This window comes from Candoia aspera, chromosome 6 (assembly GCF_035149785.1).
Source record: "Candoia aspera isolate rCanAsp1 chromosome 6, rCanAsp1.hap2, whole genome shotgun sequence".
NCBI classification, from domain to species: Eukaryota; Metazoa; Chordata; class Lepidosauria; order Squamata; family Boidae; genus Candoia; species Candoia aspera.
In genome coordinates, this window is record NC_086158.1 from 38948347 (window position 1) to 39092525 (window position 144179).

At 40.3% G+C, this 144179-nt stretch overlaps 5 protein-coding genes across 5 annotated transcripts; 4 read left to right on the plus strand and 1 right to left on the minus strand.

Annotated features, from left to right (window-relative positions):
- The first annotated feature begins 7211 nt into the window (after window positions 1-7211).
- Window positions 7212-16101, plus strand: NRROS (negative regulator of reactive oxygen species). The gene is made up of 3 exons (XM_063306775.1): window positions 7212-7356; window positions 9546-9654; window positions 12712-16101. Exons 2-3 carry the CDS (start codon window positions 9559-9561, stop codon window positions 14665-14667), a joined length of 2052 nt encoding a protein of 683 aa, XP_063162845.1. The 5' UTR covers window positions 7212-7356; window positions 9546-9558; the 3' UTR covers window positions 14668-16101.
- A 7842-nt stretch (window positions 16102-23943) lies between these two features.
- CEP19 (centrosomal protein 19) lies at window positions 23944-28943 on the minus strand. Its single transcript, XM_063306776.1, has 2 exons — window positions 28062-28943; window positions 23944-26930 (listed from the first exon to the last, which is right to left on the minus strand). The coding sequence occupies exons 1-2, from the start codon at window positions 28189-28191 to the stop codon at window positions 26569-26571; spliced, it is 492 nt and encodes a 163-aa protein (XP_063162846.1). The 5' UTR covers window positions 28192-28943; the 3' UTR covers window positions 23944-26568.
- Window positions 28944-31155: 2212 nt separating this feature from the next.
- PIGX (phosphatidylinositol glycan anchor biosynthesis class X) lies at window positions 31156-45534 on the plus strand. Its single transcript, XM_063306777.1, has 6 exons — window positions 31156-31282; window positions 32233-32290; window positions 34306-34447; window positions 42452-42665; window positions 42863-42963; window positions 43631-45534. The coding sequence occupies exons 1-6, from the start codon at window positions 31210-31212 to the stop codon at window positions 43781-43783; spliced, it is 741 nt and encodes a 246-aa protein (XP_063162847.1). The 5' UTR covers window positions 31156-31209; the 3' UTR covers window positions 43784-45534.
- A 2593-nt stretch (window positions 45535-48127) lies between these two features.
- PAK2 (p21 (RAC1) activated kinase 2) lies at window positions 48128-104286 on the plus strand. The gene is made up of 15 exons (XM_063306779.1): window positions 48128-48256; window positions 76183-76390; window positions 82119-82219; window positions 82504-82654; window positions 85577-85608; window positions 86430-86531; window positions 87503-87629; window positions 89356-89419; window positions 89999-90047; window positions 92938-93050; window positions 94312-94429; window positions 95110-95209; window positions 96907-97103; window positions 99479-99616; window positions 100626-104286. The coding sequence occupies exons 2-15, from the start codon at window positions 76204-76206 to the stop codon at window positions 100710-100712; spliced, it is 1566 nt and encodes a 521-aa protein (XP_063162849.1). The 5' UTR covers window positions 48128-48256; window positions 76183-76203; the 3' UTR covers window positions 100713-104286.
- A 3969-nt stretch (window positions 104287-108255) lies between these two features.
- LOC134499900 (aquaporin-12-like) lies at window positions 108256-116158 on the plus strand. The gene is made up of 3 exons (XM_063306788.1): window positions 108256-109304; window positions 113072-113188; window positions 115488-116158. Exons 1-3 carry the CDS (start codon window positions 108596-108598, stop codon window positions 115673-115675), a joined length of 1014 nt encoding a protein of 337 aa, XP_063162858.1. The 5' UTR covers window positions 108256-108595; the 3' UTR covers window positions 115676-116158.
- The last annotated feature ends 28021 nt before the right edge of the window (window positions 116159-144179 follow it).

Sequence of the window (144179 nt, forward strand, 5' to 3'; positions counted from 1 at the left end):
AGATAAACTACATTTTTACATCATTCAAAAGAGACGATTAAAAAAAGCTAAGGAAACAAAAAGAACAAAACACATCTTTGCCAGCAGCCAACACCCAGATAAGCAGGATTAACACCAGACAAACAATCACGCAGAAAACAATACCCTAATCAAGGAACTACCAAGGAGAAAACCACCCCCCACCAACACTGGCAGGGCAAGCTACTATATCTAATCAGGGAGCAAACCCCATACACTAGCACTGATGATGTTACTTAGTCGAGTAACATCATGAATGAAACATCTGCAAGCAAGCCAAGCTCAGAGAGCACCAAGGACTCCACAGCATCTTTTTGGTATTCATTAAAGTTGCTTGACCGTTCTTCGGGTTTCTGCATGTGGGGTGAAAATAGTTTGCCGCTGCCTTAAGAAACACATTAAATGTAATGACCAAATTCCTTTCAGGAATGGCACTTTTTTTTAGGCTCATCCAAAAGCCTGGAGAGAGGCTACTTAATTATTTATTTAGGTTTATTGAATGTACAGTGTATACTGTTAAATTGACTTACAGCACTTCATAACAAAATAATAAAAAAAACCCTACAATATCAGATCAAAATAAAGTTCATTAAAAAAAATTCACTAATAAACATCTCACTATATAACTATATTTGCTTCCAGATTCAATCAGCACCTAAAGGCCTTCTGGAAAAATACAGTCTTCACAACCTTCAGAAGGCAATCACCATGGGGGCCAGCCTAGCTTCTAAAGGGAGATTGTTCCTGAGTAAAGTAGCCATGATGGAGAAATAAGTGTTTTCTGGCTCCCACCTCTTCACCTCACAAAATGGGAGATAACTTGGTTTTTGGGGGAGGGGGGGATAAGAAGAAGCTTCTCCCCAAAAAATCTCCTTGATAGTCAACTCTATGTGGAGTAAGAGGTCCTTATGGTATCTAGATGCCAAGTTATGTATGACTTTATACGTCAAAACTAACATGTTGAATTATACCCAGAAACCAAGTGATAACCAATGCAGGCCCTGCAAAATTGGTGTCATACAACCAAAGGGACTATGCCAGTCAATACATGGGCTGCAGCTTTCTGAACCAACTGTAGTTTTGGGGGTGGTCTTCAAAGGAGGAACCCATAAACAGCACATTAAGGAAGTCCAACCATGTGGTGATAAGGACGTGTGTCACGGTGGCCAGGTCTTCTTGCTCCAGAAAGGGCTGCAACTAGTGCACCAGCTGGAGTTGGACAAACTTCAATGATTAACAGAGAGATTCTGCATTCGCGTGAGGTCCAAAACATTTCAATCAAATCATTTTGAAGTGCACACAGCTGTAATGATTACCTCTTTCTTAAATCCAAGCTACAGGTTGTCCTCGCTTAATGACCGGTCGCTTAATGATGGTTCAAAGTTACAACTGCCTTGGAAAAGGTGCTTTACAGCCTGTAAAGCACTTCTGGTCATTGTGAAACATCATGCCACACACACCCCATGGTCACGTGACTGGCTTGCATTTATGACCATTGCCAAGCGCCCCGCGATCATGTGATTGCCATTTGCAATCTTCTCTGCCGGCTTCCCCAGAAAGTCAATGAAGATTTCTTTGTTCCTGTAACCCCACAAAGGATTTCCCCTCTGTGCACAGAGGGGAAACCCTTCAGCAGGCAGCTCTTTTGCTCAGCTTAATGACCCAAAAGATTGCTTAATGACTGCAACTGGGAGTACTGGGATTGCAGTGAAGCAGTCACGTGGGCATCTTGCTTACTGACCAATTCACTCATTGACTGAGATTCCAGTCCTAATTGTGGTCATTAATCAAGGACTATCTGTATATTGTCAACAGTCTTGCAAGAAGTGTCTGTTATTTATATTTATTCAGATGATAGGTGAGGGATTGAATGTTTGAATTTTATGCCATAAAAATGTTCCTTCTAGGTGTAAATTTCTTGGGCAAGGTGATAAAGAGAGTGGTGGCTGGCCAATTTGTGTGTGTGGCTTCAAGATTGGATATAGCTCTGAAACAACCTTGGTTGCCATAACTGATGTCCTTTATCATGAGAAAGGGGGTGCAGGGCATGTTGATTCTAGATCTCTTAGCTTCGATACTGATATTGCTATAGCAGCTCATTGGAAATGTAACAGGGGTACTGTATTAGAGTGGTTTCATATGCGGGCCTACCAGCAGAGAATGGCAATAGGGATTTCTCTTGACTCCTTAGGGCTTGCACTGTCAGTTCCCCAGGGTTCTGTTCTCCTTCTGCCTCTGCCCTGTTTGTTAATACATGAAGACATTAAGACTGGTAATGATAACCAAACAAACAATTTATTAACTAATATTTGAGACTAAATGGTATAAAGGCAATCAAGTAATAGGCAATTGACAGATTATGGGGAATGTAGCACAAAGAATATTTAAAGCTAGACACAAGCATTCAAATAAGAAACAGCAATGATTTATCAGAATTTAGCACATTATTCAATTCAGTGAGAGAGTTCTGTGTGTAGCACAGTTGCTTCAATGAGAGAAAGTCAAAGGGTACCAAAAGTAGGTCCTTAAATTCAGTGACAGAAAGATGAACTAGATGTTCAGAAAGTGGCAGGGAAAATAGGGGAAGTTTTTAATAAGTGATCCAGTGTTCAGCTACAGAAGGAAGAAACATAGAGACTCTTGCCACAACAAAGAAATTCAGAATTCTGGGGACTTCCTGCCACAGCAAAGAGGAAAAAAAATACTAGGTGGAGCACTTGTATACACATACACATACATATACACCACACACAGACACTTGTGCTAAGGGGGAGGACCTTTTGCACAGTTTCCACTTTATTTGGGAATGAAGAATAACATAAAGAGAATCATTCTGAAGAGAGGAGCAGGGGTTGGGAAAGAATTACCTTTTCTTTGCAGCTTGTATGCAGAGTTCTTGTCCTTGAAGGTCAGTGCTAGATCCTTCAACATTTGGAAGGGAGAGAAGATTCCTATCAATAACTGTTTTGACACTGCATCTTTGTACTGAGCATCAATACCAAATAAAAATCAATTTTTTGTGTCATAGTAAGAAATTCTGTGCCTCCTTCCTCAAAATATCACAGAGGAAGGATGCTAGAAGGTTGAAAGGTGAAATGCATGTTAGGGTTTATATATTTCAGAGGATATATTTAAGTATTCTTTCAGATTTCTGATTAATCAATGCTCCACTTTTTAAAAGGAATTTAGACATGTCTCCTCAGTTTCATTTTTTAAATTTGTTTTGGCAATATTTATGAAAAACAGTAATATAAAAATATTACTATGTAAATATGAAGGCCACTGAAACTTCACCATTGTAACATTTGGGGAAAGTAGGATAGTTATCTTGTCAAATCTTAGAATAGTATTATTTCATGAATACTCAGATACGTATATAGAGACTTACATTCTCTGCCCACTACCTACATTTTGAAAACCAGAAAATGGTGATTTACAAATATTGGTGTTCTGATGGATTTTAAGACAGGGAATGGGAGTCTTTTATCTCTATCCTTATTTTCGAAGGAAAAAAAGGGGAAATCATACTATAAAATTCAATAGCAGAATTTTAGGATGCAAATGGGATATTGGGATGTATGCAACCCATGGGTTGTCCACTCATGTTATCTTGAACCATAGTTTAATATTGTGATCAGAATTTAACAGAGCCTTAAATAAGCAGTTCTGGCCCTTTTTATGATTAATGTAATATATATAATGGAAAAGTCCGTATTTCCTCAAGTTTCTCTAGGTTCTATTTTTGTTTTAAACTTCCTGTTTGTTTTTGAAACAATTTTCAACTGCTCTTTTCACTAGAAAATTCAAGAGGAACAAAACTGTTCAAGCAAATTTCAGTAATTATTTGTCTTTATGTTAACAGGGATTAAAAAAAATGTTAAGGTTAATTCAAGGTTGCTAGCTCAGATTAGTTTTTCCCCAGGATATACTTATCTGATTAGGAATCTCAATAACAGTAGAAAGTTGGGTGATCCATGGAAAATGAACACAGAAAACAGTGGTAGTCAGAGGGAGTGTAGTAAGAGCCTGTTGAGGGGAATGTGGCTGGCTGGAATCTGAAGAGAAGTACTTGTATTAGAAGATCAGAATAAACTGCAACATTTTCTTGCAGGCCCATTTGCTAGATTTTCTTTTCACTGCTGTGGCTCAGTTCTAGAATTGACCCTTGTTTAGCTACAAAATTCCTCCTTCAATGAAGTAAACACAGTAACTTTGCGAAGACCAGCCCTGTCATTACTGTACCCAGATGGTTTTGGAAAGGGTGAGGATTAGGCCCAAGCTTTCCCGCTGTCCCCAGCTTTCTTGACTCCTGCAGGAGCCAGATTCCCAATGACTCCCTCTGAGGCTTCAAAGGGCAAAGGATAGGAAGAGGCAGACAGTTCTCTGAAGGGGTGGCCCTCTCCAGTACTTTGCTCTCAGGTTTCGAGATGGGAAGGCTTCAGGTGGTCAGACGCTCTGCTACCTTACCCTGAGGAGCCTCCAGAGCAAGGCCCTGGGGCCAGGGTACACTGGAGAGATATGCAGGAGTAGGAAAGCTGTTCACTCCCTATACCTGACACAGGTCCAGATACATTTTTTTAAGGGCCTCTTTGGCAATGAGTTCTCTTGAGCTACCTCTGAACTAGGATGTGTGTCTAGCTATGCATCACAGCATGAGGGAATAGGGAGTCCAAGTGCTATGGCTGGGGATCACATCAGGCCTTGTCAGCTAAGGGATAAATCACCCCAATAAGTGTGAAATACCTACTAATGTTGGAGAATCCACACCAAGTATGCTTAGTTTGTTGGCTTGCTATTTCTTGTGCCAGGAAGCTGCTCTGTTTTTCCTTCTTAAGTCCTTTATGCTTCATCTGCAGCTTGTTTATTCTGTTCAGTTATTTCAGTTAATACGGTATTCATTTTACCAGTTGGAAGGCCCCATCTGCAGTTCCAATTCAGAGCCAGTCATAAAGCTCTTCCACGAACTTTACTCTAAACAAACAGGAAGTTTGTCTTGACGGGCCAGGAAGGAGAAGGCAGTTACTGAGAGCCCATAACCATTCAGAATTCTCTCCACGAAAACTTGGGGTGGGGGTGGGGGGTAGCTATTCCAATTCTAGAGAAATGAGTGATTTGAGAGGATGCATGGGCTATTTTGAAAAAACAAAAATTGCATACAACTGAAAAAAAAGTGTTGCCTGTCATTCTAATGTGTGTTCTTGTTTCTGTCCAGAAGACTATATTAATTCTCTTTAAACATATACTGTACATGAATTTAAAGGCTTACACTGCTTAGGTGAATGGCATTCAGGAAATTATACTGCATAGTCATATTAGATTTCCAATTGCCAAATTCCCAGCAGCATGAATTAGGTGGAGTTTAGGGAAGCTGGAAGTCAAAACACAACTGAAGGTCAATATCTGGCTGGTGAAGGATGTTAGATAGTATGACCTGATTGAGAAGCATTTGGGTTCACACAGCTGTTAAGAATTAAAAACTATTTTATCTAGCAAAACCAGAAGATGCAGCACTTGAAAAATACATTTTTTTCTGGTGGAAAAAGAGATTATTTAAAAACCTGCTTGTATGATTCTCAATAGAAATCTCAGCTTCAGCTGGTCCAGAATGTAGTGGCGCATGTAGTTTTGGGCACACTGAGGTTCACACAGTACATCGCTGTTACATGAACTGCATTGGTTTCCAATATGCTTATGGGTGCAATTCAAGGTGCTGTTATAACTTTCGAAGCCCTTCTGGAAGGCTGTGAAGACCTGGCTTTCCCTCCAGGGACTGGGCCAGGATGTTAGATGAGCCTAATATTGGTGTGGTTTGTATGGTGAGTTTGTTATATGGTGCCTTGGTTATTGTATTACAATTTTTAAGTTTCTGTTTTCTGTTTGGTTTATAGGTTTTATTATATTGGGTTGTTGTTAGCTGTCCAGAGTTTGTATGTAAGATGGGCAGGGGGGCATATTAATTTTCTAAATAAAATAAAATCAGTAAAATCAGTGTGACTCCGAAAATAACATTTTGATAAAATTAATTTTGATTAAAAAATAATGATTTTCTAGTTCCACTGCATATGGGTTTACAAAGAATTCAACATCTTAATCTGTTTCACTTGGTTTTAATTATTATGTTGTGTTATCCAGCTATTTTGGTGTCTAAACCACAATTTATTTATTTATTTATTTATTTATATTTCAAATTTCCATCACCACCCATCTCCCCTGAAAACCCACATTTATGGCTTAATGTGATTATACAGCTAATCCAGCAAATCATGGTTTAATGCAGTATGCAAACATAGCCACTGAAAAATGAGGAATGATTTATGGGCTTAGAGAAAGAGGGAGAGAGAGACAGACAGACAGATCAAATAGCTGTTATGGCATTAGTAAAAGTATGTGATTATAAGCAGTTCATTTTGTGCTATAGTATGGCAGTCTCCTGGAAATACCATCTAATAAGGTTCTTTGAACGCCAACGAAATTTTGCCCTCACATTTTCCAGAATTTGATTCTGAACCAAATAGAAATAGCGGTGTGTTACAGTCATTTATAAAATGGTATGAGATGTTATTTCCCATTGGTTAATTATCACTGAGGTATTACTTATATGAGCTTTCTGAGACTATAGTCTTTAGTCTTTTTGCATTTCTTGAACTGAACCGCCTTTCTTGTTTCTCCAGAATTTTGTGATAATTCCCAGCCAGCATAGTTATCTCAATTGGAAGATGATAGATTACTTAGTCCAACCTACCTGGCAAGTAATCACTGCATCTGTGGGCTAACACATCTAGAGGGAATTATGAAATTGTAGTTGATATATCTAAAGTACGTATCTGTATTCTAGCACAGCTTCAGTTTGCAGAAAGTGATAGTAGTCCTATACTACAAAACTAGTAATAGTCATTATTACATAATATTATTTCCTAATATTAATTTGTTAATCTTTAGAATCTTTGTTGCTATTGAGATTTTAAAAAACCTGAGCCCTGACATGACTAGAGTCAGTAAAGATTCAAGTAATAGCTTCAAATTTACCCTGTACAATTTCCTTCCTTTCATTTCCCTTCTTAGCTCCTTCTCATTTTCAAGTGACTTGCATATGCACAAACTTTCCATGTGCAACTGCTGAGCTTGGGTGGGGGAGGTTGGGTGAAGCAAATTGCAACTTGCTTTGGGATCCATGTGACTGTAGTTTCCGTTAGTTCCTTCCGCAAAATCTATATTAATCTGATCTTAAGTGAGTGCAAACAGCTAATTGTATCATTATCTTTTGTAGAATACTGTGAGGTCACAGGCAGATCTAGGTGCAGAATGAACCTCCTAGAGTTGAATACATTGCTCCGAACGGTGAGTAAATCCTGCATAATTTTTCTTAATTCTTTGCTTTACATAGGGTTGTCCGATGATGATTAAGGACAACGTGCTATATTCTGGTACATCCTAAAGTATTGAACTACAATGCTATCATTTGAAGTCATAAAAAATATATCCATGATGATTGTGATAATGTACTTGTGATCCAACACATTTCTCTAGTGCTGTTAGTTCATTCCTAATATCTACCCTACCAAAGGAGTATTCTGTTTCATGATAAATGTGCATTTGCTGAGAATAATCATTGATTGGCATGATTTTTGTCATAAAAAGTTGTTCTGAAGGTTAATTAGATGGGTCATCAAATTGTTCTGAGAACTGAAAAACTCAGATTTATTCTAAAGTGGTAGCTGTCAGCTTCTCTGAGTAGTTAACAAGAATCAAATGTACAATAATTAATTGAGGAAAACAGGACACATGGCAGTTAAAGTCTGAAGCAGTAAACCTTGGGACAGTCACTTCCTTTCTGCTATCTATCTCACAGCGTAATTGGGTGGAAAAATAGAAGGAGGAAGCACAACATACATTATCTTGAGCCCCTGAATGAAAAATAAGGGTATAATTCAAACAAACAAACAAACATAATAGCAAAGAAAAAAAGCAGTAAATGAGCAGGATAGGAGTATACTTTGCTGGCCATTGGCGGAAAGAAAAGGAGAAACCCATCAGCCTAGAAAAAGGACATATGGAGGCAGGCCTGGTCTTGTGAAGAGACAGATATCAGTCTAACAAATTGATGCTTTATAACTGATCATGTCCTTTGCAGAAGCCATTTTGTGAATGGATATGGTTTTCAGGGAGTCTTTTTATGAAAGAACCCACCACATGTTCTCAACATTTCAGTGCCCTGTAGCTGAAAAAGACAGGAGACCCTTGGCTTATAGCAAACCAGGCCATCATGTTATGTCCAACAAATCATAGTTGTGAAAACCATAATTCAACATCAAGCACAAATGCAGCCAGTGAGTGCCTTCACCCTTGTTAAATAGTCCCATAAATAACTTGATCCAAGTTATGAGCTGATTGTGCTCTATCATTTGATCAGTATGAGCTGATTGTGCTCTATCATTTCCCCTCTTCAGGGCTAAAAACAGCTTTAGGAATAGGGGAATTTTGATTAGGAAATGGCAGAGAAAAATGTGTTAATATCCCCCCTGCCCACCCTCCCCCAGCATCGCTACTTTAATGAAACAAAGCTCTGCCTCTGCAGATATCTTTCAGTAAAAAGAAACAAATTTAGTCTGATCGTAGGTCTCTGGTATCACATATATTTTGGCTAGAAATGTCATGCAGAGGCAGGTTTTTTTCAATTATTACTATAGGTGTATTCCCCACATTTGCTTTCAGCAAAAAGAATTTGCAAAATCTGTTCAATCAGAAGTGATAATGGCAAGTATGTAGACCATCAACTCCCAGAATCATGAGCAATAGTGACAGTGGCTACTTCCAGAGTTCTGGAAGTTAAAGTCCACCCATCAGGGCATTGCCCATATTGGGGAATGCTTATGTAGATCCACTATTGAAAAGGAGAGGCTTTTTCAAACCACCTTTAACCACTTTTAAACCTCATATTGTTTAACTATGAGAGCCAGAATTACATCTATGAGATGTAGTGGTTAAGGTGCTGGACTAGAAACCAGGAGATTGCAAGTTCTAGTCCTCCCTTAGGCATGGAAGCCAGCTGGGTGATTTTGGGCAGCCACTATCTCTTGGCCCAGCCTACCTCACTGGGTTGTTTTTGTGGTGAAAATAGGGGGAGGGAGCATTATGTATGCCACCTTGAGTTATACAAAATAAAGGTGGGATATAATTCAAATAAATGAATAGGTCCTCACATTTAATCTAGAGTCTTATATATGTACCCCAAATCTGAAAGCATTCCAAAGAGTTCTGTATTACATGCTTATACAGCAGAATTTTAGGGGTGTATTTGATGGTTGGTGTGTATTTTGCAGAGAAAAAAAAACATTCACAAAGAAAGCCTGGTGAATATTTGTAGAGAAACAGATATAAACGCAAGTACTCCATTTGTTTGAATGACTTTTAACAAAGTTTGGAACTAATGTTTTCCAGTAGGCAACCTAATCCTGTAAATAGGAAAAGGCAACACAAGTCTCCTAATTTTATTTTATTTTATTATTTTACTTTTTCTCTTTTTGCAGGAGTCCTGTTGAAATGGCATTAACTGCTGTGATTGTCTCCATATGCATAGCTTTCCTGGATACAGGATGGGCAACAAAACCCACAACCTATCATAGTATTTGCAAACTAGTGAGTCTTCTGCAAACATGAAATGACTTTGGGCTTCTAGAAAAATGATGGGGAGAGGAGAGAGATTTATTTAAATGGTAGTGGCTGCAGCAGCATATTAGTTCCAAGAGTTTGATCCAAATGTCAACAATTCCAAGAATCCAAAAATTACCCTAACAGATTAGGATGTTCAACTGTTTTGTTTACCTTTTCATTTTGCAGATGATCTTTAAAAGTACAATTAATTTAGTTTCTTTATGGATCTGAATTTTACATTTTTAGGGTGGGGTAGAGAGAAGGGGAAGATTTTTTTAATGTAGGGATAGAGAATCTGTCACTCTCCAGCTGTTGTTGGACATCAACAAAATCTGAAGCGTGTCTGGTTCCCCATTTCTTTTAGTTACATAGGTCCATCATCCTATTTTCCTCATCATCTTAGTCCAGTATAAGAACAGGTGCTACTGCTGCTTTGTCATAATGGAGTGCACTTCCGTATGTTTTCATCTGGGATCAAAAAAAATTCTAGTGTAAGTGTTCATATCACAATGCAGGGGGAGCTTAATATAATGTACTACTTGAGTCCCTGATCCACCCCAATTTAGCCAAGTCTCATCAGTAGAGACTCATCAGTTAATGTGGATGGGGCCAGTAAGTCAGTGCTCAAATTCTTTTTCCTATTCCTATAACTTATTACTGGTGACATGATTGTATGTAAAAAGTCCCAATATGCTCTACTATGGTTTAGATGGCTATGGATAAAAATAAAGTATGCACAGGAGGGGGAATCTGTCACTGAACAGTTACCAGTCACTTTCCCATGATGTTTAGGCTACTGGGAAATGTAATTAAGCAATATCTGTAAGGTCATTGATTTCTATTGTGGGAGGTGGTTACAGGTTCAAACGTTCAGAAAACACCAGTGTAAAATGATTTCTTGAAATATTGGAGTCATTTATTAGAGGTTTTCCTTGAGTTATCCTGCTATAGAAGTTGATTTGTAACAAAAATAGCAAATCATGATTATTTACTTCAGTATGCAGTTTCAAGGTTTTATAGGTCAAGGCATAGGAGATATATATATATATATAGTATAGTATAGTATAGACAAAATCACTCTATTTTTATTTATTGAATTTATATGGCTGTCCATCTCACAAAAAGTGGGTGGCATACAACAATCAATAAAAACAATAAATATATTAAAAAGTCATTATTAAAAATATAAAACAGTCATTATAAAATAAAAACCACAGAGCACAGGAGTAAATATCAGCCACAGTGATGGAGCCATCGTAAAATTTCACTGGTCTCCTGGGACCCCCCAGGCCTGATGACAAAGCCAGGTCTTGAAGGACTTCCTGAACATTAACAGGGATGGAGTTAACCTCACTTGGGGGCAGGGGAGAATGTTCCAAAAGATAGGCGCCACAGCAGAGAAGGCCTGCCTCCTGGGACCCACCAAGCATAGATCCCTAGCAGATGGAACCCACAGCATGCCTTCTCTACCATACCTGATGGGATGGGCAGATAAATGGGGAGAGGCGGTCCCTCAGATATTATCAAATCAGCCATGCTCTATATTGAACATCATTCCAAAATCAATATTTGAATTCATTTGCTGCAGTAGTATCACACAGAGGATTTTTAAAGAAGTACTTTATGATACCTCCAGGGCTGCTTACTTAGGATATGTAGCAACAACTGCATCTTTATAACTTTTATTGTTTATCTTCTAATTAAAATCACACAATCCCTCTCAGACATACACACGCATACAGATGCACACCAAGTGAAAGCTCATCTAGACAGACTAGGATTCAGTTCCAGGTGAATCAAGGCAGAAAACACAATATGCATGGCACCTCATTATATGTAATCACTCTGAAGTTATACTGTTGCCATCCACTTTCATAACTTCCAGCAAGACTTGGCCAGTCCCATCTTAGTACTTTTTTTACACTTCCCATTACTTTTCTGCTTGAGCACCATCATGTAATCCAGTTCATACAGAAACAATATCTTGTTCTGAAAGAATCATGGAATTATGGAGTTAGAAAATATCACAAAATTTATCTAGTTCAACTGTTAGCAATGTGCTGGAAAATCAATTAAACCATCCTTTGAAGGTGCAGCTAGCCAGCTACTTGTGGACATACTTTGCTGTAGTGGAATCCATATTATACTTTAAAAACTTTTCAGTGGAAGTGTCATACAGAACATAACACTACTAATAACATGGTAATAATAAGTAGACCTCAATTAGCAACCACAATTGGGAGCAGCAACTTGGTTAAGTGAAACAGTTGCTAAGTGAAACTGCGACTGTGCTTACGAACTTACTTCAGCTTTCCTTTGCTTTATAGACCTGCAAAGGTTGTAAGTGAGATTTGGTTGCAAAGTTACTTTCTCATCACTGTCGTAACTGCAAAAGGTCACTGTACAAGGCAGTCGCTAAACGAGGACTACCTGTAGTAGCAAAAGGCCAGGAAATGTTTCTGGATAACAAATATACCATGTGATAATAACAACACAATAATTTTTTCCAAATTGTTCAAGCTTGCTTGGCTATTCAAAATACAGAGTTTACAATAAGGGGTAATATGGCAGCTTTTTCAGCATGGTACTCAGATACCTTGCAAATCCCAGATTTCCCAACCTTTATCTGTGCTGACTGAAAATTCTGAAAGTTGTCATCCCAACGTATCTAGAAGGCACCAGGTTGAATAAGATTCTTCTATGGCATTTTACCATAGATACAAAAATGTTTATCTTTTGGAATCTTAAGCTCTGTTTATGCATTAGTTATGTTTAACACATACATGATATAAGTACAGTGGGGTTGTATTACTTGTATTATTCTTGGCTTTACTTAATTGAATCAGTCCAACTATTAGCATAAGACTCATAAGCATGATTTGCTCTATGTAGGGACTCAACGGATGGGATCAAATTAAATATATTTTCCTCTAAATTTAATTCCATTTGAGATAATGGTGTATGACATATAGTATGGTATGGTATAGTACAGCATGGCTTGAGCATCTGGTCTCATCATTTCCTATCTGTTTCTTGCTGCAGAAAAAGAGAACTGCAGATTGCAATGGGAGGAGGCTGAGTTCTGTCCTAGAAGATTTGCCTGCTGGGATAGAGGAACTCTTCCTGGATGCCAATGTTATACAAACTCTTTCAAATGCATCTTTCATACAATACCAGGTCCTACAGAACCTCAGTCTGCGTGCAAATGGGTTGGAACTCATTGAACCTGGGGCTTTTCTTGGCATTAGGAATCTTAGTCTGCTAACTGTGGCAAACAATTTCCTCTCCCTCAGTTATTCTGTGACAGCAGCTGCTTTATGGACTTTGACTTCTCTGAGGAAGCTGGACCTCTCTGGAAACCAGCTTACTGAGCTTATGATGGGCAGTCTGATCGAGCATTTGTCCTCTCTAGAATCCTTGTCGGTAGCGAGAAATGCTATCATGAGGCTAGATGACTCTCACTTCAGAAACCTGCCCAAGCTGCACCATCTGGATTTGCAGCAGAACTATATCTTTGAAATTGAGGCTGGGGCTTTTGAAAGCATGCCAGCACTGCAACAGCTTAACCTGGCCTACAACTACATCCCTTGTATTGTGCAGTTTGACTTGGCCCAACTTCAGGTGTTAAATGTTAGCAATAACCATATTGAATGGTTCTTGTCTGCAGAGAATGATGCTTCTTTTGAACTGGAAACACTAGATCTTTCCTACAATCAGCTTCTATTCTTCCCACTACTGCCCAAGTTAAATAAATTGCAGACTTTGCTGCTGACACACAACCACATGAATTTCTATGGCAAATTTTTCAATGATTCAAAGAGCTCAGTTCAATTGCTATTCCTAGATGGCAATATCACTAACATCACCAACCAAGAGCTCTGGGAAGAAAACAGCCATGGCAATCTCTCTTCCTTAACATTTCTGGATATGAGCTGGAATGAGTTCTCTTACCTTCCAGACCACTTTTTTGAAGGGTTAATTTCCCTTGTTTATCTGAACCTCAGTCACAACTGCTTAAAGACACTGAACATAGAGGATAGGGAAGTGCTAAATACTCTCATTGACTTGGATCTCAGCCACAACCTGCTTTCAGAGTTACAGATGAATTTGGATCCTGGAGGTAGCTTAACCAACCTCAGAAAATTTAATCTTAGCACCAACAATCTGCATGGCTTGCCACCTCAATTCTTTATCTACGTAACAAAAATCACTACAATTGACATCAGTAAAAACCCAATCCAGATCTGTTCTCCACATAGTGCTACAAGTCCTGATTGTGTAACTTTTAATTATGCTAATTCCTTAAGGAACCTTATACTGTCTGGCTGTAACTTAAGCCTGTTGCACTGCCATTTCTTTAAGGGGACTTCCCTGATGTATTTAGATCTTTCTAATAATCCTAGGTTGTTTATCAGTGGCTTGGGAACTCTGAAAGATATTGCTCCGTCTGTTCAAGTACTCTGTCTTAGGAATACTGGTCTCTCTGCTGCAGGTACAAAGATGGACTTTTCTGCATTTCAGAAGCTGGTAAATCTGGATCTGTCTGGAAACAGTTTGGTATACTTTCCAGAATCCTTAATAGACCTTAAACTTTATACTCTAGATCTCAGGATGAATTTCTTCCATACCCTACCTCAGTACTTCATGGAAAGGCAACTTGGAAAGAGTTTGCATGTGATCTACCTCAGTGAGAATCCTTATGACTGCTGCAAACTGAGTTGGTGGGATACTCTGCACAGCCAGGGAACTATACGCATTGGAGACATGAGTGACGTCACCTGCAATTACTCCTCCAGAGTCATCAGCGCTACAAATATACCTGAATCAGTTCACCATGATTGTAGGTGGCTAACAGCTAATATGACTTTGTTGTATCTGGTGCTTATCCTTCCGACCTGTTTGACCCTGCTGTTTACTTTTGCCATCATCTTTTTAATTTTCAGGCAAAAAATTCTTCAAATGCTAAAAAGCAGGCATAGGAAACCCAGCCCATACTGAAATTTGGTGGCAGAAAGAAGCAGTCTAATGGCACCCGATACTGTAATGGGTTTAGAAGGTTAGATGTCGCAGTCACAGGTTTAGTTCTGGCAAGCCATAACTTGAAGTAATGGTTTATATGTCCAGACATGGCCAAATTATATGTCCAAACACATAATTGGTAGGCAGCAAAAACCATAAAACAGTAATATGGGTTAAATTAATAATAGGAAGAAAAGTCCTTAACAGTTGGAAGAAGCATATATAAGAGATTTATACTGGGAGTAAGCCATGACATTTGAATAAATCCAACTCTAGATGCAGCTTCTTGGGCAAATCTTTGAACTTAGTCTATACAGTACTCTAATCTTTCTCAGATATTATGGCCAAGCTTTATCCTATGACTCTTTATGAATTCATTCATAATTTATGAAAAATTATTGCTATCTTCAGTGTTTGGATTAGGCAATGTATTTTTTTTTCTGAGAATGAGAAAGTAGCACAATGATTTTTCATCTCAGATTTAATCACATTTCAAAAAATAAATGTACAATCCTATGTGTTGAATGGTATATTGAGAATACTGCTGATTTGATAGCATAGAACCCGAAGAAAGGAAAGAGATACGTGAAGGAACAACCAGCTTCCTGTACCTAGTGCTTTTTACATGTATTGAGACTATAACTTCCAGATTCCTCTGGCTTAGAATTCTGGTTCCAACTCACCTCCAGGGCACCTGACTGTGGAAGGTTACAAGTGATAATGCCTACATCATTTTTAGTAGGGCAATTGCTTTCCACATTGATGTGCCCTAGCAGACCTCATTAATCCTATTTTTCTTTAAATAGATTTTTTTTCAATTTTATAAAACCCAGTAATATCAATCCTGAGAGTTGAATTCTTGGAGTCAGTGCAGAAAGTGGACTGTGTTCCCCACCCTGCTATGTTCCGTTCTATGCAAAATAGATCTACCCCGGTATTCCACTTCATATATGAACAAACACATACCTGCCTGTTGCCCTGTATGTTCTGTTTGATTTTCAAAGTGTAAGATCCTGACTGCCTGTGATAATAATTCGCAAAGGAGACACCTGCAGAATAATTTTGTTTAAAACAGCTGGTTTCTAGGCCCCTCTCCTTTCTTGTATAGATGAGTTACGTATGAAAATCTGACATCTGCTTAAAAGAAAGAAACCCAAGAAATCTGAATGGAGAATTTTTCCAGTAGCATTAGGGTTTCTGAGTCCCATGGGCCTCATTTCCTCCACTGCTATCCAGTGCTCCATATTCATCTCCAGTGACTGGTTAGTAAAATAACAGAGACATACTATAACATCTTTCTAAAAGGAACATACGTTTAGAAAAAGGTCACAGATGTTCTAGTTTCACTGAACTTTTACAATTTGGGTATGATCTGCTGTAGGTATAATGTTTTTGTGTCCATTAAATGTACAGAGATACTGTACTATTAGTGTGTTGGTGTATATTGCTAACTTTTACTATTTAAACTAAAAAACTCTTAATGACAAAAGAAAAATATTGTATCATGCTAAATTATACATACACACACAGACACATATAGTTTGTTGAATAGGGCTAAAGTCACAATAGCTTGACCATTACATGATGCTAAGCCATACAGAAATTTAGAGATTCAGCATGCTGGAACCATGGAGATCCTGGTTCAAGTCTACCTTCAGCCATAGAAACACACTGCACCTGTTTCTACAACAGACTTAACTGGATCAAAAGGATATTAATATATGTTAATATGTTATAGGAGTACCAAATTTAGCCAGGAATTTAAATTAGACCTTATTTTTCTCACTTGAAAGCTTTGCTTTGGCTGTATTTCTGTAAAATGATCTTTCTAGATTTTTTTTTACAAGCAATACAAATTATTTTTATCTCTTTTATTATGGGTGCTGCTGCTTTAAAATGTGTTTAACATTATTTTACAACTCAGTGAATTAACTTACATTAAACTTTCAGTCAGGGTTCAGGCCTGGGTATGGGACCAAGATGGACTGGCTGCACTCTTGGATGAACTCTGGCAGGAGCAGGATGGGGGTGGTGTGTCCATTTTTGCTCTTCTTGACCTCTCCGCAGCCTTTAATACCATCTATCATGGTGTCCTTCTGGGGTGGCTCTGGGAGTTGGGTGTTGGTGATACAGTGTTGTGTTGGTTCTCCTCCTTCCTCTGAGATCAATTCCCTTTGGTACTGATGGGGACGGGGGAGAGATCCAGCCTGCCGCACCTCCTTTGCAGGGTGCTGCAGGGCTCAATCCTTTCTCCCCTTCTGTTTAACATCTACATAAAGATGCTGGATGAGCTCGTCCCACAGTTTGGGGTGAGGTATCATCAGTATGCTGACAATACTCAGCTTTATATCTCCACCCCAGGTTGTCTGAATGCCATGGAGGTTTTGTCTCAGTGCATGTAGAATGTGGGGGTCTGGATGGGATGCAACAGACTTCAGCTGCACCCAAGCAAGACTGTGTGGATCTGAGTTTTTGGATCTCCTGGTTGCAGGGACCTTCCATCTTTGATTCTGGGTGGGGTGGCACTGCCTCAGACCTAGTGTGCAATATGGGTGTCCTCCTGGACTCACGACTCCTTCTTGAAGAGCAGGTGGCAGCTGTGGCTAGGAGGGCCTTTGCACAGCTTTGGGTAGGTGTCAGTTGTGCCCATTCCTAGACTGGGGAGCCCTGCTCACAGTCACTCATGCCCTCCAGACTAGACTATTGCAATGTGCTCTACATGGGGCTGCCCTTGAACAGCATTTGGAAGCTTCAGCTCATGCAAAATGTGGCAGCATGGGAGTTAATTATTCAGTGTGTGACACTACTGCTTGGTGAGATGCATTGGCTCCTAGCATGCTTCCAGGTGCAATTTAAGGTACTGTTAGTCACCTTTACATCACTTCATGGCTTGGGACCAGGTAACTCGTGGGACTCTCTCTCCCGAGTTGTTTGTACCCAATCCATCTGGTAAGGGGCATGCAGAAGGGGCATGCTCTGGGTGCCACCCGTTAAGGAGTGTCAACTGGCAGGGCTCAGGAAGAGAGCTTCTTTTGCCATGGTACCTGCCTTTTGGAACATCATTCCCTTTTTGATTAGCTTAGCCCCGACCCTGCTGACCTTTCACAACGCTCTGAAAACTTGGTTTTGTGCCTGTGCCTGAGCCCCTGGGTGTGTGATATCTCTTTGTCAATGGTCATTTTGTGATGCTTGGCTGCTATGTGTTTTTATTTTTATATTATGCATTTTATCTGTTTTATCTATTTTATTGTAAGCTACCTAGATTCATGTATGTAGATGGGAGGCTATATAAAAAGGAAAAAGTTCAAAGCAACTGAACTGCAAGGTAGTCAAGAAAAATATGACAGAACTGCTTATAAACTGCTTATTTTTTCAGTCCCAGCTGAAAAATACAGGCATCTATCTAGCAAAATGGGTTCATTTTGGTGGACTGAATTCTGATCGGCAAAAGAGCACTTTTCAAAGAAGTGTAAAGTCTGCCTTATGAAGGTTATCAATTTAAGAACAGGTAGATTCATATGTGTTTTTCTGTATGAGACTTTTCCTATTGTGGCTTAATGCCAGCAGTTGGTGCTGTGGGACAGAATTAAGCTGCCACTGTCTGAGGAAAGCAAACAAGCAGTTATTCTGTAAATGTGGATCACTGTTGCCTCTTTGAGGCCTTCCTGTGGTGGAGGTTTGCTTGCAGGAAAACCACATGCTGAGTAAACCTCAGCTCTTATTCTGATGAATACACATCCTGAAGATGAGTAGATGCATCTTAGTTCATCTTTTATTTCTGAAATATGGGGTCATGTTTCCCGTTACCAAGATATGTCAGTACAAGCAAAAGAGAGAACAATTTATGACACTCACTTTTTACCTGACTTTACCTATTTCTTGGTAACTGTAAGATAACACAACTGAAAAGTAATGATTTTTCCTCAGAAGAATAAACAATACTTTGAATTTTTTTTTTATAAAACAGATGTGCAAGTTTATTCTACCACATATAAGAGCAACAAAGATTAACTAGTTGCTCTTTTGTTCAGGTAAAAGCAGCTTTAGTTCTGAGTATGGATAAAAGCATAGACATCTGGCACTGCCTAACAAAAAATCAGTATAACAGAGAAAAAAGGGAATGAACTTTACATTTTATCTGATCAAAATACACCAACTGAGAAACGACATCATCTACAAGGTAAGTGATGAGAAATGATCTGTGAAGGCAGCAGCTGAATAATTTAGAACCACTGCAGATACTTCTTTGCTTGCCCATTGCTCCCAGTTTATAACTTATTGTGCTGTTAGTTATCAAGACTTATCTCTGCCAGGGGTCTAATGATTTGCAGGTTCCTGGGATTCAGCTTGGGGATTAACTGTTTAGATCAGTGTTTTTCAACCTTGGCAACTTTAAGACGTGTGGACTTCAACTCCCAGAATTCCCTAACCAGCATGGCTGGCTAGGGAATTCTGGGAGTTGAAGTCCACGTGTCTTAAAATTGCCAAGGTTGAGAAATGCTGGTTTAGGTAGACACTTTTGGTCCCTTCAACAAGGTCCATTGTAGAGAAATGAAATGGTGCGTTTGCTGGTATGAATCAGTGGTATGGTTCTGCTTAGAATTAGCCTTGCCATCTAGTTCCTCATCTGGGTTTCTCAACTGTTGCTTCCTTCTGCTGTACATTATATGTGTTTGTGTGTGTGTGTGAGAGAGGGGGGGGCACATTTTTGGAAGCAAGTTGTATTTCTTTATGTGGAATGAGGCTTCTCTGAGATCTGGGGGGAAGAGTTCCCACACTACTGGCATTTTGGAGGGCTTTGAAGACTTGGTTCTTCACCCAGGCTTTTGGCTAGGGTGATTGCAGCCCCTCTGAATAATGTGTATATGCTTTTTGTTATCCAGTTTTGCCATTTTTTGCTCCTTTGTCCTTATTGTTACAGTGTTATTTTTTTCCGTGATTTTACTTCCTGTGTGAACTTCCCAGGGTTGCTGGGAGTTAGATGATGTTCGGATGTGATAAATCAATACATGGCACAAGCGCAGGACTCTGGAGAAGATTATTACATAGGTGATGGATGTGCTACAGCAAGTGAAAGACTGGGCCACTGCAAAAATTACAAAGAAATTTTTCTTATGAGTGCATCATAAAATCAAGGGTAGCATGTAAAGAAAAGCAAGATCTAGAGAACGTATTAGACTTTTACTAAACCTAATTAGCTTTTAATGTCTTAGATTACTAACACTGGAAACTGTACATGTAGACGTATGCTGTAGTACAATTAATTCACTTAAATATATTCCATGTAGTCTTACAGCTTATTTTTAGTAGTGAGCAGAGGATATTTTACAAGAAATAATAGCTATATTTGATGAGAAAGGAACAGTGCTTAGATTTTATGTTCTTCACAAAGCTGTACAAGAAAATGTAGCAGTGACAATAATTATGACTTGGTGTGTGTGTGTGTGAGTGCATGTGTACACACGCACATGTTTCCTGCCCAGCCCATTTGTGGTGAAAATGAGAATGGAGGCTTCTTACCGCAGAGATGGGATGGGTTAATTTGCATGATCACATTTAAATGAATCTCTCCTGTGCTTTAATACCTAACCTTAATAATATTTTATGTTCTGTGACTTTTGCCACAGATCTCTAGTTTCAAGTACAGACCATACTGGTACATGACTGTTCAAGTGCGTTTTGTACAGAGATGATGTTCACCAAACTAAACTTGCCCTTTTTGCATTTGGCTAACCTCAGAGGGCTGCTTCCAGTTTCCAGACCTCAACAGTCCTTTACAATATTTCAGTGGCTTTTCTCTTCAGTCTTTCTTTAGCACTTTAGTTTCTTTCTACCACAGCATTACTACTGTTTTATGTATTGCATTTCTAAAATATCCGAGAGATCAGTGCTAATGAGGAACATATAATAGATATTGCGGCTGGGCTTACACACTGCATTACATCATAAATTGATTTGTTTGGATTTTGGCTTAGTTTACCCAGCCATTGTAGTTTGTAAATCATGTGCAAAACATCCAGTTGTGGCTTATTCAATCAAACATATTTAAACAAAGTATGACTTTTCGTGATTGCATACAGAGACTTCGAGTGCTTCAAAGATAATAGTGTTATAAAACTAAAAATTTAAACACTTAAAAACAGGGGCAAACTGGCATATTCCCCATTAAATCTACCATTTACCAAGATATTATACTGGATTTACAAATGAAACTGGCTGATGTCTTAATACAGGTAGTCCTTGACTTATGACCACAACTGGGATTGGAATTTCCATTGTTAGTCGTTGTGGTTGTAAGTCAAGTCACTATGTGACCAGACCCAATTTTATGGCCATTTTTACAGCGGATGTTAAGTGAATCCAGTTTCCCCAATGGGCGTTCGTTGCTGGAAAATGGCAAAAAATGTCGAAAAACGTGATCATGTGACCGCGGGATGCTGCAACTGGTTGTAAATGTGTGTGAGGTTTGAGCCTGCTTCTGACTCTGAAAATGAAACTTATCCAGAGTCAGAAGGGGAAAACAAAACTTATCGGGGAGTACTTGGAGAAATAAAACCCAGAAGTGACTCAGCAGAGCTGGAGAAATCAGGGATACTGATTGGTCAAACTTCAGAGGGAGAATTAAATCCTCCAATCAGTGCTTGAGAAAGACGAGCACAGAAGCATGCAAATCAAAAGGCAGCCTGATTGGTTTCAGGTGAGAAAAGGCGCGGAAAGGATTGTTTTAAAAGGCAGGTGCGCCAAGAGCAAGCTGCTGGAGACAACCGATCCTTTGAGCTCACAGCACCTGTGGAAGAGCCCTTGCACAAGTCAGAAGCCTTGCCTGTAGTCAGCGTGGAACCAGAGCCAGCGCTTTCTGCTGTTGCGGACCTGCTTCCTGCACCAGCCGCTCCAGTCGAGTCTCTCCTTGCCATTCCTGCTGAGCACAGCCTCGCCTGAAGTTCCAAGCCTTCGTCACTCCAGCACAATTCAGTCTTGCCTCTAGTCCCAAGCCTTGTCGAGATGCTCCAGCCCAGTCCAGCCTTGCCTCCAGAGCTGAGCTTTGCCTAGGCGCTCCAGCCTAGTCCAGGCTTGCCTCCAGAGTCGAGCCTTGCAAAGATATTCTAGCCCAGTCTAGCCCTGCCTCCAGATTCAAGCCTTGCCTAGGTGCACCAGGCAAGTCCAGTCTTGTCTTCAGATCCAAGTCTTGCCTAGACACTCCAGCCATGTCCAGCCTTGTTTCCAGATCCAAGCCTTGCCCTGACACTTCAGCCAAGTCCAGTCTTGCCTACAGATCCAAGCCTTGCCTAGATGCTCCAGTCCAGCCTTGCCTAGCCTTTGTGTTCCAGCCTGGTCCAACCTGCATGCCTGTTCAAAGACTTGTTTGTCAAGCCTCCCCTTTGCCATGCACTCTAGCTCCTTCAAGTCTTGCAGCTTCAATCAGAAAACTAGCTGAGTTCTGCCTTGCTGTCTTGCCACAGTCTGAACCTGCAGCATTACCTGAGTATCCTTTGCAGCCTGGGTGTACTTGATTGAATTGCATTGCCTAATCTATTAGAAGGACTTTTTGTTATTGTAAATAGTTATTTCAATAAAGAATTTTAATAGTAATTCTGCCTGGCTGTCTCATAGTCTGAACAGGACAATGTGAGCTGGTTACCAAGCACCCGAAATGCGATCATGTGACTGCAGGGTGGTGGTGGTCATTTTGTGACACTCAGAAGTGCTTTACAGGCTGTAAAGCACCCATTCCAAGGCTGTTGTAACTTCAGAACATCATTAAATGAATGGCAGGAAGTTGAGGACTACCTCTAATTAAAGGGGACATTCAAATAATAAATCAGAAGAGTGATTTGAATAGCTTTATCTTCAATTTACAAACAAGATGTGTTTAACTTGTGAAGGAGTTTTTGAGAGGAGACAAAGAGAAAATGATAAGAAACAACTTGTGGGACACTATTTGAAGGGAATAAAAATCAAGATTCTTAAAAGTTAATGGAAGGAATACAAAGTGGAGTTATTTGGTGAAGCTTGAAATATATTTGTTGTTTCTGGTAGCTCTTAATGGACTTTTTTTTAACCAGGACTAAATGATGAGGCTTTAAAGATTTGTTTATAGATAAGATATGGAAAAAGTTTTGTTTTGCTGTATTTTTAGAGAAAGGGATAAGTTACTGTGTTAAAAATAAAGGAATATAAAACTGATTTGATTAAGGTTAAAATATGTATGTTATTACGTCCGGTAACTGTTAAGGGACTTTTGCTGATTACGGCCGAATGATGAGGCTTTATAATTTGTTTATTGATAAGAGATGAGATATGGGAAGAAGAGATCTTTTGTTGAAATATCAGAGAAGATGATAAGTTACTGAAGTAGTTTGTACTTGTCTTGATGGAGGCGGAAGTCATTTCTTTATATACCTTTCTTCTTCTTTTTTCTCTACACTTTTTTTTTACTTTTCATATTCTTCTTAGTTTGTATTAGTTTATCTTTGTATTTGTAAACTTCAGTAAAAATTATATATGAAAAAAGTAATGACTCCTTAAAACTCTATTTAGTAATTATCAGTTTTGATTTCTGTTTTTATTAAGAGTCCTGTGGTACTATAAAGGCAAATGCGTATTTGCAACAAAATGTTGCAGCTGAAGAATTCCTATTCAGACCTTCAGTTCTCCATTCCTCTTTCAGGATACCCCATTCCATTCTCTTCTCTGTGAATACTTTTTTCCACTTGTCTCTTTCCAACAGTCAATCAGTATCTTGTGGCCATTTGGCATTCTTAGTGTTTATTGGATTTTTTTTGTAATTCCTAAGGGTTTCCCCCAAAATATATATTTTTTGCTCTTCTGCAATCCTTAGCATCCCCCAAAGTGTGATACTTTTCTCTTCTGTGCCTAAATGGTGGAATTTTGACTACATAAGGATCCATGTTTTGGACTGAATTTGTGTTCTCTCATATGTACTGAGACTACAACTTCCAGAATTCCCCAACCTTAATATTGTTGGACATATATGATGAAATTGGCTCAGGTTCAAAAAACTTATCCCATTAGGTGTCAATACTTTGTTGTTTTTGCTTCATCAAATATGGCTGAGACTTTTTGGCTCCTCTTACTTTTTTAGTACATATCTTCTGTTTGTATATATCCTTCCTGGATTGCTGAGGATTTAGAGCATGGATGATCACATGAATGCACATAAATGAAATAATATATAAGTACAATTGCAGATATTCAGTTTTAATACCTTCAAACAATTAGGAATGATTCAGGAAATAACAGAAGCTTCAATTTTATTTTCCAACAAAATGAAGACTGATCTTTGCAATATAAAATGAAAAAAAGTACTTAGAACTACAAAGCAACTAAAATGTAAGGGCATCCTTTCCTAAATTCAGCAGCATCGGGGGTGGGAGGGACTTCAAAACAAGCAAGATGGTGAAAGTGGTGTCATAACACAAACCTGCCCCTTTTGTATATGTGCAAAAACAGAATTTCCAATTCCATGCCATGTCTACTGTATGTTTTGACCTGTCTTGCAGATGCCACTGGTTAAATTACTGTGGAACAGACTATTGACTATACATATAGTGGATTGAACTTTGTACACATTTAAAAAAGGACTAACGCATCCAAGAATAGACAGGAAACTGACATTTCAAGATGCATTCTTTTTGGTAAAAATAGTAATAAAATGTGGATTTACAGTTAGCATTCATTTTATATTTATTCTGATCAGTTATTAGACTACATTATAAGAAACCAAGTATTGTTCACAAAATAATTTTATTTTACAAGGCAACTAGAGCTTTGAGAAACAATTGAAGGAGAATATGATGAGTGAGAAGGGATATGATACTCTTCAAGTAGCTAAAGGGAAGTCCCATAGACGATAGCAAGATCTGTTCTCTATTAGTCCAGAATGCAGGAAACAGAAAAATAGACATTAAGTTAAATTTCAGTTGAATGTTAATAAAAATTTCCTAACTATAAGAGCAGTTTCACAGTGGAACCAATTATCAACCAATTACTGCATGAGCTTCACTGGAGATCCATTTTGTACAAGATGCTTTAATTTGGGTTCTTGTGCTAAACAAGGGATTGGACTTGATTGCCTAAATGATCTCTTCCAATATCAGGAATTGCTGATATTCCTTAGAAAAGATATTTTGTCAAATCAAGTAAAAAGTCACTAAGATTTATTTTTCATTTTTTTAAACAATCAGAATGTACGGTTCTTAAGGATAACAATACAAACGATTCCCAAATTACTCTATGTCCCAAACTGTGTTTTTAGTAAGTAACACAGTTCTTTTTAAGTGCAGAAATTTGTCCCAGATTTTTAAATGAGAAAACACTGCCCTCTGGAGAACAAATGCTGGAATGTTTTTAAAAAATTATACCTTGAATAGATATTATTACTGATAGGACATTGGCTTTAGATACACATTAATAATCTACAAAGATATATATTTATATATATATGGCCTCCATTTTTGCCTAAAGTACTTTAGCCCCAATTCTTCTCTTGAATAGGATCCTTTCAGTTATAACAAGACTCCCATGCTTTTGCTATTTAAAAGACTGTTACACATAGGAAGGCTGAGAATTCTGTGTGTCAAGAGTTTTGGTACTTAAAATTAGAGTCTCTTTCTTATACAATCAGTATGTCTAATCCCAATATAAATTATTTGAGGGTAAGAAGTGCCTGCCTTTCCCTCTGCAAAATTGTTTGCACATGTATAGTTTCCTCATGTTGTTATGAATATATCTAACCATATAGCAGCTAGCCCCAAGGTATGCATATGACAGAAACGAGTTGGTGGCTGTACTCACTTCATTTCTGCCAACACAGGGAACTGCTGGGACAAACAACTAAAGTTGTTCTCTCCTTTCATCTGCCAAGCAATGAGAATAATTTTAGTAATGGAAACTGCTTCTAAAATACCAAAAGGATCCCTTCAAAAAGATGCCATTGGAGTCCAGTAACACTTTAATAGTCTCCTTCCTCTGAGTGAAAATTCCTATTTCAAGAATCTTGTACATCCTGAAATGGGTTGCTTGTTTTTCATTTAAAGTATGGATGAAGAACTTGGAGTCTGCCCAACACTTAGTCAGCGTCAGAAACTGAAGTTCAACATCTGAAAGACTTAATCCCTGAGGTAAAAGGTTATAAGGGGATGGAAGAATTGGGCTTAAGAATTAACTCTTTTTTTTAGCTGATTTTAGTTTTTCTGAACATTTACTTTAGGAATTTCCTTTATTTAGAAAATTCCTGGATGAGGAAGCCTTTTTAAATCTGGAGTACTTGCCATAGACCATGCCAAAAAAGGTCTACCTTATTGATGTAATTCAAACGAAGGTTTCTGCAAACATGTGCATTTTGAGTATTGCCTGCAGGAGATATGCTTTCATACATATGGCTGAATGTACAGTTGGTTCTCCTGTGACACAGCTCCGTCCATTTTCAGCAGTTTTGCTTAGTCTCTGGGTTATGCAAGGTTCCATCAGGAGTATTGTGTTGGATCATGCACCATGCCAATGCACAAACATGGCAACTGCCATTTTGTGCTTCTGCAATGGACAAAATGGCAGCTGCCGTTCTTGCACTTCTCTCTGTAAAATTTATTTAAGTCAATGCTTACTTAATCCGGGGACTTCCTGTACAGAAGAACCTACACAGATTTTCTCAAGACATTCATGCTCTATGCACACGTTTCTGCATATTATTTTCATTTGAATATCTCAAAATATTTTAAATGCCAAAGAAAAACATATCAGCCATTTTGAGGTACAGTATGCTGCCACTGACTGATAACTTTATTCATATGTTGTTGCTATAAAACAGAAAATATATTTAATTTATAAACAGTCCCTGTAAATCCAGAGCTTAGCTGTGGATCAAAATTCATCATCTGTTTCTGTATCCCATTCACAAGCTTCAAGCTCCTTACCTTGTGGAAACTCCACCTCTACGTTGTAGATAAAATCAGGGTCATCTTTTCTTTTTCTGTTCTTTTCAAACAGCTCATCCATGATTCTTTTCCTTTGGGCTAGCTCTTCATCATTCAGTTTGTTTAGGTCCTCTTCTGGATCAATTGTTTCCTTCTGCTCAACTTGCTTCAAACTCTGACTCAAAGTTTGGCCTTGCAGGTGGCATCTCAACAAATAGTGTAACCTTTTTAGCTGCTCCAGTGACACCCCTTCTAAATATGTCTTGTGCCGAGGATTATTCTTTAGCTGCTCTGCTGCTCTGCTACAGTCTGTACCAAAGGCCAAAATAATGATTATACTTTTAAAAATCTCCAAAGGAATTTGAGAAATATGCATTTGAAAGGCTTTCAATAAAACAAACTTGAAACTTATTTCCCTCTTACCACCTGTGTTATCAGAGATTAACACTTGGCCACAGATGCATATTCGTAAGGTGCACATTGATTCAACATAAATCTGGCAGAATTCTGGAATTATTTGGGCTATGCAAATATTAATGTTTTATAAAGCAAAGATGCCAAAATTGGGATTACTGCTGAAGTGAACAGCCCTAGGCCTTTGAAAAGATATGACATTGCAAAACTTTTAGCAACAGTTGCTTCATGAAGCATCTTTCTAAATGGTTCCCAAAGTTTTACTATTTATGGACTGGATGCATTGAGGACAAGCTCAGGTCAGTCCCACTGCTCTATGAAAACAGCTGACTTCTTTTAGAAATAGGGTCATGCTATGTACAGTTTTATATTGTCCTAGTACACACGTCTCTTGTAAATATAGATAATAAAATCAAATTTATTAAATGAAACGAGCGAAGTATGGGAACTTAATGAAACAATTCCTTTCCCAAATAAATGCAGTCAAATAGGCATTAGACGTGACATGGTATGTGCATTAAATGTGAAGTAATTGATTACAAGTAGACAACATTGTATATGTTATGTGCTCTAATCCACCTATGCTTAGGGAAAAACCTGTCTTCTGTAAACCAAGTAGCTCACTATCCAGAAGTTGGGTTTGCTAATTTCTTATGGAGTATGTATTATTTTGAGCACAGGAACATGCATCAGATCAAAAGTGCTCTTGTACAGCATCCAGTTTCCTATAGAGATTGAGTGAATGCTGATGGGAAGCCCACAAGGAAAATATAGGAGCAACAGCCTATTCTTATGGTTGTTCTCTAGCAAACGGTATTAATTAATTAATTATAAGACCGACCATCTTTAAACCAGAACTCTGGACGGCTCACAACCATACTGTAAAAACAATTATCATCCAAAAAGAAAAAAAGAAAAAAAGAAAAAGAAAAAAAGAAAAAAAGAGTCATACTACCCCTCACTTTGGGGCTAACATAGGCATTGAGAAAACACCAGTGGTAAGTTTGGAATATATCAATGCTATACCTGAGAACTTGAAGAAATTCCGGATAGGTATGATGCGCTTGCGCATATTGTTCTTAAACCGATCTTCATAAATTAAAACAATTGATGGAGGCTGTAACTGGATGCCACACTTTTTGGCAACATATGACATCCCAGCTCCTGCTCTACAGCTCAATTAGAAGAGGTCCCAACCATTTACGCCCGAGTGTTGTTTTAAGAAAACTATTCTCGGGACAAGGCAGCACTGTATTTAAAAGGAGCACCGCGCGATTCTTGGCGGTTTACTGGAGCGTTACGCGTAGCGTCGTTTGCCGAGAAGTTAGGGTCCCGGCAGGTAGGCAGAAGGCTTCGTATGGGGCCTCATTCAGCACCGCTCCAAGTTGCACTTTTCTGCCGCTTCGTCGGTCCAGGAAGCAAGACGCCGGCCTGCTGTTCTCGCTTGCCGGCCTGTCCGCCGGCAGCCCTCGCTCAGAGCGACGCTAAGCACCAGGCGACGAAAAAAGGCGAGCGCGAGCGGCCCAGGGGCGCGAGAAAGGAAGGGAAAGGAAGCCTCGTAGTGAGGAGAGCGGGCTGTGGGGCCAGGCAGATGCGCGCTGGAGACAGGATGGGTGGCCGACCGGCGGCGCTCCTGCCTACCCGGAAGAAGCTGCCACTCAGGACGGATGAAAGCTGCGCGCCGTAGCTCAGCTCCGCTTCCGCCTGTGTCGGTTGAATCCTCTCGCTCTGTTCCCGCAACTTCCTGGAATCGTTCAGGTATGCGGGTTTCCTTATAAAGAGACGCCGGGACGCGAGCGGAGCCCCCCCTTGCTGGGAGGAGCAAACGAGGACCATTCAATCGCGGCAAGAATTCGTCTGCAGGTGCTTGAAGGCACGCAGCGTCCACCCGCTATCATAACGTTTTAGAAACCAAGGGAAGTCGTCTCCAGGTACCTTAATGGGGACCACTTAAATGGCGTGAAAGAGTGTGCAGTTTTTTTAAGCTCTCCAGAACTCTTCAGGCAGGGAAGGGGTTACTAAAAGTCATTCTGGAAAGCTCAAATCTACATCATAACCAGTTTGTGCCCTTTGAGTTGGTCCTAAAAGCGTTATCAGACTATGGACTTTTTTAAAAAATAGATTGACATTACTGTAATTACTCCTTATTGCATTGAACAGTTGGGTTAACTCAAAATAGCAGAGTCTGCTGGCCCTTAAAAGGCGCAGCAGTCGTTTTGTCCTCCGCGCATCGCTCTCCCTTTCCCTTCCGTCGCTCCAATTGATCCGCTCGACACTGTAACTGGGCGTAGCAGCCACATCAGGTCCCTCGGCATTGTTGTCTAAGAATTCGCCTGTAATGGAAGAAAACTTGCAAAGATTTGTGGCGCCTTCAGGGCTCTTCTTTGCTCGCCGCTCTCGACTTTTTCAGTTCTCCGTGGACTTTTTAGGTAGCGGGAAACAGGTGTTACAGTAGATACTGTTTTATCTGCTATGTTTTTCAGTCTGGCGGAGGTGGGACACTCCTAAGGAGGGGCCTTAGTTATAAACGGAAGGGGGAGCGCCTGAACGAGGTGGGGAGGATTGTACGGTAGAGTAACGTCGGGAATGTCTTACTCCTTTGATGGAAAGAGTAGATAAAGTCCTTTCCCTCTACTGCCTCTTTCCTCACTAGTCGGAGGGACCAGAGGGCGCAAGCTGAGCAGATATCTTAGACGCGGCAGATTGGTCGGAAACTGTGCAGACTAATGGATTGGGTTGTCCATCTTGGTACAAGACTCTGCTTCTGACAATTCTGCGCTGTGGGTTGAGTCACACATCAGACTTTCCCCTGGTTAATTTTATCATGGATTCACAATTAGCCTTACTTCGCACAACACACTGAACCATAAAGTAAGCACACATGATAGGTTCACACAGCAAGCTGTGTGGTGTAGTGTTGCACTGGCACCTGGAAGACCGGATTCTGGTGTACTCTTTGCCACGGAAACTCACTGAGTGACTTTGGGCCAGTCACACTCTTGTACCTCACAGAGGCATTGTTGTGGAGCTCTTGGTGCTCTCTGAGCTTGGTCGTTTGCTTCCGATGTTTCACTACCCAGGTAGGTAATATCATCAGTGCTAGTGAGTGTGAGATTTGCTCCCTGTTTACATGCAGTAGCTTGTCCTGCCAGTGTTGGTGGGGGCATGTGTTCTGGTCTTTTTTGTTTCCTTCTTAGTGTTTTGTTTTCTCTTGAATGGTGTGTAAATATGGTTTATTTCTGTGTCAGAAGACAGAATGAAAACTCCTTAATCTCATAACACATGGACAGACTCAACCAGTTTCAACTGGGAAACTGAGCATCCTAGACCAAGCCAAATCCAAAAACGCTAGGAAGCTTGGCATTCAGACAAATCAGCCATCAATAGACACATCCCCTCCAGCAGCCAACATCCAGATAAGCAGGGATTAACCCCAGACAAACAAGCAGAAAACAATAACCTAATCAAGGAACTACCAAGGAGAAAACCACACCCCCACCAACACTGGCAGGACAAGCTACTGTATATAAACAGGGAGCAAACTCCACATTCACTAGTATTGATGATGTTACCTAGTCCAGTAATGAAATGTCTGCAAGCAAACAGCCGAGCTCAGCACCAAGAACTCCACAGTTCAACCCTGAGCTACATATATTCTCTTCTATAAGAGTTACTGTTGTAGGAAAAACATAGGAGCAGTTAAGAGCTTATGAATGAAAAGGTGGGATACACAACTAACTGCAGCAGGGATTGTAGGATTGTAGCAGGGTTCTTGAGATATAGGTCAAAGTCTCCAAACCCAAAAGCATTTATTTTGCTGTGTATGTACAAATGAAGAGCCCATGAATTGAATTGTGACATGTATATACATAAGAAATGATTTCATATACAGTATGAGATGTCATAGATGTGTGTATACTGAGATGCACATGGACAGTTTATAACAGTAAAATGCTGTCAGCAGGGAGTGCCTGTGCTAGACATTTTTGAAGCTTTATAAGGCCAGTGGATAGGAAGAGCTTACAGAACTTAAGAACTTACCTTACATGGAATTAATTCTTATTGTCATTTGCATAGTCATGTAACAAAGTATTCTGTACCATGCAGTGCTGTTGTTAGAATGTGATTTATTTTTTCTTGCAGGTTTGATTTGAAATGTACCAATAGAAAAAGAATGTGCTCCTCCAGCTGGGTTATTCTTTCTTTTCTGAAATTTTTTAGCCTATATATAATGCCAGAATTTGTATGTAAGTTGCAATCTGTTCCTTCCCATTGGTATTGCAAAAAATGTGATGATTCAAACAGGATGCATTTGTAATATTCTATAATTTAATATTCATTACATTAGTTGCTTAGACATGCTATTTTGTATTTCATTTAAATATTCTGTAAGGATATAAAGTTACATTTTTATTTAGTATATCTGTTGATATGCATTAATGCATTTTCTTTATTATATTGACTATATTCTTCGTTTTCCTTTTTATTATCTTGTTATAAATCTTAGTACATTGTGGTGTTTCAATACATTGATGTTTGTATAATATGTTCAAAAGTTATTAACATTCTATTATGCTATATTCTAATGCATTTGGTATTCATATTTTATACTATTCAGCAGTTTCACTGAAATAGTGTGACAATTAGATACTGTTAATAGATTTTAAGATTAAAATAAGATTATTACTTTTTTCAGCTGCAGTTTAGCTGCCTCCTACCATGTGGAAGAGAGGGTGAGGGGAAAGTATCTGTCAGAGCTGTGTTTTGTTTTTGTAGCCAGAGATATAGGATGCTGCTTTCTGGCTGCTATTAGAGCTTCTCTCTGTTTTTCCAAGGAAAGTTGCTGAGCTTTTCTTGTTGTGGGAGGCATGTGGCACTGCAGCCAGAAAACAGTGACTCCTCTCCCCCCATTTATATTGGAAGTTGTGGCTGCTGGAAATTTGAGGACAAGATATTTTTGCATTTTGCAATAGGTTGGACTAAAACAGTTCTTAACCACTAAGGGCTGTTGTCTGTCATGACTTCAAGAAATAACTCCTTTTATATTTATCACAATATCTTAATTTTATCTCTGTTGTTGCTTAACAGTATTAGGAATATTGAAACTTTGAAAGTGTTAGAAGTCTGTTATGTTGTTTACAAAAGATCACTATTGTTGAAAACAGTATAGACTTTACATATAATTTGTTTTTAATAGATGCACAGAACACATGTCCTGAGGTCACACAACAGCTTTTGAAAGATGGCTTTCATAGGTCAGTTACAATAATTAGGCATTGATCAGTGCTTTTTTAATAGTATTTCAATAAGGCCTTAATCCATCAGACTTTTGCATCTTTCTAATTGTAATTCATTCTACATGGGCCTCTCTTGAAAAAATATTTGGAACCTTAAGCTGTCCAGAATCTTCATCCAAATCATAGAGACTGTTATAGGAAACAAGTAATTTGTTTCACTGTTTGCCAGTTTTCAGGCACAATTTAAATAGTTGGTTATAACCTATATAGGACTATATAGTTTGGAACTAGCCAACCGAAATACTTGATTCTCACTGATAAGACAGTGTAAGTTATTGCAAATTATAACTCTTGGTTTCATCATCATTAAAGAATATCTGGAGGGCCTGTGACTGATAGCCTTCTTGGTGGATGCTTCCATATTTATAATTCTTTGCCACAAGAGTCCAGCTGAGCTTGTTCTGTTATTTATTTTTCTTTATTTATTTATCCAATTTGTCCCCGCCCATCTCCTCCCTTCGGGGGACTCTGGGCAGTTTACAGTAATCAATTAAAACAACAATCATACAATGAATAAAATATACAATATAAAATTACAGTAATAAATATAAATAAGAGTAAAAAATAAAGTCCAAGTGGCAAAAGAATCTAAAACAGTCCAAGTGTGGGAGGAGTGGTCTATAGCAGCCATCCCCATGTAGATCTATTCCCCTCTCTGCCCCAAGCGAGGTGGCAGAACCAGGTCTTCAGACTTCTCCAAAAGGCCAGGAGCGATAGGGCCAATCTCGCCTCCCGGGGCAGCATGTTCCACAGGGCGGGTGCCACTGCAGAGAAGGCCCACTTCCTGGACCCCGCCAAATGAAGTTGTCTTAGAGACTGGGTCTGCAGCATGCCCTCTGCATGATCGGGTGGGATGGGATGATGTAATGGGGAAGAGGCGGTCCCTCAGGTAACCTGGCCCCATGCCATGTAGGGCTTTAAAGGTGATAACCAACAGCTTGAATTGGACCCAGAAGCAGACTGGTACTCAATGCAGCTCACACAGCAGCGGTGTTACATGTGCCCTTCTAGGGACACCAAAAACAGCTTGCGTGGCTGCATTCTGGACCAGCTGAAGCTTCTGGATACTTTTCAATCTTAGGCCCATGTAGAATGCATTGCAATAGTCCATATGAGAGATAACAAGGGTATAAGTGACTGTTCGAAGGGCCTCCCGATCCAGGAAAGGGCGTAACTGGTGCACAGCACGTAGCTGCATGAAGGCTCTCCTGGCCACCGCTTATCCTTCAGTTATCCTTCTGATAAGAAAATACATTTTTATTCAGATTTTTTTGGGGGGGGGCACAGAACGTATTTGGCTGTTAAGCAGATTTTAAATGATTTGGAATAGTTTTTTTTGAAATAATCTTTAATATTTTAATTTTATGAATTTAATTACGTTTTAAATCTATGTTTAAAATTCTGAGGATTTTTTATTATCTGAGCATGATTTTGGGTGCAAAAGCAGGTATATATTTAATAAACAATTAAATGAGCAACTGAATGATGTTAAAATATATTTCTAGTACATACGGACATGAGGTGAGATAATTGATAATATTAGTATATCTTTGTTAATGTAAATTCCAGTCTGCTAAGTCCAGTGAATTTGTATGGAGCTCAGTCTGTTAGTTATGTAGTAGTTATATTAAAGTGATGGAAATTTAATTGGGCTGGGACTTAATCTTAGCTTCAGGTCCATTCATTTACATTGTATTCTGTGGTGTGAGTTTAGGCAATAATGAATGAAAGCTTTGCTTCTTATCCATGTTTATAAAGAAGTACGTTCATTAAATTTCACTGGGAATTAGTGTTATTTCCAAGCAAGTCTCCCTAATTCTGTCACTTTAGAAAGCAAACTGCAGATTAAATTTACAATTGCAGATTTACAATTTAAAAGTTCTTTATACACAGATATGTAACTGATATGGTTTGAGGATGGTTTGTATTCTCTGCAAGTCTATTAAAAACCTTTTTCTTTGTCTTTATGTTAGAGATCTCTTGATTAGGGTAGATTTTGATATAGCTGATGAAGGTCTTGAAAGTTGCAGGCTGGCAATTAAAGTATATCTTCCAAGAGGATTATATGTGGATCCCTATGAATTGAAAACTTTACAACAGCATAATCTCACTGAGGTATGATTTTTGGATGATACCAAGAAAATCAAATCTGCATTGGATACAGCACAAAACAAGTAGCAATAAAGAAGTAACATTTCTGGAAATGTGGAAAGGTAGAATGAAATCCTGTTTTTCTTTTTCTTTTTTTTAATGAAGTTTTCAAAAAATTTAAATACATTTTCAGAACTCTATAATATCTAAATACATTCTGCATTTTTGTAATATAAATATTTTGTAATATAAAAAGTATTTTATATTATTTGGTGGCTCCTATAGTGTGGTATGTTGGATAATTTTATCAGAAAATATCAGATTAGGAAGAATTCAATTATAAATGTAAAAATGTAATAAAGGTAAAGTCTCCATCAAGTCAAAAGCAATATAGTTATTTGGGTATTGTTTTTTAAAATAATTTTTAATCATTTTTTTAAAAAAATAGAAAATGAACAAGCAAAAAAAATAGAAAAAGAAAAAATAATTGATGCAAAGATATAATATCAGTAGGTGGACAAAGAAGTTACAGAAGTTGTACAGTTAGTGCTCGGTATATCATTTATGGAAAATTAACTATAAAAATATATTTTTACGTTATTTTTAATAAGAATTTCAGGGATCTTTTTGACTCTCTGAGCTGAGTGCAAAGTCTCCACTATTTTGTTATTTAAGAATACCATAAAAAAGGGATAAATAAGAAAAATTATTTGTATTTTACAGGCAGCAATCAAGAAATAAATCAAAGTAATTCTAAATAAATCAAAAGGTATCTTGAAAGGTCTATAAACTTAATTTTCTTGGTTAGGATCAATTGCATCTATTAAGATGAATGTATTACCTAAGATAAACTTGTTTCAAATGATGCCAATTCTAATCCCAGAGAAAGCTTTAAAAGAATGGCAAAAAAACTATTAAAAAATTTATATGGAGTAGAAAAAAAACCAATAGTAAAATTCAAACTTTTACAAGTTTGTAAAAGACAGAGGTGGTCTTGCTTTTCCAAACTTCAAACTATATTATAGGGCAAGCTGTTTGCTGTGGCTAACAGAATGCATAACATCCCCAAATAGTAGAATGTCAATACGGAAAAAGCCAGTCTAGCTAATGGGCTTCACAGACATTCATGTTACAGGAACGGAAAAGAGGACAAAATTGAAAAGGACATATTATAAGACATAGCTTGATAAAAGTATGGAACCTTACAAGAAAAATAGTAAGTCCTATATTTTCACCACTTGATGTTGTTTATTCGTTTAGCCGCTTCCGACTCTTCGTGACTTCATGGACCAGCCCACGCCAGAGCTTCCTGTCGGTCAACACCCCCAGCTCCCCCAGGGACGAGTCCGTCACCTCTAGAATATCATCCATCCATCTTGCCCTTGGTCGGCTCCTCTTCCTTTTGCCTTCCACTCTCCCTAGCATCAGCATCTTCTCCAGGGTGTCCTGTCTTCTCATTATGTGGCCAAAGTATTTCAGTTTTGCCTTTAATATCATTCCCTCAAGTGAGCAGTCTGGCTTTATTTCCTGGAGGATGGACTGGTTGGATCTTCTTGCAGTCCAAGGCACTCTCAGAATTTTCCTCCAACACCACAGTTCAAAAGCATCGATCTTCCTTCGCTCAGCCTTCCTTATGGTCCAGCTCTCACAGCCATATGTTACTACAGGGAACACCATTGCTTTAACTATGCGGGCCTTTGTTGTCAGTGTGATGTCTCTGCTCTTAACTATTTTATCGAGATTTGTCATTGCTCTTCTCCCAAGGATTAAGCGTCTTCTGATTTCCTGACTGCAGTCAGCATCTGCAGTAATCTTTGCACCTAGGAATACAAAGTCTTTCACTGCTTCTACATTTTCTCCCTCTATTTGCCAGTTATCAATCAAGCTGGTTGCCATAATCTTGGTTTTTTTGAGGTTTAGCTGCAAGCCAGCTTTTGCACTTTCTTCTTTCACCTTCATCATAAGGCTCCTCAGTTCCTCTTTGCTTTCAGCCATCAAAGTGGTATCATCTGCATATCTGAGATTGTTAATGTTTCTTCCAGCGATTTTAACTCCAGCCTTGGATTCCTCAAGCCCAGCATGTCACATGATGTGTTCTGCATACAAGTTGAATAGGTAGGGTGAGAGTATACAGCCCTGCCGTACTCCTTTCCCAATCTTAAACCAGTTCGTTGTTCCGTGGTCTGTTCTTACTGTTGCTACTTGGTCGTTATACAGATTCTTCAGGAGGCAGACAAGATGACTTGGTATCCCCATACCGCTAAGAACTTGCCACAATTTGTTATGGTCCACACAGTCAAAGGCTTTAGAATAGTCAATAAAACAGAAATAGATGTTTTTCTGAAACTCCCTGGCTTTTTCCATTATCCAGCGGATATTGGCAATTTGGTCTCTAGTTCCTCTGCCTTTTCTAAACCCAGCTTGTACATCTGGCAATTCTCGCTCCATGAATTGCTGAAGTCTACCTTGCAGGATCTTGAGCATTACCTTACTGGCATGTGAAATGAGTGCCACTGTTCGATAGTTTGAACATTCTTTAGTGTTTCCCTTTTTTGGTATGGGGATATAAGTTGATTTTTTCCAATCTGATGGCCATTCTTATGTTTTCCAAATTTGCTGGCATATAGCATGCATTACCTTGACAGCATCATCTTGCAAGATTTTGAACAGTTCAGCTGGGATGCCGTCGTCTCCTGCTGCCTTGTTATTAGCAATGCTTCTTAAGGCCCACTCAACCTCACTCTTCAGGATGTCTGGCTCTAGCTCACTGGCCACACCATCAAAGCTATCCCCGATATTGTTATCCTTCCTATACAGGTCTTCCGTATATTCTTGCCACCTTTTCTTGATCTCTTCTTCTTCTGTTAGGTCCTTGCCATCTTTGTTTTTGATCATACCCATTTTTGCCTGGAATTTACCTCCAATGTTTCTAATTTTCTGGAAGAGGTCTCTTGTCCTTCCTAGTCTATTGTCTTCTTCCACTTCCGCGCATTGCTTGTTTAAAAATAATTCCTTATCTCTTCTGGCTAACCTCTGGAATTTTGCATTTAATTGGGCATATCTCCCCCTATCACTGTTGCCTTTTGCTTTCCTTCTTTCTTGGGCTACTTCTAGTGTCTCAGCAGACAGCCATTTTGCCTTCTTGGTTTTCTCTTTCTTTGGGATGTATTTTGTTGCCGCCTCCTGAACAATGCTGCCAACTTCTGTCCATAATTCTTCCGGGACCCTATCTATTAAGTCCAGTCCCTTAAATCGATTCCTCACCTCCACTGCATATTCCTTAGGAATATTAGTGAGCTCATATCTAGCTGATCTGTGGGTCTTCCGTAATCTCTTTAGTCTGATCCTAAATTGTGCAAGAAGTAGTTCGTGATCTGAACTACAGTCAGCTCCAGGCCTTGTTTTTACCGACTGTACAGATGTCCGCCACCTTTGGCTGCAAAGGATGTAATCAATCTGATTTCGGTGTTGTCCATCTGTTGAAGTCCATGTATAAAGCCGTCTCTTAGGTTGTTGGAAGAGAGTGTTTGTTATGCAGAGCGAATTGTCTTGGCAAAATTCTATCAGCCTATGTCCTGCTTCATTTTGTTCTCCCAGGCCATACTTTCCTGTAATTCGAGGTGTCATTTGACTGCCCACCTTAGCATTCCAGTCTCCTGTGATGAAAATAACATCTCTTTTAGGCGTGTTGTCCAGTAGGTGCTGCAGATCCTCACAGAACTGCTCTACTTCAGCTTCTTCAGCATTTGTGGTTGGGGCGTATATTTGGATCACTGTGATGTTAGATGGCTTGCCCTGAATTCGAATTGAGATCATTCTGTCGTTTTTTGGGTTGTATCCAAGCACTGCTTTAGCCACTTTACTATTAATTATGAAGGCTACTCCATTTCTTCTGTGGTCCTCTTGTCCACAGTAGTAGATCTGGTGGTCATTTGATGTGAAGTGGCCCATTCCAGTCCATTTCAGTTCACTGACGCCCAGGATGTCTATCTTTAATCTTGACATCTCACCAATAACCACATCCAATTTGCCCTGGCTCGTAGATCTTACATTCCAGGTTCCAATGGTGTGTTGATCCTTAGAACATCGGATTCGCCGTTCACCACCAGCACCGTCGGCCGCTAGCCGTCCTTTCGGCTTTGAGCTAGCTGCGTCATCACGTCTGGGGCTAGTTGAGCTCATCCTCTGTTCCTCCCCAGTAGCATTTTGACCATCTTCCGACCTGGGGGTCTCATCTTCCGATGGTATACCGACATATCTCTGGTTGTACTGATCCATTTAGTTTTCACGGCAAGAATACTGGGGTGGGTTGCCATTACCTTCCCCAGGGATCGCATTTAGTCTGACCTCTCTGTCATGACCTTCCCGTCTTGGGTGGCCCTTCACGGTTTAGCTCATGGCATCATTGAGGTGCTCAAGCTCCAGCACCACGACAAGGTAACGATCCTTTGCTGAAGATTTTCACCACTAGCCTCTCCTTAATGTTTTTTTATGCTGGACATAACTATAGTAAGAAAAGCACATTTACATATGTACATAGGATCCACTCAAATTCAACAAATAGATCAAAGACACAGCAAGAATTATTTGGTGGCTAGAACATATCATGGTTGATGTACCTACAAATTGTGAGAAGAATAAAATCTGACCTTGAAAATGAGGGAGGGCTTCAAAGAAAATGACAGAATTTGAAATGCTCATACAGAATCAAGACTACCTATTAGGGTGTGTGCATGTATGTATAGATATATATATATAAATTGTTAGTGAGAGCCAGTTTGGTATAGCGGTTAGGGTATCAGGCTAGCAACCAGGGGACTGTGAGTTCTAATCCTGCCTTAGGCTCAAAGCCAGTTGGGTGACCTTGGGCCAGTCACTCTCTCTCAGCCCTATGGCAAACCACTTAGGAAAAACCTTGCCAAGAAAACTGCAGGGACTAGTCCAGGCAGTCACCAGAGTCAAAAACTGAGTTGAAGGCACCACTGAATAAATCAACCAACCAACTAACCGTTACTTAATATGACATGGAGACAGAACAAATAAAAACTTGTATGATCAAATGGATGCAAAATTTCAAAGAAACAGTCACAATGTTACAATGGGAAGAACTATGGAACAAATATAAAATTTATCCCAAGTTACAACTTAAGAGAATACTGGTATGAAGTGTTTTATAGATAGCATATAACTCCATCGATAATTGCCAAGATAGAAAATCGTATAATAATAAATGCTGGAAATGCCAGGAGACAGAAGGAACATTTTACTATATGTGGTGGACATGTACAAAACCTTGAAAGTACTGGAAAGAAATGCACAGCACTATTCAGAGAATTTGTCATGCGCTGCCTACTACTGAGTAAAACACAGACACTAATTTAGGGAAGATCAGGTTCTGGTTTATTTCAGCATAGTGCATAGCTAGAAAAAGCTGAGAGTGAAGGGAGCGCGCCGGTACGGGGTTTAAATAGCCCGCGCCGGTCAGCGCCCCCCCCACCTTGGGTTGTGTCATCCCCCCAAGTCCTGTATGCTTCATTGCCGGTAGGTGAGGGGTCGCGGGGCCCCTGCTGGTGCCCTGGGCTTCTCTCGTAATCGTCTTCTTCCTCCGGCCGGTGATTGCTGTCAGCTGGGCGATATCCTTTGCGTTCCTGCTGACAGCTCCAGGCGTGCCTCGTGATCCGCCCTGTCTTTGTCGCTCTTTCTTCCCCCTTTGTGTTCTTTTGACTGGATTTTCCGGCCGGGGTCGTTCCCTTCTCCTCAGGGTCTGTGTCTGTTGTTGTGCGTCGCTTTGCTTATCTTTTAATCCCTTGCTCTTGTTTCCGTGGTATTGTTATGTGTGCCATTGTGCTGATGCATTCAGCTCAATGGTGCTCATGACAGAATTTTAGAAATCAAACTTGAACCACTTTTTTTTAACTAGGCATAATTTCAAGACATATCAACAAAAAAAACCCACAATTTACTGAGATACATATTCACAGCTGCAAGGATGAACTTAGCACCACTGGAAAAGAGATGCATTACCAGCGATACAAGGCTGGGAACTTAAACTCAGAGAATATGCAGTAATGGCAAAATTAACAGCATATACTCATGACAGAAGTTTGACCAAATTTGAACAGGAATGGCTTCCATATATATTACATATTATGCAGCACAGCAAATTTAAGTATTTAGTGTATGGTTTTCAAGATGAAAAAGAATTGACCAAAAAAAATCAGAAATACATGAAACTAATGTCTGAAAGAATTGTATCTTGACACTTTTGAGAAGAAATATGGTCATCTAAACATTATCTTAATGGTAGTAATTCCAGTATGGTATTATTAAAGTTGGGACTTGGGACATCAGGGTTCTAGGCAGTAGTGATTCTTAAATATCCTCCCCTTCATTTTCCATGGCTAAAGACTTCTGAAAGTAGCTTTAAAGTAGTTTTTGATAATGACTTCAGGATTTGGAATTTAAAATCAAAGCCCACACCAGTCTTTGGATCCCAGCCACTGTTACTGAAAGGACTGGCCATAATTCCTGTATCAATTTTACTGATTTTATTACTTACTAGACAACCGTGACTTGTTGGGTCATCGTTTCAGAGATATTTCCTTACCAGATTCCTCAGTGCCTTCAACATTCTAATGTACTGCCTTCAGTGGAAAAGTTCTTAAAAACTCAGGGAGACATTCAGAAGTGTATCTGCCTTGAAGTAGCCAATGTTGAAGTGTATAGCCCAGTCAAACATCAGGAACTGACCACAGGAAATGTTTTATGACATTTTGTATTATGTCATAAAATGTTTGATAAAATTTGCCAAATTTCTATTCCATGGGAGTCATGGGTCCCGGATTTTGGATGTATTCTATAAGTTAGCCCATTTGAGATTTGTTGTTCAGTCATTAAGCCATGTCTGACTCTTCGTGACCCCATGGACCATAGCACACCAGGCCTTCCTGTCCTCCACTGTCTCCTGGAGTTTACTCAAATTCATGTTCATTGCATCGGTGATGCTATCTAACCATCTCATCCTCTGCCGTTCCCTCCTTTTGCCTTCAGTCTTTCCCAGCACCAGGGTCTTTTCCAGTGAGTCCTCTCTTTGCATTAGGTGGCCAAAGTATTTGAGCTTCAGCTTCAGTATCTGTCCTTCCAATGAGCCGTCAGGGTTGATTTCCTGTAGGATTGACTGATTTGACCTCTTTGCAGTCCAAGGGACTCTTAAGATTCTTCTCCAGCACCACAGTTTGAAAGCATCAATTCTTCGGCGCTCAGCCTTCCTTATGATCCAACTCTCACAGCCATACATTACTACTGGGAAAACCATAGCTTTGATTATACGGACCTTTGTCGGCAAGGTGATGTCTCTGCTTTTTAATATGCTGTCTAGGTTTGCTATAGCTTTCCTCCCAAGGAGCAAGCGTCTTTTAATCTCATGGCTGCAGTCACCATCTGTAGTGATCTTGGAGTCCAAGAAAATAAAATCTGTCACTGCTTCCATTTCTTTCCCTTCTATTTGCCAGGAAGTGATGGTACCAGATGCCATGATCTTAGTTTTTTTAATGTTGAATTTCAAGCCAGCTTTGCACTCTCCTCTTTCACCCTCATCAAGAGGCTCTTTAGTTCCTCTTCACTTTCTGCCATTAGGGTAGTATTGTCCGCATATCTGAGGTTGTTGATAATTCTCCCGGCAATCTTAATTCCGGCTTGTGGTTCATCCAGCCTGGCATTTCTCATGATGTACTTGGCATATAAATTAAATAAGCAGGGTGACAAAATACAGCCTTGTTGTACTCCTCCAAATGGTATCTCCATTTGAGATACCTTGGTTCAAAAGGTATCCTATGACATACCATTTTGCCCAGTTAAAAGTTGCAGACATGAGAGTTTTAGTAGTATATAGATAACCAAAGACCATCACAAACCTTCATTGTTGAAAGTACAGGAATAATGGGGTTAATTTTGGGACTTCTCAGTACGATACTGTTGCCTAGATGAGGATTCTAATATGAAATTATGTCATTTGTGCTTTTTCCATAGGCACTGGTGATGGCGGATGAAGTAGATTTGGAAGTTCCTGAGTATTTAGCAACTAATGCTTCTGTCCTTATTTACATGAGACCTGATCCTAAGTGCATTACCTGTTTTACAGCATTGTTACCACTGCACTGCCGGTATTACCGGCCCTCAGAAAGTAATGGAAAAATCCCTGTTGTCTTGCAGAGTCCAGAAATATTGATCCATTGCCAAAAATGTATGTGATATCTATTACTGAAAGGGAACAAATGGAATTAAAAAGGGGCAGTATTGACTCATAAAAACATGGGGGAAACTATGATATTAAGGGAGGCATTAGGGAGATACCTTCATAGAAAGTAATACTTACAATCTAAGAATGATCTGTTCTCTGCATGTTGCATTTAAACTGTGTTTTGTTTTTGTTTCTCTTAGCCTTTTTTTCAGCAAACTGTTTGAAAGAAACTGAAATAGCAACTCTGTGTTCCCAGAATAACCTAGATGTATGCTATTGGAACACCATGAAATATCAAATTGTACGTTCATATTTCTTCCATGCTTTGGGTTTTTTTTTTAGATATAGCCATCTATAACTATTTTGAAATGTTTATTTTATTCTAGTGCCATTCCATACATAGTTCTAGCAGATGAAAAAAGTGGAACAAACCTAAACTTAGCTTAAATGATTAAATTTTATTCACCCCAGTAGGATTTTATTGTCTTAAGTGGAGTCCTTGATACTGTCTGAGCTTGGTTGTTTGCTTGCCGATGTTTCATTACCCTACTAGGTAACATCATCAGTGCTAGTGAGCACTGTCTTAAATATTAAACGTATTGTCTTAAATTATTAAATGTAACTTTGAGTTCAAAATGAAAAGGTTAACATTTCCATCCACTCACACTTCCAAATGATCATTCTACTGCTGTTGAGCAGAATGCTTAAGGCTGCAGCCATTCATATTTAGAAATAAAACTCACTGAACTTTATCTGAATAGCTTTATACAGACTTTTGCCATGAAAGAGATTGTTGCAATGAACTGTTGGAAATGGAAAGTGTGAAAGGATTGCTAGATTAAAATATTTCAGTGAAACGTATGTGGGTGTTAGGTAAACCTCACAATAAATGCAGTAAAAATGTGTGTTACGTGTTTTGAACAAAAGTAATTTTACTGATCTTTTAATTTGCAATTCTTTTTCTATAGGTAAGTAAAGAATTGGAACTGCAGGTACCAGTTGGACTCAAAGATCACCTTGCCTTGGTGTGTGCAGTAACACTTATTACCACAGGACTTTGTTCCAGTTTTATCCTTTCAGCTTTATGCAAATATGGGCACTTCGTTCACTGCTCAATGTGAAATTAAACAAGCTTTTATTTCTGAAATCATGGAAAAGCTGTTGAATTGTCCAGACAAACTAGAGATAAGAACAGAAGAGCAAGCTTGATTATGTACCAAAAGCTGGTGTTGACTCTTAGTGGCCACATAGCTATACCTTTTCCAGAATGAGCTGTTCCCAACCTGGCCTTTCGGGTCTTCCAATAGTGCACTCATCACTACAGGTAGTCCTCAGCTTATGACAATTGAGACCAGAACTTCCATTGCTAAGCAAGGCAGTCATTAACTGAGTCATGCCCAAGTTTATGACCTGTTTTGCTGTGGTCGTTAAGCGAATCACCACAGCTGTTAGTGAATCGTGATCATTAAGCAGATTTGGCTTCCCCCATTGACTATGCTTGTCGGAAGCTGGCTGGGAAGGTCGCAAATGGTGATCATGTGACCCCAGGATACTGCAACCATCATAAACACGTGCCAGTTGCCAAGCACCTGAATTTTGATCACGTGACCGCAGGGATGCTGCAATGGCCGTAAGTCACTTTTTTCAGTGCCATCGTAACTTTGAACGGTTGCTAAACGAATGGTCATAAGTCAAGAACTACCTGTATTGTAATCAAGTCCATCTTGCTGCTGATCGTCTTCTCCTCATTCCTTCCACCTTTCCCAACTTTATGGACTTCTCAAGGAAGTTGGGACTTCAGATAATGTGACCAAAATATATTTTGAGCCTGGTCATTTGAGTCTGGAGTAAGAACACTGGGTTGATTTGTTCTATGATCTATTCATTTGTTTTCTTGGCTATCCTTGATATTTTCAAGAATCTTTTCCAACACTAATGTTCAAAAGTCTTTTTATCCTGCTTCTTCAGAGTCCAACTTTTGCTTCCATAGTGTGTCACAGGGAACTGTTTGCAGAGTTCTGATCTTTGTGAGTATAGACACAGTCATCTAAATATCTGTTCTAAGTACTAAGAACATGCTGGATGTAAACCATAGCTCTGAAAATGCAAGGAAATAGAAAATTGCTTTATTGATGGAAACACTGAGCAGTTTCAAATGTTCTTTATTTTTCTGTTCATATCACTAGAGATACTGCTAACATGTGCTGTTATAATTATAGAAAATACTGAATATTTATAAATTTCTATCTGGAAGACTAAATGTCTTCAAATGTTATTTCATGTAATTTGATTGCTTTTCACCTGTATTAGATTTTCTAAAATAGTCCACTGTCTCTTTGTCCTCTGTAAAACATTACAAAAAAACCTTGTCATGTGTATCTTTCACCACTGGATAACAAATTGCTTTAACATTGGTTCTTTTGTTCTCTCTACAAAGTGCTATGTGATAACTGAGGCATTGCTACAGCCACTACTTCAAGTTCCATTTGAGCAGTGTTCTGCATCTGTTGGGGCGGGGGGAAGGGAGCCTTTAAAGAAAACAGTCAGAGGGGTTTTTTTGTCACTGAATTAGCCACATATGAACAGTTGAAGCATATATGAAACATCAGCTGTAAACCTATTTATATTATCCGTGGATCTTTTAGTGTGTCAATTTTAGGATTTTATTGGCTGAAATTTACTGGAAATAAATACAACATCCTGCACTTAATGGCAAATGAATCTCTAACTGTAAGTATACAATTACAAAGAACATTTTGGGAAAGTGTTGGGAACGTCCAATAAGCCTAGATAGCAGAACTTAGTTGCAGTTCTTTGTATTGTGGTTTTATTGTGATGCAAGAAGCAATAAAGAAGTTGAAAATGATAATGTTTTTGGTTTTGTGGAACAATGTCTTAATGTTTATAGATAGCTTTGTTTTTGTGTGGTGATCATGATTTTATGGATTCTTTTCATAAAGAAAACAGCTAAGATGCATAAGAGGTCCATAGGGTGATTTTTGCTGTCACTGATAATTTTGTAAAACTGTAGATGATAAGCATATAGCTGTTCTCTTTTATTTATTACTGGGCTTAAATTTTCTATACTATCATAGTAAAAATGCTGTAATAAAAGAAGTGAGTGGAAAGCAAGGTGACATGTAAATCTATTTGCTTGTTGTGGCAGGAACTGCATATTTTTGACATTAAGTGTACCTTTAAAAGTGAATATACAATTCAGAATGTGAGATATGGCCAACTGGGGCTCAGATTCATATAAGATACCTCATACTACAAGATGGATGTGCTTTTTAAAGAAATATCAGATCTTAGGAGTCTGTGCTTTTCAATCAAAACGACAAGCATAGTTTTTGTAACAAGCTGAAATTTTATAAATACTGAGGGGAATCGATTTTTCTACTTCAAGCTTCCATAAAATAAAGGGGTCAGGAAACAAGACTAAGCAAACAGATGATGCTAGAGAGATGAGTGATCAAGTACCTCCTTAAAAATTATTTCCTTTCACTTGTGAGAGCCTCACTTGCAGCAGTAGGTATTGCTAGAACTAGAAATTTTGAGTGAGTACACAAACTTCTAGCTGAGCATGCAAGATAGCTTGAGACATGGGAAATACATTGTCTATCCCACAAATAATTCTTCTGTAAAACATCTAGGCTGTGGGTGGTGGCAAAACTTGATGAATAAATACAATAAATATCAGTGTTAGAAGTTCTGTTTTAAGTGTGTGTTCTTACTTTTTAGAGTCGGCAGGCACAATAATTGGGGAAAGGAACATGCACAGCCTAAATTTCATTGAGGATGATTCATTCTCAGTTTTCTTGTGTCTTCAAAAATCAGCAAGTCTGGTGATAAAGACTAATGAACCATACTTAAAAAAAGAACATTTTAAGGCCTTTTTTTCTTACATTTCTTTTATATTGACACAAGAACTGCTCATTATTAATCACTACAAACCTACATACTTTTAATAAAACCACATAGTTTTAAAGGAACTGGCTAAAACCATTTGACCCAAAACAAAAATTTTGTTTGTGATTAGGAATAAATGACTAAATTAGCACTAGGCAAGCTCTCTCTCCACAACTTACCATATCACTTTGATGTTCTCTAGAATGACATCATGCACATTTCTGCACCCTGTAATAAACATTCCACCCAAAGGTATGGGGGATAACAAAGATAGTAGCCACCGATCCAGCATTTCACGGTAAGAGGGTGAGGTTAGGTTACCCTAACAGACTGGGAATTTTGCTGTCCTCTGCTCAAAACATTTATTTACTTTTAGCTGCAGTTAAGGAGGGGAAAACTAAGCAGAAAGTGTCAGACCAGGGCTGCTTTACTTCTAAGTGATGTTGTTATTTCATAAACCTAGAATTCTTCTATGTAAGATAAGAGGAAATGGCATGATGGCAGGTGGCTACTTGGTTAAATTCTCAAAAGCAGGAAGAGGCAGAAGAACCCTTATAACTGTTAGGAATGCTGAATCTCTCCTGTTTCATGACAAACTTTTGGATTATCTATTGGGGCTGCACATAAATTACTTTTATCTGGTGGTCAATCCAAGCAAAGTTAACATGGGAGATGAGATTTTAGATGACTCTGATTTGTTCACTAAACACCATTTATTTTGTCATTGTTTTGGCTAGGTCTGCTAATTATTTGATCTCTTTTTAACTGATGTATCATTTTTTCAGGTTTTTATCTGTGCTTTTTAGCTAGCTGAGAAAAATAATTGGGCTTTTACTGTATCTGTGTTTGATGATGCTACATTTCAATAGCAAAGCTATGAATAAGTTTTCAAAGGAAAGTAAATTGCCATTTCCAAATAATTTTCTAAATAATCATATATTTTGGATATTTATTTCAAGACCAGACTGCCTTTTAGATTATCTGTTACTATTCTGTTTTGTAAAATGAATTTTGTTTTTAATTTCTGTATTTATAATTTTTAAAATTTATTTATTTACACCTCTTAAAACTTGGGCCTGCTCTGGAAGGATAAGCATTATAGAAATAGAAATACATACCAGTAAAAGCTGTTGCAAATATATACAAAATACCTGCTCTTCTTGAGCAATGCTTAAATAAATGAATACTGAAATAATTTTATAATCCATAATTAAACTCCTAAATTCAAAGTGACAGGAAATAGATAAGTCAATTAGAAATTAAAACTATCCCATACGTTCAAACTGCACATTCATACACCGAATGAACAAGAATCTTTGCATTCTTGATCATATAATCCCACTATCTCCTCAATGTCCCCAATGCATTTGTCCATCCTACCCAATATTTTTCCTTCACGCCAGTACAGATACCTTCTGGGAAATGCGGTGCGCCGCTGCCCATCAATAAATAATAGGAGTGCTAAGAGCGCGCGCCCACCCGCCTCCCCTTCCTTCTTCACTTCGCGTCGCGCTCTGCGCCTGAAGCCGCCTGCTCGGCTCCGCCTCTTCCTTTCCCGGGCTGTGGCCACGCGCAGCGATTCCGCTTATTACTGTAGCTGCCCGGTGGGCCCTCCCCGCCATTATAGGAGGCCGCGCCCTGCCCCAAGCGGTCAGGCCGGTAGTGAGAAGCTTGGACCCCGTCCGGTGAGTCTGGGCAGCGTGGAGGTTGCGGCTGCTTCCCCGAGGAGCGGAGACCTGGCTGGCGGGCAGGAAGGGATTGCAGCTTCCTCTTCGGGTAGAGGAAAAAAAATATTAAGCGGTACTCAGGCCCGGAGGCTGGGCTTCGCGGAGTCTTCATACTCGCGCCCGGGAGGAAGTGGGGTTGTGGGCCCGCTGAAGGGGGAGGAGGGTGTCGCTGCTTTTCCTTCGAGCGGGGGCAGGTGGGTGAGAAAGCGGGGGTCTGCAGGAGCTCCGCAGCTGGTAGAGCAGCGCGCTCGCCTTGCGACTGCTTCCTCCTATCAAAGCTGAAAGGCGCAGGCTGGTGTAGTCTCCCTACTTCTTGTGCATTTTACAACCGTCTCCGTAGGCGAATAGTTCCTACTTGTAAGGAGTAGTTCATAAACTTGTGTTTATTTTCTCTCATTCTTTAATCACTGGAAGCAAACAGAAAATGTCTGTTGCCTTTGGAGGATACTCCTCTCATAAGGGCTTGGGCCAAGATGGTTCTTAGCGAGGCCGGTTGGGCCGGGTAGGTTCTTTCTCCCTAGTCCCCGGAAGCAGGTGGCGCAGAGTAGTTGTAGCTCGCGGGCAAATGAGCAATAGTTGTAAGGAGTAGCTACCGCCGCTTTGTGTCACTTACGTGCCCTTTTAGACTGGGGGAATAGGCCTGCCTCGTTATCTAGAAGGCGATTGCAGGTAAGTGACTAAACTAGTGGCAAGTTCCTGTTTCTTCCTATTCTGCTCTTTGTTTTTGACATAATTTGGAGCCAGTCAGATTTCTGAAAAAGAGTAAGAACCCCTTGTAGTTGGAGTATTGGGAAGAATATTCCTTTCAATATCAGTTCCTGGGGAACAATTGGAAGAAAGGGCTATTACATTCTTGTTCTTCTCATGGATTTCCCATAGATGATCTTTTTTGAAACATAATGCAGAATTAGGCCTTTAATTTGATCCAGTAGAATGGTTCTAACTTCCTAAGAATTGGAAGGCAGTGGCTGCTCAATCTTTTTGTTTCCACAGCTGATCTTTGAGTCTTAGAATATTTCTGAACATATTTAAAATGGGAGTGTCATAGTTGTACCTTTTTTTCAGGTGATTAAATTGGGAATGGTGTTTTTTGATCCTGATCACCATAGAGGATGTATTGGAATGAGAAAAAGCTTTATCTTCTTCCTCCTTTTTGATTAGTTGACAGGAGAGCAAGATGTTGAAATAAATATGAGAAGATATCATTACTTGTTCCAAGAAAGGAGCAAATATTTGCATGTGCAGTTCCATCCTGATACCACAAAAAGTTCAAGTATAGCTGATAATATTTTAGTTTAGTTGTGATTTAACCTTTGGTATTTGTTTAATTTCATGATTGGATAGGCTCACGTAACATGCATTCTATTGCATAAGTAAGTGATGAGAAGCGTAGCAGTTAAATAATTGTCTTTGTAATGTCTTGTATTCATTGGATTTATGCAATATATTAAACCATAATGTGGTTTATTTGGTTCTGGATAAGCATGTTATTTGAATCCAGCCATTATGGATTATTTAATAAGCCATAGTTAGATAGGCTGTGGTTTAGCATGAGCTGGACCAGTGTGTATGAATGAATGCATATTAGAGAGGATGGATGTAAGGAAGGACTAAATGGCAGAATCCTAGTGTGCTGAAGCAGAACTGAAAGGCAGTTTGCATGGCTACTGTTTAAAAATGGGTCAGCTTTGTTTTGCTGTGAAATTGTTTATACTTTTCATAGCTATATCTGTTACATGATGTCTCTGAGTAGATCTGAAAGGACAAAAAATCCTTTAGATTCTGTGCATCTAGTCAGCCTGAACATCTCAGTGAATGAAGGTGTATGTGGATTAGAAGAAACAAATGAGTTTCATTTCTGACTGCATTACTTTCGTTTTCTTATATCTGAATATTTGTAGAGGTATAAAACTGAAATCACAGTTGTATATTTGCATGGTTAGAAAGTATAATAAGAATTTAGTTAATAAAAGAAAATCTTGACCACAAATAAATTTTTTGAAAACTTTCATTTTGTATAAAATTCCAATGTATAATTGACTGTATCTTGTTCCATTGGAATATATTACTTGGCTCTAAATAGGGTATTTTTATTTTATTCAGCTTTAAATTTTATGTACAGCTGGAAAAATAGGCAAGCGTCTAGTCTCCTTGGTGTTAAATTCTGAGTACCTCATACAGGATTATTTATTGTGGCTTTGTTCAACTTTGTATTGCTTCTGTATTTATATATTAATGTTATGCCTACAACATTATATATAGCTTGTAGATCTCACTGATGTTGTTCAGACATTGAGAATAGCTGTATCTTTGCTAACAACTTACCTCCTTGCATCATCTCTCAAGTGTTATTTATTGCCATATGCCAGCAATAATGGGTAACATAACATTTGCATTCTCTTGGGAGGGTTTTCTAGTCAGGTCTAAAAGAGCTGAATGGTTCTGAGTATTTTGCTTTATTGAGTAAGTATTTTGTAGAGGAAAGCATCACCATCAAATTGCCCCAAATATTTGTTGCAAAAGAAAGAATGAAAATCATGATACTGAAGTTTTTTGAAGGTAATTTGCTTTGATACATTAGATAGTTACAAAAACTAGTTTTTGTGGACTGTGATATAAATGATTATTGTATTGCATGTTGTGCCCATTTTTCCAAGCTAGTCAGTATTCATATTCCCTTCTTTCTCCATTTGATCTGCCCAAGCATATGTTTGATGGCCCATTTGCTTTATGACTCTACTTGAATAATGAATTAACCTTTGGTCCTGGTCGAAGTCTTGCACTTGTAAATTGTGCATCTGTTGACAGCTTGTCTTTTATTGGTGGTCTGTGAGTTACATCAGGTAGTCAGTGAGAACAGCTCTGACTGTGGCCTTTCTTCCTATTACTAAGTAACTGAACTATAATAAACTGAAAAAAAATGACATTTTGGAATATTTTGTAATATCCTATCACAGTAAAATAAATGGGAGCCAGCTGACATTACTTTACTTACCAGTTGCCATCCCATTTCTTTCCAGACACCAGTATGGTTATAACATGTAAGTCAAAATCAGTTTGATCACTTATACTGGCTAAATTAAAAAATGTCTATAGACAGAAGTCCAGTAGCCAAATAACAGTGGAAGATAAAGGAGAAATTAGATTTAAACAAATGGAACAATTTTTATTTGCCCTTAAAATGCTTAAAAAAATAACTACTTTGGAATGAGCAGTATAGAAGCTACATTATGTATAGTTAATTGTGTTGCAAATTGGGCTTCTCCACATTGTCATACATACATACTCTTATTTATTCCTTTCATTTGAAATTAAATGGAACATAATTTAAATTGTTTTAATCAGTAGTCATAAGTACTTCAAGGTCTTCTTAGAGGAAACCACAACAGTGAGAAAAATCAGGAAAATTATTTTACAGATGTACTTCCTCCTGAAATAGCTAATGTTAAGCATTGTGTAGATAATTTATTTGCTTTCAATTACTAGCATACTATAGTCTTGAACTGATTAAGATGTAAGGTACTTAACATTGGTTTACATTTTTATGTAAATAGCATTTTGTTAGGGAGATGGTAGAATTTGTAATAAACAACCTTTTTAAAGGAAAATCTTTCCCCAGCATGCCACAATCCTTTTTATTTTACTATAGACTGTGATTTATCTGCTTTTATATAATTATAAGACTCTTATGAATATTAGCATGAAGCTTCTATTCTCTTGTTCTGTTGAGTAACAGTATATGTTATGGCTTCTGTAATAGCAAATGTGGTATCTTATCCACAAGGATGAAGGCTGTTTAGACATAGAAATAATGTGTTTTAATCCTGTTCTGTCTCAAGGGCCCTAGACAGGTAGCTTGGAACATCGTGGCATATTAGTTAGGTTAGGTCAGTCCTCATTATTTGTGGATTCCCATATCTGCAAATTTGCCTACTTGCAAAAATGTATTTGGAACCCTAAAATCAGTACTCATGGAGCTTTTGTGGTTATTTGCAGACATGCACAGAGCAGCAAAAAATTTGAGTCGCCCAACATGCACGTTCCCAACTGAGGTTGAACAAGGTGACACTCTTGTTTCAGCTCTCATAATGCAAACAAGTGTCCTTTTTGTAGTCTATTTAGTGCCGTGTTTTTTTGCATTTTAATGCTGAAATACATATTAAGGTGTCTTTAAACAAAAATACACATAAAACAAAGTTATGTATTGATCAGTTGATGAAAATGATGTGACCAGAGGCTTGCGGGAACCTAACTCTGTATTTCCCCTAGCAGCAGTGGTTTAGTATTTGCTAATTCAGTGTTTGTGGCAACTTTATAGTACATAACTACTGCAAATAATGAGAATTGACTGTATGAGCAAGCTGTTTGAAACACTGGATCAGAGGACAAAAACTGTGTTTCAGATATAGCTGATCTCAGTCAGGGATTTGTAGTTCAGCATTGTGTGGAGAGCCATGAGTTCTTCATCCTTATAGTGGGTCACTTTCTAAGTTCTAAATTGTACACCTGGATGATGATAGAAAGTCCTAGGAGTAATTACTAACAGCCAGTTCCAGTGGAAGCCAAGCCATAATTTTTTTCATTGTTTGGATTTTCCAAACAGCTAGCCTCAGAGCTCTAAATAAAGGTAATTGCTTCACCTAAAAAATTTTCCCCTCTCTTTTCTGACTTGGAGTTAGAGGGGAATGGCCCAGGGCAGATTTGGCAATTTGCTTGCAATACCCTTTCTTGGCTCTGAGTTAGCAGAGGAGCATTGATTGGAATTCCAAATGCCAGGAAGAAAAATTTGAAAGACTCCTTCACCAATTAGAACTTGGCATAGTTCTGTTACAATGGGCAAAGTGTGGTTAATGGAAATATCAAACATTAGGTTTTAATTTCAACTGGATTATTTTCATTATTTTCCTTGATCAAAATACTTAAGATAATGTAGATTTTGTTAATAATATTAGAAATTTTTGGAAAGTGAAACTGTTGTATTATAGAGGTAGTGCCTTGCTAAGTGAACAGCTGGGGTTTTTTTGGAGGTAAAAGGAGAAAAAACAGCTTGCTTTGTATGTCTGATGTTTTATAGTATAAGTAGTTCCTTGCCTCATTCATGTTTGAGATCTTTACCTTGGCACTCTTCCTGGAGAATGTTTTTGAGTTTTTGGCAGCAACAATGTGTGTGTGAGGGTATGGAATTACTACCCTTTTCCATTGCTCTGCTGGGTTGTTTTTTTGCTATGTGGAGGCAGTGTTTCCCTTTGTTTGAAGCACTTGTGTAACAAGCCTTCAGCTTTATGACAGTGTACCTAGGTTAAGTACTAATTATCTACTGTCTGGAGCCATTATAACTAACTCATATTTATCTTTGATCTTCTAAAAATATTGCCTTTTCAAACATGAGCAAGAAAATCCTAGTTTTCAATTTAACTCTAGGCTTACAGTAATTTTATCCAAGTAAAAGACCCAGTCCCAAGGCACACAATAAGAACAATCTTCAGTTGCAAAACTAAGTTAATTTATCAATCATCAGATCATTCATTTCCTACTTGGAAATATTAGTAAAGAATTTATGGTATTGTGGAAGAGCTCTGAAGCATTTTTTTTTCTATTTAAAATAAGTTCCAACATTTTCTGTAGTAAACTCCGCTAATATCTAATAATAGTGGATTAGGGATGCACAGTGCTTTGGATCCAAAGCTGAAAAAGTGCTTTGGCATGAGGGTGGGTGCACTTGCCACATCTTTAGTGCCTCCATTAGGAAGCTGCGCCTTTTCCTAGATTGCACAGTAGTTGCATGATCCCAGGAAATACTCATTTGAATTAAACCTTTAATTAATTAAGTAATGAAACTTTAAAGCCCTTCAGGGCATGGGGCTGGGTTATCTGAGGGACCGCATCTCCCCATCCCATTAGATCTGATGGAGAGGGCATGGTTTGGGTCCCATCTGCTAGGGTCTTACGCTTGGCAGGTGGCAGGAGGCAGGCCTTCTCTACCATGGTGCCCATTTTATGGAACATTCTGCCCCCCGAAAGTGAGGTTAGCTTCTTCCCTGTTAATATTGTAAAAGTCCCTAGAGACCTGGCTATGTCATCAGGCCTGGGAATCCCAGGGGAATGGTGATATTCTAAGATGGCTCCATCATTGTACTTAATATACTCTCTCCTGTACTTGGTGGTTTGTATTTAATAATGTTTAATACTTTTTAATAAAGATTGCTTTATATATTATTTAATTTTTGTATACCACCAGAGTCACTTCTTGTGCGATGGGTGGCCATATAAATTTGATAAATAAAATTAAGGAAGTACTAACAGAGAGGCTAATTCTAAAGCACTTTGTCTGATCCAGTCAGCGCCACCTTTTCCTTGGAGCCCTTGTCTTCCATGAGAAACCAGGAAAATAATGCAGTTTCTTTAAAGGAAGTACTCACAGGAGTGGTATGTGTGCCCATGCCCCCCCGAAGCATCTTTGACTTTAGCTCTGAAGTACTACACAACTTACAGTGTTTTGAAAGAAGTATTTCTTACTTTTGTGTCCTGCTTTTTCACCAGGAGCTCAAGGCTGTGTACATAGTATCCCCTTTACCAACTTTCCCCACAAAAGCCGGGTGAGGTATGTCGGGCAGAGACAGAGCGGCTGGCCCAGAGTTATCCAGTGAACTTCCATGGCTGAATGTGGATTTGAACCTACATCTTTCCAGTCCTAGTCAAACACCATAACCACTACACAACACTGGCTTTCTGAATATAAAATTTAAAGCTAAAAGTTAATTGCATTAATAGATGAAGGAATTCATCATAAAAATTGGTATTAAAGTTAACTCCTCCTGTTTGTACAAGATATAAATCTCACAGGAACCTAGGTCAGGAACATTTTGAATTAGTGTAAAGAGTTTTTATATGACTAAAATAATTCCAGTAACTGTTAAGCACCATTATAGTGTATTGGCTATTTATGTCTCATTTATGTCTCGTACCCCCCACCCCAGTTTGTTTATTTAGAACATTTATTTGGTTGTCTAGTTTAAGTAACTCTGGGCATATATCAAATAGTACATTTTAAAGTTTACTTTAATAAAAACTGATATAGAACAATACAATTAAAAATAATCAGAATGCTATAACTAAGATATCCCATAAAGTACTCACAACACCAAACACATATATCAGGTTACACTGTTATCCTGGCCCTAATGCTTGAAGGAAGAGCTAGGTCGTCATGGCTTTTTGGAAGGCCAACATAAATGGTAATAGAAAATACTTTATATTTCATTTTAGATTTGTTTTATATAAGCTTGATCATATTTAGATTGGATTACAACTAGCACATTTTGTTTCACTATATTTAGCTCACATTTAATATGCAACACGGTTCCTTTAATTCAAGCTAGGTTTGATTGGAATATCTTTGCCTTTAATGTTTCATAAGTTTGTATAAGTTGCATATGTTGTGGAGAGCTGTTAATCTTTTTGAAGATAAACTGTTTTTTACACTAATACTGATAGGCCCAACATCAGCTGAATGGGTTATTTATAACAGGAAACCATATTGCTTAGTGGGTTTGAAAGGACCAATTCACTTGGTCAGCTTTTGTTTAAGAGAAATAAAAGCCAGTGATTTTATTTTTGATCATATGTTGATTTTTTATTTAGAATACGTTTTAATTTTATTTTTTAAAATCTGTAAAATACACTTTATAAAAATACAGTTACAGATAAATACCACTAACATCCTAAGTTATATATTAACTCTATGTTACTGTGTTCCTTGGAGCTTTCCAGCCTGGCACAGAGAAACCACTAGGAGAAACACTGAGGTGTCGAGGGCCGGAGAACTTCTGCAAGTCATGATTGAAACAAATGGGGCACAGCAAGCAGGGTGGGGGGCACCCTCACTCTCCTTGAAAGCAAGCAAGCTTTCCCTATCCCAAATTGATTTGTGTACTTCTTCCTCTACTCTGTGTTTACATAGTTGCAAATCTGAAGCTGCAGCAAGAAATCATCATTACTCTTTTTGCAAAATTTAAAATTTCTACTGGAGTCTGGAAACAGAAACATTACCTGGATTCTCTTCCTCTTGATTGGTAACTTTAGTTGGAACTTCCTTGATGGAAACACACTGGAAGCTGAGGGCTTTGTTGTCCTTAGAAACAGAGTTGTAACTGGTACAAGGAGATAACAGATGACTCAGAGAAACTGTGCTTATTTTAAGATTTTTATAGTAAATGTTAATGATTATTGATGATGGCGTAATTTAATAATAGAGGGGGATTGTACTTACAGGGTTATGGCCTCGGCATAGTTTACAAGGCTGAATGTAGTCTTTAGTCTGAGAAAGGTTACCTACCCCTGAAAAACCCTGGGATATTCCTGAGTGTAGACTTGTAGAGTGTAGACAAGATACTGATTTGTCTACAGTATCAACCAAATAACTAAATTTAACTGTATATAAACTTGGTATCTCTACTTTCAGATTAGTCTCATCCTGTCCAATAAGTGGGTTAGGAATAAAAGGGTTAACGTATTTCCAGTTGATACTGTGGGGCCAGAAGTTATCTCAGACAGGTCAGCACTTGCCTTGGCAATCATAAACTTCTAAATTGCTCCTGTCAGTGACCATGCTGACAATGATTTCTCTTAGAACAAGTAACCTGAGGGTTGCCAACATCATATTTGAAACCATTTTTAAATACTTTCATTAGGGAGACTGCAAGCCAGTGGGGCATACAATACATCATTAGAAACTCTTACCTATCCTGCCCACCAAATGTCATAATCTGATGCTTTCTAGCAGCACCAGCTGGAAGACTATAGAAATTGAAGTCCATTACTACTGGATAGAATCAGCTGTTTCCTATCTGAATCATGGGGCTAATAATTAGTTATTGCAACAGGAATTATTTAATATCTGTACATATTAATTTTGGCCCCTCTGATTACCTGCAGAAAGCCTCACAAATTACAGTCTTTGGGGTCTAAGACTTCTGGTCTGATTTCTATAGCTGGCCTGATTTCATAAATTGATCTGATTCCTCCTTTGCCCTTAGCTAAATCTGAAAATGCTTTTCATTTTCAGAGTGTGTGCAAAAAAAAAAATATTTGATTCATTTTTATAGTAAAGACCTTCCCTTGTCTTTTTTACTGTAAGAATTACAGACAGTTGGTGTTGCCAGTAAAGATCAGAATGCACTCAAAAATTTAGGAAAACCTTTTTTCAGTTTTTTTTCTAGGCCTTTACTTCTCTGTTGAAATTTGTACATTTATTATTTACTACAGGTAGTCCTTGAGTTACAATGGCAGTTGAGACTGGAATTTCTGTCACTAAGTGATGCGGTTGTAAAGCACCATGTCACTTGACCACATTGCTTAGCGACAGCAATTCCAGCAGTCCTGGTTGGCATTGTTAACCAAATCCCACCAGTCATTAGCTGAGGACTCACCCTGATCCAAGCCACTCCTGGCTTGGTCTCTCCCAGCCCAAGCCTTGGTAAGGTAAGGGACTGCCTCCTCTTCTACTTCTACCCACCCACCTATCTTCCCCCATTTTTGCCCTTTTGGCTACTTTGCACTCCGCCACCTCTGCCGGCCTTCCTGCCCTGTGCTTCCTGGCTCTGCCAGCCTTGCCACCCAGCTGACCTTTACCATCTTCTTCCTGCCACTGCTGACAAGGCCTGCCCGGCCCTTCATGAGGCAGCTGCTGGCCACACCAGGCCTTCCTGAAGCTGTGCCCACCCCTTGTCCAAATTGCATGTAGCCTTCTTGCAAGGCTTTGGAAGACAGGCACATGAAAGAAGGCCCTAGATGTGCCTGTACAAAAGAAGGTCCCTTCTAGCTGGATCCTTCTTTCATGTCAGGGCAGTTGGGGCTTTCTTACGCATGCCTTCCTTTTTTGCGCACCTGCCGCCTTTTGCCCACCTGCCTTTTTCTGTATCTATTACAATAATTTATATCATGTATTTCAGGAAACATGTCAAATAATATAGTCATAAAAAGGCAATAAATCTGAGATATACTTCTCAAAAAATCTGTCACACTACTTAGACATTATAGGTAAAGCAATCCACTGGTAAGACTGAAGCACAGAAACAAATCAGAGTAGTTAATTGCAGCCCTCCAACAACCTAAGAGACAGCTTTATACATGGACTTCACCAGATGGACAACACCGAAATCAGATTGACTACATCCTTTGCAGCCAAAGGTGGCGGACATCTATGCAGTCGGTAAAAACAAGACCTGGAGCTGACTGTAGTTCAGATCACGAACTTCTTCTTGCACAATTTAGGATCAGACTCAAGAGATTAGGGAAGACCCACAGATCAGCTAGATATGAGCTGACTAACATTCCTAAGGAATATGCAGTGGAGGTGAAGAACAGATTTAAGGGACTGGACTTAGTAGATAGGGTCCCGGAAGAACTCTGGACAGAAGTTCGCAACATTGCCCAGGCGGCGGCAACAAGATACATCCCAAAGAAAGAGAAAACCAAGAAGGCAAAATGGCTGTCTGTTGAGACACTAGAAGTAGCCCAAGAAAGAAGGAAAGCAAAAGGCAACAGTGATAGGGGGAGATATGCCCAATTAAATGCAAAATTCCAGAGGTTAGCCAGAAGAGATAAGGAATTATTTTTAAACAAGCAATGCACGGAAGTGGAAGAAGACAATAGAATAGGAAGGACAAGAGACCTCTTCCAGAAAATTAGAAACATTGGAGGTAAATTCCAGGCAAAAATGGATATGATCAAAAACAAAGATGGCAAGGACCTAAGAGGAGAAGAAGAGATCAATAAAACGTGGCAAGAATATACAGAAGACCTATATAGGAAGGATAACAATATCAGGAATAGCTTTGACAGTGTGGTCAGTGAGCTAGAGCCAGACATCCTGAAGAGTGAGGTTGAATGGGCCTTAAGAAGCATTGCTAATAACGAGGCAGCAGGAGATGATGGTATCCCAGCTGAATTGTTCAAAATCTTGTGAGATGATGCTGTCAAGGTAATGCATGCTATATGCCAGCAAATTTGGAAAACACAAGAATGGCCATCCGATTGGAAAAAATCAACTTATATCCCCATACCAAAAAAGGGAAACACTAAAGAATGTTCAAACTATCGAACAGTGGCACTCATTTCACATGCCAGTAAGGTAATGCTCAAGATCCTGCAAGGTAGACTTCAGCAATTCATGGAGCGAGAATTGCCAGATGTACAAGCTGGATTTAGAAAAGGCAGAGGAACTAGGGACCAAATTGCCAATATCCGCTGGATAATGGAAAAAGCCAGGGAGTTTCAGAAAAACGTCTATTTCTGTTTTATTGACTATTCTAAAGCCTTTGACTGTGTGGACCATAACAAATTGTGGCAAGTTCTTAGTGGTATGGGGATACCAAGTCATCTTGTCTGCCTCCTGAAGAATCTGTATAACGACCAAGTAGCAACAGTAAGAACAGACCACGGAACAACGGACTGGTTTAAGATTGGGAAAGGAGTACGGCAGGGCTGTATACTCTCACCCTACCTATTCAGCTTGTACGCAGAACACATCATGTGTAATGATTGCCTATTCTGACATAGTCTCACAAGGGGATTCTTAATGAAAACTGATTTATTGGAAGAATAGTATGCAAATATGAAGAAAGCTGAGAATAAGCAAAAGCGTGCCAAATACAAACTAAAAACCCTTGCTTCCAAACCAGCCCCGCCCTTCCTCCCTCTTAGCAACCACCCCCTGCCAGGTGTTAGCAACCGTTACCCACATCAGCCTGAGAAAGTAACCTTGAACAGAGTCAATAACCCAAACATACATTCCACAGTTGCAGTAAGATGATTACAGCCTGGCACGGCTGGAAATTTCCAACCCGCAAACACGGGTTAGAAAAGTGACATGCGAAATGTTGCGATGTAAACAGAACATTGAAACGAAGAACATGACATATTGCCCCCCCAAAAAATGCAAAACTAAGGAGCAGGCTTATCAGGATAGGCAGTATGAAAACGAGTAACTAAAACAGGTGAGCGAGCATGGTGAGCAGCAACCCACTCAGGATGTGGGAAATGCTTCCATCGGACCAGGTATTGTAAGGTAGAACGAAGGTGTCGAGAATCTAAAATTTCTTGCACTTCAAAATGTTGCTGGCCATCAATCATGATAGGAGCAGGCGGGGAGGGGTGCGGATGCCAGCGATCTGACTGGTGGCAGGGTTTGAGCAAGCTGCAATGAAAAACAGGGTGCAAACGTTTCAGATTATGAGGCAAGTCCAACTTAAAAGTAACAGGATTAATTTGTGCAACAATAGGAAAAGGGTCCACGAACTTTGGTGCCAGTTTCTTAGAAGGTTGGGGTGATTTGATAAATTTGGTGGAGAGGTAGACTTTATCTCCAACTTGTAAAGGTGGTTGAGGTGCCCGTTTGGTGTCAGCATAGCGTTTATAAGTGGCTTGGGCATCAGCAAGAGCTTGCTTTATTTTTGGCCAGGAGTCTCCCAGATGTGCTGCCCAGTCTGCAGGGGACGAAGGAGGAGAAGTTGGGGCAGCTCAGGAATGGGTACGAAGTCACGGCCAAAGACAGTGCGAAATGGCACCTGACCAGTACTCTGATGCACTGCATTGTTGTAGGCGACTTCAGCAAAGGGGAGAAGATCGACCCAATTATCCTGCTGATAATTAACAAAAGCACGTAAATATTGTTCCAATGTAGAATTAAGAGCCTCCGTGGCTCCGTCAGTCTCAGGATGCGACGCAGTGGATAGGGCTTGTTTAGTGCCCACCAATTTCATAAAAGCCCGCCAAAATTGTGAAGTAAATTGTGTGCCTCTGTCAGTCACCAAACGGGAGGGGCTCCCGTGGAGCCTGTACACGTGTACAAAGAAAAGCCGGGTGAGCTGCTATGCTGAGGGAATGGAAGCACATGGAATGAAATGGGCTTGCTTTGAGAAAAAGTCTTTTATGACCCAAATCAGTTTTTCTCTGACTTGGAGGCAGATCCACGATAAAATCCATAGAGATTTCCTCCCGGGTGTGAGAGGGACTGGCCACTGGTTGGAGCAAACCTTGAGGCTTACCCACCTTCCGTTTGGAAGCAGCGCAAACAGGGCAGGAGGCAACATAGTCTTATTGTGGGCCACCAAACATCCCGCCTTATTGTGGGCCACCAAAATTGGCGTCTAACCAAATGAAGTGTTTTAACAAACCCAAAATGCCCCGCTAGTTTGTCATCATGGCAACGGAGCAAAATGTCTTTGCGTAAAACTTCAGGCACATAGAGGCGATCATTTTTCCAAGCAAAATCCTTGTCAAAAGTAACATTGTGTAAATTTGCTTGTAACCAAGTGTCAGATTTCAGCTGGGAAAGAAAACATTGTTGCAAATCTGAGGGAACTGGCAACCGTCCCAGACGGGGTGAACCTGAAGCGTCTGGGTGCTGCGCACGAGTCTGACTGTGAGTGACCGCTGCCAGACTCAATTGCGGCTCCGTCCAGAGAGTCCCTATTACATCCGGCACAGTGCTGGAATCCTGGGGTCTGCGGGACAGTGCATCAGCCAGAAACTTTTTCTTCCCTGGAATAAATTTCAACTTGAAATTAAAACGGCTGAAGAATTGCGCCCATCTGATTTGCTTTGGGTTGAGCTTTCGAGGTGCACTGAGTGCTTTGAGGTTTTTGTGATCAGTCCAAACCTCAAACGGATCGGTAGCTCCCTCCAACAGATGGCGCCAAGTGTCTAAAGCAGCTTTAACAGCAAAAGCCTCTTTTTCCCAAATGTGCCAGTGCCTTTCAGTCTCAGTGAATTTACGAGAGAGATAAGCACAAGGCTTTAGGCACCCTGATTCATCCGCTTGCAGCAGGAGAGCTCCAATGGAAAAATCAGAGGCATCCACTTGCACCACAAATGGTTTGTTCGGATCTGGAGGCTGCAAAATGGGTTCTGCTGTGAACAGTTTCTTAAGCTTGTCCAAAGCCAGCTGGCATGCAGGCGTCCATTTCAATAATGCCCCCGGATTCTTTGATCTCCGGGTGTCCCCCTGCCCCTTAGTTTTAAGCAACTCAGTGAGGGGGAGGGCGGTGTCCGCGAACCCCTCTATGAAGGACCTATAGAAATTCACGAAACCCAGAAAACTTTGGAGTTGTCTCCGTGTACGTGGTGCCTCCCATGCCAGAATGGCTTCAATCTTAGCTGGATCCATTTCAATACCTTTGTCTGAAATTCTATAACCCAAATAGTCAATTTGAGATTTATGAAAAGCACATTTAGGCAATTTAGCGTACAATTCAGCTTTTCTCAGTTTGCTGAGCACTTGTCTGACCAGCTTTACATGGTCTTCCATTGTTTCAGTATAGATTAATACATCATCCAAATATACTAATACACCTTTGAATAAATGGTCATGCAAGACCTCATTAATCAATTGCATAAAAACCCCAGGCGCTCCCGCCAACCCAAAAGGTAACACTTTATATTGAAAGCCTAGGAGACAATTGAAAGCAGTTTTCCATTCATCCCCCTCCCTAATGCGAATGCGGAAATATGCCTCAGATCCAACTTAGAGAATATTTTCCCCTTTGACAGGTGTAATAACATATCCTTGATTAATGGCACTGGATATTTATTTAATATTGATACTGCATTCAGCCCACGGAAATCTGTACATAGTCTCAAAGTTCCATCTTTCTTTGGTCTGAATAGGACAGGCGCACCCACTGGGGAATTTGCTGGTTCTATAAAACCCCTAGCCAGATTTTTATCCACAAACTCCCTTAGCGTTTCCGGCTCTTTCTGGGTCATAGCATAAATTTTTGGCTTAGGCAACTTTGCATTAGGGATAAAGTCTATGGCACAGTCAGTCTTTCGGTGTGGCAGTAGCTGATCATCTTCCTTTTCACCAAATACATCCGCAAAGTCTTGGTATTGCTCCGGCAACCCTTCTAACAGATCGGTAAGGCGGTGCGGAGCGGCCGCTGCCGCCCTCCCCACGTCCCCGCTGTCCAATTCATCCCCCTCCGGTGCTTTATAAAATCCATCTGCAAAAGTCACAGTCCTGTGCACCCAGTTTATATGCGGGTTCTGTTGAACAAACCAAGGCACCCCCAAAACGACAAACGGACCCCCCACAGGCGCCACCACAAAAGGCAGCTTTTCCCAGTGACTTCCCATTTGCAATGCCACCATCCCTGTGGAGTGAGTTGCCGGTTCCCCCCCGCTGTAGACCCAATTGGGTAAAGATCATGGGGCGTTTCAATGGAAACGTGGGAAGCTCTAAGGCAGCCACCACGTCAGGGTGCATTAAACACCGCAAACACCCTGAATCCATCATCACCCACAGTTCAACAGTTCGTGTGCGGGACCCCAATTTCACCTTCACTGTCAGCGTAGGGAAATTTCCACTCACCAAAGCGTGATCGCGCCCCTCCTCTACCACCTGCCCAGTGGCGCCTCTTAGGGCAGGTGGCTGGCGTTTCCCGCCGGCTGAGACGGCTCGAGATCCCCTTCGTCCTCATAGAAAGGAATGCTCTCCGGCTCCGTTTCAGCCATCGCTGCCTTCATCTTCCTGTGCACAGAGGGGGATTTTCCTGACGGCTTTGCCAGGCTCTCTTCGGTCTTCTGCAGGCATGTCGCTGCTCGGTGTCCCTCTTTCCCACATCGCAGGCATTGCCCTTTTGCAAACCGGCTCTTTTTCCTCCTGCCAGGCCGTCCATCCCACTCTGCCAGTGGTCCTGGGTGCCTTGCCCATCTTTGTCATGGCCATCTACTTAGGGCCCCTCCTGGTTTGCGCGAACTTAGCCTGGGCTTGCTCGACATTCGCCGCCAGCTGTATCCAGTCATATAGCGTGCCTGGGTCTGCCCTTCCTAATGCCCATCTCAGTAACTCAGGTCTCAGTCCATCTTTGAACATTTCTATTAGAGTAGTTGGCGACCAATCATCCACTTTCGCCGCTAGGGCTTGGAATTCGAGGGCATAATCAGCCACGGACTTAGACCCCTGGAATAGATCCCGCAGGGCCACCTTTGCTTTCTCCTTTGCTAACGGATCAGCAAAGTGCATTTTTAGCGCCCATAGAAAGTCTCTGAAATCATCCAACTCCAGGGCATCCATCTCAGCTAATTGGACAAACCAATCAGCTGCCCTCCCCTCCAGTTGGGTAGCTACAGCGTTTATCTTTGCCCTTTCTGAAGGAAACAGCCTCCCAAACTCCTCCATATAGTTTTTCGCATTAGTCAGGAAGAATGACAGTTTTGTGGGATTCCCATCAAATTTGACAGTGAAATCCCTATACCTGGCTCTTTGTGGGCTGCTCTTCCTCTCCTTCCGCCTGGCTCTCCTCCTGGACTCTGGAGACCTCTTCTCTCGAGGGGGAGGGGGACTCGCCACTCCGACTTTGGGACTTTTCTTCCGATCCCTGCTTCGTCCCCTCCCTGCATTTTCCGCCCGCCGCGGGGGCGATGGGGACGCCCGCCTGGGACTGCGCGGTGGTGATCCCCCCCAGTACCACCTCCGGTCTTTCCTCCTCACGCTCGGGGGGGAGGAGGGAGAAACAGATGGGGACGACCGTCGGTAGCGATGTTCCCTTCTTCCTCTGTCCTGGCTGCCCCTCGCAAATGACATTCTTTCCATCATGTCTTCCAGAGACTTTACTCTGGCTTCTAGCCTCTGGGATTTCCCACTGGCCTTGGAGTCGTCCGAATCACTCCTCTCCATTATGGCCACATCTGGGGACAATGGATACTTTGCCTTCACAGGTGCCTGGGGCACCCCGGACAGGGTTCCCTCATCTTTTCTGACCACCTTGGACTTTACCGCTTTCGCCGTGGCTGAGCTGGCGTCCGAGGCCTCCGACAGTTCCTCCGATTCAGGGGTGAGGGTCCTTTCCCTTCTTTGCCTCATGGAATCCGTCTCCCCCACGCTGGAATCCTAACTCTCTCCCTAGCGGGAAGTAGGTTCAGTCATCACTAACTTTATTTCCTCACAGTCGTACTGGAAGGAGGTTAGTGGTAAGAGTTTTATGATTCTCAGCTTTATGTAATGATTGCCTATTCTGACATACTCAGTCTCACAAGGGGATTCTTAATGAAAACTGATTTATTGAAAGAATAGTATGCAAATACGAAGAAAGCTGAGAATGAGCAAAAGCGCGCCAAATACAAACTAAAAACCCTCGCTTCCAAACCAGCCCCGCCCTTCCTCCCTCTTAGCAACCACCCCCCTCCCAGGTGTTAGCAACCGTTACCCACATCGGCCTGAGAAAGTAACCTTGAACAGAGTCAATAACCCAAACATACATTCCACAGTTGCAGTAAGAAGATTACAGCCTGGCACGGCTGGAAATTTCCAACCTGCAAACACGGGTTAGAAAAGTGACATGCGAAACGTTACGATGTAAACAGAACATTGAAACGAAGAACATGACATCATGCAACATGCTTGAGAAATCCAAGGCTGGAGTTAAAATCGCTGGAAGAAACATTAACAATCTCAGATATGCAGATGATACCACTTTGATGGCTGAAAGCGAAGAGGAACTGAGGAGCCTTATGATGGTGAAAGAAGGAAGTGCAAAAACTGGCTTGCAGCTAAACCTCACAAAAACCAAGATTATGACAACCAGCTTGATTGATAACTGGCAAATAGAGGGAGAAAATGTAGAAGCAGTGAAAGACTTTGTATTCCTAGGTGCAAAGATTACTGCAGATGCTGACTGCAGCCAGGAAATCAGAAGACGCTTAATCCTTGGGAGAAGAGCAGTGACAAATCTCAATAAAATAGTTAAGAGCAGAGACATCACACTGACAACAAAGGTCCGCATAGTTAAAGCAATGGTATTCCCAGTAGTAACATATGGCTGCGAGAGCTGGACCATAAGGAAGGCTGAACGAAGGAAGATCGATGCTTTTGAACTGTGGTGTTGGAGGAAAATTCTGAGAGTGCCTTGGACTGCAAGAAGATCAAACCAGTCCATCCTCCAGGAAATAAAGCCAGACTGCTCACTTGAGGGAATTATATTAACGGCCAAACTGAAATACTTTGGCCACATAATGAGAAGACAGGACACCCTGGAGAAGATGCTGATGCTAGGGAGAGTGGAAGGCAAAAGGAAGAGGGGCTGACCAAGGGCAAGATGGATAGAAGATATTCTAGAGGTGACGGACTCGTCCCTGGGGGAGCTGGGGTTGTTGATGACTGACAGGAAGCTCTGGCGTGGGCTGGTCCATGAAGTCACGAAGAGTCGGAAGCGACTAAACAAATAAAATTGCAGCCCAGCAGAGTGGACATTTCTTAGATCAACCAAATGATTTCTCTGTTTTTCCCTAGTTTGGATATATAGAGATGAGCTATGCAAAAGGGGGTTTAGAATTCTTGAGAATCTGAAAAGAACATTCCAAAGTTTAGCCATCTGGCCTTGACAATCACCAGTATTGGAGTTTAATAGCCAAGTAATAGGAAGTTAGATTTCTCCTTAACAAATGTTGTCCTTTTAGTGTTGATTGATAGTGATTCATTTTCATTTTGTGAAGTTTCTTTATGCTTAAAACTGTTTTGTATCACCAGAAGTTTATTCTACAGCTATTATATATGATTAATAAAAACCTTCACTTGTTTTACCACCAGTTCCTAGCTTTAATTTCTTAGAAGAGTCTCTTCTCAACAGAATAGAACTAAATAGAGCTGCTGCTAGTGTGAGTATGTGCATGAGGGAGTTGGGAATGGTTAAGAACTCAGAAAAGTGAGAAGGGTTACACAGTGTAGGTATTCCAATTTTAAGGAGCGGAGAGGAAATGTTTTCAGGGATTATTGAATAACTCTTTAATTATTACATGTTGCATTTGGATGAATCTTGTGCAGGTCCCATTGTTGAAATCAGAATTATGCTCCAAAGATTTTTATCTAGGTGCTCCCTTCTCTCAGATTTGATAGAGTTTTACAATTGTAGAAATTCTTTATTTTTTTTTGGCTGAATATGATTTGTTTGACAGCATTTGTGTTGCCTGTTTACAAAGTGTGTTGGATGTCAATAAGTTCTAGTCCTGCCTTAGGCCTGAAAGCTGACTGGGTGAGCTTGGGCTAGTCACTCTGACTCAGCCCAACTCACCTCACAGGGTTGCTGTTGTGGGGAAAATAGGAGGAGGAAGGAGTATTAGGTATGTTCGCTGCCTTGAGTTATTTATAAAAATAAAGGGATAATAAATAAATAAATAAATAAAATATCTAATTAAATGTTCCACTGTTAGAATAATGTACTTGAGATGTATAAATACGGTCAATACGATTTATTAGTGCTGCCGCTTTTATGTGAAATTTAACTCTTACCTATTTTTGTCATGACTTACACTAATTGCATTCCTGTTTTTAATATGCCTCTAAAGCAGTGTTTCTCAATCTTAGCAATTTTAACGTGTGGGCTTCAATTCCCAGAATTCCCCAGCCAGCATGCTGGCTGGGGAATTCTGGGAGTTGAAGCCCACATACTTTAAAGTTGCCAAGGTTGAGAAATACTGCTCTAAAGTATGCTAAAGCATTCCTCTTGTACCATTAACAACCTTAGTAAAAAGGATTTCATTAAAACAGTAGTATTTTTATTAAAGCAAAAAAATTGTTTGGTAGTAAGTCATAGCAGAGGCCAGTGTGATCACTGAAATGGACATTTTATGTTGCTCCTTTTAATTCTTCACTGTTTCTATGTACATGGGCTGTATAAAAATATGGTGTTCACTCATAAGGATATTAATGATTTTTTGCTTTAGTTTAAGTATTTTAGTTAGTTTCTATTGTAGCTCCTGCTTAGCAATCAGATCTTTTTATGAACTTCCCAGTATTGAATGGAAAGTTTAATTAATTAATTAATTATCCACATTTCTATCACTGCCCATCTCCCCCTAAAGGGGAGATGTATGTATGTATGTATAAAATAATAGTAGTATTATTTTTTAAAATACAGTATTAGATTGAAATGTGAGTGTTCATACTGTCAATAGATAAGGCAACATAATGCTAAGTTTATCTTTCTGCAAGGTAGGAAATATTTGCTATATGTCACAAAGTATTCTATGTAAGGTAAATATTTTAGTTGTAACAGAATTAATAGATTCCTTAAAATGTTATTGAACCTGTCAGCATGACATTTCTGATCACTTCTTTTAAGTAGAACTTAAACTCTTTCAACAATTGTTATAAATTCCAGAAATCTTGACTCAGGTTTATTTTTCTTAGGGCATAATTCTTGAAGAATTCATTTGAACTGAAATTACTTTAGTAGTCCAAAGTTATTGCTCTTTGTTAGAATGAGAAATGGAAATCCAGTTTCAAGTGGGAAAAATGTAGGCATTTACTGTGAATGAAATGACAATTCTGCAGGATATTAATTAAGTATACTGCCTATTTTCTGGCCAAAAATGAGTTGCGGTGCAGCACATCAGGGATATTTCACCTTGCTGCTGTATTTGTTTTTCAGAAACATAGAACAAATCCTCATTGGACTCTAGATATTTGTGCATTTCCATAGCTGAAGTGGTGAAAATACATACCTCTGCCTTCTTATTTCACAAAAAATTGTAAAAGTCAAATGAGAATATCTGTTAACTGGTGTCTTATTATTTTGATTTCCTCGCCAATGTACATTTTGTTTACCTGATTTACCAGGAATGAATGTTGCCTGACGTAATCTGTGATGTTCTCTTTTTTAACCTTTAGTTATAATCCGTCATTACAGGGTTACTTAAGCTTTGTAGAAAAAAGGATAAAATCATAACAGTATTTAACAGAAATGCCTGATAATTTTGCTTAAAGTAAGCTGCCAGATTAATTGGAAATGGCTTCTCTGAAATTAGGGCAGATAAATAAAGGCTGTAGGCATGAAATAACTTACTCATAGTTGAACCATAGGTTACCAAATTAAACATATTCAGGTAGTCCTTGTTTAGTGATTGCATTTGGTTCTGGGGAAGTGGTCACTAAATGACATGGTCACTAAGCAAATCACATGACAGAGAGAGACACAGCAAAGATTGCTGGTTGTTCCTGTCTCATTCGGATAAAGTTCTCTCATGTAGTGTCCTGTGCCGAATCCATTTTTTCCCTTTTTTTCCCCGCTCACAGGGTGGAGAGATATCTTAAATAAGCTATCTTCCTGAGCTGCTTTTCTCCCTAGTACAGCACATCCCTAAAAAGTGCTAAGGGCAAGTTAACAAGCTCAGCTCTGTGACCATAATTAGTTGATTAGAACCTTGGGTGGCTGGCAGCTGCTGCTTGAAACTGACCAGACATTAATCACTGAAGGCCTTTGTTGTCCTAAATGCCTACATTGGTCAGAAAATTATTTTTTTATTGCCATTTATTACTGTTGTATTTGTGAACAGTCGCTATATGAGGCAGTTGTTAAATGAGGACTATCTGTAGGAACTCTAATTCCTGTCTTGATTTAGTATTTGGAAGTTATGTTCAGTTCTGTAGTTGTGAATAGGAGATAAGAAACTTAATGCAGGAAAAAGGAAGTGATCTGTACTGGATAGCCTAGAATGGGAAGGTTTCCCTATGATTGGTGTTGTGTATAGGCTTCTTGGTCATAAATGTGGAGTCCTTGGTGCTCTCTGAGCCTTGTTGGTTTCTTGCAGGTGTTTCATTGCCAGACTAGGCAACATCTTTACTGCGAAGAGGGAGCGGGCCTTGCTCTCTGTTTATATACCGTGGTTTGTCCAGCCTGTGTTGGTGGGGTGTTGTCTTCTTGGGAGTTCCTTGATTAGGCTGTTGTTTGCTGCTTGGTTGACTGATTCCTTGATTAGGATGTATTGTGCTGTTTGATTGTTCCTCTGGTATTAATTCTAGTGTTGATTTTTGCATATCTGGGTGTTGATTGCTGGCGAGGAGGTGTTCTGATCTTTTGGCTTTTCTGTTGTCTCTTTTGAATGGTATGTAAATGTTGTTTACCTCTATGTGTCTGTTGATGGCTGCTTTGTCTGAGTGCCAAGCTTCCAGGAATTCTCTAATGTTTTTGGATTCGGCTTTGTTTAGGATGCTCACAGTTTCCCAGTTGAAAGTATGGTTAAGTCTGTCCATGTGTTGTGAGATTAAGGAATTCTCATCGTGTCTTCTGACTGCTAGTTGGTGTTCGTGGATGCGCTCTGCTAGTCTTCTGCCTGTCTGTCCTACATAGTGGCTGCTACTGTCCTTACACTGTACGTTGTAGATAACTCCTGTTTTTTCTTCTTGGGCTATTGGGTCTTTTGGGTTACTTAGTATGTTTTGAAGAGTTTTAGTTGGCTTATGTGCTATGGTGATGCCGTGTGATTGTAACAGTCAGTTGGTGGTTTCTGAGATGTTTCTGATATATGGCAGTGTTATCCTTTTCATAGCTTCTGTTGGTTGGATTGTAGTGGTTTGATAACTTTTTGATAAAGTGGGGTGATGGTATCCATTTTGCTGGAAGATGCTGTATAGGTGATCTGTTTCCTTGTTCTGGTCAGCAATCAACACCCAGATATGCAAAGATTAACACTAGGATTAACACCAGAGGAACCATCAAACAGCACAATACACCCTAATCAAGGAACTATTAACTCAGTCAACCAAGCAGCAAACAACAGCCCGATCAAGGAACTCCCAAGAAGAGAACACCCCACCACCACCAACACAGGCTGGACAACCATGGTATATAAACAGAGCAAGGCCCACTCCCTCTTCACACTGAAGATGTTGCCTAGTCTGGCAATGAAACGTCTGCAAGAAAACAAGGCTCAGAGAGCACCAAGGACTCCACAGTTCAACCCTGAGCTACAAATATTTGCTTCGATTGATCATAAATGATTCAACTCCCATCCCAGAAAGCACATACTCTTCCAGGGCAAAACAAGGGGATGACTGGAAGCTTCTGAGCATTCTGAGAGGTCTAATTAGCTGAGATAAATACCAGCATTATCTTTGGTTTTTTCTAAGCAGCCTTCTTTTCTTGAGAAATGGCATGCTTCCGAACTATGCTACATAAGGATGAAAAGAAAGGTGTAGGAGACGGCTGGAGCCAGAGTAGTTGAAAGTTACTGACAGAAAAATAAAGCACCATGTTTCCCAGAACTGGCCAGCTTCTTAAAGAGGTGAATTTACAAAACAAGGGTTCTGTGCTTGTTTCGGTAGTATCATTGAATGGATGTTTTTATTATTCTGATCAGTGATTAAGATTAAAATAATATAACAGTATAATAATCAGGGATACAATATTTGATGGCATGTTTTAACTGCAACAACACAAAGTTTAAGTATAGTATTGGTGATGGTAGTGTTAAGAGTCAAAAAGCAGAAGCTTTATATAATAAGAGTCTGTTTGTCCTGGATACTATCACAAAAGAGGTAAAATAACATTCCTTATGCCCCTGTATGAAGCAGTATACAGGTAGCCCTTGCTTAGTGACCACTTGTTAAGTGACTATTCGAAGTTATGATGGCGCTGAATGAGGAGACTTATGGCCAGTCCTTGAAGTTGTGGCCATCGCAGCATCCTGGCGGTCACATGATCACGATTTGGGTGTTGGCAACTGATGCACAATTACAACAGTGACAGTGTCCCGCAGTCATGTGATTGCCATTAGCAACCTTCACTGACAGCTTCCGTCAAGTAAAGTCAATGGGGAAGACAGCAGGAAGTCACAGGTCACTTAACGACTGCACATGATTCACTTAATGACTGCAAGCGGAACTGCTATTGTAAGTCGGTGTGGTCACATGATTTTTTGCTTTACGGCCATGTTGCTTAGCTCCAGAATTCCCAGTCCCAGTTACGGTTAGCTACCTGTACGGGCAATGGTTTCAGTCTCCTCTGAATCACTTGTTGGGATTTTGGAGTATCTGTCCAGTAGGAGTGCTGATAGTAACACCTTATGTTGTGCCTATAAGAAGTCTTTCTGCAGCTTTGGAGAGGTGAAAGGTATTAAATATTTGGCTGGCATCCCAGGTCTGCTTGAAACCCAAGTTCTGCTGTTACGTGGCATTCAATTAACATCCAACTGGTTCTCCATATAATCTATCCTTTAAAGTAGTGCATGTCTGTTTTTTACGTAGTCCATGGTAAGAAGGAACCAAGCTGAAAAATCGTAAGATACAAGCTTGGTTTCTATAGTACTTCTCCAGCTTGGTAAATGTTCCTTTGCCAGTACCGGGGGTAATATGTCAATGGGGAAGAACTGGGTTTTTAACAGGTAACTGTTCATTAGCCTCTAGGTTATAACCTCTATTCTAGGCATTTCCACCTCAAGTCTGAGGTTGGCTATACATCTTGGGGTTGCAGGAATATCTCTCAAGAATTTTGTTTGCACCACTTCCACAGTATTCTTTGTGGCATAGATTCCCACCTGTGCTCTGTATAATACTGAGCTAATGTTTGGCTCTAAAATGTGTTAGAGCAACAGGAATTCTCTATCCCTGGAGAAAAAGCAAGGCCTAATGGCAGCAGAAGATCATAATGCCACCAGAGAGGCATAGTTCTGATGATTTCCATGATTCATTAGCATCCGAGATCACCCTAAGTTATTTAAAGATGTGAAACTTCTTGATCTTATCCAGGTTTTCCATATGGCTCTTTCCTTGAATGGATTTTTGATAATTGAACATGTGTTTGTTTTACGTGCTATAGAGATTTCGCTACTGTTTTGAGCTGAATTGGAGTTTGGGATGTACTGGCATGGGTATCCTGTGGCATGCCAGACTGGGAGCATGGAAATGCCATGAAAACTAATATATAAATTAAACAGGGTGACTGCCAAGATGCATCCTGGATAGATTGTCCTCTGTACCAATGATTGCAGAGTTCTCATTGCTTAAAGAAGATAGGCTAGGAATGGGCAGAATATAAACATGGATCTTTTGGTGAATCTGTAAAAGTTAACATTTCTGACTTCCAGTTGATTAATAGCAGTAGCTTAATGATCTCCTGAGAGCCAGTTTGGTATAGTGGTTAAGGCACAGGCTAGAAACTGGGAGACCAAGAGTTCTAGTCCCACCTTAGGCACAAAGCCAGTTGGGTGACCTTTGGCCAGTCACTTTCTCTTAGCCCTAGGAAGGAGGCAATGGCAAACCACTTTTTTTAAAGAAACTTTATTAAATTTTCAATATAAAGATAAAATACAAAAAGGTAGAAAAAGATTAAAGAGATTAAGAAAAAAGAGATAAACTAAAAAGTGCAGAAAGAAATGGAAAGTACAGCAAGAGGAATTATTTCTGACCTTCTCCAGCACAGATAAAAATAAATACATTAACCTCTTACTCTAATTTTAACTATAATAAACATTATTTCTATAAACTATACCACCCTAATCATCACATCCCCAAATCAGGCAAACTACTTCTGAAAAACCTTGCCAAGAAAACTTCAGGGACTTGTCCAGGCAGTCTCTGAGAATCGTACACAACTGAACAGATTAAAAAAAAATCTATTTCCACTCCAGATGGTACTGTTGAAATGAAGATTTTTTGAGGTAATTTTGGTATAGATTGAATGTGAATTTAATTAAAACTTATTACTCGTCTTTTATGCCACCTGCCCTTATTCAAAGGTGTATCAGCAACTTGAAGCAGAATCCTGTGTCTCTGCAAAATCAGTTTCTCCTCCATGTTTTCTTTAACTGGAAATTTTTGTGCAGTCTGTACTGTCCATAAGTCAGATAAGTTTTGAAACATACGAGTTGCTATCTGTTTCTTTAACTTATTTGGAAATATACTTTTCCATTAAAGTCTTTTCATCTAGTCATCTATTTTTTTTATTGGCATCCGAAAGCTGATCAAAAATAGCAACGACTGAGTTCTTAAAAGGCAATTCTTAGCAACCAAGTCCAGGTCTCCTTTGAAGTTACTCTAGGTATAGACAATGTCCTCCCTTGTATCTCCTATTAGAGCCTCATTTTCAGAGGAAGGGCAATCATCCACATCCTAGTCTAACAAATAAGAGTTGTTAACGGAGGTTACAAGGAAAGAAGGAGAAAGAAAGGGAGACTTACACGCAATGTCCTTAAATTGGAATAAGTCTTTTATCTTTGGTTGTCTAGAAGTCATCGCAGCCATGTCTTTTTTGGGATTTCCTCTCGACTGAGTGTCTGGTTTGTACCTTCTTTTAATCTTTCTTTTTAGGTTCTTTTTTGTTTCTGCTTTATAATTCCACATCCCTGGTTAGCATTTGAAATTGTGTGCAAATTCTGGTACTCTAGGATACCAAAAAATCTTATTTCTAATTACTAAAAAATAAAGATGAGAGATAAGGAATTGAATAAAGAAAAATACTAAAACTACTTGAATAAAACTAAATAAGAAGACTAAAATGAATAAAAAATCAGGAGCATGTTAACAAGTTGTCACTCTCTCTCCATCTTAAGTGGGAGTCTGTTACCTAATTGTCAAGTAACAAAAGTCATCCCAACATTTCCATCCATTACATAAAAATGAAAGCAGGCAGACTCAGAATCTCCCCCATTAAAACTGATTCAGAGCTAATTATTGGGCAGAATTCTTTAATTCAAAGTATGTCTTTTGCAGTAACTGCTGATGATAGATTTCAGATCTATAGTTAAAAAACCCCCCAAACCTGATTTGTTTTTATATAGTCTTTATTGGTTGTTTTGAGGTACATTCCACCTATCTCACACAGTAAGTTCTTTAAATAAGATAAATAAAATGGATACTGTAAATCTGAAGTCTGAGTTACATAATTTAGAACCTCATTTAGATTTTGTTCAATCAGATTAAAGAAAGCAGACTGTCTTCGAAATCCATAGGAAAAAAGAAACTGTAAAATTTTGTTTAAGGTGCAAATTGAAGATAGTGACTTAAACATTTAACTATCCTGTCAGTTTTTAAAATTATTTCTTGATTGTTTGATTTATTGTTTTCAAGCTCACTGAACTCCATTAAGTTTGATGACAAACACCATCTTAAGAAGTCTTCCCCATCTCTCCCTGATAGGTTGGAATGTCTTTACTAAGATCCATGCTCATAAAAACAGAAGTGTGCTTTTTGGTTTAACTGAAATGTGTGCAATTAATTAGCTAAGGCAAATTTAATGAAATTAAGATCCTAGTTTTCTGGGATTAGAAATGCAAGGTGAAAGTTGTTTCAAATTGAAATTGCTGAACAATTGCCTGAACTGAAAACAGTTTTTAAGTGTTGTACCTTTCTTGTTAAAGAATTGTTACCTTTTTTTTTAAGTTTTACTAGCCTTAATAACAAAGGAACACCTTTTCAGGTTGAAACCGAAGTGCCTTTTATGTACTTCAAACTCTGTGTTAAGTGACTTTGATCTTGTTCATTTGCAGGTTGGTGAGAGATGAAATTGCTAAATGGTTCTCAGCCTAAAGTGGCAAACTGATTTTGTTTTTTTATGGACAAGGCCTTCACCAAATTGCTCCTTTCCAGATATACTAAAAACTGGAGTATAGGGAAGGCAAGGACTGTTAGTTTACTTGATTTAGATTTCAGCAAGGTGGGCTTCTGAGTTGACCTTTTTGGACTTTGCTGGAATTGATCTCTTGCTCATGTTGTAAATATCCTGCATTATTTGTTTATTTATTTGGGCTGCTTTCATGATGCTTCAGTCATTAGTCATTGCATTTCTTATTTTGAAAACTTCTAGTCAGGCTGTCTTTTCTTGAATTCTGTTTGCTTAGCTGGATCTTGTAAGGCTGCTTTCTTTTGTTTTTACGTGGAGTATTTCTGTTAATTGCTGTTTTGTGGAATTATCTTAAGTTTCTATTTATGATGTTAGACAGTAAAAAATTTAAATTGTCAAGATGAATTATCTAGTGTCATTGGGGTGTATGATTCGATAGTAAAAAAATATCTCTGCTTTTCAGTAAGAAATTTTAATGAATATGGGATAAGAATAAACCATCTGTAATGCATTGATGACTCTGGTGACAAAGTTTTCACTGTTAAATTTCAGAGTATTGTCTAGCCATTAACTATGTCTGACAACGGAGAGCTCGAAGACAAGCCACCAGCTCCACCTGTTCGGATGAGCAGTACTATCTTCAGTTCAGGAGGCAAAGATCCTTTATCTGCTAATCATAGCTTGAAACCTCTGCCTTCTGTACCAGAAGAGAGAAAGCCTAGGAACAAAATCATCTCCATTTTCTCTGGCACTGAAAAAGGTAAAATGTTGCAATTGTTTGACTAAATAATAATAATCCTTTTGAAGTTTTATTGTACCATGCCTGTGCTTCTGGGAGGTATAAATACAACAAATAAAATACAGAAGGACATTCTGGATCTTATTTAATTACTCATAGTAAGGAGATGAATGTGTGTATTCATAATACACTGTTTAAGTATTTAACAGGAAAGCAGTGTCACTTTATGAAGTTTAAAATAGATTTAAACCAGCATGGCAAATAAACAGAGTGGGAATTCATTTACCTTTGCTTTGCTAGCTAATGCCTCCTCAAAATGAAGAATTTTCCTTTCCAAATATTAAAAAGTGAAATGGGGGGGCTGCCATTAGTATCATTTTGTATTAGTGCAAATGGTTGAACTTCGCTTTTTCTCAGGCTAAAATCTGGAAGTTAAAATTAACTTGGATTATAGTCCAAAAATATTTGTTTCTGTTACACACAGTGGTGGCTAAAGACTGCATGGTTAAACAGAGAGAGAACCAGCTGATAGTTATGGTCCCTTTGTATATATCTTTGCAAAGCACTTGGACAAGAACAATCAGTTTTGACTGAGGCTAAATCTGCCATCTAGCCATCCCTCAGAACTTGATTCCCACCAGCCCCATCCCATGTTAAGAAGAGTGATTGGTGATATTTTTCCACCAGTTGGTGACATGGGTGGGGGGAGTGTAGGGGAGGGAAACAAAGCTGGGTGACTCCAGCAATCATTCTACTTAACTGATCTGTTCATTGTAAAAAAGGACAACCCAATGTGCCAGTGGCGGCAGCAGGTTTTATGCCAATAAGAGTTTTCTGCCAAGCCAGTCACTGATGGATAGCATTTTAAATCAGCTGTGTAGAAGAACCCTGTCTGTGAACCAGAACACAATTACATGCAGATACCAGCACTTTTAAATAATTTTGTCATGCAGCTTTTAGCTGAAAACATCAAGGAGTAGAGAGCCAAATTCATTACATTAGGGAAAGGAAATGGCTTAAAAATGTATTGTTTATCTTACAAAAAGTACATACATTTACTCACCTAAGGAAAATATGCATGAAGGGTGTACAGCTTTTGTATAGATACTTGAAACTCTGCAAACAGATGAAAATTGAACAAATTGAGATTGGGGAGGAAAAAAAACTGAGCAAAGTGAAACTGGTAGATTTACCCACCCATTGTTTGAGCGAATAGCTTTATACTGAGGTATTTAAATGCTCTGCTACTTGCTGACAAAAGATGACTAACAGTCTACATCTCTATTGCTATCTTGAGTTCAACAATCGCTCTAGTTGAAAGTTGAATAATTCCTCTAAGTATACTGTTCCAAGTCTAAAAGTGCATTTAATTGAGTTATCATCGAGGAGGGGGCAGACCTGGCATGTATTACCAAGACCTGGCTGGGCCCTGAAAGGGGGGTGCCCCTTTCGGAAATGTGACTGGCCGGGTATATGGTATGGCACCAGCCGAGACCCCAGGTTAGAGGAGGAGGGGTGGCAGTTGTCATCTGGGAATCTCTAGTGGCCTTCAGGAGCGCTGCTCCACAAGTGGCTGGTTGTGAGGCCCTGTTTTTCAAGTTGGGCTCCCGAGAACAGTTGGGAGTGTTGCTACTGTACTAGCCTCCCTACTGCATAGCAATCTCCCTGCCTGAGCTGCTGGAGGCTGTCTCAGGGTTGGCGGTGGAGTTTCCCAGACTTATGGTTCTGGGGGACTTCAACCTGCCATCCCTGGGGCGTGCCTTGGAAGTGGCTCGGAAATTCATGGCCACTATGGTGGCCAAGGGCCTGTCCCAGATTATTTAGGACCTGACTTGAGACAGTGGCCTCACACCGGACTTGGTTTTGTCAGAGCAGTGGCAGTGTGATCTGAAGGAAGAGTTACATCTGTCCCTTCTGTCATGGTCAAATCATGCCCTGGTGACCTTGAGATTCTCCTATCCGCCCCCCTCTGCAGGGAGGCAGGACCCATTCGATTGGTCCGTCCCTGGCGACTGATGGCCCCGGGGGGTTATACCTGAGGATCTGCTGCATGGCCCACTGGAGGCCTTCGCTGCTGCCTGGAACAGGGAGATGGCGGGGGCCTTGGACAGGATTGCGCCTGTGTGACCTCTCTTGTCTGATCGAACCTGACACTCACCATGGTTCATGGAGGAGTTGAGGGTTCTGAAGAGGATTAAGAGATGTCTAGAGCGCCGCTGAAGAAGGAGAAGGACGGAACACAAGCTACAGATGCTGTTAAGGCATACCTTGTGGCGGTAAGAGCGGCAAAACATCAATATTTCTCCGCTTTTACTGCATGCACAGAATGCCGCCTGATGGCCCTGTTTAAGATCACCTGATCCCTTCTGGGGAAGGTGGGTCTAGTAACTCACCTACAAGGCTGTGCGGAGGAGTTTTCTGGGCATCTGGATGATAAAATCGCTTGGATCTGTTCCAAATTGGGTGCCAGGCATGCAGCGTGATCTGTGGAGATGTCTGGGGAGCGTACTTACCCGGTTATCTGGGAACAGTTTGATCCTGTTGGGCCTGAGGAAGTGGACAGGGTTCTTCCGTCTGTAAATGCCACTGCTTGTCAATTAGATCCTTGTTCCTCCTGACTGGTGAAGGCAGCTTGGGAGGTGACATGTGGGTTGGTCCGGGCAATGGTGAATTCATCCTTGAGGGAGGGAGTGTTTCCGGCTGCCTTTAAAGAGGCGCTGATGTCCCCCCTCCTCAAGAAACTGTCACTGGATCCCACCATGCTGGATAATTTTTGTCCTGTCTCCCATCTCCCCTTTTTAGGGAAGGTGGTTGAGAAAGTGGTGACATTGCAGCTCCAGAGAATCCTGGATGAAATGGATTATCTGGACCTTTTCCAGCCAGGTTTCAGGCCCAGATATGGGATGGAAACAGTTTTGGTCGCACTTTTGGACGATCTCTGGCAGAAGTGGGATGGGGCAGTACATCCATCCTTGCTCCTCTTGACCTCTCAGCGGCCTTTGATACCATTGACCACGGTATCCTTTTGGGTTGACTCAGAGTTGGGGGTGGGTGGCGCGGTTTTGTGCTGGTTCACCACCACCACCTTCTTCCAGGGCCGGTCCCAATCGGTGTTGATAGGGAGTGAGAGATCTGACCTCGACACCTCCTCTCTGCAGTGCCGCAGGGTTTGGTACTCTCTCCACTCCTTTTTAACATCTACATGAAACCGCTGGGTGAGATCATCCATCATCATGGGATGAGGTATCATCAATATGGCGATGATACTCAATTATACATCTCCATCCTGAGTGACTTAAGTGATACTGTGACCACCCTCTCTGAGTGCCTGGAGGCTGTAGGGGTCTGGATGGGGAACAACAGGCTTCAGCTGAACCCTGGTAAGATGGAGTAGCTGTGGGTCAGGGGCTCCCTGGCATCCAAGAACTTACCATCTTTGGCTCTGGATGGGGTTGCACTGCCCCAGACAGATCCAGTGTGTAATCTGGGGGTTCTCCTGGACTCATGGCTCCTGCTCAAAGAGCAGGTGGCAGCTGTGGCCATGGGAGCCTTTGCACATCTTTGTGTTGTGCGCCAGCTACACCCCATCCTGGATGAGAAGTCCCTCCAAACAGTCATTCATGCCCTAGTCATTTCCCACATAAACTATTGCAACATGCTCTACATGGGGCTACTTTGAAGGGTATCTAGTTGATTCAGAATGCGGCCGAGCAAGCAGTTTTAGGAGCCCTGAAGAGGGCACATAGAACACCCTTGCTGCATGAGCTGCACTGGGTGCCAGTTTGCTTCCGGGTCCAATTCAAGGTGTTGGTTATCACCTTTAAAGCCCTACGTAGCATGGGTCCAGGTTACCTGAGGGACCGCCTCACCCCCATTACATCGACCTGTCTTACCCGGTCAGGCAGAGAGGGTGTGTTACAGACCCTGTCCATGAGAGATTGTCAATTGGCAGGGCCCAGAGGGAAGGCCTTCTCTGTCATGGCACTCGCCCTCCAGAATAAGTTACCTCTGGAGGTGAAGCAGGCCCCCACTCTCCCAGCTTTCTGGAAGGAGGTTAAGACCTGGTTGTGCCACCTCACTTGGGGTGGGAGGGAGGATAACCAATCATGGGAGTAGTTGGCACCTTGATGGGATCAATGATGAGATTGTTATTTGCCATTTTGGTCTTTATATTTTATATTTTGCATTTTATATTTATGTGTATTTATATTTATATTGTATGGCTTTAACAGTATTTTAATCCTTAATCTTTAATTTTTTTTAAACCACCCAGAGTCGTAATACGAGATGGGCAGTGAAGAAATACAATAAATAAATAAAATCTGTTATTCTGTGTCCTGCAGTCTAGAAAGAGTACAGCCCTTGACTTTGTTCTAGGTTCAGGTATTTGAGGGGGGAAAAAAGCTGTCATATTTCTCCTCAGTCTTCTCTTCTCAAGGCTAAGTAAGCTCAACTTCTTCAGTTCTTTATAGGCTAGTTTCTAGTCCTCTGTCATTGTTCATTCATATAGAAACTGTAGATGGCTAATAGCAATCCACAAAAAATAAATATAATAAAACCTCTGTCAACAAATCTATAGTGTGTGGACAATGAAGATGAACTTTATGAATCAATTTTTATTTTTATTTTTAATTAAGTAGTTTAAGAGGCCTCAGTAAGGGAACATTCCTACTTACTTGTACAATGTATAAATCTTTGAGGTCCTTACTTAAAGTCTTCAACCTCCACAAGTTTGAGTTTAAGACCATCATTACCTGATCAAGCTCCATATGCTTCAGCCAAATACTTTTTCACTTACTTCATGCAAGATGCAGCCCATTCCATGCCAGTGTTCCATCATCCAAATAATTCAGACCATGATCTTAAAAATCAAGTATCTCCTCACAACACTGTTTGCATAAGTAGCTATTCACCTGTAATAATTTTCCCTTCCCAGTCTTCTTCCATGGACAAAAGGATAACGTGAAGAAACCATTTGAGCTTCTATGTTCTTGTTTTTAAAAATGCTTTACTGCTTTGATATACAGAAATGAATGAAAAAGAAAAAAGGAATACAAAAAAACACAGAGAAAAAAGTTTATTAAAATACATATAAAAATATCAGCTTAGTTTTTTAAACACAGGATTAATCTTTCAAATCATGGGATCCATTATGTCAACACACAGTTTAAAAATGGCCAAAATCGAAAAACGGAGTTCCATATGAACGTTGTCATTTTCCCCCCCAACTTCCTATTTTAGCAGTAGTGTTCCTGAAGAACTAAGGCTATTCTGGAAAAGCACCACTGAGAAAAGTTACTGTGAAAGGTTAGGTGGTATTCTTTTCAGACAAACAGATTTCTAATAGTTTTGGTAAACCTGGAGTTTCATCTGGAAAGTTATATGACTGAATCTATTGCCATCTCTCTTTCAGATTTTTTTAGCCAATGAACTAGTAACTTCTATCAGGATTTCGGATGACATTGGGAGCTTTTTATATTAGTCTTATTTTTATTAGTCTTGTTATTTATTATTTCTAATAATAAATAGAAAAAATTAAGGTCCTACAAGCACAATTCATTTATATTTTTGAATTAAAATATTTTGATTCACAGAGGTATTAGAATTAAAAGTTTGTTCATTTATGACAGCTGAAATTCTGTACATAATGCTTTAAGTGTTACTGGCAGGTTTACTAAAATTTCAAAATGGGTGAGCTTCAGAAAGGATGAGTGCTTTCTGAAACTAAATATGTTTTTTTTTCTTATAGGGAGTAGGAAAAAGGAAAAAGAGAGACCTGAAATCTCTCCTCCATCAGATTTTGAACATACTATTCATGTTGGCTTTGATGCTGTTACTGGGGAATTCACTGTAAGTATACCAACAGTAGCTTGTCTCTTTTCAATGTGCGCTGGGATATTGGCATTGTGAAAAAGAAGGCTTAAAAATTCTTACCTTTTTTGTTACAAGATTTTCATATATTTCAGAACTAAAATATTTCAGTACATACTTCTCCTTCCCCCAAATATTAGTCATGTACTTGCCACCTTTATGCAAGTAGAATTATTCCAAGGAGATTTATCATTTGAGAGGATATGAAACAATAGATTTTCTACGTTAGTGCTAAAATGCATGAATTTGTGTTCTTTTTTCAGGGAATGCCAGAGCAGTGGGCTAGGCTGCTACAGACATCAAACATCACAAAGTTAGAACAGAAAAAAAATCCCCAGGCTGTATTAGATGTCTTAAAATTCTATGATTCTAAAGACACAGCAAGACAGAAATATTTGAGTTTTTCTGCTACAGGTATGACTTTGGACAAACTTATGGGGTGCCTTAGGGCTCGTTATTAAAGAACTGATGTATGGGCAGAGCTATGCATAATAGCTCCAGTTTGTCAATGTTGTTTCTGGACTTCAGTCCCCAGAACTGGATACTGTATTCCAAGTGGAGTCTGATCAAGGCAGGATAGAATGGGACAATTACTTCCTGTAATCTGGACTCGATGCTCCTCTTAAGGCACCTAAAGATATCTCTTTTTCCTTTGTGGTAGCTGCATCACATTGTTGGCTCATGTTTAGCCTGGGGTCAAAAAGAAATTGAGTTCCCTTTTACAAGTCCTACTGGCAGGCTAGGTCTCCCACATCCTGTACTTGTGCCTTTCGTTTTTATTACCCAGATGTAGAACTTTACATTTCTCCCTGTTAAATTCCATCTTAATCATTTCAGCCCACTGCTCAAGCCTGTCTAGACCTTTTTGAATCTTCTTTTTTCATCTTCAATATTAGCCATCCTTCCCAGCTTTGTATCATCTGCAGACCAGACTATAAATGTTTTCTCAACTCATTTATCCAAGTTACTGATAAAAATATTTATCAACATGGTGTCCAGGCCACAGCCCTGTGACACTGCACTGGATACTGACCTCCAAGGCAAAGAGCTGTTAATGTGGTGTGGGTCATTCAGCCAACTGCGAGCCCGTCTAACAGCAGCAGCATCTAGCCTCTATTGTACCATTTCACGTAGGAGAATATAATGAGATTGAATGTTTTACTGAGGTCCGGTACACTTTGTTTATAGCATTCCCCTGATCTATTAAACTAGTAACTTTATCAAAAGAAGAGATATGGTTAGTTTGACACAATTTGTTTGCAACAAACTCATGTTGGTTCCTGTTAAATATAGTATGCCTGTTCACAAACCTGCTGTTCGATACTCTCTTTGAAGACCTTGCCCAGTGTAAACATCAAGCTGATAATCTATAATTTCCTGGGTCGTCCTCTTATTGAAGATAGGAATAACATTTACTCTCCTCCAGTCTTCTGGAATTTCAACAGTACTCCAGGAGTTATCAAAGTTTACTGTCATGAGTAAGGATGGCGAGCAGGGGGCTCCCACCCAGACTGTCAAGCGCATGCGTAGCACTGAGGAACTGTTCAGCCATTCAAAGAGACACAGATCGGGACCGCCTTAACCCTTGGGGTTTATATGGCTGGGTTTTTCCCATGCTTCCTCAGTTTGTTAGGATTCTTGTTAAGTACTACTAATAAATATTAGAGACCAAGTCATAGTCTCAGTGTGTTTCCTGGTAATCAGGACATTTACTGAGAGTTGTTTTGCAATCACCTCCACTAGTTTAAATTAGATAAATTCTCTCTTATCCTCTCCTTGTCTAACCTAACTTATAATTTCTCATTCCCCCAATGGTGTGAAGATGACTAGTTAAGACTTCTTTCTGACAAAAGACAGATGCAAACTAGGAATTAAGAAGTTCTTCCATCACACCATCAGCCATTACTGATTCACCATTTTCTCCCTGCAATGAACCTACAACTTCTTTGGCTTTTCTAACATGCCCAATGAACCCTCTTTTGCTGTTTTTGGTATCTCTCTCAAACCTCAACTCATTTTGACAGAATCTATCCTTTTTAAGTCCAATATACAACTCTGACAATTCTCAGTTGCACTTCCTTTGATTATCACAAATCCAAGGATAACATAATAACTTTTCCCCAAGGTTCAAGTCACCTTTCCTATAATCAGTTCTGCGACATTGGTGAGAGTTAGGCCCAAGATATCACATATCTTGTTTTTCTTCAATCTTCCAACAAATGAAATTGTCAGCAGTATAGAACAAGAATTTGCTGGGCTTATAACTCTTAGCAAAATTAGATTCCCAGCACATGTCAGGATAATTAGAATCTCCCGTTATCACCTGTGCATGCCTCTTTAAGACTGATCATCTGACACAGAGAGGACTTGTAAATCTTTTGCCAGCTTAGATGGTTTTAGATCTGTTCATTTTGAATAAATTGTAGCCTGTTGGGTTTTTGGTGATCTCTTCCTGTAGATGTTTCATTACTGGTAACATCATCAGTAGGTAACATTGTCAGATACACTGATGATGATATATAGCCTGGTAATGAAACAATGTATCAAGATTTATAACATAATAAAAAGGGGGAAAATAGTGGTCTTTGCTAAGAGCCCCAGAATCCATGTATGGGAGTGCATTCCACAGCAAATTCCTGTGAACTCCCTTAAGGGTAGGTTTGGGTCAATTAGTCATGAATTACTGTTTTTAGATGCCTTTTCTTATCGGTCCTAATATGAACTATGGCTAGGGCAGAATATTTATTTAAGGCTAGTGAATTTGTTTTATTGATTGGAGTTTTTTAGAAGTTAGTGAGCAGCACATGGTTTTCAGATCAATTTTCCCCTTTAAATTAATGAAGGTAGGGCAGCCCAAAATGCACTTCATTAAAAATAAACTTGAATTGAAGTATAATTAAGATTTACTTCTTAATTGTACATAAAATATTAAATATTTTTAACTCCATTGTATATTAAAGCCAGTAGGATCATGAAATGCAAACAGCATAAATTCAGTACTTGATTTCTTCAGGCAACAGTTTGCTGGATACTTTGTTCTAATAGTGCAGGAGATGAGAATCAGAGTTTCATTTCTTATACTACCAAATCTTTTGTTCCTTTAGTAAGAGCCTTTAGAAAATAGTTGGACCAAACTAGGGCTTTTTTTTTACTGGAAGCACACTGTACTGGAATATAACTAAAGGCTGGAACTTGTCTCCACACTTCAGTTAGTTTGGAACTTCCTTTGGAACAAAGTGTGTGATTTCAATGCATTTTATGAGTGTTATTGTTACTGCATTAATACTTCAAAATTTTTGAAGTATAATAATTTATAAAAATAAATCTTTTTTCTAGATAAGGATGGATTTCTTTCAGGAGCACTAGCAGTAAGTACACTTACATTCTTACATCTTTCATGCATTGAAATCCTGTTGTTGTAAACTAATTTTATTGAACTTCAGATACTGTGTTTTTCAACCTAATTACTTACCAGAGAGATAATTTTATTCATTCTGATTAGAAGTTAAGTTCATCAGTAGTTCTTTCAGGATCATGTGATCAGAAACTATTATAATAACAAAGCCAAAGTTTCATAAACTAATTCAGCTTAAACAAAAGAAAAGTGGTATCTCTACTGTAAGTTAATTTTTTGTAGAAAGTGCCAGCAGTGCTTTGCCATGTCCCATACAAAAGCTCAGTGGAAAGGGAGAGAGACAACTTGGGAAAAGGAAGAGTGTGGTGGTTTCTTGACCTTCTCTCTCAGAGGAGGCAATATAAGTTAGGGGCTGCTTTTACCTTCTGCAAAAACAAAAACAGTATTAAGCCTTAAATCCATGTAACATAGTTTGCTCCTGCAGATTCCAGTTGCCATTCATGTTTTGAGTTTAGTTTCTGTGGCAGCTTATATACGTAAAATGCCTTTGTTCACAAGTCCTTATTGGATAAATTATGCACATTGATTTTTTGGTATATAGATTGCATAGTTTGAATATATGTATTTTGAGTTCCATATTCTCTCCACCCAGACATGAAATGCAACAACAATATTGAGTCTGCTCCGTTATAAATATTTCAAATGGGAACAATGCATAATATTTTGCGCTCACATTTGGTGTTTTCAACTCTAATTTTTATAATGAACACCTAAATGTTTTATAGTAGAGTTCACTTATTTTCCACATTTTTTAAAAAAATCCCTACTTTATAGCCTAATGCAAAAAGGTCAGAGCCTTCAATAGCAACTGAAGAGGAAGATGAAGATGAAGTGGCTCCTCCAGTTATTGCACCACGACCAGATCATACAAAATCGGTGAGAAGTTTTATTTCATTTTCACTACTCAATGCATAGTAGAGCTTTCTGTAGTTTTTCTTTAATCTGAGGAAGTTTAGTTCAAATCTCTCTTAAACCAAACTGTCTTGGTGACTTAGATCAGTCTCTCCCTTTTAGCCATAGTCCTATTTTGTAATGTTATTGTTCAGTGTGATATAGATAAAAGCTGTTAAATACTTTCAGAGAAAGATACACAATTCGTTTCGCTTAATGAGGCCTATATCTTGTGATGTAGTTGCCATCTTAACAATCCTGTTTCTGTTTTAAAGTCAGTATTTTATACTTCTGCAAAATAGTTACAATCTCTCTTGTTCTTAGCATCTTAATTTTCCTTTGTTTTGGTCAGCACTCACCATCTGAATTAAGTATCAGAAAAGTGATTTGGTTTTACTTCATACTGTATTTGACTACTAAGGGCAGAGAATGACTTGAATAATTGACTCCATGTTTGTAGAGGGGGATAGTTTGGAGATCAAAATTTGCAAAATAATAGTGTTATAGTTCAAGACCAATACAGACCAATCCTTCCTTACCATCATAAAGGAAAACTAAAGACATGTTTGAATCAAGCTGAACTCATGATCCCTATATGGAGAAATCCATGCAGCTTTCTTGCCAACAGTGTAGAAGTGATTTGCCCTTGCTGACTTCTGGGATGGTTTTCAACTTCCTAATTTAGTGTTTGCCCTAGTTTTATCATTCATAAAGAACTATAGAACACATTTGGAGGCTAAATTCTTTCTGGGTTCATAATATGATACTTTACTGGGGGAAAAAATGAAAGCTCCATTTTTATAATCATTATGCACCAAGCTTTAGTATTAGTTAGCAAACTCAAATAGTTATGTAGCTATACAGTGGTGGCTATAAATATATGTGGTGGTTGAACTTGAAGAGAAATTAGGTGTTAAAATATCATGCAGTTATAACCATGATCTTATTTGTTACAGGTTTATACACGATCAGTAATAGATCCCATCCCAGCACCATCTGGTGATTCAAATGAGAGTGCTAGATCAGCTGATAAACAGAAAAAGAAAACCAAGATGTCAGATGAAGAGATCACAGAAAAATTACGTAAGTAGGAATTTTATGATTGTCATGAAGATAAGGCATTGATTAGCCCAAAGCCATACATACTGCATAGTCTGCATGTAAAGTAAAGACTTCATTGAGTCAAGCTTGATTCCTGGTAACTACATGAACACAGCATGTAATTTTCTGCACAAAACTATGAAAGCGGCTTAACACTGCCTTATTCTGGGATGTTATTTTAGGTACCCCAGTCTAGTTTATAGTCCTGGAATTTCCTTGTGTTTTCCCATCAAAGTACTAGCCAGATCTGATGGTACTTAGTTTTTTGAGATGAGACAAAGTCTGGATGCTGCCAACCAATGAATCAAAAATTATCCTTTTGTATATATTTGGATCCAGCTCTTTGTAGAATAGTGAGCAGGCTTTCTTGTGCAGACACACTGTGGGAATGATGTGAGGATTAGTATTAGATTAATAAACTGGAGAACAGGGAAAAGAAGCAAGAATGTCTATTTACTATATTGTTTGGGAACATCATATTCACACTGTTCTCATACCCTTTTTAACAGAAAGCAAACATTTTGTATCTTTGAAGATAATGGCAGAATGACTGCTGATGCTACATTAGGGGAGAATTGCTTTTAGTTTTGAGAAAAAGGCCTCTCAAAAATGTGCTGCTTAAACCTTTCCCAATCTGATTTCTTCACACAACTCTAATATTCGGAATCTGAAGTCTAACAAGGTCTCATTTGCAGATCATCTGGATGGAAAAAAACTGATCTATTTGACTGGAAAGCTGTATTAAATATATTATGTTGTATCTGGTAGATATTGAAAGGTCCCGATCACTTGTTCAAAAACCATACAGTCATATAATACACTTCATTTGTGAGAATGTTTGTGATATGCATTTCCATAATCTCCCTTTGCATTGTCAGTTGTACTGTAGACAAAAACTGATTTCCGAATGTTCTACCTTTGCAGATCCTCATAAAAAGAACTATAGTTTTTGTAAAATAGCAGAGCCCAGGCAATACTTGAGTTGGGGGCAGCACAGGACTCCATAAAACTTGATGATGTGAAATAGGCAGAGCCATGGCATATGCACATATTTCTTTGCCTTTGCATATTGAAGTAATAGAGAAGAAAGCCTTTATCCTTAATCCATTTCCTGACAATCTGGTTTCAGATCATCACTGTTGTTAGAAATGGAAAGTTGATAATTTTAATCAGAGTTGCTTGGTGCTGGGGAATTTTGTTTCCCTTCATTTCCTAGTGACTCCCTCCTCCCCTGACCATTTTTTGGAGAAATTGTGATCTGTTTTCTGGCATACAGCTGTTCATAAATATCAGATATAGAGAATGGTTTTCCAGTGCTTTGCAGAAAAAATAGACGTGGGACTGCAGATGACTTGTAGGTTGTCTGTATATATTATAAGGGATGAATTCAATAACCTCTGTGTTGAAGATAGCAGAATTAGTGCTAATAAAGGAGGCTGTCCTGCCTTGGAATTTCCTCTGTGTTCTAGAGATAAAGAGCTATATGGGTATAATTTGGAAATAGTGCAGACAGCTTTACATGTAACAGGAATGTTGATAGAAATATCTCCATCTTTTTAATAAACACAGAAATGTTGGATCCAAACCAGTACAACAGAAAATACTGACTTGCAACCTATTTTCAAGTCAGTATTGTCTATTTTATTGCTTTGGATCTGCTACTGTTTCTTAATTTGCTTATACTCTTATAATTGTAATCTCCTTTTAGGAACAATTGTGAGTATAGGAGATCCCAAGAAAAAATATACCAGATATGAAAAAATAGGACAGGGGTAAGTACTCATAAATATGCTGTACATATACTGATAATTAATCAAATTCAGTTTTCTTTGTCATCTTAGCATATGTATGTGTTGGGGTGTATGTGAATGTGTGTATCAACATATACATCAAACCAGATTTCCAACAGAAAAGGAAACCATGGAACAATTATTAATGTGCTGTACTGTTTACAATTTATTTAATGGAAAGAGGAAATTGTGAGCAAGAATTCCAAGCAGCTTACCATTTCTTTCCTGCTTAACTTCAGAATGAGCTTTTTTTCCCTCCTGTGGAAAAAAAATAGAGAATGAGTTTATTCTAAGGCCCAAATATTCAGGCTTCAAATTCTGTCCAAGTGATTTTATTCTTTCTTTCTTTGATAAAATGTAAGATTTAGCTTTTTCTGTGTTAATTTGTGTAACTATTGATCTTACTGTAGGTTAGCTTATAATTTGGCCCCAACCCATCCTTGTCTTAGGGTTGGGACCAAACAACAGAATCCTCCAGGAAATACAAGGTTTTGCCTGTTCATGCATGTGCATGTTAAACATCTGAAATACTACAACTAATTGCATATTTGGTTTTCTTAGGGCTTCTGGTACAGTTTTCATTGCAATAGATGTTGCAACAGGACAGGAGGTAAGAACAATATATAACTTCTAATACCTGTGAATTTCTCTCAAGTGATGTGAAAAAAAGAAGTAAAACCAATTTCTATCTCCTAATAGCAGATATTTCAGAGATGCCAGTAATTGGTTTATTCTGCAGAATTGACTGGTGAACATTAACGTAATTAGCATGTCTTGTAAAAAATAGGGTCTAATTAATTGTATATGCAAACTCGAAAGCATTTATATTCAGTTATTCAGTTTCTCAGTTGTTTAAACATTCTTCATTTTGTTCATATTTTGAACAAGAGTTAGATGTACTGTACATTTAATTTTTTGTACTCCAGTTAACCTTTGTGAGAACTTCCTTTTCCCACAAATTTATGCCATCTCTCTTAGCCAATCTCGGCCATTTTTCTCTTCCTTTTTACTTCCACAGAGGAATATCTCAAAGCTGTTTACAAAATATAAAAGTATGAAAACAATAAATCAAATACTAAAAAAGCAACAAAAATAAATAATGATAATACACAGCTAATAAGTGAAACTTAAACCAGGTCAAATGCTTGTTGCTATTGTTTCTTGCAAGGTGGCATTAACGTCATTGCACTATTAAATCTTTGGTCACCTATCTTATCCAAATGTATGCTCCCTGTATTAGTGAAATAGCATCTCTGTATGCAAGTTTTAACTGTATCAAATGGATGGTGGGGGGTTAGAAAATAATCTGCCCACCTTTGGAGGAAATTGGATGTGAAGGATGCACATTTAATATTTTTAATACTCAAGTCTCTTCCCTTCTCCCAAGGATCTGTGGTTGCAAAGAATCTAGAACATGTTTGTCCCTTTTTCTACCCCTCCGTAATCTATCTTGCTATTTCTCTGCCAAATAATTCACAGACCCTCTTTATAACCATAGTTTTTAAATTAGGCAGTCTTGTATGCCTGCTTTGTTCCACATGTGAGTTTGTTTGTTTGTTTATTTGATTTGTATAGCCACTCATCTCAACAAGTGACTCTGGGCGGTTTACAACAATAAAACCATAAAACAATTAAAACAATTATAATTAAAACAGTTAAAATATAAAATAAATACAAAATATTTATTTAGACAAGGTTGTTACTTGTCTAAACACTAAAATTCATAAGACTCTTGCTTTATTTTTTAAGATTATTACATTTAATCTGCTGAATCTGTTTTACCTTAGCCATAATGTTAAGCAATTCTGATTGATTTATTGGAGGAAGTTTAATTTGACAGTGTAGACCAGTGTTTCTCAACCTTGGCAACTTTCAGATGTGTGGACTTCAACTCCAAGAATTCCCCAGCCAGCCTTGCTGTCTGAGAATTCTGAAAGTTGAAGACCACACATCTTAAAGTTGCCAAGTTTGAGAAACATTGGTGTAGACTTTACTGCTGCCCCTGTCCATACCACTTCACTTGGCCTCTGTCATTTTTCTCCTAATGCCTCCATACAACTAGTCCATCTTCCCACCATTCTCACTGCTTTTTCTTTTTTCCTATGTTGCATGCAATTTGAGGGACCTTTTCCTCCCTTTTGGTGCTATCAGTGTGTTACTAATAGGAGCTAAGACATGACTTTTGAAAGTAAGTTCTTAAATTCAGAGCTGATACTCATTTGGATACTACTGTGGAACTCATTGGTGAAAATTTATAAAATACAGTGGGACTGGGTAGAAGATAAAATGGGGTCTACTGCTAAATTTCTGGCTCATTTTGAATAGATAAACAAGAATCTCCAGTTCTGTTTAAGTAACACTATTTAGAACTAAATTATACTGCATAAACTTATTGATTCTTAGTAATTAAGATATTTAGATCATCGCAATTCAGAGTTCATGAGGATAAGTTGGTAGTAGCCCAAGAAGGAAAAACAGGAGTTATTTACAATATACAGTGCAAGGACTGTAACAGCCACTATGTAGGACAGACAGGCAGAAGACTAGCAGAGCGCATCCAGGAACACCAACTAGCAGTCAGAAGACACGATGAGAACTCCTTAATCTCTCAACACATGGACAGACTTAACCACACTTTCAACTGGGAAACTGTGAGCATCCTAAACAAAGCCGAATCCAAAAACTAGAGAATTCCTGGAAGCTTGGCACTCAGACAAAGCAGCCATCAACAGACACATAGAGGTAAACAACATTTACATACCATTCAAGAGACAACAGAAAAACCAAAAGACCAGAACACCTCCTCACCAGCAATCAGCACCCAGATATGCAAAGATTAACACTAGGATTAACACCAGAGGAACAATCAATCAGCACAATATAACCCAATCAAGGAACTATTAACTCAGTCAGTCAACCAAGCAGCAAACAACAGCCCAATCAAACTCCCAAGGAGAGAACAACACCCCTACCAGCACAAGCTGGACAAACCACGATATAAACAGAGAGCAAGGCCCACTCCCTCTTTGCATTGAAGATGTTGCCTAGTCTGGCAATGAAACATCTGCAAGAAAACAAGGCTCAGAGAGCACCAAGGACTCTACAGTTGGTAACAAGCTCTGGTTACAGCTGGTGGATCTCAGGGTTCCACTAAAATTATATTCTGTTTTGTCATTGTAATCATTGTGGTTCAATTTGCTTATCTAGATTCAAGGCCATAATAGCTGACTTCAGGGTTAGAAGTTTATGTATCTATCAAGAACAAGGACATGTTTCTTTTTCTTTACTAATCATTTGTTTTTGTTTTATTTATTTGCCTATAAGGGGTGTAATTTTCATGGAATGCTCAGTCTATTGTCACACTGGAACCAAATGGTTATTGTATTTAACTTGGTCTAGATTTTCCCCAATTATTTAACTCAAAAATGTGTAAACCACAGATTGTATACAATTGCCTGACTTTGAATAACAGCTTCTAATTTCTTTCTTTACCTTTTCAGGTTGCTATCAAACAAATAAATCTACAGAAACAGCCCAAAAAGGAGTTGATTATCAATGAGATCTTGGTAATGAAAGAACTGAAGAACCCAAACATAGTCAACTTTCTAGACAGGTAACTAAATACATCATGTAGCTGATGGAAAGATAGTTTTAAGCTAGGATCAAAACTCAAAGCTTTGCACATATCTTATTTTGTCTGTTCTTCCATCTTGTAAGACCAATATGTTAAGTTTCTTAAAGGAATGGTAAATAGCATATGTAAAAAAATAATACATAAGTTTGGAATTCCAAATAAGAAACATATCTGAGTTGTTAGTGCTGTTTTGCAATTATCAGACTTGTATCTTGAAACATGTCACTCTAGTAAAAGACAAGCAGTGTTGCACTGCAAGCTCTTCCCCTTTTATACATGCATGTGATGTCATGGTGCACAAACAGAAAATGGAACTTGCATTGTGAGGGTGCAATAGTGTTTTTGTCATTGTCCTTCCCACCTCCCCATTTTCAAGGGTGCTGTTGTCTCTATCAGCCCAGCCCACTCTGTGTAACAGACCCAGGGTTTAAGTCTTGCATCTTTCTCTCCAACTTAATACGGTAATGGGCTTTTTGCTGCTTGTTTCTCAGCCTAGGATATGGAAGGCATCTGCATGATGTTTTGATAAATGTTCTATCAGGTCTAGGGCAGATTCAGCCCTCATAGTTGGGGGAAGGGGAAATGTGGGCAAAGGGAGAGAATACTGCTACTTAGCTACAGAAAAGCATTCCAGCACCTAATTTCCCATATTTAATCCATTAGCTTGTTTATTGTGTTTTTAAATGTCTACAATCATGCAACTTGCAGCATATGATGAAAAACATCCATAATACAAAAATAATAAACAATCATAGCAAATAATTAAGTTATGTTAAAATGGGAGCATATAAACAGTTCTGCATTGCCCCAGAAGAGCTCTGTTTTAACTTACTTTCAAGGGATCAGAGCAAGCCTAGTCTCTGGTAGAAACTGTTCCACAATGAGGGGACCATAATGGGAAGTATGTGTTGCGCCTAGCCTTGGCCCTTCTAAATTCCCAGTAGTGGGGAACCACCAGCAGTTTTTCCCAAGTTTCTTGTATTGGACAGTGTGATTGTGGTCGAAGGAGGCAGTCCTGCAGGTCCTTTTGCACCAAGCCCTAAAGGCTTTTATAGGTAAAAACCAATATTTTAAATTGTACCAATTGGCAGTCAATGCAGGGCTTGCAGCACTGGCTTAATATATAGCAACTCCACCATTGATGAATTCATGTTACGTATTTACTTCAGCTTCTTTCCAAATCTAATTTCAAACAGTTGTTTCAGTGTGTTGAAATTTAACATTGATTTTCTGTCTTCAGTTACCTGGTTGGAGATGAACTTTTTGTTGTAATGGAGTATCTGGCTGGTGGATCTCTTACAGATGTAGTTACGGAGACTTGTATGGATGAAGCCCAGATTGCTGCTGTCTGCAGAGAGGTGGGTGACTGGAGGAAGAGATAGATTTAATTACCGCTTTGGGAAGTATCAATGGTTATACAAGGTTTGGTAGATGCTGATTGATTTCCTGGATGTAAACACTAAGGAAATATATCCTGGATAAAAATAACTGAATCTAGAAACTCTAGATAAAAAACCCATGTTAATGGGAGAAATAATAGTGTGGATCACTCTCTTGGACCCAAATTTGCACTGAAGCTGTAGACAATTCTGAACTGCCTTTGCCTATGATACTGGTTGAATATATAGGAGGTATTTGATTAGAAAGACATGTAGGAAAGAGAGACCTACAGTTTGAAAAGCATTCTTTTCATCCTTTCAACCAATTTATTAATAAACATGTTGATGATTTGAAGGCCAAGAACTGAATCTTTTGGTAGCCTCTTAGTAGCTCACCAATAGTGAAATTTTCAAACTAGCTATGACCCACATGACCACGGGTGATTCACTTAAAGGCTGCAGCAGAACTGACATAAGCCCAGTGCAATCACATGATGTTTCACTTAACCGCGTTGCTTAGTGATGAATTTGCCAGTCCCAATTGTGGTCGTTAAGTGAGGACTGCCTGTACTTAAATCCAGTTTAGCTATTGAGATCACTCAGCCAGTTTAGATTTTGAATTTGTTTAGACAATAAACCCTTCAATTGTCTCCATGCAGTGTTTGCAGGCATTGGAATTCCTACATGCCAACCAGGTGATTCACAGAGATATTAAAAGTGACAATGTGCTATTGGGAATGGATGGTTCAGTTAAGCTGAGTAAGTACATGATAGTTCCAGCTTTCACATTATAAAAGTAATGTTAACCTATACATCACCATAGGTTTGTAAGTTTTCATTTTTAAGCCAGTAGGTGGCAACCTTGATTAGACTAGCAATGAAATTATTCAGCCAGCCAATGTCCTCTGCGGTATTATCTTTCTTTCCCTTTCTAGTTTAAGATGGGACCCAGTACTTAAGAAGCAAGGAAGTACAAAACTGAACAGGTTTTGCTTTCAGCATAATCATCTTAACATATGCATTGTAATTTTAAAATAAAATAGAATAAGTTACAGTAGACTGTCAGTTAACTGGAACTCAAGCAACCGGCACTCTCAAGCAATCGGCAAAAAAATTCGAATAAATAATACAGTAGACTCTCAGTTAACCGGCACTCACTCTTGAGCAGCCAGAACTCACTCTCAAGCAACCGGAAAAAAATGAATAAATAATACTTTAAATAAAATTTAATAGTAAGTCTCAAGCAACCAGAAACTACATTTATCCAGCATCTACCAATCCCCATGGGTGCCAGTTAACTCAGTCTACTGTATTTTGTAAAATTCTGGTTCAGAAGTTTTTTTAATGAAGAGGGAGGTGCATAAATGAAGAAAAAGTAATGTGTTGGAATATGTATTGCTTATTAACATCATCACTTTTATACTTTCCCACCCTTTTTTTGTATTCCTTAGCAGTTGCATAAGGATCTGTCCTGGGTTGCACTATTCAGTTTGCACCTGAAACATAATGTTATAAAGTTCTTTTTTCCTATGGATTGTTGATCAGTGTTCTGCTTGATTTAGTCTGATTGCCAAGAATTGTATATTTTTTAGGAAATTTCTTTCAGAATTACCATATTTCCTGCCCAGATGAAGTCAACAATCTATTTTAATATCAGTATATATATTTTTTTAAATTGGGGTGTTAAATGTGATGGGGAAACATTAGGAACATTCCTATTTTAAAATGAATACTGGATGCTTATTAAGAGCAGAGACATCACACTGACAACAAAGGTCCACATAGTTAAAGCAATGATATTCCCCATAGTAACATATGGCTGCGAGAGCTGGACCATAAGGAAGGCTGAGCGAAGGAAGATAGATGCTTTGGAACTGTGGTGTTGGAGGAAAATTCTGAGAGTGCCTTGGACTGCAAGAAGATCAAGCCAGTCCATACTTCAGGAAATAAAGCCAGACTGCTCATTTGAGGGAATGATATTAAAGGCAAAACTGAAGTACTTTGGCCACATAATGAGAAGACATGACACCCTGGAGAAGATGCTGATGCTAAGGAAAGTGGAAGGCAAAAGAAAAAGGGGCCGACCAAGGGCAAGATGGATGGATGATATTCTAGGGATGACGGACTCTTCCTTGGGGGAGCTTGGGGTGGCGACGACCAACAGGAAGCTCTGGCGTGGGCTGGTCCATGAAGTCATGAAGAGTCGGAAGCGACTGAACGAATAACAAAATAATGGGTCAAATGTAATATTACAGTAAATCTGTTGTTCCAACCTAGCGATTGGTAGTATCCTGGAGTTTTCAGGGATCTTCATTTTCAAAATTCAGTGCCAGAAAAAGCAATATGAGCATAAAATAGCTCTTTGTTCAGGGATAATTGGGGTGATAATGATGTCAAAGATGACTTCATTGATATATTTAAGACATGTTTGCTCCCCTCCCCCTTTTTTTCTGCAGCTGACTTTGGGTTTTGTGCTCAGATTACTCCAGAGCAAAGCAAACGTAGTACAATGGTAGGAACACCATATTGGATGGCTCCTGAAGTGGTCACACGGAAGGCTTATGGCCCTAAAGTGGATATCTGGTCTCTCGGTATTATGGCTATTGAAATGGTTGAAGGAGAACCTCCCTATCTCAATGAAAACCCGTTGAGGGTAAGTGATACAGTTCATTTATCACATAAAGCAGCGAGACAGAAAAAGCTGTGGGATCTTTTGCCAGAGGAAATGTTTGCATGTTAAAACAGTCACTAGTAGTAAAGCTTAGGAACATTTAGTATTACAGTCTAACCCAAGCTAAATAAATTTCAGCCAACCTCTGAAAATGTATGACAATTTATCCCAGTTCATTGCATGAAGTTTACTTTATTAAATAATAATTTAAAAAACTCAAAAAGTTGCAAAATAGAGGTGAAGAACTGTTTTGTTTTGATGAGAGTCACATTATTTTAAGAGTATTTTCATGGGTGATTGCATGCATGGGATGGGTTGGACAGAGGCAGAAATAAGGTGGGACCACCCATTTTCTGTCTTGTTTTCTGTCTCCTGATTAAGCTGATTGTGGAGAGGGATTAACAATTTTTATAGAAAGTTAATTAAAGTAGGCTAAAGCCTGTATGAAATTTGGCTGAGCCATAGAGCTTGCTCGTTCTTGTGTCATTCTACCGTAAGTTGCTAATGAGGGCAGTGCTACTAGCTTCCAAAACCGCTGCTGTTGATGTAGACGTTTGTACATTCTTCTTTAGCTGTTTGATCCAGCATCTTCAGAAAGATGCAGATCTGAAAGAAAACCACCTATAAAGTTTTTTTTAAATGCTGAGTTTTAATCCACTGAAGAACTAAACAAAAAGTTATGCTTTCCAATAAAGTTGAATAAGATAACTGGAAATTTCTTGCGTTTCTACCTCAGCTGTGCATACTGTTTTCATTCCACACAGTGGAATGAAGAGCTGGTGAGTAGACCGGCTCTTCATAATTCCTCTCTGGACAAGGAGGGGACTTGAGATTGCCCACAAGTGCTCCAAACAGTTGTTCCTTGTGAGGAGACCACAAGAAGTGGTCTTGGCAGGTGTAAAGCTCTGGGGAATGAGGGAACAGCCATCTTTGTATTGTTGTATTGAAATGGTTTTAAATTTTAACTGCATTTTATTGTAAACCGCCCAGAGTCCCCCATGAGATGGAGATGGGCGAATAGATTTATAAATCAATCAATCAATCTTGCTCAAACCACAGTCGGTGCCTTCAAAAGGACACTGGGTTTGCATACTTCCTTTTCTAATCGCTTTCAGAAATTGCTTGTTAGCAGCTTTTCAACTGTTAGGAATCTTTGGATCAACGAGTCTGAAAACACAGGGTGAGTTTCCTTCAACCCTTAGCGAAGGAAGTTTTAAATACAAGTTTAAGGACTTTAATTGGGTGGGGGGGATAAGCAGTAAAAGAGTGATTAGAACTTTAATTTTGGAAAGTTACAAAAGGACTAAGGGTCCTGATGGATTTGAAATAAGATTTTGGAATTAATTATAAGAATCCTTCCATAGGAAAATGCTTTTGTTTTAAATTCTTTTTTAAAAAAAACATGATAGGATGGGACTTTGAAGGTTAGACACTAGAGGGAACTAGAGCTATAGAAACTATAGCGAAAGCTCAGTCCAAGTGGCAATGAATTGGACTGGCTGCTGTTGGAAGCAGGGCTCCCCAAATGATCTTAGTGGGGGGTGGGAATCTTGCAGGAAAAGGCATTCTCTCAAGTGACCTAGTCCAGAGCCACTTGGGACTTTCTAATTTCTGCATGCAAATTCATTTGTTTTAATTTATATGGCCACCCATTTCTCCATACTGACTTGGGTGGCTAATACATAAAAACAGTCAAAACAACACCAAGCAACAATAAACCTCAACAAATCATTCATGCATGCCCTACACACGCATATGTATGTATAAAGTGGCTGTTGCAGGTAACACCCAAATAAAAATACATCTCACAACATCTCACAGGCTCAGACTAATCTATTTTAAAAAAACCCAAGGGGAGTGTAATCTGGCTATGTAAGTGGGGTATGCCCATGCCAAAAGAAAGTAATGAGTGAATGGAAGAGTTGTAGTGGTATTCAGGGGTACTGGGTGATCTCCAAAATCACAGTACAGGCCCACCAAGAGTCCAGTAGTGGTGAGGGAAGAAAGTGGTTGGATTCATCCCAAGCCTCAGTTGGATGTAACAGAGTCACATCTTATTACTGTAGGATACATACAATGTGAGACACATTGTGATCAAAATAAAAAATAAAAAGCTTCTCAGTGAAATAACAATACGCAGTGTGATATGTGTCGGCCGGCCATTTTTTAGTTTTTCGTTTTTGGGTATCCCTGTTCAGCTTCTAAGAAAACCAGGATTTTCTGGAATATACTGTATCAGAATACCACCAAGACTGAATAATCTTCATGTCTCTTCAAATTTTGTGATTTAAAGTCAAATACAGAAAAATATTCAAATCAGCTTTCGATTTATTAATGCTCAGGGTTTTTCCTTACAGGCATTATATTTAATAGCAACTAATGGCACCCCAGAGCTGCAGAGCCCAGAGAAACTGACTCCAATATTCCGTGACTTTTTAAATAGTTGTTTGGAAATGGATGTAGAGAGAAGAGGGTCAGCCAAAGAACTGTTACAGGTAAAGGAACTAAAGTGTTGTAAATTAAGAATGTTAAATATAAATAAAATATATTTTCATAAGGGAAGGATTGAGGAAGTTTCCTAGTCTGATTTCTTGGGAACAGTTGCTGTCTTATCTTTCTTTTGAATTCTTGGATAGCCAGATACAGTCTTTCTGTTCCCCTCTTGTATGCATTAATACGTACTTTCCTGAAAAAAATGTGTGTGTGCTTCCCACATGCCATATATAAAAGCAGTGAAAAACAGTATTATCCTTTCTCTTCCCTTGGCATACAGCAGAATCCCCACCACTCTGGCCTAAATACTAAAGTATTTAGTAATTGTGTCAGGATGCTATATGCCTCCACTTGTTCCTTTTCCACTCCAGCTCAAACTCGAATTAAAAGTCAGTCTTTAACATGGAGATGCATGATTCATTGTGCTGATCATAGGAAGACTGTCATGAGGGAGAGAAAGGAAGACAACCACATGGCCTTCCTAGTTGATGGTCTTGTGCTTGTAAAATGCAGCTAAGAATAGTCACTGTATCTGCAGTTACTTCAGAGGAGTTCCTTAGAATAGGAAGAATTTGCAGACTTCTCGGTCTTGTTCCATTCATGAAAAGTATTGTTAGTGCCATTTAACAAAGATTGAGAGTTAAGAGCCACAATTTATTGGACTCGCTTTCACCCGATCACTGTTCATAGCATAGCAAGGCAGCTATAATCACATTTATTTATATAAAAGAAGTACTGGTAAGGAAATAGTGGAAGAATGTTCTTCTGTCATTGTAACATCCATCAGTGGAGTTACTTCTGTGACTTAATGTTTTGAGTACTGAAACTGCCCCAAGGTTGCATGCTTCTCCTTTCTCTTAATACCCTCCTCTCTTTGCCAGTTTTCTCAGGCACCCATATGAACAATATGTTGGTGTATAATCTTATCTTTGGATTGTTTACAAAGTGTTAGTTTTGAAATGGTATTTTGAAGTATCTATCCATTAAAACTTCTGTTTCTCTTTCTACTAGCATCCTTTCTTGAAACTGGCAAAACCTTTGTCAAGTTTGACGCCATTGATTCTAGCAGCCAAAGAAGCCATGAAGAGTAATCGCTAGCATTCTGCTGTGGCCTTCATCATTCCTGGTGTTTGTTTGTTTGTTTGTTTTGTTTTTTGTCTAAATCTTCATAATATACACATTGTTGCGCTTGTTAGGGATGTTGAAAGCCTGCAGAAGGGGAAAAAAATCACCTCAGCTTGAAGATACAAGAGAAGAAAAATGGTGATAATAGTGAACTTTTCTGTAAGTCTTGAAGAAGTTGTAAACTGAATCACTGGCCTTTTCACCACTTCTGCAGACAACTCAAATATATTCTGCTGTATCCGTGAGTTGTTTTTCAGTGACTTTGCTGTAACAGTTCCCACCTGTGCTCTGATTTGAGTACTTGCAATACTTGAACAACTGATTCAAGCTTTTAAAGGGAGGCATTACTTTATTCTGTTAACCTTTTTTCACCTTAGGTTTGCTTTGCTAGGCAGTAATTCAAACTATGGGAACTTCTGAGTTATTTAAGACAGATAGAAATGTGAAAGTTCCTCTTTCTCCTTTTAATATGCAGTTAGGTATAACCCTTTTGGTGTTAACCATCCAGATAGCTGGGGACTGTAATTATTCAGTAGCTGTTTTTAAACAAAGAACACAACATAGGCAGAGTGGAAAAAAAGCGGCTCAGCACAATTGGATGTAGAAATTTATGCATGGACTTTGTAATATAAGGGAAAGATGCCTTTGAATGTTGGAGATTGAATGCCTGTTGAGTAATGCAAAAAGTCTTTATTTTCTTTTCAGTACTGAAACCATCCTTTGAGCTTGGGGAGAAAACCCCAATCCTGTGAATTGTCTTCCAGTTGTTCCTTGTCTGTATAGGCTTATTGGTAACCTTTTAAAGGGATGTCTTGAAAGTGTATTGTTTTCTAGCAAAGTGCTTTATCCATGTTCTGACTTGGGCTTTGGACTTTATGCTGGTGCCTTCTGATTTTTAAAATTACCCTTCTTTGTATTAAATACATTTTGTATATGTTGTACATTTTCTCTCCAAAGCAGATTTGGAATTGTCAGGACTACGTATTAGAGGTCTCTTTCTTTATATATATAAAAATATAAATATAAATATATACATACTCTTTCTACTAACAAAAGACCCAGCAGGTTTGCAAAAGTAGAAGATCCAAGACTTTTTATGTGACTCAGCTGACTAAAGCATCAGAACACCGGAAGTGCTATTTTGTACATATAAAAATGGGAGATAGTAGAATAACTTAGGTTCAATATGATTGGAATTGGCTTGTGAATGACTAGGGAAATTGATCCTTTCTCTTGAAAATCTTTACTATTGTGATTAAGGAGAAAAACAAGATAAAGTGCCTCTCATGCTAAAAGAAACTAATTAGAATAATAAAGTAAACCAACTTGTGGTTGATGTGGCAAGATGTAACTTGGAGATTCTTATATTGCTTAAATCTAAAATCACTATTTTTTTGTACAGCTGACCTTGATAGAAAATTTCTGAATGATAATGTGCCAAATAATAACATAAGACATTATGTAATTTGGTGCTTTAGCTTTCCTAGATGGTATTTTGGGGAGAGTTTCTTAAAGCCTTAGTTAAGAGGCTGCCTCTTGTAGCTTTTTTTCATGGTCAGTGATAAGCCCTTTTTCTATTGAACAATATTCATACAAGAACATCATGACAAAGCTATTGTAAAATGGGCCCTGGCCATGTTCCAGGTTTTGATCCACTGTGTTACAAAGGGCTCCAATTCCTTTACACCTTGGAACTTTTTTGCATTCTGATTGATACCAACAATGCCTTATTAATGCAACGAAAAGCAATGCCACACTCTAGCCTGCAGATCCATATCTTGTCAGAAGTATTAATCTGAAAATTGTCTAACGAAGTAGTCTATTTATTTTCAGAATATTTTGTATGTTTTGTTTTGGTCCAAGGAGATGTGATGTCCTGGTCTGAGTTGTATTTTAAGTCCAATTCTTTCTTTTAAAAATGGTTTTCAATATTAATACTATAGAAGTTAAAATAATTTTGATCTTATATAGATAAATGTGAACCAAATCAAGACATTAAAAATTCCAGTTAATTTAATCTTTTTATTGGGTCTTTTGTCTGTTGCTGGCAATGGAATATGTAGAAAAGAAGGCTCCTGTGGATATGTATGTTTTAGTGTTTTTTATAATAGTGTGAAAAGGTTGTTCTCTTCTGAATGCTTAAATTCTTAACATTTATTGTCACCTTAATAAAAATGAATTTTAGTAAATAATGAACTAAATTTTAATTGTTTTTCAAATCATTTCAAATTGCTTACAATTGGATTAACACAGGAGTTACTGAAATACATTGTACACTCTCTTTTTGCCTCATGGTATTGCGTACTCCAAATTATGTCTGTATGACATTCTTTAAATGTAGCATGCAGGGTATATAATAATCTAATTTTTGTGCCCACTGTTCACTAAAAGGGATAGAAATGAATTGATGAGAACTTTCCATTAGATAAAACACCAGAAAGTTTCTGACCTATGGTCCAGAGTCCTCCAATGGGAGGAGATGGGCGGGGACAAATTAAATAAATAAATAGTTATGTTTGTAATTTGTATAATATGGATTGAACATATATTACTTGATTTATACACATAAAGGAGCAGTTTTCCTCCTCTTTGAGGTTTGGTTTGAACTTCTGAGCCTAAAAAGCTAAATGCTGGAGGTTAATGTATTTGGATAGAGGTGAGCACTGAGCAGTACATTGGAAGATTCTCGACACCTGACGTTCCTATTAACTGCTTTAACCGTATTTCCAGCAATAAAGTGGATAAATAGCTGATTTATTCAGTCATGAGGGACAGATATCTGAAACATAAGTTTTGGTCGACTTAAAATATAGAGCCAGATTAAATTTTGAGACCGTCCATTTTATATCATACACAATACTTGGCAATTTCCCAAATCAAAATACAGTTGTGTGGAAGTTGCTGAAGAGATGAAGTTTTAATTGGATAACTTTAAATAACTAGTAATATCTTTAACATTAAAAGTGGGATGACAAAAGTTCATGAGTGTGTGAGTTCATAAACAGAACTTACCACTGCCATTGAATAACTTAGGTAAATCAGCTTTTGAATCTTAAGACAAGACTATAATGTATGTTTGATGGTGTAAAACTATAATGAGAAGGAACATATCTCATTCCATGGAAGCAGGCTTATCTGGAATGATGAGCTCTCCACCCCCTCAAGATATTGAAACATAGTTATACATAGTACAAAGTAAAGCATGTTTGGTTTGGGTTGGAATCATTCACCATTTGAAATTACATCCAGTTGACTTAATGGTCATCATATGCATACTCTGGAAAAGTTTGGAGTAAATTGCTTTTCTGTTAAGTGTTGAAGAATTTGTTTTTTGTAGCTGGAATTAATTTTTTTTTCTTCGTTCTCTTTCTTTGTCAGAGATGAAAATAATGCAAGCTTTTAATTGTTTTTAAAGCTGTTCTCATGTTTTGTTCCTTTCTTATAATTTAATCCCATTCTGTTATTTAATGTTACTACAATATTAACTATTGTATTTTTCTATGTGTAATGATTTTTTCAGGGCTAGAAATAAACATTTTTAAAATGATTGAGGCTTCTCATTTCTTCTCACCCCACACCATGATTAACTAATAGGATTAGATCAATCAAAGATTTTTATTTTGTTGTGTATGGCTTTCATGATTCATTGGAGCAGATTTGCAATGTAATTATCATTTGTCTTCAAAGCTTCCATGACAGCCAACAAGCTGAGACATCTTGGTGTTATTGAGAACTATTTTCTGGACAGTCCTTTGTCTGCTTAATTTCTCATTAGAAAAAACAGCTGTGAACATGTTAGAAGAGTGAATAACTTGATTGCATTTGTTGATCACAAATTTCAACTAATAATTGACAGTAATAGTTGAATATTAATTCGGCATTTCCCTACTCCAGTGAACTACTACTGCCTGTTACTTTCATCTGTTAGGTGGTTCTGGAACTGATTATGTACTGCCTCTTGAAAGAAGGTTTGCCAGTGGGACACCTCAAATTTACTACACTTAATTTTTCTGTAAGGCCAGTGCTAGTGTCATTAATTTTATTAATTTTATTAATATTTCAAATTTAGTTACTGCCCATCTCAGAGTGACTCTGGGTTTTGTTGTTTATTCGTTTAGTCGCTTCTGACTCTTCGTGACTTCATGGACCAGCCCACACCAGAGCTTCCTGTCGGTCATCAACACCCCCAGCTCCCCCAGGGACGAGTCCGTCACCTCTAGAATATCATCCATCCATCTTGCCCTTGGTCGGCCCCTCTTCCTTTTGCCTTCCACTCTCCCTAGCATCAGCATCTTCTCCAGGGTGTCCTGTTTTCTCATTATGTGGCCAAAGTATTTCAGTTTTGCCTTTAATATCATTCCCTCAAGTGAGCAGTCTGGCTTTATTTCCTGGAGGATGGACTGGTTGGATCTTCTTGCAGTCCAAGGCACTCTCAGAATTTTCCTCCCAACACCACAGTTCAAAAGCATCGATCTTCCTTCACTCAGCCTTCCTTATGGTCCAGCTCTCGCAGCCATATGTTACTACAGGGAACACCATTGCTTTAACTATGCGGGCCTTTGTTGTCAGTGTGATGTCTCTGCTCTTAACTATTTTATCGAGACTCTGGGTGGTTTACAATAAAACCATATTCTTAAAAAAAATGTAATCCAAGGTATAGGTGTTAAAAATACTAATTTATACTAATAACTACACTTTGGGAAGCTCAGTAACTCATTTAGACTAGGAGTCATTTAAAACATTAAAAATATAGATAACACAAATACAGAAAATAATACTGTATATGGATCCTGATTGGCTGCAGTTACCAGTGCCAAACCTAGTTTTTAATCTATCTCATGCAAAATTGACATTGCCTTTCAAACTGGTCATTGGCTGTGACTTAAGGCAATATAATTATTTATCAAGCATTATTAACTTGTTTTTCAATCTGAACATGGCCATCAACAGTTACATGAAAAAAAGGAAAACAAGATATTTGTCATGGTTCCTGAAGCCCAGGTAACACTATCAGATTACATCAGTCTTGGTGCTCTTCCTCATGGTGGCAGTTGGTATTGAAGGTCTCTGTGGAGGCAAAAGGTGTCTAGCCTAGCTAGTATGAACCACACCAAGTAGGCAGTTCTTTGCTTCTGATCTGTATGAAGATGCACTTGGTTGGTTTTGCTTATCATCAGATTACAGAATTAAACACAGACCGGCTAAGCAACTTTATTGGGTAATGCTAGTTCTGTTAAATCAGGTATACTCATTAAAATGGTATGTTTTTTTTTAAAGTTGTGAAAACTATTACTTGTGCTTTAAAAATTGTTTTCTGCATTTTTGCACTTGTCTCAGCACTCACAGTGCCAGTTACCTGTTTCACAGATTAATAGTGATTCTTAACACAAAGTTGTATAGTCTTTCCTATTGCTTGGGAAGAGTAATTTATTTAAACTTTCTACTACTTGTGGTTTCCCATAAGATGCAGTTCATTTCTCTTTCCCTTTTCTTCAGTTTGAACTCTCAGATTTGTTTTGCCATAAGCAAAGAAGTTTTAATCAAAGCAGTAACTCCAGCAATTGGCAAAGTGCTCCTCGGAGACTTCTGATGTTTCTGGAATGCTTCACAGAAGATGCCATTCTAATGAAGCATAGTTCATATTTCCAGTTAGAAATCAGTGTGCTAAAAGTCTCTTAAATCACACTTCAGTGTTGTTCAGATTGTGATCTCTTTATGCTGGCTGTTACCACCTGAATGCTTCATCTGGATGATTAATAATCTCTGTGCAGCATGACTACCTGCTTGTCATAAATGTTCTGCATGCTAAAGAGAAGGCCAGTCAGCCTGTTGGTATGGCTGTTTCCAATATTATGGAATATTTGAGTTACAGGATTTTCCCAACCTAGTATTCTGAAGTGGTATGTTCCCAGGAAATCTCCATATTGTATTTTTGCGCATAACAACAAGATTCCAAGGGGACCTCTAGTGTTGGAGTAACATTTCATTTCCTCAGTAGCTTTAATGCTTGGTCTATAGGCGCACAAGCCTGATAAGGGGCTGAAGCAGAAGTAGCAATAAAGAAGCACTTTGTGTGTGTGGCATTTGATTCATTTCTAAGGTGTACTGGGGAAAGATGGGTTTCCCCATTGGACACTCATAGTTTATTTTGGCCATGTTTTATCAACTAAACCACAGTTGGCTGGGGTCATGCAATGTGCTAGACCAAAATCATGCAAAGCTTATAATTGTTTAGCACAATTTATGATCCCAACTGGTATCTGGAAGTCTCCTGCAGGGCAACTTGCTGTTCATCTTGTATAGGCTGTTTGTTTCATTTGGGACTGCTCCCAGTTTCAACTTAGTGCTGCAGGAAGAAAAGAGCTACCTTTCATTCCCACTTTTCGGTGCATAAATAGAGAAATTATAGACAAACTTCTAACTTGGCAGTATTTCTAAGCATCCCATTTTTTCATTTTATCCATCTGCACTTTGCAGTCCTTTGATTCTCTCCAACCCAATGGGAAGGGTGATCATACAAGAATTCCATTCAAGACCTGTCGATAATAAAGCTAGAAGTTTGGTCCACATCCTCAAAGAATTCTGCAGAATCCTGCATGGATGCAGGAGTGGCCAAATTTTCAGAGGCTGAGTGCTGCACGTAACTTGTTTTGAGAAATGGAGTGCTGCAGTGGAAATTATGTAAAGTGGGCAAAGTTGGAATTTTATGGTTGGTTGGTAGAGGTTATTACACCTATTCCATCATTTACACTATAGTTTTTGTGACTTTCCTACTTCATATTGAAAGAAACACTGACTGATAGCAACAAATTGGAAAGGACATCAAATCAGCAGACTCTGGTCTTGGGTTGGCCATCTCTTCTCAAAAATACTGTAGTGAGCGTGGCCATCTCTATAATCCAAACTATATAGTTGGTATGAAGAAGTGTAAGACAGTCTTCACTGATGTTAATGGAGGATAATTTAAAGCCCTGATGCAAGCTGAGGAAATAAATTTTGTAGTAGAGGGGTCAAAGCAGTGGGAAGGAAAGGATCAACCTGGAAATTCCTCTTCATAGCAATGGGGCTTTAAACTAGCACCCATTGATAGCAATGGAGATGATTTTAAAGCCCTGTAGGAAAAGTGAAGAAAACTGCTTTTGCATTATGGTGCTGGTGAAGCATACTGTGGATGCAATGGGCCACCGAACAAACAAATGATATTGGAAGAAATAAGTCCAAGCTTTTAGACATAAAGGGCTCAAATAACAAGACTATGACTTTCCTATTTTAGATGTATGCAAAAATAAAGATCATTTAAGAAAAAAAATGCTTGACAAAGTTGAAGAAAAATGCAAAAGGAAAGAGTTGCAATGTGATGATTGGAACAATAAAAACAACCATGGGTGCTACTCTAGCAAAGATTAGTCACCTGACTGAAGACTCAGCACTTTTCAAGATAACTGTCCAGAGGATTGCCATGAATCAACATTGACTTGAAGGCTACTGACAACAACAGTAGGAAAAGCTCTTATCTCTAGTCAGTTGTTGAAAGAGAGTAAGAGCTTTTGACTTAAAGAATTTCAAAAGCTTTGCCCTTGGAGTCACCTGCTGGTTTCACTGCATTCTTAACCATCTCCAAGGTGCAGCTTATTAATGTTCTTACTTTAAAAAAAAATCTTAAATGGGGCTTGTGGCAAAAGAAAAGACCAAAGGTGAAATTCTGGTTAGAGCAGTTGTGAAAGTGATAAGGAAGTAACCTTCTATCTGAGCCAGTTTCTTCATGGTGTCAAATATGTTGGTTTTCCCAGACATTTCTGTGACCCTATCAGCTTGGTGCCTATCAGACTGTGCCACGTTTGCTTAAATATGCTTTTATGGGAAGAATGGCCAATAGCTTATCCTCCCCCTTCCATCTCTTTCATGCAGTGAAGATTTTTTGTGTTAGAACTTACTACCTTTCTAGTGTAGTTCTCAGAATGTCTGGACTGAATGTCTCAATCATTTTTTTCTTCTCAGTTGTAACTCTTTGTGAATTTGCTAGGAGATTCTTCAAGAGAATTATGCCATCTAAGGTGTATTTTTGTCTCTCTGGTGAATTAGCCAGTTCATTCCAGATATGTGCTTGCTACCTTGAATTAAGGATGCTGAGGGAGATTGGCCCATGGGGTGGTGGCTTTGGCCCAGATGTGAGCCTCACCCTCTTATTTGTAGTCTTTTTAGCTCATGGTGCCTCTTTTGATGGAACTGCTGCCAATCCTGTTGCTTCACTTCAGGATTTTCTAGCTTTGAATTGTTCTTTTGTAGGCACTATTGTTAAAATTTTGGCCCAGTTTCTAGGGATGGAAGCAGCTTGTGTTTTTACCAAGAAATATTGGTCCATGGAATTTACAGACTTCCACATGATTCAGAACTTAATGGCCCAGGACTGCAGTTCATCTCTCAATACCTCTATCTCCCATGGCATTTTTGTAGAAGCTGTGGGTTCCTTTCTTTTCCAGTTAATCATTCTCAAGCTTCAAACCTGTTCTCCCATGTACAGAATTCCTATTGTGGCACTCAGTATCACTGCCTTGACCTATACAGGTAAGGACTGCTATCCAATCTCCTGAGCTTTTGCCATGATATATATTAAGAAATTACAACAGCTGTTTAATACATGCAGTACTTCTGCATAACTATGGCATGCAATTAGATATTTATTTATTTATTTTTCAAATTTCTATCACCACCCATCTCCCCCCAAAATATGTTTCACTGCTTTTTCACATTTTATTTACATCAGCATGAAGATTATTATAATTGGTCTTTCCCATTTCAGAAGTGATGAGAAATGGAAACAAGTCTTGGAACATTCACTAGAGATGAATCTTGGAGGGATTTTTTTTATACCACAATGATCAACTTAGTGAAAATAAAAAGGATGTTCTCCCAGAGTATCTTCATGAGGGTTCCTAAAGACTTATTAGATACAGTACTGCTGCCTTTGGTCCTCTGCCCTTATGGCAAAACAAAACACAGAATCCAACATAGTGTAGTGGTCAAGTTCAGCTAAACAACAGCAAGAGTCATCAGATGGGAATAAAGCATTAAATGATTGCTTCTTTGCTCACTTTATTGATTCTCATTGTATTTGATATTGTTTGTTACCAAAGAGCAGCAAACAGTTGAATCTTCCTCTGGCCGCTAAAGACACTAATTGCCGCAGTGATTCTGCTTTCTGGTTTAGTATAGATATTTTGTCATGTGAACTAAATTTTTGTTTGCATTGCTGTTGTCCATTTCTACCTTAGAAGGTTAAATTCTTTGGTAACTAGGACTGAATATTCTGCATTGATTCCATTCTGTATTGAATTTCTGTGGCTGAATTTTGAGTTCAGGCCTTTCATCCCTCTGTTATACCCTTCAACCCTTTCTTGGATCCTTTTCCACTGATTCCCAGTGATACCTTGTCATGACAGTTTAGGCTGCCTTGCTGAGTTGTTTTCACTGGAGTACCTAGATCCACCTTTCCCCAAACTGATATCCTCCAATGATGATGGTTACTGACTTTCCTGGATTAAATTCTGGGAACTGAAGCTCTAGCACATCTGTAAGGTAGGTTGACAAGGATGATCTAGATGTTTATGGTGCTAAACCTGCCTTGCCTTTATTACAACTTGAATAGAATCAATAGTAGTGATCAGCAATTGCAAGGTATGGGATGAATCAGCAATGTGTGGGTAAACATCTATTTTCAAAAACTGGGCTGTGACTTCATATGCTAGAACACTAGAGTATGATATCTTTATGTATGGTTAAACACCATATTATGTACAACCTGCAGTGTTAGGATAATAGAAAATACATTAATCAATAGGATCTATAATCATAAATGATGTACAGCAGTGGTAATTGAACAACATGTAACTCTTCTGGAAATTGCCATTGATCTTTCAGCTCAGATTAAAAAAATAATTTCCTCTTCAGAACATCCATGACAGATGATGAATGGAGGCGATGTTAAAACCTTACTCCAACTCATACAGAAAAAAATAGTGAAGAAGCACATGAGAGACTCATTCTACTTTCCCCATCAGGCTATGTAGTGGAATTGCAAAAGAAAAGCTAGGAGCTGGTGGAGTGTACCCCTTTTCTTATGTGCATATTTTTACTTTCTAAGTGATAAGCCTAAATCAGTAGTTTTATTTCTTATGCCTTTGGGTTTTTTTGGACATGATTGCAGAATAGCATGGTGGAAGTGTTTATCTCAGACCCTTAAACAACAGCATGATCTTAAATCCTTGATTACAAGGTTAGCCAACTGGTTTAGGGACCTAGATTGGCATGAGCAGGCATGTTTCCAATCTCTGTCCATGGATGCTGGAATCTTTTTGGCACATATGCCAGGATTTGGGAAGATATTTCCCAACACAAGTGGTGAATTAAGAGGGAAAAGTATGTATTCTCTAAATCACCTTAAGAGATGAACCTCAGTCTAGATCTACCTAGGAAAGGTGCTATATGCTAGTGGAATAATCTGGAAAATATCTGTAGCTGCCTTTTATGAAGGGAGGGAGATTTTGTCTTGTGTTTGTTTTGTCACTATGGCTATTTCCCATAAATATTTTATTTATTTATTTTCTATCCCACTTTTATTATTTTTATAAATAACTCAAGGCGGTGAACATACCAAATACTCCCTCCTCCTATTTTCCCCACAACAGCAACCCTGTGAGGTGAGCTGGGCTGAGAGAGAGTGACTGGTCCAAGGTCACCCAGCCGGCTTTCATGCCTAAGGGGGGACTAGAACTCAGTCTCCTGGTTTCTATCCCATTGCCTTAACCACTAGGTGTTGTACTTTGCAAGTAAAATTATTTTGCTTATGCTTTGCTAAATAAACCCTTTCATCTTTTATCTTGCTGGTGTGCTGATTGCTTTCTAATCTACAAATCTGCCCACATTTTAGTGTGGTAAAACAGATGGGGGAAGAGTGCTGTTGAATCCCGCTTGAAGTGGCAAAGATGGCAAACCATTAAATCTAGCAACAGTCCCAGGAATCAGGCATAAAATATTGGCATGGTAATTAGCAGCTGAAAAAGGTCTTTCAAACAGGCACAACCTAGATAGGGTAAGCACAGATCTTTCTGTAGATTTATATTTTAAAAAACCCTCCTGTTTCAGTTCAAAGCTCTCTTGAAGCTAATCAAAGTCAAATATGAGCAGGTAAGATGCAAAGTTTTACATCCATTGCCTGACAGTCATGGGGTCACAAACTTGTAAAGTGAAGGAGGTCAGGGAGCTCTCAAAGAAGATTAACAAGCCAATGTTTCAGGTGGCAAAACTGCATGCAAACTTCTGTAGAAATTAAGCCAGATTCCAGCATCAATGAAATGTTGGAAACACACTGGAGAACTTGCAACAAGGCTCTTAAACATTTAGACTTAACAGTTTGGTAAGATGGCAAGTTGTGATAGTTGCCAATCTGTGTGTCGTAAGCCAAGTGGCTCATGACTGCTGTTCTATAATTTTTTATTGCATCTGGAAAATAATTGTTGCTATTATATTTTGCATAATGTGCAGTATGGCATTTGTATGACTATGAGCAAGGCAGAAATGAACCTTAATTCTTTGGACAGATCAACATACAGTATAGGACATCACTGAATGAAGAAAATAAGAGAGGCAGGATATTTCTTAGATGAGTATTCTATTTCACATTACCAATGTCAATGATAACATTTGTTTCCAAGGTTGGCTGCTTTTCTAAATATAGGTTTAAAGGTTGCTTTTCAGCTACCTGAAAATGTTTTTATTGAATTTTTATTTCAGTTAGAATGTATGCAATCAGAAGTATTCCCTTCTAATTACCTTCCTGGTAGCTATGCAAAATAAGATAGCATTTGTGCTGATCTTAATTATTATTCTATATATGGCTGCTCTTTGAGGGGGTTTGTGTGAGTATCCATTGTATTGCTGAACTCTTGCCAGGTGGTGGTTCAGACCCTGAAATAAAGCAGGAATCCCAGATGAGAGCAGCTGTTAAGTCTCTCACCCGCAGCAACTTTAAGATGTGTGGACTTCAACTCTCAGAATGCTGGCTGGGGAATTCTGGAAGTTGAGTTTCACACATCTTAAAGCTGTTGAGGTTGAGAAACACAGCTCTAGATTGATAGTTTGCTCCCAGATGCTGTTCATCACCAAAAGCTACCTGAAAGAATTGAAAATTCAGTACTTTGGGTGGAATTCCTCCAGTGTTTGCTTTTTGTTCTAATTTGAACATATTGAATCTGATTAACTGTGGCACATGTTCCTGTGTATACCAGATGGAGAAGAAAAGATGGATTCAACTGTTTGCTTTTCCTTTGCTGCAGCTGCACCTGTCACAGGTGCCTTTTTTAACCCTGCCTTGGCCTCTGCTATGACCTTTTCCTGCTCAGGAAACAGCTTACTGGAGTATATGCAAGTGTATTGGCTGGCACCCATCTCAGGTGAGACGCTTCCCAAACACTGCAGGAGTTGCAACAATCCTTGTAACTGTACATTAAGGTTCATTTGAAGGAACTGTAAGGGTCAAGCCAAATACAGGTGGTGCTCACTTAATGACCACTTGTTCAGCAACTGTTCAAACTTATAACCAGTTCTCAAAGTTCTGGCTGTCACAGAGTCCTGCGGTCATGTGATCACCATTCGCAACCTTCACTGCCAGCTTCTAACAGGCAAAGTCAATGAGGAAGTGGGCTTCCTTAACTGTGTCTATTTACCACCACCTGGGGCCGTGCATGCTGCATTTTGTCTCCTTCCTCGCAGGGGCAGAGCTGTGGCTTTCCTCTTTCTTCCTGCTTTCCTACATCAAAGCAGCTCAGAGGCAAAGTATGAACAGAACAAGTTGCAACAGCCTGGACTACTGCCAGCCTCAACTGGCTCCTTCCAACCTATGCCCTGCACTGGCTTCCTGAAAGCTGGGCCAGGGCTTTCTAGATTGCCAGGGTAGGAGAGCAGCAGGCTCACTGTGCATCTTCATCTTCCACTGCACCACTGCTGCTGCTTCTGCTGTGGCTGCATCCCCAACCCTGCACAGTGTTACTGGCTGGGGGATTTGCAGAGAATGCCTCCTGGATCCAGGCTCTGGACAGCCAGGATTAGGTCTCACCCCTGTCCCTTCCCTCTCTCCAATTCCCTATCCATTTCAGCTCCAGACATGCCTTTGCCAGTGCTCAGCAGACATGTCTAAGCTAGGTTCTACCATTCTGCAGCTCCCCCTCTTCCTCCTCCAGCCAATCAAAGCTTAACTCGCTGCACCGGCTCAACAAGGTTGGCGGGGTTGGTGACAGAGAAGGATGTGGTGGTAGGCGGCCCATTTCCTAAATACTTTGCTGGGGTCCCGGGGAGGGGGTAGCAGGTAAGGTGAGTGGTGAGAGTTGTGCTTAACGATGGTGTGGGATTCACTTAATGACCAAAGCCATGTTGGTTCATTCTGGAGAAGACTATTCTGCCCATGAGAACATAAGTTATTCACCAACCTGGGAAATCTTATATAAGTTAACTAAGAAAAGAATAATTGTAATTAACTAGGAAACAGGAAATGGAAAAACATGTAGCTCAGTCAGTTTCCCCTTACAGAATTAATTTTGCATGTTTTAATAACAGAATATGGAGAAAATAGTAGAATTGAATCAAAATAGAATATGGTTAAGACAAATTAAAAGGTGCTAATAGTTAGTTTGGGATCCAGTCCTGAATTGAATGAAAGGTGCTACTTTAAACAAGTTAAATATATAACTTTAAATTAAAATGTAACCCTCCAGAAATTTAACTCTGACCTTCAGCAGCAGCTTATCTTGTTAAAGCTTGAAAGTTAAGCCTCTAATGGAAATTCATAGTCACGGGGCAGCCAGAACTATTAATGTTAAAAGAAAACTTACTCCAGGGATCTTTACCAGAATTGGGAGCACTCACATTCTCTCACAGATTGCTCTGTTCTCCTTCCCTCGCCATTTCTCCATTGTATTGTCCCTTCCTGGTCCCTATCACATTTTCTTCACTGATATGCACAAAAGGCTGATTAAATATAGTACTACTATTCTGACCTGTTTACATAATTCTTTGGAGTAATGTTGCTTATCTTAATTGCTAAAATGCTGTTTATGGAAGACTTGCAAATTTACAACCAAAGCAACACCTAAAGGAAGTTTTTAAAGGGGAAATACTGTAAACGGCAGTACAAAAATCTATTTTTCTTTCATGAGTTTTGGTGGGCTTGCTCTTTTTTTCCAGTCTGAGAAATACTTGAAGCCTTGTCCACCATGCAGGTTTTATTATTAGCTTACCATCCCAATAAATCCATTAGGTTTTCAGTGGAATCTGTGCTGTTGATTGTATAGGTTTGCGTGAAGAGAGAAAAAGCATTCCCTGGCTAGAGCCTGCTGAATGGTTTTATATTTTTCACAAGGCTGGCTTAAAACTCTTTACTATCTGTGGAAAAATACTCTCCTCCCCACTCCAAATATAGAACCAAACTGAGCTGGCGCCTGAATCTTATTTTAACAATGATGCTAGGACAGCATCCTCCATTGCATCTGAGAGCAGAGACTAGCTGAGGTAGCAGAGGGTTAGGTTGACTTCCTGGGTCAACTTTCAGCATGTTGTCCCTGTTCTGCAACCTGTGGCATCTACTGGTCTTGATTCCTACTCACTCTTGCCTCAGAACAGAAAAAGATACTTTTGTCTGAAAGAAATCATAACAAATGAAATCGATGAAAATTTCCTGTTGCTGTTTTTTCCCCCCAGGAATGCTGTTAGCTCTCTTTGTATATCAAGGAAATATTCCACGCTTCTTCCAGACAAACCTGCTTTATAGTCAAAAGAAAAAATACAGGATATTTAAAGCGAAAGTAACACCGATCTCTGTCACTGAAGAGAGGCAGACAAAAATGGAGAAGATCAGCAGCTCTGGACTGGCTCGTAGAACAGAGTGAAATGATTGACACTGCTGGATGGGAGGCAAAAAGCTGTTCCAGTACCTACTTTTCTGTGTAAATGGCAACTGAGGCACTTACAATGTGCACTGATTAGAAAGGGCAGTTCATGTGGTATTATAGTGTTCCCTAAACTGGGACCTTCTAGATGGGTCAGATTTCAACTCCCATAATTTCCAACCAGCACAAAAATTTTGCCATGGCTTGAAATGCTGGGAGTTCTAGTCCAACACATGAACCAGCACAAAGTTGAGGAAGAGTATACTACTGGATGCCCAAAATAGTGGGTTTGCATCAATAGCTACAGAGGCATCTACCCATTAGGCTAATAGGACTTCAATTCTATACGTTCAGGCCATCTTCCTGGGAAAGTGGCTATTCCCAGGAAGCTGGGATGTTCTTCAAACTATGACATGCTTTTGAACAGATGACTGCCTTTATGGTATGGCATAGGGTACGGTTTGAAATAAATAGTGACATTAGAATAAATGTGTTCATGAAAGTGTGATGTGGAATTGCACATTGGATTTCCTATGAAAAAATAAAATGTTACATAAAGTAAAATGTTACGTGATGCTTCTTTTCAGGCTCTGAAAATTAATTAATGTAAGAGGCAGCCTCGGTTTCTTTAAGGCAGTTGTCCCTATCTGGTGCTGTCCAGATGTGTTGGACATTATCTCCTGTTAGAGATACCCTCAACAGTTTATTATAGGTACTCTGTTGCATTATCATTTTTGCTTTGTTTTAAGAGTTGGTGTCATGAGTACTGATGGCGAGCAGGAGGGGGCCCCTATCCAAGGGGGGAAAACGCATGCGTAGTACTGAGGAGTTGAGCAGCCATTCAAAGAGACACAGAACAGACCCACCTTGACTTTCGGGGTTTATCTGTCTGGGTTTTTCCCACGCTTCTTCAGTTGGTTAGGATTTTCTGTCTAATGTAGCAGTAATAAAACACTAGAGACCTATTCCTTGTCTCAGCATGGTTCCTGACTGTTAGGACAGTTGGGATACTATTAACCCATTTAATGTTCTATCATTCTTCACCTACATGCCAAGCCTAGGATGTGTTGACATGTTTCTTCTTTAATCATTGAACATTTTGAGGACAAAGAAACAAGTGATATTTCTCCCTTCCCACACCCCATGTTTAATTCAACAGTATGCAGTAGGAAATCTTGGGAGCTTTTATCCCACCTGGTCTAGGAGCCATACTTGCTGGGACTTTGGGAGTGGGTACCTAGAGCAGTGTTTTTCAAACTTTGTAACTTTAAGCCATGGGGACTTCAACTCCCAGAATTCCCCTAGCCCATGCTGGCTGGGGGAATTCTAGGAGTTGAAGTCTGAACAGCTTAAAGTTATGGAGGTTGAGAAGCACTGTTCTAGAGCACCTGCAGAGCATCAGTTTGCAGAAAATTGATCTATCAAGATGAAGCAAGTAAAAGATATCTGTTCTATAGCCTTCAGGTGCTGACCTCAGCATTTAGGCATCTATTCTTGAATTCAGAGGTCAGTTTATATAAAGTTGCTAAGTTTACATATCTAAGATTTCTCCACTGCCTTAAAAAACAAGGTATGCTTTTTTTCATATGATTTGCTGCAATCCTTTGTATAATCATATACTATGCCATGGAAATCACTGGGTGACTGGAAAGTAATTCTTTGCATTTTGTCTCTGTGTTTTTCACTTTTTTTCTGAAAAAAGTTATCACAGCCTTGTCTAAACCAATGCCCTCCAGATGTGTTGGCTATCCACTCTCACCATTCCCAGACATCCGTCCAAAGTACCAGGTTGGAGAGACCAGTTTTCACAATTAAAAACAGTTTTGTAGCCCTATTGAAAATGTGTAAAAGAGTTATCCTTGTGTCAGATTCTGCCATATGAGACAGGGAAGGAGAAGTTACAGTAACATTTATTTATGTCAGCATTTCTCAACCTTGGGAACTTTAAGATGTGTGGACTTCAATTCCAAGAATTCTCCAGCCAGCCATACTGGCTGGAGAATTCTTGGAGGTGAAGTCCCCACATCTTAAAGTTCCCAAGGTTGAGAAACACTGATTCATGTCATTAACACAGCCTTTCCCAATCTTGTGAGCTCCAGATGTGTTGGGCTACAACTCCCATCATTTTCAACCAGACTATTTGCCAGAGTTTGCGTTAGCAGTCTTCATTTTCTATCATCATCATCATCATCATCATCATCATCATCATCATCATCATCATCGGATAGCTTTGCAACAGTCAAGCTGCCAGCTTCGTACAAGCGAGATCCAATTTTTACTTTAATGATGATTTTTCCCTCAAAAGGCTATGAGGAAATATAAAATCCTTATGCACATAACGATTCTTGAATACAAGCAGAGAGAAATCTTCTCCCTTTTGTGTGCTTACTGCATTTTCCTCTCTGAAGAAATTATGCTGGAGCTTTTAGCTCTTTCTCATTATTTCTCAGAGCTTCATTAACAGAGACATGGGCTGCCTCACAATAAGGTAGCTATTATTTTTAAGATACATATAATAAGCATATGCAACTGTGATATACTCTCCAAGGCCCCCATCTGGGGGTGTATGAAATACCTTTTTCTTAAGAAATGGTCAAGTATTAACACTTGGGAGCAAATAATACAGTGGGAAAAGATGCCTAGAAGTGAGTAATGGCCCTTAACTGGGATTCCTTCAATGCACCATTTATTTTAAAATAGATCTGTTGACTTCTGTCCCTCATTCCAAGGATTCTTTACTTGTTTGTTGATTCTAAAGAGATCAATAATAATGTTGTATCAGCTACAAATAATGATAAATTTTGCAAAGTACTGAGCTGTAAAAAATTAAGTGATAATGCCCAAAATGCAAATAATGTATCAGGCTTTTATGTGTATGTGGGAAGATTTACTCTTATCTCCTAAGTTTGTAGGTTATATGTGGGGAACTCAGTTGCTGATTTATGTGACAGTCCAACTTTTGCTTTTGTGTTTTTTCCCCTCCTACCAATACCTAAATGTAAATTATGTGTTGTTATAATCTAGAAGGTGGAAATCGATATCTAACAAAATCTGTAACTTTTCTATGTGTGAATGAGACTTGCTTCCTCCAAAAATAAGTGAAAAAGTTCTGGCTCTTACCTCTGGCTGAAAGAATCTCATGTGATGACACATAATGTTAAATTGGGAATCTTGGCCTGTAGAAAATCCTTCCACAGATATTGCTGTGAAATAACGGGGGTAGTACAACTGACTGGCACCACTGATTGGCAAGGCAAAGGTGAGATTGTGCATCTCCCCAAAACAGAACAAGATGTTCATGACAGTGCTGCTGGCACTCTTGTGCATTTTAAGGAAAACACTATGGCCTTGCATGTTCTATGAGTATGAGAGGGGCTGGAGAAGCTTCCTCTGGATGTTCTTCCACCCTTTGGAAAACTCATTTCAATTGCTGGAGGTGACTTGCTTCCTGGCTTCACTGCTGCCCTCTCAGCTAGGCTTTTCCTTTTTAGAACACCAGGAACCTGTAATTTGGTCACTCTTGCAGCACATTGAGAGTGGTTTCTCCATTGGTCTTGAATGCTTAGGGGATGATCATCTGCTATGATTCCTGTTCCAAATGCTATTCCCTTGATCAGGGAGGTTCTAGTCTTTGTCTCAGCAATTGACTTCGTAATGCCAACAAGGGTCACTGCTACATGATCTCTTCCAAAAATCTTTTTGGTGACATGGTTCTGGTCTCTCAGTCCTTTGGTTGCAGGGATGGTCCACACTCTCTCAGCACCCATTACGGTTGGTTTTTGCCAGAACTTTTCCGTGTTGCCCGAGCTAGCATCCAACGGTTCAGCTTTCTTAAATGCCCTGCTGAGTTCCATGATTTGTGTGTCATCTTTCTGTGCTGCGTTAAGCCTGAGCCCTGCTGTTTCAGCCTGATTGGTGGAATGCTTTTCTGTGTGTGTTCTGATTGAAGCTCAGCAAGAACTGGGTCTGTCTGAACCAGGAAAGACTTCTTGTATGGTTTGCTTTCTATGGAAGCAAGCCACTTCTGTTTCAGATCACACCGGCAATTGCTATGGAAAGCACAACACAAATCCTTTAGATGTGGTTACCAAGGCCATCTGCTCCTACCTTAAACTAGCTACCTGCAGGAAGCCATAATGTCAAAAAGATGACATATGCATCATGATGACATTGTTCAAATGCTAACACAAGAATGTGAGCATATGAATGTTTCATATACTTTTGTTGTGGTGGTGGTTCATCCCCCTGTAAAATCTGTAATCCTGGTTGCCCACACACTTCCCAATCCCAAATAGGCCTGTGGGAAGAATTCCTTTGGAATACCTCACTTTGGTTGAAGCATGGGAAACCATAGAGTTGTAGCTGCTAGAGGGACCATTTCACAGTCCTGTACTATGCCTTCCCCACATTCCACCAAATTATGTTTTTTTCTCTCTCTTTCTGTAAACAAAAGCATTTCCAATCAGGAACGGGTTTGGTAATGGTAGTAAAACCAAGTGATCCCTTAGAGATTCCTTATTGGGTTCCTGAAGAATCAAGAAAAAAAAAAGACACTGTAACAGGTTGCACCATAGAACTACAAAAAGGATTGTTTAACAAGCTTGAATTAAAACTTAATGAGAGAGCTAAATCTTAATATAATCTCTTCTTTGGATTCACAGTGTTTATGAACTACTCTACCTTACATCTTTTTTTTAACCTTAAAAAGGCCATTGATATGACACAGATCAAACCGAATTAAACAACCAACCATCAGCATTTGTACAGACCTTTGTGTAGTGTGTGTGTGTGTGTGTGTGTGTATGCACAGAGTGGGTGAGACTCTCATCTTCTGCAAAATTAAACATACCTGGTGCACTGGAATTTCTCAACAATATGGAGTATCACACAGATGAAGAACAGAAACAAAAGGAGAATCCAGACCTTTCCCGTTTGGCTTCTATATGCGAGCTTCCATTTCCTTTATGGGGAAGGAAAAATATTACCTTGATTGGGCCTTTGTTTTTGATAACATTTTTTTGCAGAAGGCACAAACCTACTGATTCCCAGGGACTGCATACCAGTAGGTCTCTTTGCAGCCTTGGAGAACTGATTTTCTATTACCTTCTTGGACACGGTTTTTTCAAGTGTCCTGTCTGGCTAACAGCCTTTGAATTCCCAGGTTCCCTACCCACTAGTAGTCAGGGCCAACCCTACTTATCTTCTGAGATCAGCCAAAGCCAATTAGGTGCTGCCACTTGCTGGATAGGAATTTGAATCGCCTACATGTAGATGGATTACAGAATTAGTACGCACTGTGCATAAAGGGAATTACTATCAGCCATGACCTCCAAGTCTCAATAAGTTTCCACAATGCACTCTCAAAATCAGGGGGAGGTGGAGCCCCTTTGCTGAAGAATAGCAGGCTACTCATTTGCTGCCTGTGTTGGCTAAATACATGTGGCTGATTCCTCTTTTTCAGACGAGAGCCAGGAACTTGTGGCAGGACAAACAGATTTGTGGTCAGAATAGCAATTCTAAAGTTATTTGATTGTACTCATTACACTTTCTTCCTCAACCACTCAAACAGAAGAAGACATTGAAGGACGGTCAATGGCTGACTGGGGAACTAGTTAATGCTTGTGGAATGGAAGATCACCTAAGCAACTAAACTTTTTCTCATATGGAGGCTGCATATAGATATGTACTGTTTGTGTGGAAATGTGAGCTGTTGTTGGTGAACAGTACCATGAGGTGGGAGTGGCAGTGGAATTGTCATAGATGAAGAACAGCATATGTCAATAATGTTGCCAGATCACTTTTCATTTCTATGGATATCATGTTGATGATGATGGTGCTGCTGGTGGAGCAGAAGTTACACATTGCTGTAATGCCATTTCCTTGTTGCTGGCTTAGTGTGTGGTGTGAATCTAGCCATTGTGAAATCATAGTTGATAATTTAGTATGTTGTGTGAATCCAGTTAAGTGTAGTTTAACAAATCATGGTTTAGTGTGGGATGTGAATGAGACCAGTTGCTGGGTTTAAACTTTTCAAAGCATGGTTCTTGAGCAACTTGTACTGGCAACAACTTGTACAACAATGTTCCACTTAAATATAAGGCTGCTTCCTGTATCCCAGCTGCAGAAACTGAACTATGAACAACAGAAACTGAGCTAAAATACGGCTGTTTCTAGTGTATATTGTTTACTTTCAGCTACCTTGGTATATGTCTTGAATGGGAAGTGATAAACAGCATGAACATAAAACAGTGCCAAGCAGAAGAGAACACAAGGGCCAGCCTGTAGTTTTTAATTTCTGTCTGTCTCCCAGGAAGAACCTATTGATTTGAAGGTTTATCTCAAAAGCCCCTTTGACACTTAATTATTGTATTTGGTGCCAACAGAAACAAGCAGGTTAAGGAGATATGGCTGAGACAGGCGTCAGTGATTCTGATAGACTGAGAAGGAGGTTAGAGATTATTGCCTAGGCTGAATGCTCAAAGGACTTGCATTATGTTACCCATTTGGTTAAGAAGAATTGTAACTGACTGTTTTGAAATGTGATAACTGCACATACCAGTCTTACCCAGTTTGTCCCATTCTCATAGATCTACATCATAAGTTAGACCAGGGTCTCTCAACCAGGGTTCCGTGGAACCCTCGGGTTCTGCGAGAGGTCACTAGAGGTTCCCTGGGAGATCACGAGTTACTTAAAAAATTATTTCAAATTTGGGCAACTTCACATTAAAGAGGTAAGTTTCATTCTTTATTTTTTAGTTTAAGAACACTGTTAATGCACATATACAGGCCTACACAGGAAACAAATATAATAATTTTGTAACTTCTGGCCTATATTTGAGCGTGAATGTTTTGTGCTTCTTCCTGTATGTGAGGCTTGTATGTGTGTATGTACAGTATGGGATAACATGTATGTAAGAAAATGGATTTATTTTTCTGTATTTTTCCTTGAATTCATATTGTGAATCAGGTGAGATGTTACGTCTATACCCCCAACATGCCATTCAAAGAATGACGTAGCTCTTGGCCCAACAAAAGTCCAGCCTGGGTAGACCTTTTTGAAAATGGGCACCTTCATATCAGTGATGGTGGAGATTAATCTGAAACCAAAAATAGATGAGGTTTTTGGCATCTTCCTCATGTCACTTGCGGAGGTGATGTTCCAAGCTCAAATACAGAGAATCAGATTCCTGGATTCAGTAAACTATACTTTACTATCTCTAAGGGCTACTAATAAAACTCCAAGGTCATGCTTTTCTCTCATCCCTGAGATAGAATAAATATAAGTTAATCAAAAATTGCATGGTCTTCCTCTTTCCTCACTTCCAGAATGAAGCTGGCAAAGTTGCTGCCCTAACATGAGGGTGATGATGGCTGCTGTTGTGGATGCTGACAAGATTGGGGGTAGGGTGCAAGAAGAACTCTGGCAATCAATTGTGACTAATAAGGAAATTCTTTCAGTGGTGGGGAAATGCTGGCCCCTCAAGTGCCAGACTGGAGGAGGAGGAGGAGGTGGAAGAGGGCAGCACTGTGAGACCTGGCCAGCCTGTGCAGCATTTCCCAGAAATGAATAGGGGATAGATAGATGGGCAGTTCATTTACAGCTGGCCCACAGAAGGAGGGAGGGCAACAGCTCAAGACCCCCAGATGAGCTCCAGTCTCTTTGTGTACAGCCAAACTGTGGGAGCCACCACTAGTGCAGCCACTGCTGGGGAGCAGTCAGTGTGCATCTGCAACTTAGGGCAATCATTCCCTTAATTTTTCTTGTGTACAAATGGGAATACTGACTTCAAGGTTGATAGTCCTCAGCAAGAAGAAACAAACAGAACCTTTGGTTACTACATGAGGATCTATTCTCTCTGACAGCCAAAGCAGATGTGGCCACAGAGGCAGAAAGCCCTGTGGCCGAAACAGAGGGAGTGACCTGCAGTGGGCCAGTTAGACCCTCTGAAACCCCTCCTGTAGGTGCCATAAAATGTTCACACAGTAGGTTTTTTTCTATTTTCCAGTAGAAAACACCACCTTCCTGCCATATCACTTTGATGTGGCTTCAGCCTGCCTCAGCCGTGGGCTGGGAACAAGGTGAAGCTCTGATGTAAGGACATGTCCTCAACAAGCAGCAAGTGGGCTGTCTCAGAGCTGGGTCAAAGAGGCGTTGTGGATGATTCCTGAGAGGTAAATTCTCATGCTCATGCTCTGTGTCATAAGGTTTGTTTATTTACTAAATAAATAAATAAATTATAGTTAAATCCTGCACTTAGAAGTTCATCAAGATAAATATTTATGCCTAGGGCAATATATGTAGGATTATAGTCAGGAAAATACTTATGGTGGGGAGGCAAAATTGCAGCAATGATAACGATGTCTCTCGTTGTGTCTTATAGCTTATACAAGTATATTGAACAAAATGTCCTGTTTTTTGAGCTAGATTCTCCATCTAGTTCATTCCTGTATTTCAAATCTACAAAGCAAATCCTCTGAATAGGTATGGTATGACTAATCCTAAATCTACATCATTTTTTGGTACAATAAAATGCATTGCCAGACCAAGGCCTTTTCTGGGGTGAGGGGTACAAATTCTAAAAACAAGAAGGCACTAGGTGGACTACCTGAAATGAATAAATAAACATAATCTACATCTACATCTACATATATCAATTCCTAGCTGCTTCTGATAAAAGCTTCATTCAGGTCAGGAAAAAAAGAAAAAAGGAGAATTTGCTGCTGTCATGTTCGCCGTTTCAATGTGTTTGATACATCATAACGTTTCGCATGTCATTAGCTGGATGCGTGTTTCATCTTTGCCGGGAGGATGGTTCCTGTTGGGAGTGGTTTATCTCTTGGCTGTGAACTTGGAATGTATTTGGGTTATCTCCTGTGTTCAAGGTTACTTTCTCAGGCTAGGAGATCTGACGGTTGCCAGCACCTGGGACGGGCGGCTCTGCTGGTAGGGAGGCGGGGTTACGGTTGCAACGAGGGTTTTAAGTTTGTATTTGGCGCACTTTCTGTCATTCTCAGCTTTCTCTGTATTTGTCCTAAATTCCCTAATAAATCAGATTTAATTTAGCCACCTCTTGTGAGTCTGAGTATTTGGGCTGGGCAACCATTACAGCTGCATGCAGGAGAAATAAGTCCATCCATCACCAACCCCCATAAAACGTCATATTCTTGCATTAACTTCAGACTTTCCCTTATTACTCTGTTGTAATGAGAAATAGCTCTACAAATATCCCCAGACTCAATTTTCACCACAAATATTTCAATCTGTTTTTCTTCTCAGGTGACAGATCTGAGTTTTTGCATCACCAGCGACGCAATGGTACTTTGTGCTAAATGCATATTAGAAGATCTTACTTTTGACTAATAACCAAGATTGTTTTTATGGGAATAAAATAAAACAGAGGCACACACGTCATCCTGTGTCTTTTGAGTTTGCACATGATTTGGTTTATGGAGTGCAGGAAAGGAACTTGCTCCACTGAAATCAGCTCGTGCTGCTCAGAGATATGAAAGAGATTTGCTTTTCTTCTCAGAGAGGCTTATTTGAAGAAGTCCACCTACTTGTTTTGTTGGTTATATAAGCAGAATCAGTATTTTTTTAATTATGAGCTAGCCTTAAGTTGATATAAACCATGGACTACCTGGAATTTGCCACTTTATTAATGAAGCATTGCTAATGGGAAGTAACTTTTGTTCTCCGGAAGGACTGAAAGCTCTAGCAAGCATCGTATGATGAAAAGAAAGGCTACTTTCCCACTAAATTATCCAGCTGTTCCAGCTGACTTTGCGTATAAGTTGCTCCAAACTTGTGCCCCCAGGTATTCTGGATTGTTGGGAATTCTGGGAATTGAATTCCCACACAACTGGAATACATCATATTGGGGAAGACTGCTATATTTGATAACCCAGGGTTATTCTCCATGCTTCTTTTTGTATCAGTCATCATCCTATAGTTACTCAGTATATTCGTATAAATGACAACAATAGCAAAAGTTAACTAAGAGTGAAATAGAAAGAAGTCTGTAGATATGCATTTCATGTGCACAACGTTTTTTCCTTTGTTTTGTTCTTTTTGTCCATCAGTGTCAGGCCCAGCCCAAGAATGACCAAGAATCAGTCCAGCCAAACTTCAGTTCTTTATTTCCTAACGCTGTACCAACAAAATCTTGCCAGACTCAAGCAACTCTACCTAACCTGAGGGGAATTAACCTGGGAGAGCACTAGGGCAGGGCTATTCTGAACCTCTTGGTTTTCCCACAACTGCCCCCTGGACTGTGTCTCTGCTTCTGCTCATTCTGGAGCCATTTGCAAGCCCCCTGGTTACTTTCCTGTGCTGGCCCAGTATCCTTAACATCTTTGATATGGTATGTTTTTCTCATACTGCAAGCTGGGTTGCTTTCTGCAAATCCAAAAGCACCACCTGCAGATTCCTGCACTTCTTCAATCTGTGGGTCACTGGCAGGTGCCATTGGCTTGCTCTCTGTTGTTTCACAGAAGTGTTTGCTTTCATTGCCAGAAATGAACCTTAGGAGAAAAGCTGCATTGAAATTCAGTTTGAAGATATAATAACAACAATTTTGGCACCTAAGTTGGAAGCAGCCCTAAATGTTATGATTAGGAGAGTAGCTTCCTCTTGGTTTTATTAAAAGTTGTGAGCTTTGAAGAATGACAGGCTTTCTAGACCTGATGGACATGCCTTGAGGGAAATGACTCTCTTAACATTCCCAGAAGAATTATGCAGGTGCAGCTGCTTATCAGGGCAAAGCCATGGTTTTCCTTAACTTTCCCAGTCAGAGGGGCACAATCTGAGAGCACACATGGGGCATGAAAGCCTTGGCTGGGGCCTCTAGCAACTTTGTGAAGTTGCTACAAATGTATATATATTTAATGAACTAGAATGGGAAAATATTTAAAATTTAGTACATTAACTATACTTTATTTTTTTTGCATATTATTTTTATTAAGGCTTTTGATTACATTAGTAAAAACTAATACAAACTAAACTTAAAGAAAGAAAAAAGAATAGTAAGAAAGAATTAAAAATGCAGGAAAAAAGAAAGAAAGAAAGAAAGAATATGATGAAGATAAAGAAAAGAAATATATAAAGAAATAACTTCCAACCTTCATTACAACAAATATAGTCGAATTTAGTAACTCTTCACCCCTTATAAGGTTAGAGACAGATATCTCTTCATCCCATAACTCATCCCTTATCTATAAGCAAATCCATAAAACATCAACTTTTCAGTCCTGGTGTCAGCAAAAAGTCCATAAAGAGTTGCCAGAACTTTACTTTACAGTCACTTTCCACTTGGAATTACAAATAAATGTCTTATTTTAACCTTGATCAAATAAACCAACTTTATATTCCTTCCTTTCACTTCTAACAGTCTTAATCTTTAGTTCATTCAAAAATTGTTGTAGGATTTGATTTTTCTTCAATTCTTCTTTATCCCATCACACAGACTTCTTCAAGGGTTTAACAAGCCTCTTTTGTAGATTTAATTAGAAAACATTTTCCAGGTCATTCTCTTGGTTTGTCATTTGTGTTTCCCCTTTAATTTTTAAGACTTCAGCCAGTTTCTTTTGTATATCCAATAAAATGTTCTTTTCCAAATCATTCTCTTGGCCTGTCATTTGTAGTTCCACTTTCCATACTTTCTCTGTCTTGTCAGACAAAATTTGCTCCACATATGTCATTCCTTCGCTGACATCTTTTGGACATAATCTATAAAATCATAATCCATACAATCAGACATCATTACTGACACTGTTGATATTGTAGCTACTAATTTCTGGCTCCATTATTCAAAGATCTCCTTTAATATTTCCAATGTTATAAAGTTTTGTGTCATTTTGTAAGTTCCAGTTGTTGTTGTTTATTCATTTAGTCGCTTCCGACTCTTCGTGACTTCATGGACCAGCCCACGCCAGAGCTTCCTGTCGGTCATCAACACCCCCAGCTCCCCCAGGGATGAGTCCGTCACCTCTAGAATATCATCCATCCATCTTGCCCTTGGTCGGCCCCTCTTCCTTTTGCCTTCCACTCTCCCTAGCATCAGCATCTTCTCCAGGGTGTCCTGTCTTCTCATTATGTGGCCAAAGTATTTCAGTTTGGCCTTTAATATCATTCCCTCAAGTGAGCAGTCTGGCTTTATTTCCTGGAGGATGGACTGGTTTGATCTTCTTGCAGTCCAAGGCACTCTCAGAATTTTCCTCCAACACCACAGTTCAAAAGCATTGATCTTCCTTCTCTCAGCCTTCCTTATGGTCCAGCTCTCGCAGCCATATGTTACTACAGGGAACACCATTGCTTTAACTATGTGGACCTTTGTTGTCAGTGTGCTGTCTCTGCTCTTAACTATTTTATCGAGATTTGTCATTGCTCTTCTCCCAAGGATTAAGCGTCTTCTGATTTCCTGACTGCAGTCAGCATCTGCAGTAATCTTTGCACCTAGAAATACAAAGTCTTTCACTGTTAACCAACACCAAAAGCTGACATGTATTTTTTCCCTTCTTCTTAGAATCTTTAGTCCCCTCTTGTGTCCAGTTTCTAAAATCATAAGTCGCTTATTTTTGTTATGAGCCAAGATAGCCAAAATAACTCTGGTTCCCACGAGAAGCTATTTATTTTTTATAGTTAATTCCAAAATCTCATAGTGTCATGAGCACCGTTGAGCTGAATGCATCAGCACAACGGCACACATGACAATACCTCGGAAACTAGAGGAAGGGATTTAAAGATAAGCAAAGCACGCACAACAACAGACACAGACCCCGAGGAGAAGGGAACGACCCCGACCGGAAGAACCAGTCATTAGAACACAAAGGGGGAAGAAAGAACGACAAAGACAGGGCGGATCACGAGGCACACCTGAAGCTGTCAGCAGGAACGCAACGGATATCGCCCAGCTGACAGCAATCACCGGCCGGAGGAAGAAACCGATTATGAGCGAAGCCCGGGGCACCAGCAGGGGCCCCACAACCCCTCACCTACCGGCAATGAAGCATACAGGACTTGGGGGGATGACACAACCCAAGGTGGGGGGGGGGCGCTGACCGGCGCAGGCTATTTAAACCCCGCACCGGTGCGCTCCCTTCACTCTCAGCTTTTTCTAGCTATGCACTATGCTGAAATAAACCTGAACCTGCTCTTCCCTGAATCAGTGTCTGTGTTTTACTCAGTAGTAGGCAGCGCATGACATAAAGCTGAGAGTCGTAAACTCAGCCTCGCCAAGCCCCACCGGACAACAACGAGCCGTGGGAGGAACAGACGGCGAGAAGAACACGAGCGGAGAGCGATGGAGCCGACGCGTCGCAGGCAGGACGGGCGAGCTGCACGGCGAGAGGCGGAGGAGAACCGGCAGAGGCCAGAGGCAACGCGGACCCCAGGAGCCGCGGACACCCTCCCGGCCCATCCTGAGCCTCAGCCCCACCCCCGGAGGGAGGCGGAGGCGACCTGACCACAGGAGGGAGCAACATACCTCCCGAGACCCGCGGAGACCTCCCCGCCCCACATCGCACCCCAGCCACAGGCGTGGAGCTTCAGCCCAACTGCAACAAACGCAGTGGAGGACGGAGAGACGAACCAGCTGATTCGCCCCCAAGTCGAGGGAGCTGACCAGCGGACGGAAACACCTGAACCCCACTGGTGGCCCAACTATGCGGAGACGCCGACCAGTCCGATCACAGCTGCGACGCGGACCTTGGACCGAGAAGCGCAACCAGACTCACGGCCATGGAGGCCCAACTAAGGGACCTCGGGACCATGCTGCAGGCGCTGATGTCCTCCATGCCTCACAGGAACATACCCGTGCAGGTACACACCCCTATTCAAACCCCGAGCGGGTCTTGGCACCCCCATAGGCCAAATGCTAACCGGCAAGCTTCCCCGGCGGAAGAAGCCATGGGACGGGACGAGAGGAGAGGGGATCCACCAAACACCAGGGCCTCAAAGGACTTCCCCATTTTCTTCGACGGGAACCCCGCGAAGCTGTCGTTTTTTGTCACGAACGCCAGGGAGTTCATGGGGCGGCACGGACACTCCTTTGACTCTGAAGCGGACAAAATCGCAGCCGTGGCAATCAAGTTGCAAGACAGGGCGGCGGACTGGTACGTCCAAATGTATGAGTCCAATTCCCCTGCCCTCTCTGACTTCCACGCCTTCATCACTGAGATGAAGCACTATTTTGAGGACCCGCTAGCCAAGGAGAGGGTTAAAAGCACGCTTCAAGCCCTCAAACAGGGCGCACGAACTGTCGCGGACTACGCCCTTGAATTTAAAGCCCTCGCAGGGAAGATTAACGACTGGTCCAAGACTACCCTGCTAGAGATGGTCAAAAGGGGCCTCAGCCGCGAGGTACTCCAATGGGCACTCCACCGAGACGACCCGGAGACACTGCAAGGCTGGATCTACCTAGCGGGGAGAGCGGAACACGCTCAACGCACTTTCTTAATGACGATGGCAGAGGACAAAACAAACACCAGCCCAAAGGTACCCGCGCCACACTTGGGGCCGGCCAGTCCCACGTACCAAAAGAAGAAGTTTGCTCGCGGACCCTGCGCAACGTGCGGGAAAATGGGGCACAAAGCGGCAGACTGCTTCTCCAACCGAACACTAACTAGCGCTCCCAAACCCGCACCGAAAACGACGTCCAAACCCACTAACCCACCGCCGCCCCCCCCCCACCAGATGACCGGAGCCACAGCGACACCGGACGAAGACGTGGACGCTTACTTGGCGGGGGAGGACGCCGAAGTCCCAGACCGGCTGGCGGGAAACGCTCCCCGCCTGCCTTAAAACGTGCCGTGAGGCAGGTGGTGGGACAGGGGCGCAAAACATATAGACAGAGCGACGAAAGCTCCGTAATAATGGGGTCAATCAGGCTTTCCTTCGGCAACAGAGCCACCACGGCCGCGGCGCTAGTGGACTTGGGGTGCTCCAAGAACCTGATCCACCCCGACATAGTCGCCAAGCTCGACCTGCCTTGCCTCCCCTTGCCCACACCACTGGCTTCCCACCAGCTGGACGGCTCAACAGCGGGAGGGAAACCAGCCATGATGCAGACCAAGCCGGTCACCCTGCAAATGGGCACCCACACCGAGCGAACATCTTTTGTGGTAACCCACATAGGGCGGCCCATCGTAGTCCTAGGAATACCGTGGCTCGCGACCAACAACCCGCGCATTAACTGGAAGACCCGCACCTTCCAATTCGACGATGGCGCGTACCGGGCGCCAGTTCCGGCGGGCAGGATCAACCCCACAGTGGGACAGGCAGAGGCTGCAGCCCAGAACAACACAGCAACCCCAGAAGACCTACCTAAGCAATATGCTGACTTCTCAGAGGTCTTCGGGGAAGAGGAGGTGGACCAACTACCCCCCCACCGCAAGACGGACTGTAGAATTGAGCTGCTTCCCGATGTCCCCTTAGCCAGGCCGAAGATTTACTCGATGACCCCAAAGGAGATGACAACCCTCCAGGAGTTCATCGATAAAAACCTGGCTAGGGGTTTCATAGAGCCGGCATGCTCACCGGTCGGAGCTCCCGCCTTATTCCGAGAGAAGAAAGACGGCACCCTACGGCTCTGCACCGACTACCAGGGCCTCAATGCGGCATCCTTATCCAATAAATACCCCCTACCCCTCGTGAAAGACATGCTCGCCCACCTGTCCACGGGAAGAGTATTCTCCAAGCTGGACCTTCGCGAGGCGTATTACAGGATCCGAATCAGGGAGGGGGACGAATGGAAAACAGTGTTCAACTGCCCCCTAGGCGCCTTTCAGTACAAGGTGCTGCCATTCGGACTAGCGTGGGAGTGTTCATGCAGCTCATCAATGAGGTACTGCATGAACACCTGTTCAAAGGAGTACTAGTCTACATAGATGACATCCTCATCTACACCCAGACGCACGAAGAACACGTAACCCTAGTCAGACAAGTCCTCGAGAAGCTAAGAAGGGCGAAACTCTATGCCAAACCATCAAAGTGCGAATTCCATAAAGCACGCCTAGACTACCTGGGGTACCGAATCTCCGGCGAAGGCATAGAAATGGACCCCGCAAAAGTCGAGGTGGTGGTGAATTGGGAACGCCCACGTAACAGGCGCCAACTCCAAAGCTTCCTCGGCTTTGCGAACTTTTACAGGTCATTCGCACGGGGGTTTGCGGAGATAGCCCTCCCCCTAACAGACCTCCTCAAAACTAAAGGAGTTGGGGACACACGGCGAGCCAAGAACCCAGGGACAGTACTAAATTGGACTCCCACGTGTCAGACAGCGTTCAACAGACTGAAAGCGCTGTTCACCACGGAGCCAATCCTTGCTCATCTGGACCCAGAACAGCTGTTCGTGGTCCAAGCCAACGCCTCAGACTTCTCCCTGGGGGCCATACTGCTCCAAAAGGACCCTACAGGAATCCTGAAGCCATGCGCCTACCTGTCGAAGAAATTCTCGGAGACGGAAAGGCACTGGCATGTATGGGAGAAGGAAGCGTTTGCGGTAAAATCGGCGCTAGAAACATGGAGGCATCTACTGGAAGGAGCCACCCAACCATTCGAGGTCTGGACAGACCACCGGAACCTCGAGGCCCTCCAGACGCCCAGACGCCTCAGCCCGAAACAGGTCAGATGGGCCCAATTCTTCAGCCGCTTTAACTTTCAACTGAAGTTCTTACCAGGCAAAAAGAACTTCCTGGCTGACGCCCTCTCCCGACTGCCCCAAGATGAAGAGCCCATTCCAGATATGATTGGGACGGTCCTATCCGCCTCCCAGCTGGGGATGGCTGTGACCACCTGAAGCGGCGCTCAGAAACAGCTCAATCCCACGTCTCAACCGACGGCAAGCCAACCAGCAACCAGACGGCGCCACCCGCGACTGCCAGGAGGAATATGCGCGGACCTCAACGCTGCCCTCAAAACCGACCCCTGGCTACTAGCAAACCCCGACAAGGTGACGATGGCACAGGACTTAGCATGGGGTGAAGGCAGAATATATGTCCCGGACTCGCAGCGCCAGGCGATCCTGCACAGATCACACGACAGCAAACAAGTGGGACACTTCGGGTTTCTAAAGACCCTGCACCTAACACGACGACAATTCTGGTGGCCCGCATTGAGACGGGACGTGAAGGGCTACGTAGCGTCCTGCCCGATATGCGCTATGGCCAAACGGGCACCGGGTAAGCCCCCGGGACTCCTACAAACGGTGGCGGAGCCCTCCCGACCATGGGAGGAAATCTCCATGGATTTTATAGTAGATCTACCACCCAGCCAGAAGAAAACAACCATTTGGGTGGTGAAAGACTACTTTTCGAAACAAGCACACTTCATCCCCTGCTCATCAGTCCCGTCCGCCCAGCAACTGGCTAAACTTTTCCTTGTACACGTGTACAGGTTACACGGATGTCCCGTATGCGTGGTGACCAACAGGGGCACACAATTCACCTCGAAATTCTGGCGGGCTTTCCTAAAACTGATTGGGACCCAACAAGCCCTATCCACGGCCTGGCATCCCCAGACGGACGGAGCCACAGAGATCCTCAATGCCACCCTAGAACAATTCATACGCTCATATACCAATTACCACCAAGACGACTGGGTCGACCTGCTTCCGTTTGCAGAAGTCACATACAATAACGCCGTTCACATGAGTACAGGGAAAACCCCGTTCGAAGTAGTCTCCGGGCGCGAGTTCATACCCATACCGGAGCTACCGCAACCCCCGGGACCCCAAGTGGGTGCTAGTGACTGGGGACGGAAGATAGCGGAATCATGGCCAATAATCATGGCAGCGCTGAAGGAAGCACAGTCTGCCTACAAAGAACAGGCCGACAAGCACCGGCGCCAGCAATCGACATTCCAGGCAGGGGATATGGTCTACCTATCCACCAAATTCATGAAATCACCTCAACCCTCAAAGAAACTGGGGCCTAAGTATATCGGGCCGCTTCGAGTAACACAGATAGTGAACCCGGTGGCAGTACGCCTGGACCTGCCGCACAATCTAAGGAGACTCCACCCGGTATTCCACAGCAGCCTCCTGAAACCAGCAACCACCTCCTGATGGCACCCAAGCACGCCTCTGCCCTCCCCAGTGATGATCGACGGCCAACAACATTTCGACATAAAAGAAATACTCGATTCCCGCCATCAGCGGGGCACACTATACTACTTAGTGAAATGGAAACACTTCCCCCACCCAGAATGGGTGGCGGCTCAACACGTCAAGGCACCGGACCTGACCCGAGCATTCCACACGATGTACCCCGACAAACCAAAGGGGTGCCCAGCCGAACCGGCCCCTAGAACACACTTCCCCCCTCGGGCCTCCCCCCCCACCTGCGTTGCCCCCAGGGGAAGGGGCCCCCCAAGCCTGCGAGCATTCTAAGTAGACCTCCTCCCCCCTGGGACTCACCCTCTCCCCGCCCTCTCCGGGCCCACTGGGGAGAGAAGAGTGGTCATAAGTGCATCGCCAGGGGGCAAATACCCAGGATGCACACATGACAACACGACGAACATCAAAATAAATAAGCAACAAAACAAAAAGATAAGGATCCTACCTGGAGCTGAAAAGCACCCGACCAGCCACGCCTCCTCTCACGACGAACTGAGCAAGAACAAGCAGGGTGTGGTCGAGGCATGTGCACTCGCAGGGTGTGGTCGAGGCATGCGCACTCGGAACACACCCAAAAGATGGAAACGAGGTAGAGGGCGGAGCGAGGGGAGGGGTAAAAGCACTCCGGCAGGAAATACAAAAAAAAAAAAAACTTTTGACAGCTCTCCTGGAAAAAAAAAACCGGAATGCCGGGGGGCTACCATTCGAAAGGGGGGCAGTATGTCATGAGCACCGTTGAGCTGAATGCATCAGCACAACGGCACACATGACAATACCTCGGAAACTAGAGGAAGGGATTTAAAGATAAGCAAAGCACGCACAACAACAGACACAGACCCTGAGGAGAAGGGAACGACCCCGACCGGAAGAACCAGTCATTAGAACACAAAAGGGGAAGAAAGAAGGACAAAGACAGGGCGGATCACGAGGCACACCTGAAGCTGTCAGCAGGAACGCAACGGATATCGCCCAGCTGACAGCAATCACCGGCCGGAGGAAGAAACCGATTATGAGCGAAGCCCGGGGCACCAGCAGGACCCCGTGACCCCTCACCTACCGGCAATGAAGCATATAGGACTTGGGGGGATGACACAACCCAAGGTGGGGGGGGGCGCTGACCGGCGCAGGCTATTTAAACCCCGCACCGGCGCGCTCCCTTCACTCTCAGCTTTTTCTAGCTATGCACTATGCTGAAATAAACCTGAACCTGCTCTTCCCTGAATCAGTGTCTGTGTTTTACTCAGTAGTAGGCAGCGCATGACACATAGTAAAAAATATTCCAAATTTAATTGGAGCCTTAATCCATTTGTAACTTTCTTAAATCAAAATCTTATTTAGCTTTTTGCTGTTTACCAATCGAAGCAATTTTTTGCTGTTTATTTCAAATTCTTTAAGTTCTTAAGCTTGTAATTAATTTTTCTTTTGTTCAACTTTTGTTGAAGTTAAACTCACCAGGCAACTTTTCAAACTTGTTGTTCTGAAGGTCTCTCATAGCTTTAAAATGGTTAATAGGCAATTTCCAAAAGAGATTAGAAACTGAGGCTTGTGAACTTAAGTGTCCCTTAAAAGGGTCTGCCATGGTTGTGAGCAAGATGGTTAATCCCTTCACCTCCTGGCGCTCAAACGTGCAAGGAGCAGCTGTCCAGAGCCCATGTGGGCAATCTCCCATCCTCTTCTTATGTGGAGAGGTTCCAAAGAACCAGTCTACTCACCAGTTCTTTGGTCTTTGCTCCAGTCTTTGGCTCCGCTTTCATGGATGCAACTTCAGTTCACCAAGCTTCCCTTGGAAGTCAACTATATTTTATTTAATGGCATGTAAATAAGATAAAATTTAGTTTTGTCATGACCCCACCCACTGCTTTTTGGAGGGCAGCTCCACACATTTCATTAAAAGGCCAAATGGGTCCCTTCAACTCCACATCTGGAGGACCCCACTTGAGGATGGCTGGATTAATGTTTAGCTTCATGCACTCAGCTCCATAAAATGTTAATTAAAAAGCTGTAATGCTCACAGTTACTTGAGAAATTTGAAAATCCCCAGGACTTTAGCCATGGCCAGATATTTATTTTCTTTAAATCTCTAAATATAGCTTAGCAGATGTTTGAAGACAGGTAACTAAATCAGGCCATCCAGGTGAACATTGTTTTTGTTTTTGCAAAGGTGACTTATGCTTACTAGAGATTATGGGTACTTTATTGTACTAATGCTCTGGGTCAGTTCCAGAATTTTATTAGGAGAAGGGGAAGAAATCAAATGATGTCACTTTCCACTTGGAATTTTCCAGTATTTTTTTTTCTGCCAGCCTCTTTCTTCTTTCTCTACACTCAATCTATTAATTAGGAAAAGAAAGAATAGCAGTAGAATGTGTTTTGATTGCAGGAAGATAAGATTGTCATACTTCTAAGGATTTCAACTTTTTCAAAAAAAGAAAATTGAGATTAGGTGAATACTTTTATTAAGTTCATTACAAGTTAAGTCAGAGAGCCAGTTTGGTGTAGTGGTTGAAGGCACCAGAATAGAAACCAGGAGACCATAACTTCTAGTCCTGCCTTTGGCATGAAACCAGCTGAATAACCTTGGGCCAGTCCCTCTCTCTCAGCCCTAGGAAGAAGGCAAAGGCCAACCACTTGCAAAAATCTTGCCAACAAAACTGCAGGGACTTGTCCAGAAGTCAAGGCTGACTTGAAGGTACAAAACAAACATCAAGTTAAGGTCATAAAACAGTATGCAAGAGTTGAGTTCTAAAACAGTCAGAGTTCCCACACTTGTCTTAATTGACCTAATAGTGGTTTTGCTTAGAGTCCCTGTTAGGAATATCTTAAACCATTGATGTCTTTTCCTGAGTTCACTCAGCTGCCTCTGCAGATGTTGCATGATCTTGGGCAAAGACACATTTGGTTTACTGCAAACGCTAGGATTTGTAATGGAGGGTAGTCCTATCCCATGCAGAAAACATTTCACTGTATTCAGATGTATTCTATTTACATGATTAGGATAATATAGGACTTCAGTTCTAATTATTTCTGCAGTTGTTATACAGCATGTTACTGTCATGAGACTATTGCCTATGACATCAAGGCAGTTTATCTGCTGATAAAAATTAAGTATATATGTTTTTAATAGTAATTTGTATGCTATTTGTATATTGTTTCATAGTACCATTCCATAGGAGAGTGACTCTGGCTATAAAAACAGCACTACAAATCCATCCCCAGCAACTCCCACTTTCGCTATGACAAACGTTAGGCATATCATGTCTGGGTACAATCTGGTAGTCTGGAGAACTGCTAGATGGCAGCAAAGATATATAGACAAATCTAATTGCTGTTATTTAATGGTCATCTAGACCAGTGGGCTTTACATGCTGGCTGGGGAATTCTGGAAGTTGAAGTCTACATATCTTAAAGTTGCCAAGGTTGAGAAACCCGGATCCAGACTGCCTAGATTGCAGCCCATATATATGCCTTCAAATATATACAGTAGAGTGGGGTGGGGTGGGGTGGGGGGAGATATTCATTCAAGTGACCTCTTTTCTCTGTCTTCAGTTAATATCTGATTGAATGCCTCTTTTTAAGAAAAATGGCAAATAGCAGCATTCTTAATCCCCCCATACAGAGTATGTCAGTGATTCATTTATAATCTAAATAGGCCAGGAAAACCTCCCAACAACCATTAAGAGGCATTAAATAAAGAATTTATTTCATAGTGCCATCTACTGGGCCAACTGCAGAACATTTTCAGTATTCCCCCACTGAATTTTCTTTTGTTTCACTTCTTTCTTAGAAACTGACAGTGAGACAAAAATACTCAGGAAAAAAAATATATTAGCTGGGTTCACACCACATCTTCTACTAGTTTAAAATGGCTGGGGTAATTTGTGGTTCCATATCTTAACCTATGTGCATCAGGCCATCTACGGAATGCTAAAAATAAGTCTTATTTCTGTGGGCATAACTTATGTGAATTCAGCAATTGTGTTTTGGAAACCTCGGTATAAAGCTATAAAGTATAGAATCATATGAAATAAGATGTTTCTTTCTTGCAAATCTGAATGGATAGTAGAGGTTGTCAGCCAAAACAGAGCAAATCCCAAGATGCTTTATTCTTTTTGGTCTCTGTAGGCAAGCACCATACCTTTCCTGCTTAGAAAGGATTAATGCCTCTCAGAGCAATTCCTGGTGGGGGCTCCTAGCACAATCTTTTTGCATGCAGCGGTTCTGCAACACACTATTGCTTTGTGACTGGCTGTCTATGTCTTAATTATTTTCTAATGTGCCTTGTCCAGCTCATTCCCTCCCTCATTGGATGAACAGCAGACACCTTGCCTAACACCTAATCCTTGCAATCTACCCCCTTTAAAAAAATGGACATCCTTGCACATGGGTGTGGAAGTGTAAATAAACCTCTATTCTTCAAAGCCATGCACTCATATGAGTAAGAGGTGCAGTAATTAAAGCAAAAACAAAACCCACCCAGCTTGTAGAGGAAATTCCAGAGGAGCAGAGAGATGGGGAAGAAGGGAGCCTGTGGTCACAGAACTAACTAGTTATTTGCAAAGGAAAGCCCCAGAAAGTGGCCCAGCCAAACAGATGGACTGGGCAGTCACCTAGAGTGCCAAGTCAGAGGGCCAATTTCTGAGAAAAAGAAGAAGTCTCTGCACAGATCTGGTGAGTGACAATAAATCACCCCAGAGAGTTCTCAATTGTTTGCGCTCCTGAAAATGGCAATGTGGTGGCATCCTCAGCATTAGCTGGATTTCCTCCCCGCTCCCCTCAAATGTTTGGGTGGCATATCATTGGAAGGTGATTCCATGAGGATATCTGGTACAATTTGTATCAGACATTAAAACACCTATTCAGCAAAGACTATATCATCCGATGATTCGTCACTCTGAACTTGCCCCAATGGCCCCCACGTCCACCTGCTATGATGTGCATGTGATATTGCTCATATACAGCAGGCCTGGTTATTCATTCAGGAGGATCTATCTGACATTAAATTTAGCACATTTCCTCACTGGTAATCCTTAGTAGAACCCGGCCCTTGTAGTAATAGAGCTGTTGCCAAAGTGATGATTGTCCTGACTCTGTCAGTGCTCCTCTGTATATTGCACTACAGAAGACAAGATGAGAAGACTGAGAAAATAAAATCTTGGCCAGAGATTGTGACATATCCAACATCGTGGGGACAGGAAGTGAAATTAGGGTTGCCAGACCAGTTTATGATGGACTTGCAAATGGCCTCTGCCAAGGTCCCAGAAAGCCCCCTGTTTCAATTGTTTCTGCCAAAATTTAGCAGTTCAAGTTGATACTGAAACATGGTGGCAAACTGTCACTTTGCAATATTTAACCTTTTTAAAGTATCAAGTTTACTTTTGAGGGGGTAGCTTTTAGTTTTTAGTTTTACTGTGGTGCTGCCCAGTTTTTGGTCCCTTTTGGCATTCCACTTCAGGTACTTTGTGCACAGCAACCTGCTGTATCTTCTTGCCTGAAATTTGGCAGGCTTTAGATAGGTCAGCTAAACCTATCGAACTATTTAGGCCAACTAAATTAATGCAATTGTGTTACTTAAAAAATGTTATAATTTAACTGCAAATAATTAGAACAGAACAGAACAGAATGTATAAAATTCCCTGCATCCAGTGGTCGGAGGTTTGGTAGGATTCATCTCTTGAGGAAGGTCTACTGTGCCTTCCAATTATATTAAGAAGTTATGGGTACTTCTTGTTTTCCAATAAGGCTCAACCTAAATAGCGAAGCTTCAGATTATCGGTATTTGGATCTGGCTCTAAATTGAATAAGATGACCTCTGAATTGGATTGAAACAAATTAGGCTACCTTTGGAATCATCAGATCAGGATTCAAACCATATCTTATGGTCAGTAGATAGTAGTTCAGAAGTACAGTATGTCCAAAATATGGGAAAATAAAAAAATAAAAAATCCTGAAGGGTGTTAGACAAGTTAAATTCAGTAAAGTGCCCTATATTGAATGCTGTACCAAAAGGCAGTTCCCTAGCTGATATATCTTTGACTTATGAAAATTCCATAGATCAATGAGATGGCTAAACCGCATTCTCCTCTTGCTTCCAGTGCCAGTTGCATAACTTGGAATGCTAAGATGATTTACTACTTTAATCTCAGTAGTGTTTTACTGCACTTATGCTGCCACAGTATTGTGTCCCTGAACACCTTATCCTCAGTAGATTTTTTATATCAACTTTGAATGGACAAAATAAGGCCTGGATCACTCCAGACAAGCTAGAATAATTTCCTGTGGTAGCTTAGGAGAACTTATTGATCCAAACACAAACTGTGTTTGTTAGAACAAAGTTCTAAGGTCACCAGAGTCCTGAATGCAGTTGCCATTCCTGGGTCTGATTGCAAGATTGCAGCTTGATTGTCATGATGACCTTTTACTGATAGCTTTTGCACGTTGATGATTCACTAAGGAAGAACAACCAACAAAGATCTTTGGTAATAGATGCCTCCAGTGTGTAAGAGCAGTTTTTACAGCAAAAGCCTCTTTTTCCCAAATTGGCCAGTTGCGCTCAGAGTCAGAAAACTCGTGTGACAAATAAGCGCAAGGACAGGGGAAGCCCGTTTCATCTTTTTGCACTAAAACTGCCCCAATAGCTGAGTCAGAAGCATCTGCCTGTACAATAAAAGGGCGAGTTGGGTCTGGGTGGGCGAGAATGGGCTCCCTAGTGAAAAGCAGTTTCAAATTGTCAAAAGCTGTTTGACATTTGGAAGTCCATGTAAGTTTGGCCCCAGGTGAGGTAACATTGCGGGTTTCTCCCCTCCCCCTAGTTTTTAACAAGTCAGTGAGAGGCAAAGCAATTTGAGCAAATTGGGGGATGAAATTTCTATAGAAATTGGCGAAGCTGAGAAAACTTTGAAGTTGACGCCGGGTGCGAGGGGGTTCCCATCCCATGATGTCTTGCACTTTGGCAGGATCCATTTCAACCCCCTTGGAGGAAATACGATATCCCAAATAGTCTAGTTGGGACTTATGGAACTCGCATTTAGAAAGCTTGGCATACAGTTTAGCATCTCTGAGTCCTAATCAATCTGTGGCTTTCTGCTTTTTAGCCACAGTAGTCCCAGTATGATAGAGTAGTTGGCAATAGGGGCTACAATGAATTGCAAGGTTTCCTTATGCCCCCCCAACCTCATGGCTAAAGTCTCTGTCTGGAATTCCACGGGACCCCCGTGGGTAACTGAGCCATCCATCTGTGTGAAAATAATGGAATTTTTAAGTCTCTTGGTTTTAAGGGTCAGAGCGTCAATGAGGGCAGGGTGTATTAAACATTTGGTGCACCCAGAGTCTAACATTGCTGTCAAAATGGCTTTGTGCCGGGTTCTTAAGTTTTTTAATTCTACTTTCACCAATAAGGTGGAGCAATCATCACTCACCAAAGGGTCTTCTTTGTCGTCATTGTCAGAAGTAGGCATGTTGCACCCTGGAGTTGCCACCTGCTCGCAGGCACGATTTAGAACAGGTGAAACGTTTCCTGCTGGCTCCAGAACCTCTTGTTTGAAGTTAACCTCTTGTTCGGAGTTAACCTTCACCGGAATCCAGCTGAGCTTCCAGTTTGGGTTCTTTTCGAGCCAGTGCACTTGCAGCTGCTACCTTGCATCTGGTTGGTGGGGTTTTAGTTGGTTTAGTTGCTCCTTTTGTTGTTTCTGGGCATTTGGCTGCTCTGTGTGTGTCCTTCCCACACTTGAAACAGGCGCTTTTCTTCCCGGTTCTGTCTTTCTGATCATCCCTATCACGGAATGGTCTTTGCTGAGCAAAAGGAAATTGACTTGCCGCTACTGTATTTCTCCCCATTGCTTGAGCTCAGAGCTGCCTGCGGAATTGGTACTGGGTATTCTCTACCTCCCCTGCAAGGCAGATCCAATCTTTCAGAGTGGGGGGGGGGGGGTTCTCCTTGGCAGAGTGCTTACCTTAGGATCTCTGGCTGCAATCCCCCCTTGAAGTAGTTGATCTTTGTGGTTTCTGACCAGTCCCTAACTTTTCCAGCAAGGGCTTTGACCTCCATGGCATACTCTGCCATAGTTCTCCCCCCTTGCCTAAGTTGTTGGATACCTGTTTTTGCTCTCATCTTATCCAGTGAGTCCTTGAACCGGTCTCTCAGGTATCTCATGAACTCCCGCAGGCTACCCAGTTCTGGGGCACTGTCATGTTCACCGTTCCAATGTTACCGTTACATCGTAACGTTTCGCATGTCATTTGGCTGATGCGTGTTTCATCTGGGAGGGGAGGAGGATTCCATCTCATGGGATTGTTATATGTTAGCAGCCGGATTGGAATGTGTTTGGGTTATCTCGTGTGTTCAAGGTTCCTTTCCCAGGACATCAGCAGAAATGGTTACCAGCACCTGGGGGGGGGGGGGGAGTTTGCGATGGCAGGGTGAGGGGAGGGATTACGTTTCAGCCAAGGATTTTTAGTTTGTATTTGGCGTGCTTTTGCTCATTCTCAGCTTTCTCTGTATTTGCATACTATTCTTTAATAAATCAGATATCATTAAGTTCATGCTTGTGAGTCTGAGTCTATTAGGGTAGGCAATCCTTACAGGCACTAGCATTGTGCAGATGCACAAACCATTCAGCAGCTGGGCCTCTGAGCCTGGCACCCACCTGGCTGACTTTCGTGTACTCAGTGGGGAAGCAGGAACTATACTCCCTCATATATATGAAAACGGTGGTCAGGAAAAACACCAACTGTCGTGGGTCACCATCAAACTTGACTTGTATATCCTTTGGGGCTGTGCCCTGGGTTGCCCCGCTGGCCAGCGCTTTCCCCCCATCTCCTTGGCTTTCTGGGTGGCCTCCACTCCGCCTGCGCCTCACTGGAGACTCGAAATCCTGGGTTGGGGTTAGGGTACACCATCTTCCCCACACAACTGGTGACTCTGCTCTCGACAGCTGAATTGAGATTTCTGCCAAGGGGCACACCATGGTCTCCAGAGTTCTCAATACCTGCTGCAAGACCACTTCCATGGCAGACATCCTGGCTTCCAAATTGCAGATGTCTTGGGGAGTCTGGAATGGTTCCATGTGACCCCAGACTTCGAATTATTATTTGCACGTCCACAGGTAGGGGAGGTCTTCCCTCTTCTTCTCTGGCACCGACCTGGGAAGGTGCCACCTGTGGTTCTTCAATAATGACGCTCGGCGTCTGAGGTTCTGTCACAAAATTTAGGGAGTGGAGGGCACTTTCCAACTCCGTCTGGTTGAGCCGGGTTTCCACCTCGCACTCGCTGTCTCCACTCCCCGAACTCTCCTCCGTCTCAATTTTTTCTTCTGCCACTTTGGCATACAGCACGGTTCTCTCCAATGAGAGCAGAGGCGATGGCTGCTTAGCCTGGGACTTTCCGTGTTTAGGCATGGTTCATGTCCTAACAGTCAGGAACCACGCTGAGACAAGGAATAGGTCTCTAGTGTTTTATTACTGCTACATTAGACAGAAAATCCTAACAAACTGAAGAAGCGTGGGAAAAACCCAGACAGATAAACCCCAAAAGTCAAGGCGGGTCTGTTCTGTGTCTCTTGGAATGGCTGCTCAACTCCTCACTACTATGCATGCGTTTTCCCCCCTGGATAGGGGCCCCCTCCTGCTCACCATCAGTGCTCATGACAGTTCATCAACTCTCAGCTGATTGCTTGCTCAGGAAGAGTTTTCGAATTATGGATTCGCAGCTTAATGTCAGCACCTGATCATTCGAGCATTCACACATACACAGTCAAGAAGCTGGATCTCTTTGAACTGTTTTAATGAAGCGTAATGAACGGTACAGAAGGCAAGCTGCGAATAAAGATTTCCCGCTCAAACCTAATTTAAAACTACATCCCTTTAGTTAATCCCCTTTCCCACGAAGCATGTCACTCCCCCTCCCATCCAGATGGTAGTCCTACTGTATCTCAACTCCGTGTCCTTGATGTGCTCCATAGCCATAATAAACCACTTTACACTCCAACTTCGCATCCCCTCCCATCTGGCAACATGAGAGAATGAAATGATGGGAGATATAAGGGTTTCTGTGAAACCTTTGATCAGGGGATCTGACATCTTTACTCTGTAGAGAAGAGCAAAACCAGAGAGAGCTGACTGTAAATTTGAAGTGGGAAGTGGGTCCCCTGCTACGTAATGAGGCAATGAAAAATAGTTTTCCTTCTGAAAACTCAGAAAGATTTAGATCCATATGATGCCATATTATCTTAAAGCAATTATGACAATTGTCATTTGTAAGTAATAAGCTATCTTTTTAAAAAATGGCAGCATATTGTTAAATGACAGGCTTTTGGTGTTTGATCATGGACTACACAAATAGCTTGGCCAAGGTTTGGGCTTTAGCTTTCTATAACTAGCAAATCAGCACTTCAAAAACA

Coding starts and splice junctions, on each gene's coding strand:
- NRROS (XM_063306775.1), top strand. CDS start 9,559: ATGGCATTAACTGCTGTGATTGTCTCCATATGCATAGCTTTCCTGGAT. Junction 9,655..12,711: donor ATCATAGTATTTGCAAACTA/GTGAGTCTTCTG, acceptor TTCTTGCTGCAG/AAAAAGAGAACTGCAGATTG.
- CEP19 (XM_063306776.1), bottom strand. CDS start 28,191: ATGTCATATGTTGCCAAAAAGTGTGGCATCCAGTTACAGCCTCCATCA. Junction 26,931..28,061: donor GAATTTCTTCAAGTTCTCAG/GTATAGCATTGA, acceptor CCTTTGGTACAG/ACTGTAGCAGAGCAGCAGAG.
- PIGX (XM_063306777.1), top strand. CDS start 31,210: ATGTGCTCCTCCAGCTGGGTTATTCTTTCTTTTCTGAAATTTTTTAGC. Junction 32,291..34,305: donor TTGAAAGATGGCTTTCATAG/GTCAGTTACAAT, acceptor TCTTTATGTTAG/AGATCTCTTGATTAGGGTAG. Junction 42,964..43,630: donor ACACCATGAAATATCAAATT/GTACGTTCATAT, acceptor CTTTTTCTATAG/GTAAGTAAAGAATTGGAACT.
- PAK2 (XM_063306779.1), top strand. CDS start 76,204: ATGTCTGACAACGGAGAGCTCGAAGACAAGCCACCAGCTCCACCTGTT. Junction 90,048..92,937: donor ATGTTGCAACAGGACAGGAG/GTAAGAACAATA, acceptor TTACCTTTTCAG/GTTGCTATCAAACAAATAAA. Junction 93,051..94,311: donor ATAGTCAACTTTCTAGACAG/GTAACTAAATAC, acceptor TTCTGTCTTCAG/TTACCTGGTTGGAGATGAAC.
- LOC134499900 (XM_063306788.1), top strand. CDS start 108,596: ATGGGAAGAATGGCCAATAGCTTATCCTCCCCCTTCCATCTCTTTCAT. Junction 109,305..113,071: donor CACTGCCTTGACCTATACAG/GTAAGGACTGCT, acceptor CCTTTGCTGCAG/CTGCACCTGTCACAGGTGCC. Junction 113,189..115,487: donor TTGGCTGGCACCCATCTCAG/GTGAGACGCTTC, acceptor TTTTCCCCCCAG/GAATGCTGTTAGCTCTCTTT.